General features: G+C 40.4%; 6 protein-coding genes across 19 annotated transcripts; 3 read left to right on the top strand and 3 right to left on the bottom strand.

Moving 5' to 3' along the window:
• Positions 1–4,636: 4,636 nt before the first annotated feature.
• Positions 4,637–14,388, bottom strand: TMED1 (transmembrane p24 trafficking protein 1). Its single transcript, XM_007430018.4, has 4 exons — positions 14,191–14,388; positions 13,852–13,949; positions 8,089–8,272; positions 4,637–7,298 (listed from the first exon to the last, which is right to left on the bottom strand). Exons 1-4 carry the CDS (start codon positions 14,386–14,388, stop codon positions 7,080–7,082), a joined length of 699 nt encoding a protein of 232 aa, XP_007430080.1. The 3' UTR covers positions 4,637–7,079.
• Positions 14,389–14,398: 10 nt separating this feature from the next.
• Positions 14,399–31,495, top strand: CUNH19orf38 (chromosome unknown C19orf38 homolog). 4 transcript variants are annotated; one of them, XM_025167829.2, is made up of 8 exons: positions 14,399–17,658; positions 19,458–19,781; positions 24,359–24,460; positions 25,036–25,128; positions 26,847–26,871; positions 27,324–27,367; positions 28,393–28,430; positions 30,504–31,495. In XM_025167829.2, exons 1-8 carry the CDS (start codon positions 17,508–17,510, stop codon positions 30,516–30,518), a joined length of 792 nt encoding a protein of 263 aa, XP_025023597.2. In that variant the 5' UTR covers positions 14,399–17,507; the 3' UTR covers positions 30,519–31,495. The 4 variants fall into 4 exon arrangements, with proteins under 4 accessions (XP_025023597.2, XP_007430089.3, XP_025023596.2 ...); XM_007430027.3 differs by having other exon boundaries at positions 30,501–31,495; XM_025167828.2 differs by lacking the exon at positions 30,504–31,495 and adding an exon at positions 28,661–30,465 and having other exon boundaries at positions 14,399–15,948.
• Positions 31,496–35,768: 4,273 nt separating this feature from the next.
• CARM1 (coactivator associated arginine methyltransferase 1) lies at positions 35,769–82,831 on the top strand. Of its 7 annotated transcripts, none has more exons than XM_088137575.1 (18): positions 35,869–36,008; positions 43,187–43,220; positions 44,018–44,073; positions 50,539–50,664; positions 53,844–53,950; positions 54,333–54,437; positions 55,368–55,478; positions 62,781–62,958; positions 65,944–66,034; positions 66,454–66,535; positions 67,697–67,782; positions 68,989–69,078; positions 69,539–69,676; positions 70,374–70,463; positions 76,310–76,422; positions 77,749–77,826; positions 80,659–80,730; positions 81,394–82,831. In XM_088137575.1, exons 5-18 carry the CDS (start codon positions 53,891–53,893, stop codon positions 81,528–81,530), a joined length of 1,431 nt encoding a protein of 476 aa, XP_087993701.1. In that variant the 5' UTR covers positions 35,869–36,008; positions 43,187–43,220; positions 44,018–44,073; positions 50,539–50,664; positions 53,844–53,890; the 3' UTR covers positions 81,531–82,831. The 7 variants fall into 7 exon arrangements, with proteins under 7 accessions (XP_087993700.1, XP_087993699.1, XP_007430082.1 ...); XM_088137577.1 differs by lacking the exon at positions 35,869–36,008 and adding an exon at positions 39,257–39,314; XM_088137576.1 differs by lacking the exon at positions 43,187–43,220 and having other exon boundaries at positions 35,873–36,008.
• A 137-nt stretch (positions 82,832–82,968) lies between these two features.
• YIPF2 (Yip1 domain family member 2) lies at positions 82,969–100,533 on the bottom strand. Of its 5 annotated transcripts, none has more exons than XM_025167823.2 (10): positions 100,399–100,533; positions 98,874–98,921; positions 97,394–97,539; positions 89,212–89,292; positions 86,862–86,949; positions 86,047–86,163; positions 85,020–85,186; positions 84,684–84,866; positions 83,949–84,082; positions 82,969–83,770 (listed from the first exon to the last, which is right to left on the bottom strand). In XM_025167823.2, exons 2-9 carry the CDS (start codon positions 98,902–98,904, stop codon positions 83,954–83,956), a joined length of 942 nt encoding a protein of 313 aa, XP_025023591.1. In that variant the 5' UTR covers positions 98,905–98,921; positions 100,399–100,533; the 3' UTR covers positions 82,969–83,770; positions 83,949–83,953. The 5 variants fall into 5 exon arrangements, with proteins under 5 accessions (XP_025023591.1, XP_025023587.1, XP_025023590.1 ...); XM_025167819.2 differs by lacking the exon at positions 100,399–100,533 and adding an exon at positions 100,259–100,397; XM_025167822.2 differs by lacking the exon at positions 100,399–100,533 and adding an exon at positions 99,311–99,449.
• Positions 99,430–102,192, top strand: TIMM29 (translocase of inner mitochondrial membrane 29). Its single transcript, XM_088137578.1, has 2 exons — positions 99,430–100,048; positions 100,164–102,192. Exons 1-2 carry the CDS (start codon positions 99,970–99,972, stop codon positions 100,790–100,792), a joined length of 708 nt encoding a protein of 235 aa, XP_087993704.1. The 5' UTR covers positions 99,430–99,969; the 3' UTR covers positions 100,793–102,192.
• Positions 102,193–119,321: 17,129 nt separating this feature from the next.
• Positions 119,322–124,194, bottom strand: LOC103060623 (homeobox protein NANOG-like). The gene is made up of 4 exons (XM_088138501.1): positions 123,999–124,194; positions 122,064–122,335; positions 120,651–120,740; positions 119,322–119,759 (listed from the first exon to the last, which is right to left on the bottom strand). The coding sequence occupies exons 1-4, from the start codon at positions 124,192–124,194 to the stop codon at positions 119,322–119,324; spliced, it is 996 nt and encodes a 331-aa protein (XP_087994627.1).
• Between the last annotated feature and the right edge of the window lie 875 nt (positions 124,195–125,069).

Genomic DNA, 125,069 nt, shown 5'->3' with positions numbered 1-125,069 from the left:
TAGGAAGCACATGTGAAGTAATACATTATTGATTCTAAAAATCCCAACTTCTTGTATATATTAACGGGTCTGTGCTGAAAATGACGATCAAGACAGTGACCTTGGGAGTCCTGGTGAATAACTAAATATAATGTTAGTGCAGTAATGATAAAAAAGGAACTGTGGGAGTAGAGGGGACTTCTGTGTTTGGGATCATTAGGAACAGAAATGAAAATAAAACTGCCAATATAACTGTGCCGTGTATATAAATCTCTAATGAAATCCCACTTGGAAGATTGTGTGCAGGATTGATTGATTGATCATATTTGTATAGCTCATAGTGTGATTCTATTTATATAGATCATAGTATGATCTCTAGACCTCAAAAAATATTGGTAGAACTGGAAATGGGCAATCAAAATGATTAGTGGAATAGAGCTCTGTTATGAGGAAGGACAAAATATTGGAGCTTTCTAGTTTAGAGTGAGTGTTGATAAGGGGAGCTTATAGAAGGTGATATTATAGAAAGTCATGTGTAGTGTGGAAACGTGGACAGAACAAACTGCATCACAATCTTAAAACCCAAGATCATCCATTAAAACTAACAGAAGAATTTGATATACTGCATAGTTAAATTATGGGATTTATTGCCATCCAATATGATACAGAGGCACCCATTTAAATTATTTTAAAAGGGAACTCAATTCAGATTCAGAAAGGATCAGGCTATACAGAATACAGAATACTTTAATGGCCAAGTATAAAATATATACAAGGAATTTGTCTTTGGTGACGAACGGCACGATCCACAGTGTGTTTGGATAGCAACAGAAAAATAATAATAACACTACACAGTAAAATAACTTTTTCAAAGGGAGAAGCCATTGTCCAGCACATATCGAGTCATGTAGTGTTTAACAGAGCAATGGCACAAGGGAAAAAACTATTCCGATATCTAGATGTTTTAACATATGGTGCTCTGTAACGCCGTCCTGAAGGAAGAACTTGGAACAGTTTATATCCAGGACGGGAAGAGTCTGCAGATATCCTCCCTGCCCTCCTTTTGACCCTCACAGTATGCAGTTCTTCTATAGAAGGCAGGTGGGTTGCAATTATCCTTTCTGCAGACTTAACTATCCGTTGGAGTCTGAGTCTGTCCTGTTTGGTTGCAGAATCAAACCAGACAGTTATAGAGGAACTCAATGATTCCCCTGTAAAACTGTACCAAGAACTCCTGGGATAATTTAAACTTCCTAAGTTGCCGCTATCAGAAACTACTTGTCTTCATAGCTCTCCTCTGCATTCATGGGCTTCCCAAATGCATTTGTTTGACCAGCTTTGGAATACAGGTAGGCCTTGACTTACAACCACAGTTGGAACCGGAATTTCCATCGCTAAGTGATGCAGTCATAAAGCACAATGTCATGTGACTGCATTGCTTAGCGATGGCAATCCTGGGCAGTCCCAGTTGCCGTTGTAACCCCAAGACGTGTGGGTTGTTAAGCGGGAAGAGGCAGGAGTCCCAGGTAAGGAGCGCAGAGGTACTGTGGGAAGGTGGGGGAGGCGTGGGAGGGCCGGTGCAGGCCACCCATGAATTGGCGGGGTGCGGTGTGAGCTCAGGAAGGCCAGGGAAAGAATATTATTTATTAAATTTATACGCCGCCCATCTCTCCCAGAGAGTAACTGTTGAATATTGCTGCAGCTCAGAGGCTTCTTGGCATGCTGCAGCTCTGAGGCTGCAAGTTTTGTGCTCCGCAAAGCCCAGCCCCAGCCCAGCAGCATGGCGGTGCAGCGCAGCAGTCCGAAGCCCAGTCCTACCCTGGCCTGGCAGCATGGTGCAAAGCTGCCACTCCCTGGGAAGCCCCAGTTGCCCTCACCACCCTGCACTCCGAGACTCCTGCCACCCTGTGCTCTGCCACCCCAGCTGATCTTGCTCCTGCTGCTGGCAAGGCATGCCTGCCCTGGCCCTTCACAAGGCCATTTAACACACACACAAACGGTAAAGGGTTTGGTTGCAATTACAATAAAAATATACTAAAAAAGAAAAGTATAGTTAAAACCATGATATTTTTATATGAATCTTAGGAGTTTTATATAAAGAAAAAATATAGTAAGCACCTCTAAAGCCTTTCTTTTATTTATATGAAAAAATGGCAGTGTTGTTACAATGCTAAATTATGTGTTTAATGAAAGTTAAATCCAGTTCTTTTAGGCTGATTTTGGAGAGGCACAGGGAGCTGCCCCATTGTGTGAATATAAATGTTTTAGGAAGTTAAGAATTCATACTAACATTAGAAGCCTTCATGACCAGCCTTGACTTCCTTTTGTAGAACCCTGATTGTAGTGCATAGAAAAGGCAATTTTAAACTCACCCACTCTAATGAATTGATTCTATTCTGTATTTTTAGTTGACCTATTTAAGATTCCCTGCAGCAAACAATGACTATTTTGAATTCTCAGAGCCTTATATAAGAAACCAGTTACTTGATTTCCTCTATAAATATGTAGAAAACAGGAATAAACAGGTCAAATTCCAGTTTCTTTTAAATATATACAGTATATTGTTGCTATTGACCAGGTTCAGAATCATCTAGGAACTGAGAGTTCAGTAAGACTTTCTCATTTTATGCACATTTGGGGGGAAATTACCATTACACATACCCACAAATAGGTAAATGGGGTGAGTTCCCACAAATAGATAAATGGGGTGAGCTATCTGGAGCTCCATATTAAAGAATCATGTAGAACTTTGGCCAAAGAGATTAAAAATTAAACATACTGATAAACCAGATACAGAGATTGCTCTTGGTTTCATTTCCCAAAGACCATGATGATACACAACTGGCTATCAATATCTGTGGTAAATGAGGGGAAGGGAAGACCCAAAATAAAGATTTCTTGGATCTCAGCAATGATTTTTGCAACTGTACCATTAGGCTCCTCTTATTGTTTATCTTGGGATATATACCTCACACAATACACACTAACATACCTGGTCATTTGGCTCCAAAAGCTACCGTGGCGACTATAATAAAATCAAAAATCACTGATAAAATAATATGCCTGTGTGTAAGACAAAGGTCGAAAACTTTAAAAAATCCACACTAAAAGTACAGAAATGGGTCTGTCAGGTTATGGCCTCTCATTGATCATCCTTTGCCCCAGAAGAACATACATAGATGCACTCCCTAGCCTTTTGCCTTAGCTGATCCACAGCATATATGAGCTCCCTGCCAGTTCTTCAGTTAGTTTTACTTTATTTAATAGTGCAAGTTTAGTTTTCCTATAGCATACAGTAGTAGTACATTATTTTTCAGGGATTTGGTCAATGTACATCAGAAAATAGTGAATGCTATTAATTAAACCAATACTATATACTTTATGATGTTCATATGTTCTAGACTTCCTGATCTTCCAGTGCATAGTCTGTTTTGCATTATTGGATAGGAGCTTGTGAAATTAAATATATGCCAATTAGCCCAAGAGTACCTGGCCAGAGTAGCGTGGCAAATAAACATATTGAATGCTTTGCAAAGTAGGCTGGCACAAGTGAAACATCCTTCCATGAAGTGTTAAACTGTCTTCCCTTTCAAGGCCTTTCCTAGTTGTCTCTGTATGCACATGCCAGCATAGCTCTTTCACTTCATTAGCCATCCCAGTCAATTATATGTGCATGCAGACACAACTGGGGAAAGCCTGAAAAGTAGCCCAGTCTTCCAGAGAACTTGGCTCCTTTAATGTCTCATGCAGGGGCTCTTTGTGTGCACCAATACACTTTGCAAAGCACTCTTTTGAATGCTTTACACAGGCATAGTGCCTGATTTTAGCTTGCATGTCAGTGTGCAGAGGCTTCCTCAGGTAGACCCTAAAAGACATGTTAGGAGTTTTGAAGAATCTATCTTCATGACATAAATATGGCACCTTCAGGCTCTTAAAAGTCCTCTTTAGTTCTGAGGAAATGAAAGCATCTTTGCTTGATTTTGCAAGTTTGATAATTGAACATTTAATATTCAAATTACAAACCTTTCTGGATCTACCATTTATAAAGACTTTTTTTGGGGGGGGGGTAATTTCAAGAGTTAGTGCTTGCAAAATATTATGACCCAAACCCACCTATATGAGTTGGGACCCCAGTCTTGACTGGTAGTTCCACTTTGGCTAGTTTCTCACCATATCCACTTAAGTCTCATTGGTAAGTCCGAATAAATGGATTAGGCATGTGTGACAGTGGAGTACCTGTGGCAAATGCATCCATATTTTCCCATATTATTCCTACATTAATAATACCTAACCTCATTTCTAAGAGTTACCATAATGGCTGGACTCACATGCCATGCCATGATGTAGTTTGATTGGCTTTGATTTACCAGTGTGTATTTGCAGCTAATTGTAGTACACCACTGCTAAGGAAACAATCTAGAGCGCTAAAAACTCAAAGAACTTTTAGAATTACAAGACTTAAAAAGTTTCAGTCAGATTCAGCAAAAAAGTAATTTGGGGAAGGGAGGAATTCATGAAATATAGTGGCTAGAGCGTGAATATTTCACCCACCCCAGCCTAAGCACAGTAGTCCTGATCTGAAACACACATACTTCTGCCGCCCCCCCAAATTTATGTTAACATTGTGATGTAAGAGATGTGAAGAGAAAGCAAGAGAAAAGAGGGATATAGTAACTTTATTTCTTCAATTGCTCATAGAGGACAAAGTTTTATTACCACACTGTACTGTAGTTAAGAGCTCTCAAAAAGGAGGAAAAGCAGTTTATTGTAAACTCATTTAAATGTACTATACTGACTAGCACTGTGGCACTGAATTTGTTTCGTGGTGACCTTTAATTCCAGCTTAAGTAAAATGTAAATGGAGTTCAAAAAGATAGTCTCTTGCAGCACCTGAGACGCTACAGTTTGAAACATCAGATTCCCAAGAGCCTTGAACAACTGAGGTGCAACACTGGTTGCTTCAGAAATATATTACTGTAAAAATGCCCCACGGTCATTTAGTAGAAGTACACATGGCTCCCTCCCTGGATGTATACAGATGATGCAGGAATCAGAGATAAAAGGAAGCTCTGCTTTTTTGGTTGAGTTTATGCTGGTCTCAACAGTTTGCCTTTCTGAGTAGGGTAAATTAGTAGTAGTTTGTGGCTCAATTCCAGCTAATGGCAAATTCTGGTGCCTTTTAAGAATGGTCCTAACACTGCATTCATCCAATTTTATGGTGGCCATTATTTCCCAGATGATAAATGATAAGCAGTAGATGCGTATAAAGGCCCCTCCTAAGAATGTGCTAATGGCACACCAAAATGTCTCAAGTCCTGAAATTCATATTAATTCTGTGACCATTAGCCTCTTCCAGGGGAGAAACAGTATGCAATGCAGCCTTCCCACATTAAATACCATGCTAAGGAAAGTGCTGAAATACAACAGAACATTATTATTCCCATCATAATTCAAGATCAGTGATTCAGGAGAGTGCAACGTCCAAAACAAAAGACCATTTACTGAACCTCAGGATGCTAACCTGTACAAGGTTTTGTTCTGTTTGGAAAGGTCAGTGTTAGCCATCAGACTAATATGTCTGATCTTTCTTCAAAAAAAGAAAAAAAAGTAAGAAAACCTTGGATGTTTGTTTAAACATTTTTCATGCCATCAAGAATCAGCCAGATACTGTAGTCTGAGAAGCAGTTACTAACACTTGGCAGTATCCCATCCTGAAGACTTCCATGAATCTCCAACTCAAGCTAATGTCACTGCAATTTTCAAGTACAGTTTAGCATTCTGTGGATTTAAAGGGGAAAATAAAATGCAAGTGTAGATTTGGGGCTAGGCATCCACTGCTCTTGAATATTTAACATTCACCATTCAAAGGGGCAGTGAGGAACCAAAACCCAAGCTACAGGGAATCTGCCAATGATAAATGGAGGCAAAGGAAATTGCTGAAGGGATGCTAAATCTTCCCTCCTCACAGCTCTCTTCCAGGTGTTCTTCTCCAAGCCCAGCTCAATTCTGCAATGGGAATCAAATTGGTATAAAAAGGATCTGCTAGAAAAGCATCATGAGAGCTTAACGTTGCTACCACCACACACTTTAAACATGGGTCTGCTATTCATGTGTAAATACATGAATCCATCATTATTATCTGTAGTTTAAGACCAATTCAGTACACTTGAAATACCTCATATGCTAAAGTCCAGTAAAGTATTCCAAGTTGCTAAAAGCTTAACCAGAAGACAAAAGTAACAAATGCAACCAGACTGCTTTAATTGCTCCTGGACACTGGAACAGACCTCTGCAGCACCTCCAACAGTGAAACATACTTTAAAAAACTGGATGTGAAAAAGCAATCTTTCTCCCAGTCTCACAACTGGCTTTTGATGGAAATTAAAATTCTGAAACAGGCTATACCATTTACAAATTAGAACAAATATCAGCTCTTTCCAGGATAGGAAATTGTTCGCACACTGAACAGTCTTTAGTAGTTGCAGATGCTCCATACACAGCCATGTTTGGAGAAAACAGGGCCCACCCATGGAGTGCAAAGATAACCAAAGCTACCTTTGCTTCTATTTGTGCCCTGTAATAGTTTAGAACTTCTTAGGGCAAGGACATTTATCAGAGACAATAAAGAATAGGTCATTTTGCAACAGAAGTAAAAACAGCTAATTTTGGCCACGCTTCCTATTAAGGCACACAAAAATATCCAAGATTAAGGCTATGAGCAAGCACTGTTGCATGCTGTCTTTGGGGAGGCACTCTCCTTCTCTGTAAACAAAAGACCTACTGAAAGATATGTGACACTGAAGTTGCCTTCTGTTTGTTAGCTGTCCAGTGCTTAACTGTTCCATTTCTTTTACTTCTTGTAGTCCTTCAAGAACAAACTGTATTCTGTCCCTTGATAGCACCACACAACATGTGGATATGAAATTGCTACACCTTAACCCCTCCTTTAACTTGTTTGCAATGTTTTAACTCCTCCTGTCAGGAGATAAAGAAATGGCAGCTGATTTACATGGTAGTGAGCTTCAGTGACATGGTAGAAACCTTACTTCCCCCCCCCCCGCATACAGGCAGAAATGGGGAGAAGTCAATTTTTCCTCCTGCTACGTCCAAACTCTCCTCTTGTCCTCAAAGAGGTTTTTCAACATATACACCTGGAGAAATGACACCACCAGCAGCACACTGAGGTTGATGGCTGACCAAAAATTGACTCGACTGAGATTGCTTTCCTGTAAGTTGCGGTCTCGGGCTTCAAAGGCTCGCAGAAGGGCCTGCATCTGAATGCTTTTTTCCAGGCGGCTCTTCATGGTTTCAATAGATTCCTGTAATAAAGAGAGCAAGATCTACTCACTTATCAGCTTTCTTAAAGGAAAAAAAATCCTCATACTGAGTCATACTGAGGATTGGGGAAGCAGGAAGTCATCAAAGGCCTTAGGGGACTAGGCGGGATGACTCAGGGGCAGGCAGTTGAAGATCACATGAACTGAGATAAAGAGAGGTACTGAGATGCAGTTATAAGCCAAATGGATAAATTAAAAATAAATCCCCAGAACCAGATGAAACCTACCTAAGAGTTCTAAAATAAATATAACAATCCTTATCTTTTCACAAAATAGCCTTTCTTTAATATTGGAATTTGCTCCTGCAGACTGGAAAATACCAAAGTGATCTCAATTAAAAAAAAAATCAAATTTGAAGGCTGGTAGAAGAAACTACAGATGAGTTAGTTTAATATCTTTTAGGGGGGTGAAAGTGTTATTAAAGAAAAAACAAGTACATACAAGGAAAAATGAGCTGTCCTAATATGGGACAACACATGTTCCCAAGGTAAATCTTGTTTCACTAACTCCTAGACATTTTTTGGATGATGTCAACATGTAGACAAGGGTGATATTGCATATCTGAATTTTCAATAAAATGTTGAGAAACATGTAAATACTGCACATAAAAAATGCATGTTGGCACCCCATAACTTGATCTAACGGTTCTACCATGTGCATGTTTCAGAGCATGTTTATCTTCCCTATCTAATGTCTATGTTAAAAACTTTAATTTGCCAAACTCTGTGTGTGACAGCACCCAACAATTCTATTTCCTTGACACTCTGCTCACCTTAATGTCTTCTATCTTAATGTCCAGCATCTCTTCTGGTTCTGCCACTTCTCCCCAGTGGTTCAAGTCCTCATCTTCCTGGGGGCTATCGAAGATGAGCTCAAAGAACACCAACTTCTCTGAAATGGTGCTAAAGGAGTTGTCAAAGCACAGCTTGTAATCACCGCCCTCTGTAGGCTCAATGCTGCAGGTATACAAAAGAAAAGAAATCAGAGAACTGCTAGACTAGCCCAAATTCATTTATTTTAAAAAACAAAAAGATGAAAAAAAGGCTCTGCTTTCATTCTAGCTTCTTGTAAAGATCTGCAAACGTAGACAAGATATGGACTTCTAATATAGCCTTCATTGCTTCTTTTAATGCAGAGGTGGAAAAACTAAGCCCTGCTCCAAATTGTGTTGAATTCCAACTCCTGTAATCACCAGCCAATACAGCAAAGGTGTAGGATAATTGAGTCTGGCATCATCTGGAAGACCATATATTTCCCAGCTTTGCTTTAAAACTACATTTATTCCATATTAATTTTGTTGATGCCAGTTTCCTAATTCTGGGTACTGCATTTTAGGAAAGGCATTGACAAAATGGAGCATGTCCAAAGGACAGCAATCAAAATGATTAGCGCTTGGAAGGAAAATCTTAGAAGAAATGGTTGGTGATGTTGGGTAAGTTGGCTAATTTACCCCTGGAGAAGAGAAGACTGCTGAGAAACATGCAGCTGTCTTCAAATATCTGAAGGATTGTCATGCAGCAGACAGGGCAAAATTATTCAGAGTTGTTTTAGAAAAAAGGACAAGGAACAATGGATTGAAATTATAAGGATGGAGGTTTCAGGAAGACATCAGGATAAATTTCCTAACAGACTGCCTCAGGAGGCAGTGGACTCTCAGAGGCTTGGATGGCTCTCTATCAGGGATGCTATAATAGTGAATTTCTGCACCGGGCAGAAGGTCTCCAAGGTCGTCTCCAACCCCTTGATTCTATGGAATGGAATGGAACGGAATACTTTATTGGCCAAGTACGATTAGACATACAAGGAATTTGACTTCGGTGCAAAGAGCTCTCAGTGTATTTGCACAGCATCAGGAAATAAATAATAATAAAAAGTAATAACGTTATATAAAACTATGCAGTCAAAGAAGAGAATTGGAGGAAGAATAATACTGCAGTTATTGACTAACATACAGTACTGTGCAAAAGTTTTAGGCAGGTGTGAAAAAATGCTGTAAAGTAAGAATGCTTTCAAAAATATATATTGTAACTCTTTATGTTTATCAATTTACAAAATGCAAAGTGAGCAAACAGAAGAAAAACCCAAATCAAATCAATATTTGGTGTGACTGCCTTTTGGCTTCAAACCAGCATCAATTCTTACACTTGCACAAAGTCAGGGATCTTGTACGATTAGAATCAGGTGTATGACCAATTCACCTAACCAATTACACCAAGCAGGTGCTAATGATCATCAATTTCATATGTAGGTTCAAACACAGTCATTAACTGAAACAGAAACAGCTATGTAGGAGGCTTAAAACTGGGTGAGGAACAGCCAAACTCTGCTACTAAGGTGAGGTTGTGGAAGACAGTTTCATGTCACAGGTCATACACCATGGCAAGACTGAGCACAGCAACAAGACACAAGGTAGTTGTACTGCATCAGCAAGGTCTCTCCCAGACAAAAATTTCAAAGCAGACTGGGATTTCAAGATGTGCAGTTCAAGGTCTTTTGAAGAAACACAAAGAAATGGGCAACATTGAGGACCGTAGACGTAGCGGTCGGCCAAGGAAACTTAATGCAGCAGATGAAAGCCATATCATGCTTACTTCCCTTTGACATCGGAAGATGTCCAGCAGTGCCATCAGCACAGAACTGGCGGAAACCAGTGGGACCCAGGTACACCCATCTACTGTCTGGAGAAGTCTGGCCAGCAGTGGTCTTCATGGAAGAATTGTGGCCAAAATGCTATAGGTCTGACTTGGAAACAAGGCTAAGCGACTCAACTATGCATGAAAACATAGGAACTGGGGTGCAGAAAAATGGCAGCAGGTGCTCTGGACTGATGAGTCAAAATCCGAAATATTTGGCTGTAGCACAAGGCAGTTTGTTCGCCAAAGGGCTGGAGAGCAGTACAAGAATGAGTGTCTGCAGGCAACAGTGAAGCATGGTGGAGGTTCCTTGCAAGTTTGGGGCTGCATTTCTGCAAATGGAGTTGGAGATTTGGTCAGGATCAATGGTGTCCTCAATGCTGAGAAATACAGACAGATACTTTATCCATCATGCCATACCATCAGGGAGGCATGTGATTGGCCCCAAATTTATTCTGCAGCAGGAAAACGACCCCAAACGTACAGCCAATGTCATTAAGAACTATCTTCAGCATAAAGCATAAAGATAAAGCATAAAGATAAAGGAGTCCTGGAAGTGATGGTTTGGCCCCCACAGAGCCCTGATCTCAACATCATTGAGTCTGTCTGGGATTACATGAAGAGACAGAAGGATCTGAGGCAGCCTACATCCACAGGAGATCTGTGGTTAGTTCTCCAAGATGTTTGGAACAACCTACCTGCCCAGTTCCTTTAAAAACTCTGTACAAGTGTACCTAGAAGAATTGATGTTGTTTTGAAGGCAAAGGCAAACACAAAATATTGATTTGATTTGGGTTTTTCTTCTGTTCACTCACTTTGCATTTTGTAAATTGATAAACAATTACAATATATATTTTTGAAAGCATTCTTACTTTACAGCATTTTTCCACACCTGCCTAACACTTTTCCACAGTACTGTATATTCATTTTTAAAAGGAGAAGCTATTATCTAGCATATATTCACATTTAACAGAGCATTATCAGTCATGTCTTAGCAGTCATATCTTATCATGCAATGCATTAATTAGGTGTTCAGCAGAGCAATGGCACGAGGGAAAAAACTGTTCCGATATCTAGATGTTTTAACATACGATGCTCTGTAGCGCCATCCTGAGGGAAGAAGTTGAAACAATTTATGTCCGGGATATGAGGGATCTGCAGATATCTTCTCGGCCCTCCTTTTGACCCACACAGTATACAGATCTTCTATAGAAGGCAGGCGGGTTGCAATTATTCTTTTTGGAGACTTAACTATCCATTGGAGTCTGTATCTGTCCTGTTTGGTTACGGAGTCAAACCAGACAGTTACAGAGGAACAGATAACAGACTCAATGGTTCCTCTATAAAACTGTACCAAAAGCTCCTGAGGTAATTTAAACTTCCTAAGTTGACGCAGGAAGAACATCCTGTGTTGTGCCTTTTTAATTATGGTTCTGATGATAAACATGATTACAATTCATATCCTCATTCCACACTTTAGTGCAGATCCTTATCCCCTTTTAATGGAAATCTTTCATATTATCTTTTAGGTTTGTGAGAATATGTTGCTCTATGTGAACAGTACCTTTCACATACAGCAACATATTCTCACAAACCTAATAAAAAGGGTTCTCAAGATGTGTGGCACTGTGACTCAATAACAAAAATAGTATAAACACTAATAATATGTAAAGAATAACTAATGATTATGCAATGGGGATAATGGAGGAAAAAAAGGGGGAAAATAATATTTTTCTTTAGAATGCATAAATATTCACGCAAACTTAAGCAGGATTAGGTCATCTCAACCACTTCTTCCATTCCCTCTCCCAAATGATCCCCATGCACAGCCCAGTTAAAAGCTTGCTTGGAGGGGAAAGGAAGAAAACTCATCAGGATTAGCTCCATATTTCTTTTTAACTTGACTCTTAATATTCCCTGGTCGTGCTAGTCTTTTATGTCTCTTCCTCCTCCTGGAAATTTGTTGGAATAAGCAGTGGAGAAATTACTGCAATGAAGAAAAAGCCAGCAAACCTAGCGCCTCTTTATTGAGAAACACCTTGCTCTTAGATTCACCTTTTTGCTTCTCCAATCAGAACTTGCCCTTCCAAGCAATTACAGGTGGAGTATGGGCAGGCACCCATGTGAAACAATCCTGGGGCATGACTGTATACAGCCTCATCCTTGGACTGAGGTGGGCTCAGCTTTCCTATGAACCTTTTCTAGGTGACACTGCCAAGGCCAATTTTAGCCCAATTTGGTTCAAGAGGAGCAAGGAGGTAGAAGCCACAGCTGCTGGACAAAGCCAGCACCATCTGTATAGGCACAGGAGAGAGGACAGTCCCCAGCCAAGAGATGAAGGAAGACAAAGTATTGGTCTAGACAGGTGAACTACCTCAAATACTGGAAAGAACATGCATCCATCATGATTTGGGGCTTTTGATAGGTCTATTCTTAATAAGTTTAAATTCCTTTCAAAGGCATCCATCATTACAATTATCTCCTGCTAGCAAGTTCCACAGTTTTATACAGCTGAAGTGTCACATATTGCCTGCTATCTGTCCTGAATTGTCTATCATTTGTTGGATGAATCAAGGATCTAGTATTATAAAAGAAAGAGATGGCTGCATGTTATGCACCTTTACTATGTTCCTTTTCTCCAAGTTAAACCCCTCCCATTTTGTAGCCTTTCATATGATAGTTATTCCAGCTCTCTTGATCATCATGGTTGAACATTTCTACACATTTTCTAATTTTATCATTTATTTATTTATTAATTATTAATTAAATTTGTATGCCACCCATCTCTCCAATGGGTGACTCTGGGTGGCTCACCATACCCTAATTAAAGTGAAATGCCCAGAACTGAATATTCCAGCTCTCCTTGCTGACAACTTGATGAGCTGGGACTGCAACTCCCAGAATTCCCCAGCCATCATATCCCAACAAATGTTCATGAAACTATTAATTACAATCCCAAAATGCCTTTTGTGGTTATGCATCTCCAGTTCAGAGCCCACTAAACCTTATATCCAAAGTTCTACTTTATTTCCTCACTTACAGGGATTCTCTTGCTCTCTATTGTCCCTTGTTACACATGTAAATAGATGCTATAAGCAAGCTTGTCCACTTTATTGTTCACTACTTAATTTCAGGTAATTTACAAGCAATATAAAAGAACCAGATCCACCACCAATCCTTCTGGGAACTTTTTGCTAACATAATTAAGGGAGCTATCAATTTACTCTTTGCTTCCAATTTGTTAACTAGTTACCCAATGCAATTGCTAACTTTTATCAGGTATCTATTCTGAAGAACTATAGCAAAAGCGTTCTGAAAGTATATCTGCTGCTGCTGTCCCTCATTTAAAGCCCAGTGCCTGGTATGTTCATGTTGGGTCCAGATGATGGGAGTTGTAATCTAAAACCATGTTGGGAAAAGTTTAAACCTTATTCATACACATAGTTTATCAGTATCTTTTTCTGATACTACCAATTCAGCTTAAAATTATTTGTAAGAGATCCACTCTTATCCTTATCCTATCTTCAGCTGTTTGAAAGTAGATGTCCAGTAGCATCTGATACCCATTTTCTAAAGTTAAGCAGGTGAATAGAATACACAGGATGAAAGGTTAACAACTCATGTAAAAGTAGAATGCAAATGTGATAATTTTATTTTTAAAAAGACATCCTTGTGTAAGTATATTACCATTACAAACAATGTAAATAAAAATAAAACAAATCAACTGTACCAAAAAAAACAACAAAAAATAGAAAATTTCTCTAGCGGAAATCATGCTGTATCTATATAGATATGCATACAGAATAGAGAGACATCTGGATGTCTTTTCAGTGTCCTCATGGACAACTCTTCTGTCTCTCCCTATAGATCTTGGGACAAGAGAACAAAGTAGTGTTACTCACCCGTGTAGCCCGTCTGATCTCCGATACTCATCCACTAGCAAGGCGCCTGAAGGACTCACTAAGGAGAAGTCAACATCGAGCCCAGCCCCGCCAATAACCTGAACGACACAACAAAGGATACGGGTTGGAGGGAACCTGGTCCAACCCCCCAACTCTTAAATACACGAGAAGTAAGAAACGGAGGCACAAAATAGAGCGAGCAACGACGGCTTAGCGACAGCCCAGCCAAATTCGCGGACTAACCCGACGCTTCCCAAGAAGCGCTGGGAGCACCGCATCGCATTTCCCTCCGGGAAAGTAGCTCGCTCTGCCCTCGCCTTGGTGGGATCGGGACCCCACCTGGTACTCGATCTCCATAGAGCCATTGGCGGGCGCGACCTGGTAGAAGCACTCCCTCCGCCCGGCGGGCAGCAGGAAGGTGAACTCGGCATCATGCGGCGGAGGCGGCTGGGCCGCCGCGTGGAGGATCCTGCGCGGCGCCTCCCAAAGCAGCAGCAGCAGCCACAGCCGGAGCCCTGAGGCGGAAGGCGCCGCCATCCCGCTGGACGTCCCCGCTTCACCCGGAAGAAGAAAGGCGTTGGGCGCGGGCCGGGGAAGGAAGCCCTCGCCCAACGTGGGAGCGGGTTTGGTGCGCGAGTCGGCGGCGGGAGCGCTGCGCTTTTCCCGGGGAGTGGGGGAGCCGCGCCCATTTTCTCCCGTGGAACCTTTGGCTCTTTCGCAGCCTGGCTGCCCTCCAGCTGGGCTGGGTGACTCCTGCTATTCCCAGCTGGGGGTTTGGAGGGGCCTCTCTTCGGGAAGCTTGGCCGAAAGCATAACGTGGTATCCATGTTAGACAAATGCTCCCGTCCGCTGCTCCAAAAAGCTCTGCTAAATATAGTCGTCAGACATGCAAGGCGGACGCACCAGGAAACTGACTCCAGGGGATTAGAACTATACTTTATTGAGACAGGCTATAGTAACAGAATTTTGCAAGTCTGCTCGCGTTTTCCCTCCCCTCCATCTTATACCCCAGGGAATTGGAGGGGGAGCAGCTCTTTCTAATAGCCCCCTTAATCCATGCTTTGTCTGCACCTGTTGCCTGATGGCTTCTGGTTGCCTTCCCCAAGGTCATTTAATGGCTCTCTACAATAGAATTAGTTAGTGTGGTAAAATACTGTAAAGTGCAGTAGTAAACAGGCGGAGCCAGTTTGGTGTGGTGGTTAAGGCATCAGGCTAGAAACTGGGAGACTGTGCGCTCTAGTCCGCAAAGCCATTTGGCTGAACTTAGGCCAGTCACTCTCTCAGCCCTAGGAAAGAGGCAATGGCAAACCACTTCCAAAAAACCTTGCCAAGAAAACTGCAGGGACTTGTCCAAGCAGTTGCCGGGAGTCAACACTGATTCTTTTTTCCATCAGGGTTGTTTCTGTTATATTTGCATATAATTATATATTATATTATTATAATATAATAGTATGTTTACTGTATTTTTCTGCGGGAGTCTCCTCTATGGTGCTATTCATAGTTTTAGTGGCACTGTATTTCTAGTTCCTCCCATTTATTGTTTTTTCCATGTAATTACCAAAAGTTATAAAGTTTTACATCTTTTTTCTTAATTAAAAAAAGTAGCTTGAGATTTTGGTCCAACTCCTCAGAGGAGAGGGATGTTTTTCTTAGTCACATGTAAGTCAGGGCAACAAGGGATAGGAAGTGACACTATAGAATTTTTTATCTATTTTATTTCTTTTGTTTGTCAGACGATAAAGAGGCTGTGGAATCCCTATCTATCTTACATGCCAGAATTAGAAATTGTTTCATATATCTCTATATGTACTTAGAAAAATAAAAACTGGAATTTTAGAATTTAAAATATCCCACTAACTAGTGAAAATAAAACATAGCAAAAATACCTTACCAAATTATAATGTAATTTGCTTTAAAAGAAAGGATGTTTTCCAATAAATTAGCCACTGCTATACTTAACACAAAAAAGTTCTCTTTGTCTTAAATGAAAAAAGAACAGATAGAAATGATGTATGAAGTAAAGTTCAAAATGGCAAACTTAAATGGGGTTCTTTTTTTCCTTCAGTAAAAGACTGCCAGTGAACAACAGCAGTGGAGGTGAGAAGTAGGAAGATACATAGTGCTGCATACACTGAAGACATTTCCCCCCAACATTTACAAGAGGAAAATGATTAAAATGCTGTTAGCTAAGCAAAAATCTCAGGCAATCAACATTTAACCAAGGGTTGGGCAGAAAACATATTTAGAAACAGTCTAGGAGTGAGTCAAGCCAACTAATCTGAGCTCCAGTCCAGAAGGCACAAAAAAGCTCCAAAATTGAAGTATAAATCAAGTTAACATCTATTGGAGAACTCTGCTTCTGTCATAGCTTTTACTGAAGAGTCATATTCAAAAGATGAGAAAGAGCTGTGGGAAGCCTTGGAAACTAATAAACTCACTGATCAACACAGTGCAACAAACAAGTTCATGGCATTTCTACTACCTGGCTAGGATCCATTTTGGCCCTCTGATCTTGTGCCACCAGTTGAGGTGATTTATTTCTGGCTCACCATTGGTGCATTTATAGGCATTGTTGAGAAGGGATTGCCCCATCACCAACCATTGCAGAAACCTGCCACCATAAACACAGCTGTTAGGAAAGGGAGGACCCCGTTTAAAAAATGCTGATATCATCTTCAAAGCTTGTAAGAGACTTTTAAAGTGTCAGGAATGACAGCTTAGTAGCCAGGAAGTTTTTAAGTTTTCCTTTTTGTGTTGTTTGGTAGAACAACCAGAGTAATGCACACAACAAATATCATGATTTAAATTTAACAATACTTGAGTTTTTTCCTTGTGCCTTCTGGATTGGACTTGGCTTGACTTACTCTTAGATTATCTCTAAATAAATTTTCTGTCGAACCCTTTGGTTAAATGTTGATTGCATGAGAGAGACTTTTCCCCACCCAATAGCATTTTAATCCTCATTGCTGAGTCCACTGGCATATATTATCTCATGTGTTCAATAACCATTTCATGGCCATAAATACTTCTGCCTGCCTCTACTCCCTTGGGCATCTCTTCCCTGAAAAATGAACTTTCAGAGAATATGCCTCATCACAATATGGGTCTTATCAGGCAGTATATGGACAGTTTACATCTAGCAACTTTCTGCAGTCACGCCAAATCATGCAGATTCAGTCGAAACTTGGGGATGCATTTTAATCTACATATCATTGCCCTCTAGCTGTAAGTGCTCTTTATGCTGCTTTTCCTATAAAGGAAGTTCATTTCCTTCTGAAAACCAGTGTATCTTTGAAGGGTTATCTGAAACTATACCTGACAGCATGTTGGTTTGTTTTAAGAGTATAAAAATTGAAGAATTTTGAATTGAAATGTATTCTAGGGTTCAATACTTATAACTGGAGTATAAACAGACTAACATTTTTTAGAACTATTTTGAAAGACATATATGGAGAATTAAAGAATTTCAAGTCTTGGAATTTGTTCAGACTGTCCATACTGAATGGGGCTCATGGCCTTTACACAGAGTAATCCATCCAGATTATCTACTCCATGGTTTGGTGAAGGGAAATGATTTGAGAGGGAATCCATAAAGTTGATTTGTAGCAGGAAGTAGAAGTGGCTTGCCACACAGAGACAAAGTGCAATTTCCTCAAATGGCAAAACTCATTAGGCAAGCATGTTCTCCTTTTTGTTATTCCAATCTTGCAAAACTTTGTTGTAAGTTAATGGTGATTCCCATGTCTGTCTGCAAAAACAAGATGTTCCATAGTAATGTGGAGCTGAAAGTTCTTTTTCTTCTAACTGGTATGTTTTCCCTTTTCTTTTATCTTATATCCATTTCTGAATCCCATCATAAAGAGAAGGAAAGTGGAGGGCATGGTTATAGTAGGAAAGCTCTTACTATTTTACCAATATTTGAACTCTTAGAGAAGACAGCATGAATGGAAGATTCATGGGAGGGGGTTTCCAGGAAGACCCATTGTGATGGAGGGGATGGGAGGGGGATAACAGCTAAAAATGAGATGTATATTGAAATCCTAATGTTAGAATCCAAATCTCCCTGTCCTCAAGTGATAAGTTTGCTTTGAACCTAGGATCAAGCAAGGATGGTTGTCAGGATGGTTGACACCAATTTCTTTGTAACAGAAACTTGACATGAATTTATGACATTTTGAGATAGGCTAATATTAAGCTGAATACATATCTGCATCTAAAATATGGAACTGATATCTAGTTTAAATTTATCCTGGGCAACAATTCAAAACCTATAAAATCTACCTTGTGAAACCAAATAAATTATTCATAATCGATTTATTTGGTTTCACAAGGTAGGTTTTATAGATTTTGAATGGTTGCCCAGGATAAATTTAAACTAGATATCATTTGCAATTTGACATATAGATCCGCCTTCTGTGCATATAATGTTGAAAAATAGAGAAAACAAAAGTTACTATATTTCAATTTAAACAGAAATATATACATAATTATGGAATCAGAAAACTTCAGGGAAAAAAGCTGCCATTACTTGGAACAGTGCTCCAAAGCTGCCAATTTTTTTTGTTTTACTATCAGCATGTTAAATGTTCCCCCTAAAGATACTGTTGAGGCAGAATAATGGAATTGTACAATCATTTTACAGAAGGCAAATGGCTTTTTATTTTCCTTGAAATTTTGCTGGATCTAAGCCAGCAAAAGGAAAAGGTATATAATTTCAGGGGGAAAGGGATTACCCCAGACCTCTTAGCTCCAATATAAGTAAAAGTGGAACCATAGAAGTGTGGAAACAAAGAATAATAATAATAGAAGCATGAGATCTGATCAAATGAACAGAATTTTCTGTCCCAAGAAAATTAGAGAAAGGAAACATCTTTTCACTAAAGATTGTGGGAGGGGGAAGGTTAAAGAACAATAAGCAAGATTACACATATTACTGCAAACCATTTTTATGTAGAAAATTCAGAGAGCGTTATGAGATGAAACTGAAATTGAAAAAGGAACAAGAGAAGCTAAAAACCTAATGGCAGCAGCCACTAGAAAAAGCACATGGCATTTCTACCACATGGATATTTTAGGACCATCTGAATATCCATTCTGGCGCGCTCTGCTCTTGCAAGACCATTGAAGTGATATATTTCTGGCTCTGCACTGGTGCCTTTATAGATACTGTTGAGAAGGGATCGACCCATCACCAACCACTGCAGAAACCTGAACCATAAACACAGCTGTTAGGGAAAAATATACTTAATTTAGTTTATTCAGCAGGTGTTTAATAACCTTCCTCTTCTAACATTTAACATTTAATCAAAAATAACAGGTTGGCAATATGTTTTGGAGGATTCCAGGACTGCCCCCAAGATTTTGTGGGGCTGTACTTTGCCAAAAACGAATGGCTTGCTAACTACCACCCTTGTTTCTTTAAAATACAACTCTGGTTTATTTTATCATTTGCTAAAAATACTTATAAGGCTGATTAACATCTTTTCATAAATGGAGATTTTGCCAAAATAGCAAAGAGTTGATGCCCATAAATACGTTGTTTTCTAATATTTTAATGCAATATTTATGAACCTCAGTCCTTCACATCTTGTTTTGTGCTGTTTTAGGTTGTGTAGCATCTTTCAGCCGATTTCCCTCTCCGCTTATTTTCCTGGATGTTCTTTCGGACAATGTAACCGAAGGAGATTCTCTCAAGATAGCATGTATTGCACCCAGGAAATATGTGGATGCTTGGTTTTTTTTGTTCAAGGAGAACAAATCTAAGGCACTGAAGAGTTTGCCTGCTGCAGAGTCTCAGCATACTGTTACCTTCCTTCTGGAGAACGTCACGACTGGTGCTGGGGGCAGGTACCGATGCCAGTATGGGCTCTACAATGGAAGCCAGTTGCAGGAGTCTGAATTTAGCCACGTCCTAGAGATTACAGTGAAGGGTAAGTCTTTCTCAGACTAGATGAGCAAATATTTGGGAGACAGGACGGGCGAGAGTTGCACTTGCTCTGTTTGGAAATCATTACTCCCATTTTTAATGTACAGTGAAACTTTGATATAACAGGCTCTCAATTAACAGATGTTGGATGGAACACCATAAATTTACATTCAGACTTAACACTTGAAATAAGGGACAAGTCTGTTGTTTCTGAAGTCTGTCCATACAACAGAGGGTTTTTATTATTTATGTAAATATACATCTTTACATAATTATTCAATTGATATTTTATCTCATTTGTATCAATTTGTGTCATTTGCATAAAGCATCAATTATATAATTATGTCAATGATGTAAATTACATTAAGTAACGAACATTTGGATTTGATGGACATCCTTTTACCCCAAATGATCTGTTAAATTGAAGTTTTACTGTAAATTATTGATGGCAGGGATAGCTAACATTTTCTTGCCTGGGAGCTGCATTTCCTTTTTTTGTCTTGTCTGAAGGCCACAGTGCTTCTGTTGTGGGGCTGACTTTTTCAGACCTTTGGGAGGAATTGGGAAAATGTAAGGGGCAACATGGATACTCTCCCCATAAAACAGGAAAATTGACCTAATTTCCCCATAAACCTTCTCCACCCAAAAACCCAAATGGGAAAAAGATGCTGGAGATCTGGCGTAGTCTATGGGCCATGAATTGCCCACCCCAGACATAAATCAGAATCATTAAATAATGTTCCCATTTAGTGAGCTGTGAAATAATCTCTTTTAATTTCTGAATTTTTGCCTAATTTAAAACATCTGGAACAAACAGTATTAATAATTTTAAAATTGCCTTCTACTTACAGCTCCCTACTGGTGCTTTAGCTTGTCTCTCTCTATACCCTTCCAGTTCCTGAAGAATGAGAACAGGAGGCAGCTTCAGCACATAAGGAACAAAACAAACCCATCAAAAAATAGACCAAAATACCTAATAATAATAACAACAACAACTATGGCAAAAGAAAGCAAGGACAGTACCAATAGCAATCCCAAAACATCTGGAGTACTACTTGAAGACCATCGGCATTGACAAAATCACCATTGACTGATTGCAAAAGGCAGCTTTACTTGGAACAGCTTACATCCTGCGATTTCGATCATTTTGGGCACTTGGCAACCAGCTTGCATTTACAACCGGTTGCCAAGCTCCCTGCAATCATGTGATCAACATTTGCAGTCTTCTCTACCAGCTTCCCCAGTGGAAGCCGGTAGGGAAGGTTGCAAGCAGAGGGGACGTGGCAGTGGGCAGTTTCAGAGCTCAAGTCTTCAGGATTTGAGGTCCCTGCCTTTGCACCACTGCAAGGCTTCCCCTTTCCCTTCAGCAGTGCAAAGCCAGGGACTTGAAATCTTCGGGATTTGAGGTCACTGCCTTGGCACTGCTGTGAAGTTTCCCCTCCCCCTTAAGCAGTGCGAAGGCACGGACCTCAAATCTTCAGGTGCTACATTCATTGCTGAGAGAAGGGAGGGGAAAGAGGATGGAGTCAAAACAGCTGTCTGCTGAAGGATTTCAGCTCCGCATGGAGGTGAAATCCTTCAGCAGACAGCTCTTTCACTCTGCTTAACGACCTGGGAGATTGCTTAATGACTGCAACTGGGAGTGCCTGGATTGCAGTCATTGAGCGAAGCAGTCACATGGGTGTCTCACTTAACGACAATTTCATTCAGCAACTGAGTTTCTGGTCCCAATTGTCATTAGGCAAGGACTAATTGTACTGTGATATCAAATATAAGCACCAGTTCACTGCAAGGAACAAACCAACTAATGTACAGCACAGCTGCAGTTATAACTGAATACCATGGATACAAAATCAACAAACAAGAAAAAAAGCCAAACAGTGCACCACCAAAATGGAAGATCAGCTTGGAAAATAATATCAGCATGGTAAGATCAGATGCAAGTAAGCTACAACAGATGAAAGAGAAGAAGCAGAAGAACAAGAAGACTAAAGAATACCTGATCAAGAAATATCATCTAGAGACAAGGAAGATCAAGGAAGCACTGGAAATAATAAAGCAGCAAATAACAGCCATAGCTAAGAAAATAATCAGATACGAAGCTTGAATTGCACACTATAGGCAGACACTCCAATTTCAGTTGAAGCAGAAATGTTTACCAATCCATCAACGGAGAGATTGCAATGAACCAGCCAACACCTGACAAAGAAGAAACAGTGCAGTTCTGGGCGCAACTATGGGACAACTCAAAGAAATACAAGAATGCAGGATGGGTAAAGGGGGTGGAGAAGGGAAAAAAAAGCTGAAAGGAAAGAACTTGTAATAACAGCAGAAATGGTGGAGAAAAGGGCAAGGAAGATCAAGAATTGGTCAACACCAGGTGAAGATGAACTGCATGGTTTTTGGTTGAAACATCTGACTGCTCTGCACCCACTCATTGCCAAGCAGTTTAACAATATACTGCAAGGAAGTGAAATTGAAGTTTGGTTAACATCTGGCAAAACCTACTTGATAATGGAAGATCCAACAAAAGGGGCAGCACCAGGCAACTACTGGCCAATTATCTGCTTGCCAACAACTTTCAGATTGCTAACTGGTGTTGTAGCTGATGCAGTCCAACAGTATCTAGTTGAAAATAAGCTGAGCAGAAAGGAAACTACCCAAATAGCAGAGGAACAAAAGATCAGCTCCTAACTGATAAGATGATTGTGAAAAACTGCAAGAGAAGGAAGACCAACTTGAATGTACAGTAGTTTGGATTGATTATAAGAAGGCAGTTGACTCCCTACCACATGATTGGATAACCAAGTACCTAGAAATAACAGGAGTCAGTAGAAACATCAGAAACTTTGTGCAAAGATCAATGGCACAATGGAAGACACAGTTGCTGGTCAATGGTGATAGACTGGAAGATATTAATATCAAGAGAGGAATCTTTGAAGAAGATCACTATCACCACTACTGTTTGTCATTACATTGATTCTTCTGTCAACAATACTGAACAAGTCAGGCCATGGCTATTAAGCATCAAAAACATCTGCCAGGCTATCCCATCTCCTTTACATGGATGATCTGAAGCTGTATGGAAAAACACCATCTGAAATAGAATTGCTGTTCTATTTCAGATGGTGTTCCAAATATACATCCAAGATACTGCAGTGGAGTTTGGACTGGACAAATGTGCCACCCTTATCAGCAGAAGAAAAATAGTGAAAACTGAAGGAATCAAGATGCCCTATGGAAATAACATTAAGAATTTGGATGAAGAAGATCACTACAAATAACTGGGCATCCTTCAGGCTGACAACATCGAGCACACTGAAGTCAAGAAGAAGGTTAGGAGTGAATACATCATGAGAGTGAAGAAGATCTTAAAGTCCAAACTCAGTGGAAGAAATACTATCAAGGCAATTAACACCTGGGCAATTTCAGTCATTAGATACACAGCTGAAATAGTGAACTGGACTCAAGCAGAACTAGAAGCCCTGGATAGGAAAACCAGAAAAATAATGACAATGGATCATGCCCTTCATCAATGCAGTGAGTTTGACAGACTCTACTTACTAAGGAGCATAGGTAGGCATGGAATGTTGCAAGTACACCAGACAGTTGAAGAAGAAAAAAAAGGGCATTGGAAGAATGTCTGAAGGACAGTGAAGAAGATGCCACATAACACCCCAGACTTAATAATTGTTGATAAGAAAGACAAAAAAGTTTTGATAGTAGACATTGCAATACCTGGAGACAGTAGAAGAAAAGAGAAAGAACTGGAGAAAATCACAAAATACAAAGACCTGCAAATAGAAATAGAATGTGGCAAAAGAAAGCAAAAATAGTACCAATAGTAATAAGCGCCTTGGGTGCAATCCCAAAACATCTGGAGTACTACTTGAAGACCATTGGCATTGACAAAATCATCAGTCAATTGCAAAAGGCTGCTTTACTTGGAACAGCTTACATCCTGTGACGATAACTTTAACACCATCAAACAACAACATCTGCCTATCCCAGGTCCTAATGCTGGTCTTTTTCTGTGCCCCCAAGTCAGTCTTGGCTCCTGGCAGCTGCCTAGACAATTCCCTGCAGTTTTCTTGGCAAGATTTCAGAAGTGGTTTGCCATTGCCTGCTTCCTAGGGCTGGGAGGGAGTGACTGGCCCAAGTTCACCCAGCTGGCTTTGTGCCCAAGGCAGGACTAGAACTCTGGGTCTCCTGGTTTCTAGTCTGGTGCCTTAACCACTACACCAGATCTGCTGTCAGTGCTTGCCTGATTACATGTGAAAGCAAAATTATGCATTTCTAGCACAAGAGTTTCATAATCATATGAGAGAAATCTTAACAGAAATAAAAGTGTAGCAAACCACCAAAATAAACAAAGGACCAGTTGTAATCACTGTATAAAATAATTATTATAACTCATATAATGTTTGAGAGGAGTTTGGGATTTTAGCAAAAGACCTGGGGAGCCTTGGGCTTGGCTTGTGCCAGGGATGGGAAATGGCTTTTGCAGACCCACTTTTTCTTTTATGTGGATGTATTTTTCTCCAAGAGTGGGAGAGGTATCTATCTCCCCTTGCATTTCAGCTCCTGCCTGCCTGACTGCCTGCCTGCCTGACTGCCTGCCTGCCTGCCTGAATTTATTTGCTACCTCCTCCCCATCTGATCCTCCAAAATATGACTCCAAAGGTAAGTGCTGTAGCAGAGACTTTTCCTGCCGAGAGTAGCTTTCCCCATCCCGAGGCTTCCAGGCACGTGGACTTCCCTTCATTGCTACCCAACAGGAACAAAAGGGCTGTCCAGCTTGGTAAGAGTGCCCTCTCTGACAAGTGACCGACAAGTGTTTGAGAAACAGATTTGAGGGCAAGCCATGCTCGGCTCCCTGGCTCTAGTTTAGCAGAAGCTATCCAGACATTAGACATTTTCCTCCACCTTTCTTGAGGTTTAAAGGATATCTACCCTTGTTTTTCTCAGTTCTGGAGGTAGGCACCTGTAGGTTATTGATACAAGCAGTGTTTGTGGCCCAGGTAACTCCAGCTCCCAATGTAATTCCCACAAGCAGGACTACCATGGGAAAGGTGGAGACTTATTAAAATGCATAGGAGCAAATTACTGCATCTGGGGCAGAACTGGGGTTGGGAGATGTGGAGGGTGACTGGGAAAAGAAAGAAGAACCTTCTGCTTTCCTTGTTATGCCTAAAGGAAAAAAGGATAAGGGCGCACCCTTGGTTTATTGCCTTCTTTGACCTTTCCTCCATTTCCAGGTGCAGCCTCGGTTCTCCCCACTGCCCTTAGTGTCACTGGAGTGCTGCTTTTGGTTCTGATCCTGTTTGCAGCTGTGGGAACAACTGGATACCGTAGGTGGAATGCACCGGCTGGGTGTCTGTTTCAGAATGAACACTGGCCACACATGTTGCCTAGGATGGAGACTTCTGGGACATTCTCCTTTCATGTTTAGGTTTTTGATATATATACTTGGAGAACAGTTCAGCCAAAGCAGCTGTTCTCTGTGACTGCACACCCTACAGGATTTGTCACTCAGTGTGTAGCAATACTATTTACTTGGACAAAGGGCTATAATGTTTGGCGAACTTTTTGGCTGTAGCAGTGTTCAGAAAAAAAAAGAGTGATATATATTAACATATAGCCAGTTGTTACTAGCTTCTGTTGTGTGTGAGCATGCATGCATGTAGGGGATGTTTTTGTTGTAAAATTGTAAAGGGAAGAGATATTTTTCTGTTTTAATTTATATCTTAACAGCATCAATGTATACAATGTAAGAAGAAGAAAAGGATGAATGTTCCCCCTCTGTGGCTACCAACTTTTAATCTGAGTATTGATCTTTTTGCCTTCCATCCTTTCAGCAGGAATGGCCATCCTTGGCTCATTTTTTTTTTAAATAGAGACTTTGGATAATAGAACTGCCAGTCTATTGCAGAGAAGTGTTTTCTGTATTACCTTTTACAGGCCTGGTTTTTTCACCATTCATAATAAAAGGCAATTACAGTGGCAGTCTGTCCAGTGTGGACTGGCAGGAAGATAACTATATCTTTTAGAATTCATTATTTCCTGTTTATTACTGATTATTCAGATAGTTTTATCTGTGAGAAAAGAGGAGGTTTTAATGAGTGGATTCTCTCTTTGCAGCCAGATAAATAATTATTTATTTGTAATTTACTTTAATTAGTATGATTCGATTTTTTTTTTTTTAATCTGCGCTCAGTCGTTACCGACTCTGCAGTGACTGCTTGGACGAGTCCTTGCAGTTTTCAAGGCAAGGTGTTTCGGAAGTGGTTTGCCAGAGCCTCCTTCCGAGAGCAGAGCCCAGCTGGCGAGCGCAGGAGGCAGAGTTTCCGTTGCTTTGCGCCCTTTTCGGGCGAGTGCGGTTTCGCACTTACCGGCAACTGCTCCTGACTCCTTTTGCAAGGCGCCACCAGCATTTTTCCTCCCACCGGAGTGAGAGTACCCATTTATCTACCCACATGAGTTTTCGAACTGTTGGGTTGACAGGAACTGGGGAGGAAACAGGAGCTCACCCTGTTAACGCGAAGGCTGGACTCGAACCGCTGAAGCGTCGACCATTTCTGGCCGGCAACTTTCAGTGTCATTAAGCCGCTGCGCCACCACGTCCCCCCATGATTCAATTGTACAGCACTACAAATGTGGTTTAAAAGAAAGGAACAGATTAATAAAATACAGCACAGAAATAGGCTGCAAACTTATCTAGAGGGCAAATATTGATGTATTTGATATGTACAAGGGCCAAGCCAGGAATTCTGAAGTGATTAAAAGATTGAAAGACAAATTTGTGTGCACCTGGGGGAAGCTGGAGTAAGGGGGAGGCAGAGATGTGGTAGAGGTAGACCATCTCTCATGGATGGGGCAGCATTCTGGAATCACTGTGGAAGCAAAGTAGCATCAGGGGTAGGCCTAAAAGAAAGCCTTAAATAGACACATTCAGAGCACGTTGCTGTTTGATCTTCCATTAAGACTGCACTCCCCATAGCCAGACTTTTGGCTCATAGTATTTATAATGCTGCTTCCTGATACACCCTCATTTTCCTTTTTCTAATAGTTAAAAGAAGAAGAAAGAAGAAAAGGTGAGAGAATCTTACCCTCAATGATTGAGTTCAAAAGTTGTGATAGGAGTTGGGTGGCTAGACTTCTGTGTGACTAGAGTAGTGATGGGTCCTCCCGCAAGGAGGGAAGTATTCCCCTGAAATACTGTATTCCCCTGAAATACTGGTTTTGAAGAACATGTTCCCCAGCAAATTGGTACAAATTAGTGAAGTGCTGCCAGGGGGGATTGCTGCCTGCTCCTAATAGCTGCGAACCACCCATTTGTATTTAGTTTTTATGGACCAGAAGTCTTATTTTGGTGCTTGACACAGCCAGCTTTTCCTCTTACCCTGTACTGAACTTCTCCTATTCCACTGCCGCATTCAAAGGGGCAACGGAATCAGTCACCACCAGCAGCTTTCTTCAGAACCAATGAGGCATTGTGGGATGGCCAAATATGCTCATTAGTTGATATAACACTTTGTTTGCTTAGGGAGCTGAACTCCTGCTGGGCAGAAGCAAGCTATCCCACCACAGGTATGTAGAATGAAGCTGCACTTCCAATTGCTTTGATATATCAGAGTTCGATAGGCGAGGAGGTGGATTACCAGCAGAGAAGGCCAGAAATCAAAAGTGCTTGGCTTGGAATTAGTCCTAGTTGGAATTCAAAGGTGCCCTTTCCCAAGTTCCCAAATAGGGTTCTGCGATTTTGATCTTTACTGACATGTAAAGGAAGTGAGCCCTCTCAAGGAGCATAAGATAACAACACATATTTTGCAAATCTTGGCCTATTTTAATTGTCAGTGTAATATTTAGGTTAAAAATACTTGCGAAGAAACATATATGAGATGAACAAGACACAGCAGAAGCAGGCTGTTCAGGTATTGGAAAGCAAGAACTAGATTTTATTTAATTTAAATTTAAAGAGAGCTTGCACTCTGTGTCCCATTCCCCACAGTAGAAGAGGAACGTGACCAACTTCTCCATCTGGTCATATCCCATCACGCAGTTCATGACATGAGGATGATAATGGCTGCTAAATGGACAGGTGGCCTCAAAGGAAAGTTTGTGAAGGAAAAGAAATCCTCAGCAATGAGGCAGTTTCTCATTAGAATTCAAGAAATAGATTGTAAAAGAAACCAGCAAACTTGATAGCCTAACTTTGGATAAAAGTCTCTGGAATCGCTATCCCAGATTGGAGAACAGAAGGTCTCTGGCAGCATTCAAAAGTAACCCTCTTCCCTGCCTAAACCCCTCTTTCTCATGCCTTTTCTTCTATCTTTTATTAGCTGTCTTTCCACAGCCATAAAAAGATGCAGATTGAGGGTGTTTAGAGAGAACCAAAGAGGTTTTATTGAGATAATGAAAAAGCATAATCTGTAAAATTATGTAAAAACCAGTAAAAGAAATTAAGCTGATGTCATAATCAGCAATAATCTTACTGCCACGTGTCACAAGATGTAATAACTTCCTTGAAAATGTATCTGTTTAGAGATTAAGATATTTGTACGACTGAATTCTTGAATACCCAGTAACGCTATTCACATTGCTGTTTCTCACAGAGACATCCTTTGACAGCACTATGTTCACCGTTTCAGAGGTAAGCTATCAAAGATTTGGTGGGCAGGACACTTGTCACTTTAAGCAGTGAAAGTGGAAGGGCTGTTTTCAACAAGTAGCTCCATACCTTGCTTAAGATATATGTATATAACCTCACCAATGCAAGTGAGATTTAGTTCTATCTGGAGTTCATCTTCATGTTTTTATCCACCATCTGCCCTTTTTTGGTCTCTTTCACTTTCTCATTTTTTGATCTTTTTATCCCACAAGAAATCAAACCAGGAAATCAAACCAACAGTAGAAAATTCAGGTGCTTCGATCTCCTCAGCCACGGGCCCAAGACTTGTATCCAGAACCTCCCTGGAAAAGCCAGATTTCTCCACATTCAGAGCTTCAGAATGAAATCCCAATACTTTTGTACCAGTGCCAATGACATTATTCCTCTCCTCTCCCAGTATAAATGGAAACAAAATTAATTGGGTATTTCTCTCCAGAGGCTCTTTGTCATGAAATCTATACAAAACTGCTTCCCATCAATCACACCCTCTGAACTTGGGAAAAATATATTTCTGGCTGGTTTCATCAATTTCCAGATTGTTGGGTTTCCTAAGTTGGAAGAAATAGGATAATTAAGGATGCTTATAGCTCCAGATTTCTTCAGCTCTGAAATTAAATGCTGATGAGACTGGGAGAAGTGAAAATGTAAACAGAAAACACATTGTTGAGTTTTCATTCACTAAATGCTGTTGTTTTCCACAGTTGCATGTGTCATATATATATATATATATATGAGAGCCAGTGTGATGTAGTGGTTAAGGACAAGGAATGGGGAGGCTCAGATATTAGTCCTTCCTTAGGTACAGAAATTGAAGGCAAAAGGAGAAGGGGACGGCAGAGGATGAGATGGTTAGATAGCATCACTGAAGCAATGAGCATGAAACTGAGCAAACTCAGGGAGGCAGTGAAGGACAGGAAGGCCTGGCGCGATATGGTTCATGGGGTCACAAAGAGTCGGACACAACTTAACGACTGAACAACAACAAGGTACAGAAGCCAGATGGGTGATTTAGGGCCAGTCATTCTTTCTCAGTCCTAGAAAACATCTGTCATCAACCCACACTGGATCAGTGTGGTATATTATGGTTCATAACCTTCAGTGAAGAGATCTTCATCCTGCCGTAGATTGAAGATACACACACATGGTCATTTTTCCTGAAAACATATCAGATAGTCTTAGTATAAAAGTGTAAAAGGAATTAGATATTCTTCTACACCAAAAGTTTTGCTCAATTTTTCGAAGCAGAGGGAAGGAGAGGCACCTGCAGCTAGTCACAATGATGCCAAAATGTGGGCTATAATGTCAGGATGGAAATTCCACTGACAAATACAAAGGGAGTGGAGTTTGCATTAGAATACTGAGATGCATGTTTCATCGTTTGTCCCTCGTGGACAATCATGTTGGGAAGTTCAGAATACTTTTTGATCCAAGAAAGTTTGTGACACCTTAAAGACTAACATGTTTATTAAGGCGTGAGCTCTAAAGCCCACCTCATCAGATGTATGCCTATCCTCATTCATAAGTGGAGGGAAAAATGGTAAGCAGGGAAACCATAATATGTCCAACTGGAACAAATTAAAATGTCAAATGCATGAAACTGCTGGTTTAAAATGTACCATCAGAGTTAATTCAATTAAATCAGACCCAATTCTAGTTTGTGTTTTTTTAAAATAAACATTGAATTCATTGCTGCTGTAGTTGAATAATTCCTAAAATTTCCTGTAAATAATTGGCTTGCATCAAAAATGCAATTGTTAACTTTTGCATTTCAGAGACTTTTGCCTTCAAATGTTACTTTGCTTCCTAGACAAATTTTTCTAAGATCCCTGTATTGGGGGGGATGTCTGAATCCAGTTTGAAGAAGTGATGCAAGTCATATTTTGTTTTAAACTTACTTTGTTGAATGAGCCATAGTAGATGGGTTCATACAGTATCCTAAATAAAAATCTAATAAAGCATGTTATTGCTTGGCATGGTATGTGAACCCAGCTAATGAGACCACAGCCCTGAACCAACTCAAAGTCTGCCCCATTTTTGGCTTCTTGTTTTCAGCAGGTGGTCTTAAAGTGATCTTCTGAGAGGAAAATGAAATCTGCAGCCATTTCCATCTATGCATCTGATTGGAGAGAAACCTGACTTATTGGGCAAGCTTCTGTGGTCCAGATAGGTTCTTTGCTTGAACATTTAAAAGCTAATCTATTTGCTGTCTTCCACTGACAGCATAAGAAGCAATGTTTTATTGTCAGTAATACTGTAACGCAGTTCAATTGATGTTCCTGCTTCTTCTTCCATGTCCTCTGAAGACTAAAGATAGAACTCATTTTTTTTTTTGCGTTTGTTCTGTGAATTGCGGCTGTGTTTCACTATCCCTAGGCTCTCAGTGTCCCTGACAATTATGGGATATATCCCTCCTTCCACTTTCATGCCCTGTTGTGACAGGCAGTGTCAACTGCAGCTATGGTGACCCTCTGAGAATTTCAGTTCTTGAAACATCTGACCATAATGTGTGTGACAGGACAGAGGGGTAGGAAATGACAAAATCTGCATTATAGTACAAACCACATGACTTACATACTTGTGTTCAACATCAGGATGCAAGCATGAAAGGCCAGAGGTTATGTTGGGGGTTAAGTTGTGACTTCAGCTTCTAGATGTAATCCAAGGTTCTGGCTGTCACCTTTGAAGCCCTGTGTGGCTCCAGATCTGAAGGGCTGCCTTCTCCTGTATTCATTTGCCCATCCAATCAGATCAAATAAAGTCAACTCCCTCAGGTCCCATCCCTCCAGGATTGTTACCTGATGGGGCCCTGGCAGCGGTTGCTCTCGGAGGCAGTCCCCACTCTTTGGAACTCCCACGGGGCAAATTCTACCTACCTCATACCTCCTAGACTTCACAGAAACTCTGAAAAACTTCCTGTTCCATCTTGCAGTGGAGGACATGCATATGGGGGGTTCTTGGGGTATTTTATATGTATATATCGTTCACTGCCTAGGGTCTGTGGAAATGGGCAGCATGCAAGCAATGTAAATGAATAAACTATGCAAGCAAGCAACCACTTTCCTGGAGGTTTCAGAATTCTACGTGAAAAGAATGTAAGGAGTGGAGAGATATGTCTGCCTCTGTGTTTTTTTTATCTCACACACAATCCTTTCAATCAATTGCCTCCTCCAGGACAGGAGGACATCTGTCAGAAAACTCTCGTCAGTCCATTAAGAGTGTAGAATAGCACCATTCAGAGGCAGGTAGACAAATTCCTTGCAACTGGGATTTTATTATAAAAAGAAAAAGTTCCATTTCTCTTTTCTTATTCTCTACCCACTATCCTACCCCATGTCTCCTGGTTGTGCCAGCACCTGGGGTGCCTCTCCAGTGAACTTTGCTCCTGGCCCTCCAATTTGCCTCAGCCATCTTGGGAAAGTTTTGGCTGATGTTCTCTTTTGTTATGAAAGTGGCTGCTTGTGTCCTCCCGTGCTTGTCTTTGGAGATTTGGTACTTTCCTTCTTCCCAATGCCCCAGATGCTGCCAAGGCGGCCATCTCAGCCCCACTCTTCACCATTCTGGGCCCTCTGGCTTTCTTAGTGCCTTATGCTTTTTTCTGGTCCTCCTTTTTCTTCTCCTACCTTCCATCTTCTCTCCACTGCTCTGTTCCAGCTCTCTTCCTTGCTGTTTTCCTCATGCTACCAAGACATCCTCTTCAGCTGGATTCTTTTTTAAAGGGTTGGTGCTCCGTATATGGTAAGGACAGGCCTTTAAAAGCAGTTGCAGGGGGGGACAGGAACAAGGGGCATGGATGTTTCAGTTGCATCACAGCGGGGAACCCTGGCATTAAACAACCACTATTCATGAAATTTCACACTAACCCTAACCCATACGCTAAATGTAACCATAGAACTAAAGAAGCCTGACCCTAATCCTAAAGACACCCTTATGCTGATACATATATTTACCTTAAATCTAACCCTAGCCACAGAAAGCACTCTCTCCTGTAACAAATTTATGGTGTTAAGATTATCATCAACCAGAAAGAATCACCCTTATGTTTACCTTGACACTAAATTTAATGATAGACTTCAATGTGTCTATCTAAGCTTAAGTGTTTACCTTCACCATATTACCCATGCAAATATTTATCCTAACCTAAACTCTTGCAGTCACTCCCAACTATGAGGGAAACCTGAGTATTGTTAACCCTAAAAATACCCTAGGTTTAATCCTCACACTAACCACTAGAGGATGCTCTTGTATCGCACTGTAGGGAATATTGAACACTGATGTTATTCCTAGTAAAAACCAATAAAATAACTAGATATTCTTGGGAGCAAATTGCTGCCTCTATGTATCAGAATTTTCTAGGCCCGAATTTTGTTTCAGGAGACTCAGTGATGGTTTGATTAAACTGTTTTGTTTTTGAAGCTTATCAATTTTCACCTAAACTGAATTTGCTTTGGCAGAATATTCAGATAGCTTTCTGTTTATAGATTGCATCACAACCAGTAATTCAGAATTACCTCAGAAACAGCAATATCTGGAGTTAAAATTACTCTTTCTTAAGCACCAGAAAGTAAATCAGCTGTAGATATCTCAGTACTGTGTTTTAGTAGCGTTGGTAATTACCCCAGATAAATCTGCTTTATGTTTGCTTCACTTAATATTTTTTTTCTGAAAGACTATGTGGGAGGGAGTTGAAGAAAGTTGCTTTTTATGTTGGTGAAGAATTATTCCTCCCACAGACTTCAAAACTTAATCCAAGATGGTGCGCATAAGTTTCCACTTGCCAATTAATTAACCAGGCAGGCCAATGCAGTTCAATATAAAAAGATTCCAAGACAGAGTTGTTTTGGACTTCTGGCTAAGACTAACATATTAGCTGCAGCTCATGGACTTTCCCACTAACCAGAATAACTGTCTAGCAGAATGAGTAGGTGCCATTCTGAGTTCTGGAGGGAATATATTCATAAAGTGGAGGACCCTGTAGAATACCACCACTTCTGGGTTAGGCAGCCACCGCCACTCTGGAGAACTGCCACCATGGAAAGCTCTCAGTTCTTATAACTCAACATCTGGATGAATGAACTGGACAAGTTGGTTCTACCTAGAGGAGGCCGTTACCTAGGATCCAAGCCATTTGGGACTTTAACAACTAAAACCAACTCTGGATTGTACTGGAAGCCAGCTAGAAGTTGATACAATGCGCAATATAGGGATCGCATGGCTGCAACAATTCTCATCTGCCTAATATGCAGGCAGCTGTATTCTGCATCAACTGCAGTTTCTGAGTATCTTCAAAGGTGATTCCGTCTGCAGTGTATTGCAGTAATCTACCTTGGTGATGATGAAGGCATGAATTATTGTCACTGGGTTATCCTGCACATCAGCAAAAACTAGATGAAGGTGCCCCTCCACCTGCCCTTCCAGAAGCTGCCATGAGTCCAGGGAAGTGCCCAAATCGCGAACCTGCCATTTCATTTCAGGGGGAGTGCCATTTCATCCAGAGTACCCAGAAGAGCCAGATGATCTCTGGTCAAGCAGCAGCTCTGCCTCAGCTTGTTTTGCCCCTTCTAGAACTGGAACACTGTGTCAAGGCTTCCAGTTTCCATGATGCTCTGACTCTGAAAGTGCAGCCATGCAGAATCTCTTATTATGGGGAATCTGTAGTACGCTCACTGGCAATAGAACCAGCTAAACACTGCTGGCAAAACTCAACCCTCTTCCTAATTTAAACTGTTCAGCAAAGTACTATTCTAGTTTATTATAGCATCGTTCAAAAGAGCAACAAGCCATGTGTTTAAGAACCTGACAAATACTTCAGAAGGCTTCAGGTAGGACAGCAGTGCATGCTTCAGCAGAAGCTAGATATCTGATCTCTCCTGCAGCTAAACCAAAATGATCCATGGACAGCAGTGTCCAGCAACTGAAGAAGAGGGGAAGGAACATGCCTGCATCAGCCTAAGGAGCCCAGCCACTGACCTGGTAATCAACTGTATATTGTTGAAGCATCATAGATGATGTTCACAACAAAAATTGTGTTGAAGAAGGGGGGGGGATACTCTAAAATTGGAACAGCTAAAGATGACTTTAAACTACTTATTTGACTGGGGATGAGATGAAGGCAATGTCACAAGGATTCGTCTTTTAAAAACAGCATATTTGTACCATGCTGAGGACATGAGAATAAGCCCAGTAATTCCAAGAATCTTTTCACGAGTATGCTTAGGAAGCCGATATCCTCTATTTGGCACTCCTGTGTTTCTTTTGTGTTCCTTAATTTCATAGCTTTGCATTTGTCTCTGTTATTTTAAGGTTATGTCTGTAACCATCAAACTTGTTTTGAATGTTGTATGCATCTTTTGTATTAGCTGTTGTACATATTTCTGTGTTATTTGTGAATTTCATAAGCATTCCCTCTGCCTCTTCATCCAAAGAAACAAATTGGAGAATACAGGCATTTCATTCAACGCCTCCTCCAGCTTGATGGGAAACCATTGATAAGAACCCTTTGAGAGCAGTTTTGTATTGTCGTTTTTCAAAACAACAATAGAGATCCACCAGAAAAACCACATGGATGGAAGGAAAGCGCCTTTGCTCCATCTGTTGTTCCACGGTGCTCATGCACCGCCCCTGCAGAAGCTTCGGAGTTCTATCCTGCATGCTAATCATTGCAGGAGGATTTTAAGACTCCAAGACGCCCAGTGGCAGAACATGTGTTTGAACACTCCCACCCCCACACACATTTTTCTAACTGCATGGGATCAGTTTTTACCCACCATGGTAAGAGAGGGCTCTGAGGGTTGCGGGTTACTTTATCCCTACAATATAAAGCATTGTTAATAAAGTTCTGATTTAGTGTGATTGTGTCTGTCCTGCAAAAAAAAACTTTCTTTCCTTGCAACTGCAGCTGACCTGCTCTTGGTAATAAAGAAAGTGAATACAGAAAGTAAATAGATTTTCTTTGGTTGATCCTCCACTCTGTAGGCGCAAGATTTTCCAACCTTAGGGGCCATCATGACTGGAGTGCAAAGCTCCAGACATTTATGAGGTGGCAGGAAAGAGTTATGGGGAAATAACTCTTGGCTGCCATCTAGTGGCCGCCGGGATTTTGCAGCCCAGTTTCTTATTCCAACTTAACTGGAATCTGACCTCTCTCTCAAGGACAGTGAGTACTGGTCTTCCTTCGCCTCGCTCCCATCTCCTGAACCCCTGAGGCTGCCATCCTTTCGCTGGGTAGCGGCTTCGCTGCCTTCGCTCCGCCGGCCAGTGGAGGGCGACATGCACTCCCGACCCGGTCCATTCGGGCGGTGCACGAAAGGCGCGGCTTCCGGCCGCTCGTTTTCTGACGCCTTCCTCCCAGTCGCCTTCAGGCTTTGCCTACGGCCGCCGCCGCCGCCGCGGAGTAGGCCTGGGATGCCAAGATGGCGGCGGCGGTGGTGTCGGTCTTCCCGGGTGTGCGGCTCCTGACCATCGGCGATGCCAACGGCGAAATCCAGCGGCACCAAGAGCAGCAGGCGCTGCGTCTCGAGGCCCGCACCGGGCCTGACGCCGCTTGCCTCGCTCTGTATAGCCGTGAGTGGTGAAATGGGGCTGGGCGGGCGGACTCGCTGACTAGCGGGCCGGTGGGGGCCTAGCCGCGTGAAAAGGGAGGGACGAATGAATGAATGAATGAATGAGTGAGTGAACGGACGGATGCCTGATGAGCGGATGCGGAGGGGCAACCGGGCTACTTCTCTGAGCTGCTTTCTTGCCATCGCTTCTGCTTCGGGTTGCGAGGGAGGGCGGTCTGTCGTCGCCAGTGTTTAAGGCCAAGGGTTTCTGAACATGTGGAAAGAGTAGTTCATAGCTCAGGAAGGAGACCAAATTCCACCGATTAGCACTTTAGGGAAAACTGGTGGGACTCGCGACATCCCCCGGAGTTTTTTGACATTTCCGTGCTAATGAACGACAGCTTCCGTTGGAGGGCAATCCTAGCCCATTTATTTTCGTTTGCAGGCAAATAAAGGATAACGCCCCTTGGCTTTTTACGTTTTACCCAAGTAAATGCTCCATGACTGTTGCCCCAAACTTGTAATAATTTTGCACCAGTCTGATGGGAAATCCCAGGCTTTAAAACACTGAATTGTTAACGCTAGCACCAGGATTAATCTGAAGTATTTTAAACTAAGCTGTCAAAAGTTGATCTCCATCCCATGTATTCCCAAAAGTCACATTAATAATTAAAGACTAAAAGGCCATACTGTTAAAGATGTATGTATTGTGATACCAGAATAGGGAAAAGCAAAGTGATGTAGATTTGTGGATCATTAAAAAAAAAAAAAAAAGATTAAGCCTTAAATGGGGTTGGGATTAAATGCACCATCCCAAATGCACTTTTCCAATGACTGGCAGATTGGGAGAAAATCTTCCAAACTTGTTTATAGGTTGAGTGGCCAATTGGATAATTATCTGAATGCTTTTTTTGAATATCAGTATTGTAAAAACAGCTTGTAGATAACAGGAGGAGCACATGTAAAGAGACTTATTTGTTCTGGGCACAAAATAGCTCTTTAAGCACACAGTCTTACTAACAATAACTCCTGGAACTGTTAGGTAAATGGTTCCACAACTGTAATAACTGTTCTGAACTACTCTTTAGTATTTTTATTCCTGTAATCCTGTGACAATTTGGCCAGTATTATTATTACATGTTGGTGGGATGAGGATGTGAGTCTAAATTGACCTCATGTGTTTATCTCTTCCATGGGATCTGAATTGGCTCTGTAGTTTGTACTTTAAGTCCACTGGTGTCCTGTTGGTAGATCCAACAGTTATTCTAGCAATCTGATCCTGTATATGTTTAGTAGGTTTTGACCAATTTTAAGAAGGGTTTATTTGCAGCTAGGGTTGACATAATTAAAGAAGCATCAGGTGGCTACACTGAGTGTGCATCCCATAGTTGGTCGCCTTCAGTATTGGTGTGTTAGAAACAGGTGTTTTGCAATGAATGAATATAGTTGCTATTCAGTATGAGCCAATAACTAGTTTCACAGAGACTAATGTGTATACTTGTATTTGTGGTTTTTGCTTGATGATGACTTTGTGAAGACAGTTGTTTAGAGAGTTCATAGTGCTAAGCTAGATGTGAAATGTGAATACCGCAGTATATGTGGTCTTCTGCACTGTGACTCAATCACTATAATTCAGTCAGTATAATACCATAACTTGAACATGTTAGGTAGGTTCAAAATACTTTGTATACTGATTTCTGTATTGCTTGACAACCTCTTTGATATTATTCCATGAGAGGTGGAGACTTGCATACAAAGCGTTTTAGTAACTAAGGTAAAATCTGAACTGAGTATTAGAATGACAGAAACTCAACCTTTTTTGGTACAGTACTACAGTAACTCTATTTTGAAATCTACTCTCTCTTGGATGCAAGCAATTATTTTCAAACTTTCTCACATGAATGCAGAAAGTATATAGAGTCTGGGATAGCAAGGAGTTCACTTTTTTCGATCTGGGTGACTTGGTCTAAGGAGTGAATGAGGATATGATGTGGAAATTTTAACATACATATTGGCTGTTCAGTGCTGGTGTGAGACAGCAGCCATGTCTATTCACTAACTGCCTTCAGCTTTTGGAGCAAATGAGAAAACAGTTGAAGTCATAAAGTAAGCGGCAATCTTACAACAGATAAAGTATTAAATTACTAAGCTAGCGTGCAAAGTAGGTCCTTGTAGTTGGTATAAGCTAGGGAAATTTGTGGACTTCAGATTGCAGATGAACTGGTTATCTTTCAAAAAGTCCTGGGTTTTTTATATGTTAGCTAGACTTTGACTTCATGAGACCGTCCAAAGGGAATGTTTTTTCTTGTCTGTGTAGAGTCCCTGAACATGTTCAGTTGTTACTTACTTCTTTAACAGACTGCTCAGACTAATAGAAAGAAGAAGTATACTGTAATTCACATGAGGAGATCCAGTAGAATGAACTAAAGTTGAGAATTTATAGATGTTCACTTTTTTAGAGAGTGGCTGCTAGACAGATTAAATATGAGCAGAATAGGTAAGTTCTGCTTCCCAGGGACCATTCCAAACCTCTTCCTGTATGATGCCATTTTGAAGGCAAATAAAGTTTTGTCTGGAACACAGTGTCTAAAGCTCCACAATCTGATTCTGAATCACTCTGGGATCCATTGAACCACCTCTAGAGTGGCACAGTCTATGAGAAAGTTTGGCATAGTCCAGTGGAAACAGAACCATTCTATGTTCCATTCCCAGTTAGCCATCCCTAGAGCAGAAGATGGTAAGTTCAGCTATTATGTGCCATTGTAACTGAAATCAGGGGCAGAGAAACTCTGACCCTCCAGATGTTGCTCAGCTACAATTCCCAGCCATCTTAGGCAGTCAGTTGTTGTAAGTCAACAATTCTTGGAGAGTTAAAGATTTTTTTTTAATCCCTGACCTAGTTGTAATGATTATTCTGCAAACTGCAGAACCATTATGCATGAAATATTTGAAAGTTGCCAGAGTCAGTCTTTCTCAGTGTTAGGTGAAGTATAATTTTCAGTTTTTCTTCCAACCTTTTTTTTTGGTTGTTGTTTGCAATGCCAACTTGAACTTTACTATTGTTAGCAACAGAACATTAATCATTGTGGAAATAGGGCTACTTTTTGGATGGGTCAGTTTAAAATGGAAGAAATTTTAATTACAGAAGATCTTCTGTACAAGATGTCTTGTAAATCCTGCTGCCTAGTTTACAAATTTTCTCCTTTTAATTAGTTTTTTAATTCTATAGAGACTGGAGCAAAACCCAATAATTTTTAAAAATATGTTTATTATATATGGTAAAACAGGAAAAAAGAAACAAGGAAAGAAGATCCCCCTCCACATAAAAGTATGCATTTCCCATTCATTAAATAAAACTAATTGTTCATTTATATTAATATCTGCTAAGTGATTAAATTATTAATATTTGTCAATTTATTATAGGAAAAAGGGGAAATTAAATGTTAAAATTAGTGTATGAAGTCTCTAAGTAGTCCTACAATTGGATCTTGTGACAGTAAATGCATATTTGAATGCATAATTCAAAAGAGCAGGAGAATCTATAATAGCCCAAAAATCTCCCAAAACCAAATTATTCTGTGAAATTACTTTTTTCCAAAATAGAGGTGCTAATAACACCAAACCACTTTTTATGAGTCAGCGTTGCATTTCAAACACTTTCAATTGCCAACAATTAGTTGAACCATCAGTTTCTTCCTGGAAAGATGATAAATGTCCAAGGGTTTCTAATAATGTTAGATAATTAATTAACACAGCAATAATTGTTGTTAATCAGCTGTTAATTTTAAGTCTAGAGAAGTGTGATATTTAGATACCAGAAATTTTTTCTGTTGGTGTTTAGTACCAGATATTCCAACTCATTATTCCATGGCTTCCTGTATTGAACATTTTGGGTTCAGTATAACAACCATTTATAAATTGTTACTCTAGGTTTATTATTTTGTTTATTAGTAGGACTGTGCAGAGCTGCAAAGAGCAGTATCCTCTCTAAGAGCTTCCCTGCGTTGTGGGCTGGATTTGTTGCCAAAGCAACTCCGCAAATTTAACATTGAATCCTATTAATTGAGCTAAATACATTCTGAAACTCCATCCAGATATTCCAGCGAAAGCATTATCATGTTATGTTTGCGTTTGGAATCTCCATAATGCTAATTTAGCATGATCAGAAGGCTCAGAGTAGCCTCCATAGTAGTTAATGTAGGAGGACCAGTTGCATACTTTCCTAGATTCTTATATTCTGCACAGTCCCGGTAAAGCCAGTGCAGCTGTTGGACTCTTAACACCTTCCAACTTATTAAATGTGTCAAGATGGCCACCAAGGCCTAATTTCAAATCACAAAGCTTGCTGTTTGTTAACCAAGAAAGAAGATAATCAAGGAGGAAGATTTTTAAAAAAATCTGAACTATTAAAACCTTCTCTGAGAATTCAAGCTTCCTAAGTGAAAAATGTGGGGAAGAATTTCTCTAGATAAACTTCTGAAATAGTCCATTCAATTTCTGAAAATATGTTTTAGGAGTATACAGAGGAATATTGCATATAGCATAAACTTCCAATGGAAATCATTTTTATATTATTAATTTATCTCAGATACTGAATTTGAGCCCATGTATTTCAGTCTTTTGGTATTTTTATGAGCAGATTTAATAGTCTGTGACCTATCTTTAAATAGTCCAAAATAGGTTATTGCCTATGAGTCCCCTTGAAATGATCTAGAGAGAACTATAACATCTAAGAATGCTCAGGTTAGAGCCAATTAGCATTATATTAAGAAAAAGATCCAAAATCACCAATTAAGTTTGTTAATTTTGTTATGGAAGACTCAGATTTATCAGTGAATACTATCTGGAAACAGGACTACAATAAAACCTTGATTTAAAAGACTAATTGGGGGGGGGGTTCATTATTTCTAAATGCCTATTATATCCCCAAAGTATGTCATTTGCATCAACTTAAGTCATTTGGAACTGACAACAGTTTGCATTTTTTGCAGAATAATGTCATTATGCAAGTAACATAAATTGTTGTGATTGTTGTAAAATTAAGATAAAATTAATGAAAATGTAACTACCTTGTCCAGACTACATTGAATACAGTTCATTATTTTGGGGGGATGTCTGAACAGAAATTTTGTCTGTGGCATCTGAAATCTGCTAAATCAGGGGTTGATGTACTTTATATTTCTTCTCTGCATGTACACTGGGGCAAAAAAGTATTTAGTCAGCCACCAATTGTGCAAGTTCTCCCACTTAAAAAGATGAGAGAGGCCTGTAATTTTCATCATAGGTATACCTCAACTATGAGAGACAAAATGAGAAAAAAAAATCCAGAAAATCACATTGTCTGATTTTTAAAGAATTTATTTGGAAATCATGGTGGAAAATAAGTATTTGGTCACCTACAAACAAGCAAGATGTCTGGCTCTCACAGACCTGTAACTACTTCTTTAAGAGGCTCCTCTGTCCTCCACTCGTTACCTGTAGTAATGGCACCTGTTTGACCTTGTTATCAGTATAAAAGACACCTGTCCACAACCTCAAACAGTCACACTCCAAACTCCACTATGGCTGAGACCAAAGAGCTGTCAAAGGACACCAGAAACAAAATTGTAGACCTGCACCAGGCTGGGAAGACTGAATCTGCAATAGGCAAGCAGTTTGGTGTGAAGAAATCAACTGTGGGAGCAATAATTAGAAAATGGAAGACATACAAGACCACTGATAATCTCCCTCGATCTGGGGCTCCACGCAAGATCTCACCCTGTGGGGTCAAAATGATCACAGGAATGGTGAGCAAAAATCCCAGAACCACCCGGGGGGACCTAGTGAATGACCTGCAGAGAGCTGGGACCAAAGTAACAAAGGCTACCATCAGTAACACACTATGCCGCCTGGGACTCAAATCCTGCAGTGCCAGACGTGTCCCCCTGCTTAAGCCAGTACATGTCCAGGCCCGTCTGAAGTTTGCTAGAGAGCATTTGGATGATCCAGAAGAGGATTGGGAGAATGTCATATGGTCAGATGAAACCTAAGTAGAACGTTTTGGTCTAAATTCAACTCGTCAGGTTTGGAGGAGAGAGAGTGCTGAGTTGCATCCAAAGAACACCATACCTACTGTGAAGCATGGGGGTGGAAACATCATGCTTTGGTGGTGTTTTTCTGCAAAGGGACCAGGACGACTGATCCGTGTAAAGGAAAGAATGAATGGGGCCATGTATCGTGAGATTTTGAGTGAACACCTCCTTCCATCAGCAAGGGCATTGAAGATGAAACGTTGCTGGGTCTTTCAGCATGACAATGATCCCAAACACACCGCCCAGGCAACAAAAGAGTGGCTTTGTAAGAAGCATTTCAAGGTCCTGGAGTGGCCTAGCCAGTCTCCAGATCTCAACCCCATGGAAAACCTTTGGAGGGAGTTGAAAGTCCGTGTTGCCCAGCGACAGCCCCAAAACATCACTGCTCTAGAGGAGATCTGCATGGAGGAATGGGCCAGAATACCAGCAACAGTGTGTGAAAACCTTGTGAAGACTTACAGAAAACGTTTGACCTCTGTCATTGCCAACAAAGGATATCTAACAAAGTATTGAGATGAACTTTTGATATTGACCAAATACTTATTTTCCACCATGATTTGCAAATAAATTCTTTAAAAATCAGACAATGTGATTTTCTGGATTTTCCCCCCCATTTTGTCTCTCATAGTTGAGGTATACCTATGATGAAAATTACAGGCCTCTCTCATCTTTTTAAGTGGGAGAACTTGCACAATTTGTGGCTGACTAAATACTTCTTTGCCCCACTGTATGAGAGTTTGAATCTCGGAAGTTCCAAAGGCAAATCAGACAATAAAGGGGAGGAGGAATAAATTTGCTGGATACCCTTCTCCAATTAAAAAGGGCTTAGATAAAGCCCATCATTTCTCATTGTTTCTCTGGAGAAGAATACAAAATTGTAATTAATTTTATTTCACAAGGAAAATAAAAATTTGAAAATATAAAAATAGTATTGCCTATACATGTTATTAAAAGCCGTCTTTGTGTGCAGTGAAATCATTGTAAGAAGATTTGGTTTAATAATACTTGAAGCTAAGAAAATTGTTTATTCTAGATATCTCTGAGTTGAGTTGTGATTAATTTTTGTAATAATTAAAGTTTGCTGGATGGAAACATTTCAAAACATGTCTGTCTCTGTAATTGCATTTAGATCATATCTGTTCTGGGAGAAAAGAATGTGCAAGGTAATGAAATAAATGCAGTTTCTGAGTTCTCAGCTCACGTATGCTGAAACAGTGGCCATCTTTGCAAAAATAATAGATTATACTTCTGGAGGATCCAAGCTTATTGTTCATAAGCTGGCATGCTGGTGCCTCTGTTGTACCACTTCTTCTAGGAGTAGTATCAGTAATCTGGAACTTGCTAGAAGAGCTTAGTATGCAGTCCAGTTGATGATTATGGTTCCCCTAATTAACTAGAGTCTGAAACCAGAACTTGAAATTGATTTTGGATTCCTGGCTTGATTTGGAATGGCAAGCTTTTTACAGTTATAAAAAATGAAAGCTGCATCTTCCAGTCTTTATTTCTGTCAATGACCAACATAAAACAAGAATCAGGCAAAGACAGAAAGCACCAGACCAGTGTGACTTCTTAAATGTAAGTGGAGTATAATATGACAAAATATTATTAAATTAAAACTTTAAGGGTGTTAAAGTAATGTTATATACCTTGGGTAAATTTTTATTTACCTAACCTGGAGTATGGGGGAAAAAAGACTCATAACCCATAGTATGGGGATTGAATGTCCACTTCAGCTCCACTTACACTGAGGAAACAGGAAAGACTTTGTCTGTATCAGATAAAGACTTTTATCCACCACACAGAGATAAGGAGCTGTAGCCTTTCAGATACTGTTGAATTTAATTTCTTTCAGCTACATTGAGGGCTACATATTTTCCCATTTCTATACCAATACCAGTTAGCTGGAATAATCATCTTCCTTAATTACCATGAGTAAAATATTTTTAATTTTTTATCTTAGGAATCCTTGACTAATTGAGTCTGCATATATAATGTGCTGATGTCTCCTGTTAAAAGGTAAATCTCTAAATAGAAGTCTTGACATTTGTAAATGAAATTTGTCTTATATAAGTTTAAAATACCTGATAAATTGATCAGAAATTGTCATACCTCTAAATATCTCAAGCACTGTTACAGTAGGATTATAATAAGGTACAAAGTAAGTTTTCTCATTTCTAAATTATGGGAAGGCAACTTAATGCTTTTTAAATATTTGAGGCTTTGACAGCAGCAGGACCAACGATATGAGATGGAAGGCGCTGCAGCCCAAAATATATGGTGGAGAACATCAATTCTGTATTATTATCAGCTTTCAGTAATATTTTTTTTGCAAATATATATGTCTGTGATTGAAGGATTTAACAGATTTTGACACTTATTTAGAACCCTGGGGAATTCAAACATATAATGATTATTTTAAAGAAGTGTGTATGTCTATTGCAAAATCATTGTAATCATTCTAAGAGCAGGGAGTGCTATCTCCTGCCCTGGCAAATATAAGTAGGCATCTTGATGCAATTAAAAAGTCTGTCACATTCAAACAGTAACAGACCAATATCCATGAAGCTGTCAATTGATCTGTATCTGATATTATTGCTTACTTTCATTGGCAAAGTGTTTTTTGTTAAACCCCCTAGTTCTGTATTGCAAAATCAAACCACTGAAGACAAACTCTTCTGTATCACAACCAGTGAATACTTGTGTAAAGTTAACTGCAGTTCCAAAATGATGTGCCTTCTAAACAAAAGCATTTTAACAAGAGTAGTGTGGTTGGGAAAGCATCTCTTCAACTCATAAATCCAGCTCTGATGTGACAGTTCTCTGGCAGCCTTTTTGAATCCCTTGATTTTACCAAGCATTCAACCCTTTTGTGTTGTGTGTATGGAAGCCCAAGGGCACATCTGCTATCCCCTTTATTGCTCACAAAGAACTTAGAGAGGCCCAGCTTGACAGCCTAATTAATGTGCATGGGAGACATTTGCATTGAATAACTTCCAAAGGCAGTATCTTGAAAAGGCAGGGCTCTCTTTTCTAGGATCTGAATTGTGTTCTTTACATCCACACAAATGCTTTTGGACTTTTTCTCTCTCCTCCTGGTCTTGAGCTAACCCTTGCTTTTCTAATCAAATTCAGTCTGAGGCATTGTTCATGTCCTGCCTTGGTTGCGTATGCTTTCCAGAGACAAAGCTTCATTGTGTTAATGCTCTGTAATAAAAGGATTCCTGCTGAGCTCATAAGCCTTGTCTCTGACCCTTCATTGAATTGGCAGTTCTCTGTGAGTAGGAAAATTGCTTTGTGGAATTCTTGATCTTCTCAATCCTGCCCTCTAGATCCTCGAGCCCTGCATAAGGTGCCTAACTGGAAATTAGGAATGTTTGAATAATGGAACTTCAAAATTGCTACCTCTGTCTTGTAGCTTTCATGTAAAAGTTGCACAATATCCTTATGTTGAATTAATTTTTGTATTTGTGTTATACAAAAGCCAAGTAGAATACTGTATTTCTTGAGGGAACTGAAATCTGGAAACTGTACAATTTTTTGCTTATGTTCTGCATGCTTGTGTAGTGAGAGCTATCAGGGCAATGTGGGATTGTGAGTGCTTACAGATTGATTGTGTGCATGTGTGCAATTCCTGTAGCATAAGCACAATTCTAGCAAAAGAAATAGATATTCCTTTTCAGTAGGCATTCTGTATTTAACATATGAAATTAATAAGAGGATTGTAGTCCCAAAATTAGAATATTTAGAGCCCTGAACAGTAGAAATCTTGTTGTGGGGGAGAATGGCAGAGACTGTGGTTGATCTTGTCCCCATGACTCTCTGTAACTGGTAGGAGGGAGGCTTCTTTCCATTATAATTCAGGGTGGAATTATGGGCCTTTAGGTTGTGTCAGCTGAGATCCTGAATTCGGAGTGAGCAATAACGGTGAGTTGAAATCTGGCTTACATTAAGCAAAATAACAAAAAATATCCTCGGTTTTACCTTTACCCCTCTTTTCAAAATGAAAAGAAAAGATCCAAAACTGAGTTTTTAATCTTCTTTGAAGGCCAAGACATACCAATATTTATTCTAGAGGTTCTGAATATCATTTAGTATGGCAGCCCTGAAGCCCTCCTCCAACCCTGTTTTGTAATCAACTTGCTTGTTTACATTCAGGATTTTCTTGGGGTTTTGATGGAGCATGTCAGAATAAGCTAATGGGGGGAAACAGACAGGATGTAAGGAAGGTCCAAAGATGCCCTATACCTTATCCCCTGTCATGCTGTGTGTTTGATTGAGGATTCAGGAACTATTTCCCACACCTAGGCACAAGGGTGTGACACACCTGGTAGAGTCCTTATCGCACTGCTTTTCTCAAGCTGCTAAAGGAAGATCAGAAACATTATCTTGATGATTCAAAGTGCTAGCCTACGTGAGGTCATGTAATTAAGGTTTGGCTGACAAGTATTTTTATCCTGTTATTTTAATGGCCCTCTTTTTTAAAAAATATGACAGATTAATCTTTTCCAGTCAGTTGAAAACCTTTCCTTATTTGGTTGAGTATCTGCTTATTTTGCTGAAAAAGTGGAGTTTAATGTGTGTGGGTGTGGGTGCATTTACTTATTTATTTCCTCTATAGGATTAGAAAGTACATCCTTCTCCATGCTGCCTTTTGACCAGGGAAGAAACAGTATCAAGGGAGAATCCAAAGTCTTGGCTCTTAGCAGTATTGCAGGAAGGACTATATAGAGTCTGTCTCATTCATATGTCAATTCTGTATATAGATTCTGTATATCTGATATTCTATATGTTATTCTATATATCCCTAGATATCCCTTCCTGCAACACTGTTGAATGCCAGGACCTGGATAGCTCCTAAAGCTAATGCACTGTATGGAGTCACCTGAAGTGCAAAGGTCCATGAGTTCAGTTCCCGGTAGAAGGTATGAACCTCATAGAATAACATCTGGCTATCTATGTCTGACAAGCACCAAATAGGACAAAATAAGACACATAGTGTCTTATGGTAGTCATCGTAACTAAAATACCCCATAGGTTATATACTGTATTAAAATACAGAAAATGTGAAACCCCATCCATGGGAACTTGACATAATGTAACATCTGTATCTCTCTTTTGTGAGAGCTTATGGGAAGGTGGGCTGTATATGTCATTCTGAAAGAATATATCTACAAGGTTCCTTCTGGTATTGAGTATCGATGCCTCTTATTTAAAGTTATTCTAAGAGTTTGTTTCTGTAAGCATTTTGTAAGGTTCCTGCCAGGGTTGGTTTTATTTAAACACAAGAACGTTATTGTCTATTAAAAATAGCTTGGTTTAAACTTATATCTGAATATACATTTAAATAAAACTATTGAACCCTACATATAATATCTAAAAGTGAATCTTTTATTTACAAGTAGTCTTGACTTACGACCATTTGTTCAGTGATTGTTCGAAGTTATGATGGTGCTGAAAAAAGAGACTTACAACTGGTCCTCGAAGTTGCGGCCGTCCCAGCACCCCCACAGGCATATGATTGCGATCTGGGTGCTTGGCAACCCATTCACACTTATGACCAGTTGCCAAGTGCCCCACAATCACATGATCGCCATTTGCAACCTTCCATGCCAGCTTCTCCAGAAAGTCAAAGGGGAATCCAGCAGGGAAAATTGCAAGTCGCTGGGGTAAATCTCCCCCACCCATGCATCCTTCCTCAGCCCCTCAGTGCTTGTGCCACACCAGCCACTTGCACACCCTCGCTCACTCCCTCCCCCACCCAGCAGCAGCCACTTACCTGCCTGCTGGCCTGGGACTTGCAATTTCCTGCCAGCTTCCCCACTGACTTTGGTTGTGGGAAACTGGCAGGAAGTTGCCTTGCCTAATGACCATGGGGATTCAGTTAATAATGGCAACTGGGACTGCAGGGATTGTCATCGCTAAGTGATGCACTTGTGTTTTATGACCACATTGCTTAGCAACGAAAATTCTAGTCCCAATTGTCATAAGTCGAGGACTACCTGTAATGCTAATGTCAAGTCCAATTTTCTCTGCGTTAGAACAAATCAAAGCAGATTGCATATTTTGAAGTTTGTTTATAGTTCCATATGTATCATAAATTGAATATTATTATGCAAGTAATGCAAGAGTTTGTTAACTAAGTATCATGAGTTTTTTCTTTCCAAGGCATGAAGAAGTACTGTCCTGCTTAGTAACTTTTACTCCTTCATTCTGAATAGCTAGCTCTCAAGGAATATTGCTATCCTTAAACTTGGCTTTAGAGCTAAATACAAATTCTTGACTTTACGATTATTATTCTAAATTATGAACTGCATATACAGTGGCTTTAGGTTTTATTTCAGATTGATGTGAAGGCTCTGTTTAGTTTAGATAAATGTTAGTTTTAGTATCCAATTTGTATGCATGCTTCAAACCTGATGAATGATTTAATTAGTCCATTCTGGGTTCTGCTATATATGACCATGAGAGATCTCTTATGTTTTTCAGAAGGTTAGAAAGACCATCCTTATACTGCAACCTTTGGAGTCAGTTGTCTGAAGTTGATGGGAGGTCCAAGTCACAAGACAGGGTTGCAAGACCCAGTGAGTAATTGGCCAAAGATAGCACGCTGCCCTGCTGCAGTGCAGGATTTCCAAAAGCAGCAGTGGAGTAAGTGCTGATTAGATTGGATCCATATCTGGGCCTGGTTTGCTGCAAATTGCCTTGAGTTGTCAGAATGTAATGACTTTCAGTAACAAGAGAGCTGAGTTCTCATTGATACAAATCCAAAATCTACTACATGAAGCAGAGAATAGAGAGTTTGTAGGAAGGTTGGTTGTAGTTTGAAAGTGATTCTTGTAAACTGTAATATAACAGGATGTGTCATGATGAATTTTACTTACTTTATCTAATTTATTGTGTAAAAACTGCTTTCCATTAAACAACAGCTGAAACCTTCAGTCGAGCTCTAGAAGCCCCACAGTACGCTGCAGGTGTAGACTGTTCCTTGTTTTCAAAAAAACACTGCAATTTATTCTTAGAAGATTCTGGACATGTCTGACAAACTATTTCAAGGAGCATACACAAAATTAATTTTCACATGGTTTAATGGTACTCACAGGTCAGTCAGTCCTTATGAGGGCTGCCATATCTGGGCTCCAAAAATCAAGATGATTAGTAGATGGGAGCAACTGGCTGCTACCATCTAGGGTTGTCTGGATTTTTGCATCCCTAGTCATGATAGATAACAGAAATTATGTCTTCAGGGAGTGCTAGAGCAGGCCACAGCATCTGGTGATAAGCGTTTAGGTTCATGTCCTTTACTTTCTTGTTTCTGCTTCTTTTTTTCCTGTGACACACTTGTGGTTCTTTTACAGGATCTGTCTGCTCATTGGAAATTCCTGTCAGTAGGTCTATAGGGCTGCCATTCCTGTCATAGTGGATAAAAATGCATTTGGCTTTGGTTATGACTGTTAATAGAAAGAAGCTCTCTGAAGACCCTTAAACATTACTGTCAGATGCATTTGTTTACTGAGAATAAGGCTGCATAGTTGTCCTTGTGAAATCCTGTCCTTCAGTTTCAGGCAGGCTTCAGATTGGAGTATCTTTTTCTTCACCTCCTGGTTCTAGCACATTTTGGAGAATTAAGCTTTGTGACACATGGTGTTTCCGATCATGTCTTAGGCATGAACAAATAAATGGCTTGGACTTTCCCTGAGTATTGAAACTGGAAATGTTTGGAAGCTAGGCACAGGACTTGTAGTGGCAATAGCATGTTTCTCAGATTGTGCTAAGCCGGGGCTTATTGAACAAGCTGTAGTGGCCTAGCTCATATTCAGCCTAAGCCATAGAAGCATTATTATAAACCACAACAGCTGGTTTGCAAAACTATGCAAATTGTATTTTGGTTCAGCATGATGTGTTGAACCCAGTTTGTGTAAACTGTTATTTTGAACACTTTAATATTGAGCTGATAGTAGATTAATACTGGAGGAGAGGCTGAGAGAAGAAAACTATTTTATAGTACCACCCACAGATTTTAGATGCAAGGAAAAGGGGGTCTGAGGATGGGATATAAAGGTAAAGTAGGCAGTGTGAGCTGTACAGGTTTGTTTGCTCTGACCGAATAGAAAGATGTCTGCTCACTTTTCTGAACATGTATGGAAACTGCCAGTAGGAATTTGGCAAATATAGGGATTAAGAAGCTAAAGAAATTGGCAGATTCTCAGTTCTACAAAAGAGCTATAGGCAACTTTGAAATAGTCTATAGGGATCTACCAGTTATGATCATGACCCCTGTGAGCAGGCCTAACATGCCTCTGAATATCAGTTGATGAAGTACATGAGAAAGTGAAGGAGATGGTCTGTTCCTGTTCTGTTTGTGGACTCTGCATCTGGCAGTGTGGAAAGTAGGAAAGTTCCAGGATGGCTCTTTCTCCATCTTGAAAAAAAACAAAATGCTAAGTGTTAATGAATCATTGTTTTTTCTCTTTCCTTTCCTAGAAGATGATGTTTGTGTGTTCAAGTGTTCTGTATCGAAGGAGACAGAATGCAGCCGAGTGGGAAAACAGTCCTTCATTATCACGCTGGGATGTAATAGCGTCCTTATACAATTTGCAACACCAAGTGGTATGTACTAGCGATTTTGAGTTATGGTGTTTGAAGTTTTGGGAAACTATATTATTGCATTGGGAAATAAAGATATTCTGTGGCCTGCCAACATATAGCATTTTCATAGTGGATAACGTCCATCCTGTTAAATAATTTAGTCTGACACTCTGTCCTAGGATGTCACCTACTGTGATTGTTCTCCTTAATAGAAGTTTTGTGCCATCAAGTGGCAGAGTCATGTAATGTTTAGCCCACCTCTGTCTAGATTCTAATTTTAAACCTTCGCTACTTATGCTGTGTTCAGTCGGCATGCTGGACAGTTGCTATTGCTCCTGAAACTTTGATTCAAAGAGCTACAGGAGATGATGCACGGTATAAAGCTAAAAATATGGAATATTTGGAAAAGTTAAGATATAAGAGAAGGGATATTTGTGGGAAAACTGAATAACCAAATTTCGTTTATCATTCTAAAAACATAACATTTTTCTGGACAGTAATCTGCACTGAATTTATATGAAACTTAAACATGAATATAGGATTTTGCTGCATGTACTGTTCTGCTGTATTTATTACATAAAAGAGGTACATTGTATTTTTTGTATTTAAAAAATAACCAAAAATACATACAGTATTAGAGACGAAATTGTAAGCAGTTGTGCCATTTGTAAGCATGAACAGAAGCTAGTGTTGAAAACTTTAAACACTGAATTTGTGATTTACAGAAAGATCCACATTTTAAAAGTGCTCCTTGATCCTCGGCTGTCACTGGATTCATAAGTGATGGCTCTGGCCTGGAGCACATTGGCACAGTAGTGGCTAAGGTGCCAGCTGTGATCCTTGCAGAGTTGATTAGACATAGTAATAGTTTTATATCCTGTACTTAACTACTGCAACATGCTGTATGTTAGGCTACCCTTGAGAAGCGCCTGAGAATTGCAGCTGGGCCAAAATGTGTTCCTTAAGCAGTACAAAGTATAGAAATGGTGTGGTGGCTGTTCTTTCCAAACATCTCTGCTACTTGCCAATTGCCTGCTGGGCACAGTTGAAATGTTGATGTTGACCTTTAAAGCCCCAAACAGCTTAGGGTCTGACTCTCTGAGGGGCCATCTCTTTTACTATGAATCTGCCTGATCATTGAAATCAGCAGGAGAGGACTTTTTGAAGGGCCCTGCTGATTGTATCTTGTTTGTCTCATCTCTTGTGTGGCTCCAGACTATGAATGTTCTCCCTGGAGAAGAAAATTTAGTGAAATGGGGGACACATCTCTTTCATATTAGCTGGCTTTTAATTTATTCATTTGAATGCTACAGTGGGGCAAAAAAGTATTTAGTCAGCCACCAATTGTGCAAGTTCTCCCACTTAAAAAGATGAGAGAGGCCTGTAATTTTCATCATAGGCATACCTCAACTATGAGAGACAAAATGGGGGGGAAAATCCAGAAAATCACATTGTCTGATTTTTAAAGAATTTATTTGCAAATCATGGTGGAAAATAAGTATTTGATCAATATCAAAAGTTCATCTCAATACTTTGTTAGATATCCTTTGTTGGCAATGACAGAGGTCAAACGTTTTCTGTAAGTCTTCACAAGGTTTTCACACACTGTTGCTGGTATTTTGGCCCATTCCTCCATGCAGATCTCCTCTAGAGCAGTGATGTTTTGGGGCTGTCGCTGGGCAACACGGACTTCCAACTCCCTCCAAAGGTTTTCCATGGGGTTGAGATCTGGAGACTGGCTAGGCCACTCCAGGACCTTGAAATGCTTCTTACGAAGCCACTCCTTCGTTGCCCGGGCGGTGTGTTTGGGATCATTGTCATGCTGAAAGACCCAGCCACATTTCATCTTCAAAGCCCTTGCTGATGGAAGGAGGTGTTCACTCAAAATCTCACGATACATGGCCCCATTCATTCTTTCCTTTACACGGATCAGTCGTCCTGGTCCCTTTGCAGAAAAACAGCCCCAAAGCATGATGTTTCCACCCCCATGCTTCACAGTAGGTATGGTGTTCTTTGGATGCAACTCAGCATTCTCTCTCCTCCAAACACGACGAGTTGAATTTAGACCAAAACGTTCTACTTTGGTTTCATCTGACCATATGACATTCTCCCAATCCTCTTCTGGATCATCCAAATGCTCTCTAGCAAACTTCAGACGGGCCCGGACATGTACTGGCTTAAGCAGGGGGACACATCTGGCACTGCAGGATTTGAGTCCCTGGCAGCATAGTGTGCTACTGATGGTAGCCTTTGTTATTTTGGTCCCAGCTCTCTCCAGGTCATTCACTAGGTCCCCCCAGGTGGTTCTGGGATTTTTGCTCACCATTCTTGTGATCATTTTGACCCCACACGGGATGAGATCTTGCATGGAGCCCCAGATCGAGGGAGATTATCAGTGGTTTTGTATGTCTTCCATTTTCTAATTATTGCTCCCACAGTTGATTTCTTCACACCAAGCTGCTTGCCTATTGCAGATTCAGTCTTCCCAGCCTGGTGCAGGTCTACAATTTTGTTTCTGGTGTCCTTTGACAGCTCTTTGGTCTCAGCCATAGTGGAGTTTGGAGTGTGACTGTTTGAGGTTGTGGACAGGTGTCTTTTATACTGATAACAAGGTCAAACAGGTGCCATTACTACAGGTAACGAGTGGAGGACAGAGGAGCCTCTTAAAGAAGTAGTTACAGGTCTGTGAGAGCCAGACATCTTGCTTGTTTGTAGGTGACCAAATACTTATTTTCCACCATGATTTGGAAATAAATTCTTTAAAAATCAGACAATGTGATTTTTTGGATTTTTTTCCCCATTTTGTCTCTCATAATTGAGGAATACCTATGATGAAAATTACAGGCCTCTCTCATCTTTTTAAGTGGGAGAACTTGCACAATTGGTGGCTGACTAAATACTTTTTTGCCCCACTGTATGTTTAAATTTAGCATTTTTTATTCAAAATGTTCTAATTGCCTTGAGTAAGTGAAAAGGCAGGGTAGAAATCCAGTAAATAAATTGATTTAGTCTTAGAAATAATTATCACATAAACTGTTTAAATGTTCCTAGAGAAAAGTCCTGGGCAAGTGTTCCTATAATAGTCAGGTACCACCAGGAATTGGATTACATCTCCAGCCAAGATGTTTGTACTCTTTCTGCATGGGGTTGGAGCAATGTTATCTGAAGTCTGAAGAAGCAATGTTTGGCTTTTCCTTTAGATTTCTGCTCCTTTTATAACATCTTGAAAAACTGCCGAGGCCACAACATGGAACAGTCAGTGTTCAGTGAACGCACAGAGGAATCATCTGCTGTGCAGTACTTCCAGGTAGGTGACTTCAACAATTGGTGCTTTTTTCTGGGGGTGGGGAGGGAGGAGCTATGTCAGCTCCTTGGGTCCACTGCCCATGATACGTTACTTGCGTGTTCTTGAAAAAGGGCTAGTTAATCAAGGGATGAGGAGGACTTTTCCTGCTGGAACATTGTGTAGACATGCTTTAAATGCCAGGGAAATGGCCATGCTATACACAGCTCAGGGACGTGAACAGGAATTTTGCAGATTCTTAGGTGCCAGGGATCTCAGAGACATTATGGGCCCAAGATTACCAGGGCTTGAGCATTGGAAATGTCAGTGAGAATTTTCTAAAATTATGCCAGAATTGTGAGTGAGCTCATTGGTTTTAGTAGAGACTTTTTGTTTCCTCTTTCAGTTTTATGGATATTTATCCCAACAGCAAAATATGATGCAGGATTATGTCCGAACAGGCACATATCAGAGAGCAATCCTGCAAAACCACAGTGACTTTAAAGATAAGGTAAGGCTAAGGTTTAATTATGCCTTATGAGTCTGTCCTATATTTGTGAGGCAAATGAATGCAACCAATGTAGGTTCCTTCTGAATATTGCCTAGTTTGTAAAAGGTAAATCTGAATTTACATATTGTAAATATGTATTCAAGTATCATATCTAAGTCTCATTTCTCTTTGGGCTCAAAACATTTAATTTAGTCTATCTGAAAATGATGGAACCTTGAAGAGTTTGAAAAAAGAAGGATGTGGAGTGATTTAGTAACAAAAGGATAATACAATAAATGAGGGATAACCCCCCCCCCCAAATTTCTGTCAAATAAGGTACTGTGAACAGGAAAATCTTGATGATGGCCTGCAGCCAGTCCTGGATGAGGCTGTGTAGCCTAAAAAGGCAGGTACACAGTTTGGGATTTCCCTGAATCCATTGCTATGGATTGAATTACTGGTAGCGCTGATGACCAAGGGGCAGGGATTATCAGCTCCAGTTTGTTCATCAAATACACTGTTTTCTAGAGAAGACTTTGCCCTGATTACATATATCTCGGATTGCTGCAGCTCTCCTTACCTGGTGCTCTCTAGTTCTCAGAGGTTCTCACAACCAATTCTCAAGAGGTTGTGCATGAGCTTTCAAGTTGTATGTACGTCTTCTCCAAAGCACTTTTTCTGCTTTGGATCCAAATGGCTGCATATCTTTAATAAATATATTAATACAATTAATATATTTATTAAAGATATTTAGAACTCTGACGTTGGAACTGGAGCATGGACAGAGGATCCACTCTTCCAAATGTTGTAGCTGCCAGTAAGGATGGCTTAGTTTAAACTTACATATTTAGTATTTAATAAATATTTAATAAATTGTAAGACTGTATTTTGCAGGAAAGATTTTGCTGATATTTAGTTTTTGTGATTTTGTTGGTTCAATTTTTCCTCCAGATTGTATTAGATGTTGGCTGTGGTTCTGGCATCCTGTCATTTTTTGCAGCACAAGCTGGAGCAAGAAAAATTTATGCAGTGGAAGCCAGCACAATGGCTCAACATGCAGAGGTTAGTGAAGCTGCTGAGCTTATGGAAAGGCCTTTGAGGTCTGTCCTTCCTTACCTCCTTACTTTGTGGGTGATGAGGTTCCTTAGGTATTGTTGTTTATGCTGCTGTCTCAGAAAAATATGCTACTGATTTAGGTATTAGGAACAAGAAATAGGCTTCAGTGCATAGATGGAATTAACAACTACTCCCCAAAACCATTATTTTCTGTATGTGAATTATGTTTAATATTCTGGCCCAAGGTGCCCCTAATATCTAGGACAGGATGAAATTTAATGTATGAAAAGAATGCTGGGTCTTTGAAGATCACTTTGGACCCATTATTCAGCCTTAGCCTAACCTCCAGAGCTGAGGGCAGTCAAGAAAGTTGGGTGGCTAGAAAGCAGAAGGAGAAAAATTTGATCAAGCATGACAGAAAACTCATCAAATTTTTGTATGGCGCCAAACACTTTCCTTGGTGCCTCCATTGCATCTTCACAGTAGAATCCAGTGGAACTTTTTCATGTGGGAAAGGCCTGTTGCAGAGAGATGGCTGTAACCATCTATGCTATGATCAGTTTGCAAAACATCCATCACAACTTTGATAATACAGTTGACATAATTCCAGTATTGGAAGTGTCTGGGGCATTGCCTGGTTCAGCTGAGTTAGATGATTTTCAGTTTTTGAGGCTTGTAGATGTAGACAAGGTATTCAGTCAATCACTTGCATGCTCAACTCTTGCCTTTCTTGTCTTGTCACATCTGATGGGGGTGCTGGCTTAATCAAAGAGGTTGTGAATACCTCCTTGACAGAGGGAGCAATGCCAGCTTTTCAAAAAGAGACAGTGATTACTCTGGGATCTAGAAGATGAAAATAACTGTAGGTGTGTTGCTATTATCTTTTTCCTAAGGAAGGTGCTTGAGTGAATAGGTTGCTGGTCACCTCCCAGCACACAGAGAAACTATCTTGGTCACTCTGTGCGATGACCTGTCCAGATGAGAGATTGAGAATACAACCCTATTGTTTCCCTTGGACCTTAATGGGTTTCAGTAGCATTGAGCATGGTATTTTTCTAGACTGCCTTGAGTTCTTTGCAGGCATATGCTCTAGAATAGTTTTAACTTGCCTTAGCCAGTTTCAGAGTTGGAATTGGGTGCCCTGTTATGATCACTTTGCCCTGTAGCGGTTATGCTATGAAGTTCCCTGGGGCTTTGCTTTATTCCTCATCCTCCTTTACGTTGACACAAATCTGTGGGGACAATTTATCAGGGGATGTGGGCTGATACAATATTTAGGCTTTCTTCTTCTTTTTATCTATCATAGATGAAATGGTCAATGATCTGGTACTTGCACAGAATAATGAATGGATGAAGGAAGCAGAAAAATTGGTTGGTTGGAAGCTTAGAACAAAGCAACCCCTCTCAGAATGTTGTAAATGATTTTTTAGTGGAATGTGCTCTTGCAGAATAAAACTCAAACCAGTTTAGGTGTCCTACTATAAGACATAATGGAACTTGAAATGTACGCCTTGCTCCAAGTGGTACGGTATTCTGTACTGTGCTCTACGTGGCACCCAACCTTTGATAAAATTAGTCAAGGGTTCTTTTAAAAAAAAATCATTTTAAAAATCCCCATAGCAAATAATGGAAAGAACTGTATTTATTTATTTGTCTGATAGGGTTAGAAGTGACCTTGGAGGTCTTCTGGTCCATGAACACACAAACACACACACACGCCCAGTGCAGGAATCCTCAGACCATCCCAGACCAATGGCTGTCCAACCTTTGCTTGTAAACCTCCAGTGATAGAGCACCCATGACTCCAGGAGTGGGGCTGTTCCACTGCCTAATAGCTCTAACAGTCAGGAAATTACTCTTTATTTCAAGTTTGGATCTTTTTCTGGAAAGCTTCCACCCACTGGTTCTTGTCTTGCCCTCAGGCACAACAGAGAATAAATCCACACCCTTTTTCTTGTAATAGTTCTTAAAGTATTGGAAGACCACTATCATATCTCCCTTAGCCTTCTCTCCTTTAGGCTAAACTTACCCAGTTCTTTTAATCATTCTTTATAGGATTTAGCTTTCAAGTCCCTTACTATCTTTGTTGCTCTTCCCTGTACTCTTTCCAGTTCCTCAGCATCTTTCTTATATTGTGGCAACCAAAACTGGATACAGTATTCTAGGTGCAGTCTGCCCAGCGTAGCACAGAGCAGAACTATTACTTCTCATGATTTCATCATTACACCTCTGTTGATGTAGCCCAAGATTGCATTGGCTTTTTTGGCAGTACACTGTTGGCTCATATTTAATTTCTGGTCTACCAGGACACCTAGATCCTTCCTGCAAACATTACTGCTGAATCAGATACCACCTGTTGTATACCTGTATACTGATTCTTCCTACCCAAGCGAGAAATGTAAGAACCTTACATTTCTCATAATTGAACAGCATTTTGGTTGACTTCTGGGGGATTAATGGCAGATTGAAAATGCTCCGTTTTTGCGGAGCCAACGATTGCGTCGGTTAAGAGGAGCTGATGAAAAGTCTGGCTCTTTGGAACCATCTCCAGACAAAGGAGATGACCGGATCACCCACAAGTACTCCTTACAGAGGCTCCCTGTGAAGCGATTGCAATTTAGTGATCTCCAGCAGGTTGAGTGCTCTGGGAGTCGTGGGAAACATCGAGCCCAAGCCGTGGTTCAGAGCCTCCAAAGAGACAGTAGATTTGCTTTCACTTCCTCTTTTAATTAACATCAGAGATTACTTATTAGCGATTTACTTGGAAATTAAAAACCTTCTGGGAGGCAAGTCACTGTACACCAGGAGAATTTCCTTCTATCCTGGGAAAAAGAAGATTTAAGTAAGTTTAAAAATTAAAAAGAAAAATTTTTAACTTTTGGAAAACAGTGAAAGGGAATTAAGAACATTGGCTGTGGACAGTTAAGGGGCCAGATGGGTTTGAAAGAATAGTTCTTTTATGGACTGTTTTAAATTTAAATAAAAATACAGCAGATGATTTTGGAATTAACTGCAAGAGAATTTATTGTGGGAACATTTTGGCTCTGAAAATAAAAGATAAGATTGAGCTTTGAAGGTTAACTAGAGGGAACCTGAGAGTAATTAAAGGAAAAGATACTTCCTAACTCAGTGGAGGAACATTGCTTTACTATAAAAGAATTAAAACTGTTTGGGAACAATGTGTTCAGGACTTATTTTTAAAATTGGATCTAACAGGGGTTATAGAAGAAGAAAAAATTCTGCTGGATAAAACAGAAGCTGAGGATGATTTGAACAGGGATTTTAAAATGGAGTGTAAAGAATTGCAAAACTATAAAAAAGATATGGAAGATATGGAAAAAGATGTTGTGGATTTGAAAATGACTTAAAGATATTTGACTACAAGAGTGACATGGAGAAAGAAGTTATAATGGATATACAAACTATGCTGGCTGATAAGAAATCACTATGTGGGACTTTATTTGAAGAAGCAACTGAAGATTAAGCCTCTTAAGAAGAAGAAAAAGGAATTCAAAGTGGACTTATTTGACCAGGGTTAAATTGTATACATTCTGATTTTGGGTTGTTATTATTAGAATCTTTTTTTTTTGGCCAGGATTGCAAAATGATGTAAAGATTTTTTCATATGGGGATAAATTTTTTACCTCCTACTTGTTAGAGAAAGTTATGGGTTAGATTGTAAAAGGGACCTGCTGGATCTAGTTTAAAATATATATGTTACTATTATTGATACTCTTTATACCTATGGGGATAAATCTTTTATGTCTTACCTATTAGAGAAAATTATAAGCCTCTGGGGATGCGGTGGCATAGGGGCTTAATGACGTTGGAGTTGCCAGCCAGAAATGGTCGACACTCCAGCGGTTCAAGCCCAGCTCTGCGTGATAGGGTGACCTTCCGTCATCTGTCCCTAGCTCCTGCCCACCTAGCAGTTCGAAAGCAGACCATCTGTGAGTAGATAAATAGGTACTCCCTTTTCAGGGGGAGGAAACACTGGTGGCGCTTTGCGCGGGGAAGCTGGAACCAGGTGCTGGACCCGAGCAGCAGAAAAACGCCGGACGCTGGATGCAACTGACGTGAGGGACAGAAAAAGATCATCAGTGGAAGAAAGCCCGGATGAGTTGACTCCCTTGAGACCGCTGCTGGCCACAATAGAGTAGGGCTGTAATTGTAACTGTAACTGTAACTGTTAGATGTCATTCTCTGTGAGCCACCGAGAGTCCCCCATTAGGTACAGATAAATCCAATGTAGTAGTAGTAGTAGTAATAATAATAATAATAAGCCAAAATGCAAAATAGATTTATTTGTCTAAGCTTAAAACATATAGGTTATTACTACTGATACTCTTAATGCTTTTGCTGAGTAAGACTGATCAATGAATCTTTCTATAATTTGGTTATTATTTAGTGATGAGAAATGGGAAGAAGAGTTTCTTATTTCTGCAATATTAGAGAATTAATGCTTATATTTGTTTGGAGAGAGAGGGGAGTCACTTTTTATATCTTTTTCTTTTTTTTCTTTCTCTTGTTCTCTTTTTTGTTTGTATATCTTTTCTAATTCTGTATTAACTTTTAACTATGCAAAACTCTAAAAAATATTATTAAAAAGAAGACAATTGAACAGCATTTTGTTAGAGCACAATGTTCACGTTTTTCTTTTTGAACCCTGGGCTTCTCTTCTGAGGTGTTAGCAATCTCATCCAGCTTTGTGTCATTTGCAAATTTGTTGAGCATCCCTTCTAAGCCCCCCCCCCCCGCCCCCTGCAATCTAAGTCATTTATACCAATGCTGAAGAGCATTGGGCCCAGGACAGAACCCTGAGGTACCTCATTCCTCTCTGAACAGATCCAATAAGGATCACACATTGGGTACCACACGTTGTTCAATCAGTTGCAAATCCATCTGATAGTGGCACCATTTACCCCACGCCATCCCATTTTGTCAATTTATTGTATTTGTGTACTGCTGTTTCTGTAAAGACTATTCAAAATAGCCCATATACAGCACAATAGCATTCAAATACACCAATATGGTTGGGGCTTATTTGTATTACCCATGGACGGTGCGTTTGACAGTCTGGCTGAGAAAGAAAGAAAGGAACATACAACAACATTATGAACCACTTATAGCAAATATTTTATTGCAAATATAGTAATCTTACCTGAAAGGCAGGCAGCAGACTCTTCTTATGTCCAAAATGGTTCTCAATTTCTGGATGTGTTTTATTGAATCTCTCTGAATTAACTCCAGCCACTGGCAGCAAGGGTAGTTCTTATGCTTGTTGTGCAGTTTCCAATTTTCATGGCTTGGAGGAAAAGGAAAATCATCATCATCATCCCAGGTCCTTGGGAAGGACTTGATAAAAATGCCAAATCCAGTCTAAACATCTGGCTGACTGTGCGACCAACGATAATAATAATATATCCCTTACATTGGTATGTACATTGGAATAGTGGAAATACTATGGATTGAAATACCCTGAATGTGGGATGTTTTATTCTGAGCTTGGAATACTCAAAATGGCTGTTTTGAGCTTGGAACTTTTGCATACGCCTATAGATTTCTGGGATGAGGGCTCATAAACTGTGAATGGTTGATCTGGCCAGTAAACTGGTGTTCATCTGCTTATGGAAGGGGTTTTGCTGTCTTGAGGGACCAACTATGTAGCTTCATTGTATTTTTAAATCCATATCAAAACAGCACCTATAACTATAACTCAGAGCACCGTTTATCCATTTAATTTTTTCCTAGACAGCTTCAGTTCTACCAGGAAGAGAGCAGTAAACTCATATTCTGGTAGATCTTCCATTTAGATTATTGCAAAGCATTATTCATGGAGTGACCAGAAACAAGGTACAGGTAGTCCTTGGGTTACGACCACTTCTTCAGCGACTGTTCAAAGTTATGACGGCACTGAACGAGGGGGACTTATGACCAGTCCATGAAGTCGCAGCTGTCACAGTGTCCCCATATTCACATGATTGTGATCTGGACACTTGGATGCCCAGCTCGCAATAGCAACATTACAGTGAGCTGCAGTCACATGATCGCCATTTGTAACATTCCCTGCTGGCTTCCCACAAGCAGTCAGTGGGGAAGCTGGCAGCGAAGGTTGCAGTCACTCCCATAAGTTGCTCGTGCTGCTTTTTCTCCCAAGGAGCCCCACTACAGAGTATGAGTTCCCCAGGAGCACCCCCTGCCCACCCATGCTCTGTAGTGCCTGCCCACAGCCCCTGCCAGCTGCCCACACGCAGTAGCGCCCGCCCGCAGCACTCATGCACCCTTCCACAGCTCTTGCCCACTGGCCTCTTTGCCTAGAATTCCACTCACTTGTCCTCTTTTAACAACTCACACAGTCTCTGGGTTACAACAGCAACTGGGACTGCCAGGATTGCTGTCACTAAGCGATGTGGTCACATGAAGACTGCATCATTTAGTAATGGAAATTTCGGTCCCAGTTGCTGTTGTGATCCAAGGACTACCTGTATCTAGTCTGTTAACTGAGACTGGTCAACACAGTCATGTTATGCTTGTGCTTTTCCATCTGGATTGGTTGCTAGTCTGTTTCCAAGCCCAGCGCAAATTGCTGGTAATAACTTACGTAGCCTGGCTCCAAGATGTTCAGGTACTTTAAAAGAGCATCTTCCATATTTAACTATCAGGACCTAAAAGCTTTATCTGTGGCCCTTTTCCCAATGAAGCAAGGCAGGTGTTTCCAAGAGAAAGGGCTTTCCATAGAGAAACTCCCCAATATGTAATTTATGGTCTTTTCAGCATATGAAGATTTAAAGAAAAAATCTTAATCTTTTTTCTTGCAAGATTCACTTGGGTATTGTAGAATTTAGTATTTTGTTGCTGTTTTGTTATTGTAATATTATACAATACAAATTGTCATTATTATCAGTTTTTTATATTTTTATTGCCTTTACACTTTTTTTGAAATATGTTTTACAGTGTCTGATTGTGTGTTACCTAATAAAATAAATAAATAAAGCCCCTTTTCTGATTCAACTGAGTTACTGTGAATTATTTTAGTATTTAAGTACTGTGTGTAATGCCCATGAAAAGAAGTTGTGTCCTTTCTGCTTGATGCATATGGCAACATCACCACTGTACTGGTAGCAGAAGCCAGTGAAGCTTCTGATCGTCCTGGCCTCATTTATATTTATAGGTAGGAGTTTGGGGTGAATTAGTGTGCCCCTGTATCTAAAGCATCTCTCTCTTTCTGACTAGGAGCTATCTGAAGACCAAATTCTCATAAATATCTGTGGACTGATTGCTTTCTGATTTTTCCCCCTTTCTGGGCAGGTTTTAGTGAAGAGTAATAATCTTACTGATCGGATTGTGGTCATTCCTGGGAAGGTGGAGGAAGTCTCACTTCCAGAACAGGTGGACATCATTATTTCTGAGCCAATGGGCTATATGCTTTTCAATGAACGAATGCTGGAGAGTTACCTGCATGCCAAGAAGTATTTAAAACCTAGTGGTAAGTGACTTCTACTTTCAATGATAACAAAGTAGAGGGAGAAGAAAGAGGAGCTCTCTTCTGGCATATTAGCTCAGGATGATGGCGGGAATTCTGATATTAGGCATTCTTCAATTAGTTAACGTAGGACAGTAGCCATAAATCTATTACTCACCTTTGCGGTGGGGAAATAGGAATCACTCCTTATCTGTGTCTCTGCATTCTAGGATTTATATCAATATAAATATCATTACTGGGACTGGTCTGGTTTCTTTTCTTGCTTCTGGATGGTCTGTTTAGGCCAGAGGGAGTAAGGCTGGTCACAGATCAGGAGCTTGGATAAAATGCTGCTAGTTGGTTGCCATCTTGGCTCCTCCAAGGATAGTATTTATCAAATGAGCATATGTGGCAGTAACGCTGGTTATACTCTGATCATTCATTGACTGCCCTCCTGCTTTATTAGTATTGACTTTTTTTTTATGGTGACTCACATCTGGTGTGTTATTGAACAGTGGATTTCAGTCATGCATTTGTTCACTGGTATGGTAGAATAAAGCAGCAATAGATCTTAGAATGGAGGATAAGGTGACATTTAGGGAATTTGTATACCAGATTTTATGCAATCCAATTTGGAATGACCCCCCCACCCCCACCCCCAAATTAAAAGATCTATTACAAATTCATTCATATGCTTAACACTACAAAACTTTTAGGTTAAGGTATCTGCCCTAATTTTTGTAGCGTGAAAGCTGCAAATACGCTGCATAGCAGCCTCCCAATCTGGTCTTAATATGTCTTTGATTTCATCTCTTAACTCTCCTTAGAGAATTGGCAGTAATAATTGGTGTTGAGAGCAGTTATTATACAACTTATCTGTAGGGCACTAGATTGGGGAAAGGCTGTATAGTCTCTCATGTTGTTCTCACTTACAACTAAGTTCCAGATACTCAGCTTTCCTTTACTTTTTCAGCCCTCACCCTCTCCTTCAGTCAGTTAGAGCAACACTGAACCTGAGATCAGTAGTACATCTGTCATTTTGTTGAAAGGCATGAAGAAGTCTATCCATTTATTTACCTATAACTCCAAGAACTTTAAATTTGCTAACCATCATTTTCCATAACTTCCCATAAACTGCAGGGCCCAGTTATCTTTGTGCTTAATTAAAAAGTGATATTTTTGTAGATTCTAAAGCTTTTAGATTTCTGACAATAAAACATTCATGCAACTTCTTGCTTGAGGAGGAGCATTCGGTTTAGATGGTGCCTTGTGGCACACTTCCACCTAAGCAGATTTCCTCCACTTTATCCCAGCTGACTAAAGGGAAGGAAGTGGAAGATTTTACCAAGCTCTTCCTCTCAATAGGCTTCAGAGGCTGATGGAGCCTGCAGAAAATAAGTTAGCCACCCTTCTCTTTCTCTCTCTTTTATAGTTTTTATTAAAGATTTTCACAAAAGTGAAAACATGAAATAATATAGAGTAAAATTAAAGAAAAATGATACAAAAAGGGCAAAAAGATATACAAACAGAAAAAAGGAATATATGAAGAAGCAACTTCCAATCTTCTTTACAGCAGTTACAAACTTATTCTCTCTCCTCCCTCATTAAAATTACATCATAATTCCATTCTTCCCATATTCAAGCCTTTTTAATCAGCAATCCATAAATCACCATTTTTTTCCATTTTCAGCAAAAAGTCCATAAGAGGATTCCAGTCTTTAATAAAAGTACTTATAAGTTGTACTGTAAATTCTGGTTTCCTCTGAATATTAGTCTTTAAAATTCTTTGTATCATTTATATGTATTTGTATCCAATTTTTTTTTTTTTTTTTTTGCTTTTTCACAAGTCCACTATGCATATTAAAATGACTCTTCATGTTTTCCACATGAATTAGAAGTACCTTTAGATAATTTCTCTGGTGTCATATACCAGTTGTACAGAATTTTATAAAAATTCTATTTTAAATTGTAACACAATGTGAATTTCAGTCCTTTTAACCACATTCTCTCCCATTGGCCCATCTATGTATTATAACCAAAATTCTTAGCCCATTTTATCATGCACTCTTTAACTTGTTCTTCTGTTTCAAATTTCAGCAAAAATTTATACATTTTAGCAATCACATGTTCATCATTTGTACACAATTCAATTTCAAATTCCGTTTTCTGTTTTTCAATTCCAATTACTTTTTTATCTATATTCAATCTCTCTTAATTATGCATATGAAAACAATTGGAAACTAAATCCCTCTGCAGTCAATTGTTCTCTTGACTTCATTTTAAGTTCCCCATGTTCTTATACTAACAAATCTTGATATGTTAACCATTTCTCTTTGCCCACTGTTTCTTTTCTATAAAATACTTCTTCTGCTGAAACCAGTAAAGGCATTTTCAGGCATAGCCTGGGTTTATGGCACTCCTAACATAATGATTTTTTAAGTCTACATTAACCTTAATTTTATCATACTGTAAAAGGCCATACCATCCAAACCTCAGATTCTGTACTTCCAATTCTAACATTCTTTTATCTCTCAACAGCACCCACTCTTTCATCTGAGCAAACAGCAGACTGCAAGATACAATTTAAAACCAGGCAATCCTAATCCACCTCTTTCTTTTGCATCTTGAAGAATTTTATATTTAATCCTTGGTTTCTTCCCTTGCCATATAAATCTAAATATATCTTTTTGCCATTGCTTAAAAGGTACATCATTTGTCAAGACAGTTAGGTGAACTCAAGGATACAAATTGTATGTAAATTTTTGAGTTCCTCGGAATTTTTCAGCCAGTATGTCTTCTGTTTTAACTTGCTTTTATTTTGCTGTCTTGAAAATTTCTGGTACCTTAACAGTCTTGACAATTGGCCTCCTATTTTTGTTTGGTTTTTAATCAGTTCATATTTGACTTAACTTTGGGGATTTTACTGAAATTGAAAAATGAAATAAAATGTTTCTATTTTAAAAAGTTAAATAAAACTATAAATATCTGTTTTCTTCTGATCCATTTCAGGAAATATGTTTCCAACCATTGGTGATGTCCATCTAGCCCCATTTACAGATGAGCAGCTCTACATGGAACAATTCACAAAAGCTAACTTTTGGTGAGTCTTTTCTCCATGAATTCCAGTTTTTGCCACTGTAGTTTATCCCACAGAAAACAAGAACTGCTCTTGTAGCTCACCCTTCCCCAAATGTATAAGATCTGACACATATGAAGAGGAACGATGGAATTTGAAATGCAGCCAGATTGGCAGAGGCTGATCTGTAGTGTTGAACTCCAATGAAGAAGCTTGGGTTTCATTTGAACTTAGTGCTGCCCTGCTCTGCCTACTCTAGTTAAGTAACAGGCAGGTTCTTCAGGGTCCTCTGCAGTGCTATAACTATCTTTCCAGAAAGGGTTCTTTCAGATGAGGCTAATGTATGTGAGACATGTGTTTCTCTTCAAATCTTGCATCAGTTTCCCCTTGGATTTATTCTCTTAAGTATTACCTCATTTTACCCAGCTGGTGGTATCTTGTAGGTATCAGCCATCTTTTCATGGAGTAGATTTGTCAGCACTTCGGGGTGCAGCAGTAGATGAATATTTCAGACAGCCCGTTGTGGTAAGTTGGATTGTTCCTATAACTGTTCTGAGGTTTGGGAGTAGTTGAAATAGTTAACCTGTGATGGAATGCTGTTGAGGCTATACATGTGCAGCTATGCTGAGCATGGACATTGTGCCAACATGTCTTCAAAGCCATGTTGATGTGAATATTACTCTTGGTGGCCCATGTTCAGTAAATAGCCCCCTTCCCACACATGGAATAACTAAATTCACTAGGCTTAGTGATAGAATTTGTCCTTTTATCATTAAGCCTAAGTTGGCTGGGAATTCTTCAGATAAGGCTTCAGCTCAAATAGCATTTTGTGATTTTGAACACATTTGCTAGAAATCTTGGAAGTTCTTTGAGAAGAACTTGGTCTGACTCATACAGAAGCTTGATACAACCCCACCTCCCTTAAGCTTTTGTGAAGAAGCAAACAATGTGAGCAGGCCTTGAGGTGTAGAGAGATCTTTTTTGCTATTAAGGGCTCCATGCCCTTTGGTTCAGTGTTTACAGATCCACCATTAGCACATCCTCTGTTTCTTCTCTTGAAAAGAAGCCTACATAGAATGAGAATTCTGAATGCAAATGCTATGCTTGTGTTTCCATTCCATTCCATTAATGGATGGCTGGTTTTCCTCCACTTAAAGATTTTTGGAATTAATTGTGATCAAAACATTCTCATTGCTGGCAAGAGAGTTAGAGCTAGAGAAAGGCTTAAAGCACAGGGCAGTTTGTTCCATTGTCTACTGTCTGGCTCTGCTTCTGCTTCAGTGTGCCTGAGAGCAGAGAAGAAAAGTGTAGCATAATAGGACTGTGCAGTGCTTCAGATTTGAAGTAGCTGTGTTTTTTCCCAGGATTGTGCAGCTGCCCTCCACAGTACCAGCATAATCCCAGGAAAATGTGTGCTTGGTTTAAGGAGTTGCAGACAAGTACTGTGTGTGTGTACCCACAGACACATTTGACTGTGAAATGTTCACAACCCTATAAGATAGTGCAGCTTTCTCCATTCTGGTAAGCTCCAGATGAGTTGGAGGAGGAATCAGCTAAAAGATTGATTTTTCCCAGACTTTTTCCAGACCATAAGGCAATATGTTGCCATCCTTTTAATTGGGAGCCAAGGTTTTAGTCACCCTACCCTAACCAAAAACTTTTCATTGATTTGTTTTTTGTTCCTAGGATACCTTTGATATTAGGATTCTAATGGCCAAATCTGTTAAATACACCGTGAACTTCTTAGATGCCAAAGAAGCGGATTTGCACAGGTAATTTCTTTTCCAAATAAATCAAGACTCTGATCCCACTGTGATTCCATATGTAAGTGGAAGAACTTATATTTCCTTTAGAAAAGTTATGTTTCTTTTATGATAGTAAGAGTTGTGTTTGTAACTAAATGCCAAAGTATCAACCATAATTATTGTCAATGTTCTGTAGCACATTGGCAATCTTTTGCAGCTATCTTTTGGTTCTGCTCAATGGTATAACCCTCCTTCCTCCATGCACTCCCCACTCCAAGTCTATACAGGTGAGCCGGAATGGGCTTATGATTTGCGAAACTGGCATGAAGAGTGGTCCAACTTTTGGGGATGTTCATCCGTTACTTTGGAGTTGGTAGAACTTTTCCCAGAAAGTTTTTCTATGGTGATCCAGAACTGACCCAAGATAGGCCTTGCTTCTGGTTAGCCTCTAGGAGCAAAGCTCCTGTAGTATCTATATCAAGCATATTTTGCTTGTGGGAAGCCAAGACTCAGTTGCTTAGTATCTTGGGAGATACATTTTGAGTACTGGAAAAATCATCTCGCCTGATTGTCTAAAGAGCTGCTGTGGACCGGATGATGATGGGGTCACTTTTCAATGCTTGCCTGCTGATTTTTGTCATTTCTTAGAAAGTCTAAAAAAAAAAAATCCACCTCCCAAAGAAGATTTATGTCATTTAGCTAATTCCTGTCCACATTCCAGGTAGGTTTCTTTCTGGAACAAAGTTGGAGTTGGAGTTTGGCCTGTTAAAACTGAAACTCAGTTGATACTTCTGAACTATCAGTATATATAAACTTTTAATATAGAATTATTACATATGATATTTGTTTCAAGATCTTTTTATCTTGAAATGTGAATGTGCAAATTAAGTTGAAATAGGAATTAAGAATCAGTCTTTTTTTTAAAAAAGAAAGCCTATCATTTCTTTGATCAAATGACTCTTTGAGGAAAATTGTCACCCTCTTCTTCAAAATGTCAGTACTTAAGCCATTCTGAGTCTCTGAAATCCTTCTGTGTTGAAAAAGGTCTGAATGCAATTCTCAGCATTGCTCCAGATGGTAATGTTTGACTTGAGTTATTGTGCCTTGTATAAAGAGGTTATTTTATCTTTCCAGCTATATAATGTGCACTGTATGCTGTCTTGTGTATATAGAGCAGTGTGACTACCAGGAGAAATTAGCTTCATATGGCTGACTGTGACCTTTATCTTCCAGGATAGAAATTCCATTCAAATTCCACATGCTACATTCAGGACTAGTCCATGGGTTGGCTTTCTGGTTTGATGTAGCCTTCATTGGTTCAGTGTAAGTGATGACAAAGATGTCCTTTCCTCCCATCATGTCTTAGATCGTGTACAACATTAATCTGAATATGCCAAATTACAGTAGCAACTATAAATGGCAGTTATTTTTTTATCTGTTTTCTATGGCTGAATGCGTGAAAAATAATTCTGAAAGGAAATATGCTTCTGCATTAATTTTTTTCCTTAAACAAATTTTTTTCTTACCTGGAAATGAAGAGTTTGCCCAATCTAAGATTATTTATTTCTAGACCTATTGAAGAGTATAGTTAATTCTAAAGTCTGTGTTATTTGACCCTGAATCTATGCATCTAATAAGTTACATATGAACTTTTAATGTATGTCATATTGACTTGCACAAGCCAGTTGTGCAATTGATTCTTTTTTTAACTATATCTTTCAAGGGTGACTATGGATTCATGATATTTCTACCCCTGACTCTTCTGTTTCTCTCCTTTTATTAGAATGACTGTTTGGCTTTCGACTGCTCCCACAGAGCCTCTTACCCACTGGTACCAAGTTCGGTGCCTCTTTCAGTCTCCACTTTTTGCTAAGGCTGGTGACACCCTCTCAGGGACATGCCTCCTCATTGCCAACAAGAGGTAGGATGGGAGGAATCATCTTGAGTAGATGGAGAAGTGTCCTCAAAGCAGCTTGGCAAAGTTTGCTAAGACTGAAGGTCTAATGGATTCAGTACCAAACTTGAATCTGGCAAAAATTATTTGAAATGTGTTTGCCAGGTGTTTGTGAATTGATTGTTACAAATTCCAGAATCAGATTCAGAATCAGAAAAGTATAGTTTAGATAGAACCTGGAGTTTCACTATTAAAGTTTAAGGACTATTTTTTTAAGTAAACATTTTGCAATTAGTATTTTATTGTTAACTTGTCTTTATTATCTCTAATGTTAGTGATTTTTTTTGATATAGTACATTTGGAGAACAGTTCTTGAAAAGCAGCAAGCTATACTTTTGCATTCATGAAATAAATAAAATAAAAAAGGCCTAAATAAGATTAGTTATTTATTTATTACATTTATTGCCCTTTTCTGGATTAAATAGCATAGCAGAAGGGGGAACTGGCTGTTGTAATTTGGCCTTTTCTGTAATACTTTAGAAGGGAAGTGGCTGAAATTGGTTCTGGTACCTCTTATATTTTACATTTTAAATCAAGTTCACAATTGCTTTCTCTTATCTTCCAATTCATTTAGGATCTCCATGAGCTTGAATTGGTCTTGCCTAATTGTCCTAAAGGATGGATAGATGACTACTCACCAATACCTCTTGCCCTTCTTTTTCAGACAGAGTTATGACATAAGTATTGTTGCTCAAGTGGATCAAACAGGCTCTAAATCCAGCAACCTCCTTGACCTGAAAAATCCCTTTTTCAGGTATCTCACTGTGAATTCTAATATGTATCTCTGCTTCTGTCTGTGCATGTGAGTGAGAGAGCGCGTGAGTGGGTATAGGTCTGTGGTCTGAGAAGGGTGTGTCAGAAAAGAGAGACTACTCTAATGTATTATCAAGCAGAAAGAACCAAAGTACACATTTAGCTATATATCCACAAACATAATTAGAGTCAATAATTTTTAAAAAAACTTTCATACTATGCTTGATCTTAGCCAAAAGGCTGAGAAGCAATTAAACCCTTTGGTTTAAGGTAGAGTATTAATATTATTCCAATTTTTACTAATGTTTCAAAACCCAGAAAACTGGACTCTAAGATCAGAGTCTGACTGTTCAGTTTTATATGCTGTGAGGGATTAGCAAGACACAGTTTACATCAGTCTTTGGGTCAGCTGTGGGCCAGGGAAGGTTGAGTCCAGGCAGACATTGAGGAGGTGAAGTTTCTCCAGTCAGATCAGAAAAATATCCAGTCAGATCAGATAAAGATTACATCTTTATCAGATCTGAAACAGATAAAGATACAATTGACTGGATCAGCTCAAAACTCTTACCAATTGCACAGGGTTCAAAGGTCTTGAAATGCTTAAACTGATGCTGGGAAGAGCATGTAACAGAGACAGAGGGAAAATGTGGAAGTTGCAGTTAGAGTTGTGAACTGTTTTTTAATGTCAGGGCTACTGTGTCTTTAACAAATATATGATAAGCAAAAGGATATTGAATTGGAATTCAAAGGCACTCCCTTGTCTCTCATATTGTGTGAATACACCCACCAACATTGTTGTGTTAACCCAGTTTAGAGTTCCGTGTGTTGCGCAAACCCAGCCAGAGTGTTTTGGATGACAGTCTGAATCGCTGAGAAGCTTGAAAGGCTAAGTGAGGGGCACGGAAATGCAACAGCTGGGGGCCAGGGTTGAAGGGGTATTTTTGATTTCTTTTTGCTGCTGTGAAAGGAGGATCAGATCAGGAAGTGGCTAGAATTTAGGCTGGAGTAATCTTTTTCAAAGAGGGAAGAGCATCAGAAAAGGCTTTTTTTTAAAGAAAAAAATTAAAGGAAAATGATATCCCTCCACTGATACTGATCAGCAGTGGGAAGGAGGACCACCTATTGGTAGTTGATTTGCATTAGCATGACTGGCATCTTCAGTGGTGAATGAAAGGGGCGAGAAGGGTGAAGGAATCTGCACCTTCTGCTGCCACTCTCTGGAGTGACAGAAACATCTAAAGTTCAAGAAAAAGGGCAACAAGAAGCCAGAGCACGGAGCTGCTCCACCTGAATGGGCTGTGCAAAAGAGAAGCAGGTCTCTCATTAGGCAGATGGAAGAGAGAGGCAGGGTTTGAGGAAATGGGAATCAGGAAGTCTTGTGTAGGTAGGCTGTCTTCTCTCTTCCTTCCTCCCTCCAACTGGGCTTGTCCTGGGAAAAGACTATGAAAATAAAATTATGTTTCTAGCAAAAGGGGTGATTGGGAGAGCTGTGCAGAAGCTGGAATGGACAGGGCAGAAACATTATGGTTGGTTGGTTGGTTGGTTGGTTGGTAATGAATGAATGAATGAATGAATGAATGAATGAATGAATGAATGAATGAATGAATGAATGAATGAAGTAAAAGGAAAAGTTATGAGTAGAACAATGCATTTTCTTCACCAGGTGAGTTTCTTGAAGTGAACCCTCTAAAAGTATTAAGGAATTAATTCATGAGCCACTCAGCACAAAAATGTAGCCTCTTTCAGAAGATAAGAATTGAGGCCTGAGTGGGGGCTGGCAGAAAATGTGTCTGAATAGGCTATGACTCAAATGTGGTCCACTGTTTGGTGCAGAATGACCTGGGTTGAGGAGGGACAGCTTTTCTGCCATCAGATGCCACTTTCCCTGAGGGGCTGCATGCTGGGTGACTCCGGGAGTGAGCAGAGCCAGAGCTCAGTGTACCTGGGTCAGTCTTTCTCTCGGACACATCTCTTTTTCTCAGTCCTGCTCTCTTTCCAACATCCTCTTCTCTGCTCCTGAGCCACTGCCTGCAGAGAAGGGCGAGAGAGCTCTTACCAGAAGTCTGTACTCATCTCTTGCACTGGCTTTATTTGGAGAGAGGATTTCCAGTTTTCAGAGATCAAGCGATAGGAGGCTTTTTTATTGTGGTCCTCCATGCTCTATAAATTAAGTACAGTATGTACTTAAATTTCTATAGTGCTTCAAGGTTTATCCTGTAAAAGGTCAAAGGAGCTCCTTTAAAATGGGGGGGGGGGATCTTCCCGCAATAGAGAGCTGGACACTGACTTGAAGGTACCATAAATGAATGAATGAATGAATGAATGAATGAATGAATGAATGAATGAATGAATGAATAGATAAAAAGGAGAAACAGTGTGAACCATGCAGGAAAAATAGAGGAGGCTATCTAAATGTTTTTTGTATAATTCTTTTCTTTTTTTAAATTTTTCTTTCATTACAGTATCACATTTTTTTTAAAAAAGAACAATTTTAAATGCTTACAAAATGTTGACTGCAATTATCAATTATCAATGACTAGTGAGTTTATAGTATGATTCTAAACATGTATGTGAACAGCCAGTTTGATGTAATGGTTAAGACATCAAGCTAGAAACCAGAAGATGGTGAGTTCTAGTCCTATCTGAGGCACAAAGCCAGCTGGGTGACTTTGGGCTAGTCACTCTCTCTTAGTTGTAGGAAGAAGGGACTGGTGCAAGCCACTTCTGAAAAATTGCCAAGAAAATGGCAGGGGGCAGTCACCAAGAATCAAAAATAACTTAAAGAAAAACTTTTCAGTGTATATTTAACATACTTCTAGTTTCTGTATTTTGACTAAGAAATATGTAAACATTTTAACATGTCACTATTACATGTATTTGCAATTTAGTAATATACTCATATTATGGTGCACAAATTTTTACTTGGGAAAAGCTACACAAAACAGTTTCAGAAATTAGAGGTGACTGATGTTGGATTTTCACAAGGACCTTACCATCTGGTAGAACGTGAACTAAAGTATGCATCGCAGGTTCAATTTCTACCTGTCACTGGGCTGCTATGGAATACATAATATTAGAATCCACTATATTTTTCCTTATTCCAAATTCCTTCATCAGCCACCCCCACATAACATTGTTTATGGTCAAACAGTAGTAGGAGACAGCATATTTGTTCTTAGTTGTTTGTTCAGGACCTCACAGCAAAGAATGCCTAATGTAAATTCTTTAAATTACAATATGTAAACAGTAAAATAATAGTTAAAAAGTCACCTGTTGCCAGCAATAGCTTACCACAGGTTAGGTGCTAAAGTCTCTCTGACAAAGGATATAACTGCCATATTTCAGAAAAACTCAGTGGCACTCTGTGTTATCCCAACTCCAACACTTTATATTGAGATAGAAAGTTTACTCAATTGGTTTGTCTGCCCACAATATACTTTTAGTTTGTAGAATCTACCTTTTATTAAAAGCAACCAGAGCCTGGTGCAGAGGACATACAGAGAGAGAATAAAAGAATTTAGACTTTAAAAATTTGTTTTTCAAAGCAAAATTAAGAGTCTTCAGTCTCTCCACACAAAAAACAATATTCCTCTCATTTTGTTGTTGCTGTTAAATAACTATTTCAGAAATCCTTTCTGGTTTACTATAATTTTTATACTAAATAACATACAGTGGGGCAAAAAAGTATTTAGTCAGCCACCAATTGTGCAAGTTCTCCCACTTAAAAAGATGAGAGAGGCCTGTAATTTTCATCATAGGTATATCTCAACTATGAGAAACAAAATGGGAAAAAAAATCCAGAAAATCACATTGTCTGATTTTTAAAGAATTTATTTGCAAATCATGGTGGAAAATAAGTATTTGGTCACCTACAAACAAGCAAGATGTCTGGCTCTCACAGACCTGTAACTACTTCTTTAAGAGGCTCCTCTGTCCTCCGCTCGTTACCTGTAGTAATGGCACCTGTTTGACCTTGTTATCAGTATAAAAGACACCTGTCCACAACCTCAAACAGTCACACTTCAAACTCCACTATGGCGAAGACCAAAGAGCTGTTGAAGGACACCAGAAACAAAATTGTAGACCTGCACCAGGCTGGGAAGACTGAATCTGCAATAGGCAAGCAGTTTGGTGTGAAGAAATCAACTGTGGGAGCAATAATTAGAAAATGGAAGACATACAAGACCACTGATAATCTCCCTCGATCTGGGGCTCCATGCAAGATCTCATCCCGTGGGGTCAAAATGATCACAAGAACGGTGAACAAAAATCCCAGAACCACCCAGGGGGACCTAGTGAATGACCTGCAGAGAGCTGGGACCAAAGTAACAAAGGCTACCATCAGTAGCACACTATGCCACCAGGGACTCAAATCCTGCAGTGCCAGATGTGTCCCCCTGCTTAAGCCAGTACATGTCCGGGCCTGTCTGAAGTTTGCTAGAGAGCATTTGGATGATCCAGAAGAGGATTGGGAGAATGTCATATGGTCAGATGAAACCAAAGTAGAACGTTTTGGTCTAAACTCGTATTTGGAGGAGAGAGAATGCTGAGTTGCATCCAAAGAACACCATACCTACTGTGAAGCATGGGGGTGGAAACATCATGCTTTGGTGGTGTTTTTCTGCAAAGGGACCAGGACGACTGATCCGTGTAAAGGAAAGAATGAATGGGGCCATGTATCGTGAGATTTTGAGTGAACACCTCCTTCCATCAGCAAGGGCATTGAAGATGAAACGTGGCTGGGTCTTTCAGCATGACAATGATCCCAAACACACCGCCCGGGCAACGAAGGAGTGGCTTCGTAAGAAGCATTTCAAGGTCCTGGAGTGGCCTAGCCAGTCTCCAGATCTCAACCCCATGGAAAACCCTTGGAGGGAGTTGGAAGTCCGTGCTGCCCAGCGACAGCCCCAAAACATCACTGCTCTAGAGGAGATCTGCATGGAGGAATGGGCCAAAATACCAGCAACAGTGTGTGAAAACCTTGTGAAGACTTACAGAAAACGTTTGATCTCTGTCATTGCCAACAAAGGATATCTAACAAAGTATTGAGATGAACTTTTGATATTGATCAAATACTTATTTTCCACCATGATTTGCAAATAAATTCTTTAAAAATCAGACAATGTGATTTTCTGGATTTTTCCCCCCATTTTGTCTTTCATAGTTGAGGTATGCCTATGATGAAAATTACAGGCCTCTCTCATCTTTTTAAGTGGGAGAACTTGCACAATTGGTGGCTGACTAAATACTTTTTTGCCCCACTGTAACTATTTTTGTTAATTTTGGGGTGGGCTCATTTGCTTGAGTGATCTGCATGATATATTTTCCAGATGTCTGCCTCCTGTAAACTTTTGTTTCCCACATTGGAAACCACTGTCTCAACTTTAGTCTCCCAGAGATTGGAGTTGGGGCTAATGCTGGCTAGAATATTGAAATTGAAACTAAAAATGGGAAATAAGATGGAAAGAATAAAATGGCCTCTTACAAGGTTAATACATAACTAAGACAATGGTGCAGTATGAATCATCTTTAAAAACCTTTCAGTTTAAGAAGGGCTGGAGTTTGCGTGAATGAATTGTAAGCAAGCATATGTGAGAGAGATTAATATGTTTATGTTGTTGCATGCAAAATTTAGATACCCTGATCAAATGGTATGTTTCATTGAATCTCTGAGTGGAGGGAAGGTGACACAACCTCCACATGGTAAACAGGATGTCTTTCTGCAAATGAGTCTTTAAGGCTCTCACACTGGATCTTTCACATTAGAAAGGCTAATTGGCACTTTATCGAAAATGTGGCTTAATGAGGGAGAGGAGATTGTGCTGACTTTGTGTGTCTGCCTTCCAGGTACACAGGTACAACTCCTTCACCACCGCCAGGTTCACACTATACATCTCCTTCAGAGAACATGTGGAACACAGGTGGCGCCTACAACATGAACACAGGGATGGCCGTTGCTGGTACTGTATTCCTTGCTTGTCGCTTCTGGGCTAAGATACCGTTTTACATCCCACCTCTTGGTTATTCTGGGGCTAGGACAGGAGTAGTCAGGACATCAGCTACGATCCTGAAAGCCACAAGACTTCAACTTTGGAGGATTTGTCTGGGCAGCTTTCCATGAAGTAAAAGGATGGTCCTGAAGAGTTCCATGCTCCTGAAAGGAGAGGCTCAGCATTGGAGGGTTCCTTTGCAGGAAGAGGAAATGATGCTTGGGAGGCGGCAGCTGCTTTTTCCTCTGGGTGGGCAGGTGCAAGCTTGACACAAGTATGTTCCATTGGCATCATCACCATTCCTGGAAGAGCCTGGAAGGGTTTAGCTTTTACATTATGGTAGTGGTTATGTAGTACATCGCATTTGTATCCTCCATTGAGGATAACACCCAGAGAAAAAGAAAAACAGGTTGTCTCTTACCAAGCATACATGTGAAGCTGCTTTTACTTGTGGGATAGGTATCACTTTTCCTCCTCCAGTTTCCAGTCAACATTGACTGCGACGCCTATTCTCTGACTGGGAACTTGAGCCTAAAGAAAGCCAGTTTTTCTGAGTCTGTGTTTTGTGTTATCATTTGCCTGTCATGCTTTGGTGGAATCTAATTTGTTGTACTATTCACTTTTTTTAATTGGAACTGCCCTTCCCAGAATATCACTAAGGTATTCTTCTCATGCCTTCCCCACCCATCAGAAATTCGTAGCTTGAGCAACCAAACTAGTATGAAGTGTTTCCAAAGCAAGCTCAGTATTTTGCATAATTGCAGTGAATGTTACAAGAGAAACATGGACTAGTAAAGGAAGAGTTATAGGTCTGCTAACTGCTTGGATGCCCCTTCCCCGCTTCCCAGATATCTTGGATTTCAGCTTCCAGAATTCTCTAAGCATATGCTGTATATGTAACACTAACTGCCATTCCAGCTGGCTAGGAAGTAGGGAGTTGAAGTCCAGAGCATCTGGAAGTTGCTAGATTGGGGAAGGCTAGTTTAACTTGCCTGGGACTTCAATCTGTCATGAACTTTTAAAAAGCAATTTGTTTTTTTAAATGACAGGAGGGCACTGAGTCTCCCATTGACTCCCAGATGGGGCAAGAAGAAGCACCTCATCTGAGGGTGTCTTGTAGAGAAAGGGTGGTGCTTATATCAGTACCTGCCTAAAGAGACTCCTATGTCTAGGTCCTTTTAAGCATCCAAGTGTTCTTTCCTACCCAAAAAGGACTGGGCAGGGTCCTTGAAGGTCTGTGTCTTGGATAGCGCTTTCCTCATAGCTGACTCTCTTCCCTTCTCTTCTATGCTGCAGGAATGCCCACAGCCTATGACCTCAGCAGTGTGATTGCCGGCGGCACTAATGTTGGCCATAACAACCTTATTCCTCTAGGTGAGTTTGTTTGCATTGTGCAATAGATTCTGGCTTAAAGGGAGAGTCCTAGGAAGCACAGTTTCAGTGGTGGAACTGAAGGCCCCAGATCATCATCACCTCAGTATTGAGTCTTTGGGGCTGTACACCTGGCTCAACGCTTGTAGGTAAGCCCTTTGGAAGGCTAGCATGTCCTGCTTCATCTAAGTACTCTCTTCTGAATGTCTGGTGGGGTATGTTGGCCCTTGGCTACAGAATTATCTTTCTGTTCTTTGACTTTGTGTTATTCCTCTGTTATACCCTCTTGTGAGAAAAATGTGCTCTACTGGCTTAGAACTCAACATGGATTTAGTTCCAGAGTGCTGTTATTTTATAACTTTCTGGTTCAGAAAATAAGTTTTTAAATGGCTTCGTTTTAAGTAATTTGTTTCCTTATGGTGTAATTAAACAAAAGTAACTGCAGTGTATTTAATTGGGAAGTTATCTAAATTCGCTATTTGCATTAGTAACACAACCCTGAGAACCTGTATCACAATTGACAGATTATGTATAGATAGATAAAATAGATAAAACTATTATGGCTAGAAGTCAGCAAATGTAATAGAGTTAATCTCATTACCCCTGTTTTTTCCCCTTGTGGTCTGTGTATATTAATATCTGGGTATCTAGCAAGCTGATTTCCCTGAATAGAATAGAATTTTTACTATAGTCACAGACCAGAATTAGCACATTAAAAAATAAAAATTAGTAAAAACAAAACAGGATAAAAAATAATACAATTGGTGGTGGGTTCATCAACGCACAATCAAAGTCTGCCTAATTTTACAAGCAGTATAAGCTGGTTTTCCTGATGGGTGATGATGCCCTAATGAAAACAGGATCTGCAGAACAGACCTGTCAAAGCTGGGCTCCACATGTTTAAATACTTAAAGGGATTATGTTTTCATATAAGTGTACAGTGTAGACCAGGCAACATCACTGCAGAGCTCAGTGACTTAAGACGAAGTAGAAGAGCTAGCAGTTCCTCTAGTGGAGCGGCCCTTGTTGGAATAGACTGTTCACCTACAGGATATCGGAGGATAATAGCCTATGGATACAAATCTAATAATATATAAATAAAAATTGTAGCCCCTGTTGGGATGAAAAGTAGTGACCCAGGACTGTTTTCTAGCAGAAAGGACAGAGCTTTCCAGGCACCCAGTATGCTCATGCTTTGGTCACATTAATACCTCTTGAGGAGTGAAACTCCAGCACAACCTTGAGAATAAAAGTGGCCATATAGGGGATAGGTGGACATTACACAGCCTGAAGTTGTAGTAAGAACTGCTCCTGTCGAGTATTAAAAGGTTTTATTAATGAACCTTATCAGCAAAGTGGATTTGAATCCCTTTCTTCCATTTATCTCTGTTCTGGAGACACCTTTAATAGAAATAAGAATCAAAGTCATGGCATCTTGCTGAGTGAGTGAATCAAGTGTGCTTCTTCTCATGGTGTTTGTGATAAACTGCTTCCAACAGTGCTAGTCATTCGGTTTGTCAGATACAGTTGTCGTGGTCAGAGCTCTCAAGTTATCAGATAGAGCATTAAAGGTGTGCTGCATAATTTTGCCTTGGGCATGTGGAAAAGAATGGGAAGAAACAACGTACTGTATGGAGGACTATGTCCTTGCAAACCTAAAAAAATTAGTTTCCTACATGAAAATATGTTTGCTCATGGGGAGGAGACTCATTCAGCAATAGGCAGAAGAGAGCTGAATTTCAAGCCATTTCTTGCAGCATGGGTAGTTAGATAAAATATTAATGCTGCAAGGAGGAGGCAAGCACCTACATGAATCAGTGTATCAAGAGAACAAAAGAAATCTGCCACTTATGTGTTTTCAAAGCTGATGAGAAAGAGTGCTTAACTACATTCCCACAAGTCCTTTTGCACATACCACAGTGTGAAGAGGGCTGAATCTCTTCATCTGGTTGCCCATTTATGGCAGATTTGGGAAAAAGCTCCCAAATATCTGCTGGGCATATTCAGGGCCAAGGTATCCTGGATGAGAAAAGTTTAGGGTTGTTGGTTACAGGGTTGAAACATGAGAAGATTTCCACATGACTCAAAAGAAGCTTACTGACACTAGGTTTTTACCAAATCAAATGAATTTTTTTTCTTAAAGGAAACTTTATATTTGAGCTAATTTTACAGGAGATACCTATTGTTGATGGTTAGACCATCCTCACAGCCACCTTACTGATAAGAGTTCCACTGATAAGAACAAATTATAACTGTTACTTTTAGGGTCAGAACAAGTAAAGGGCTATATTCTGGAACACCCTTGGGATACGACACTTCTGATCCCCCCGTTCACTGAAGTCAAATCCACTTCTCCTTGCATAGTTCTATCAAGACTGTTTCTTCTTTGTCACACTAAGACTTCAGTAGGCTGTAACAATGCAAGTATATCTAAGCAGTAGATTCTTATGTTAAACTGGAAGAGTAATGCATCCAGGGAGGCTAGGAAGAGATGAATGTCAGTCACATTCAGCTCAACTTTAGATTTCTAAAATTTAAAATTCCAGTTGCCCCCTCCCCTTTATCCTGTGAGAAATGGCTTGTGCTTGGCTTTCAAGTAAATGCTGGAGACAGAATTACCAATCCCCAAGCTCCATTCCCATTTATGATGACTCGCAGAGTTGTTATTAATCAGATGCAGACTAAGAGAGTAGACCTTTCGCACGTGGCCTGCTTTTGGGCTGGAGATGGGTGAGGCATCTGTAATGTGTACTTGCAGATGGTGGAAAGATGTTAAAGGTGAAGTAGCCCAGTGCAGAGATTAGGCCTGTCTGAGTATTTTTCTTTTTTCCCAAGCAGCCAACACTGGGATTGTCAATCACACCCATTCCCGGATGGGATCCATCATGAGCACAGGGATTGTCCAAGGTAAACCTGCCCTTGGGCTTTTTTGGAACTGAGGGGAAAGCGGGCCTGTGTGCTCTCTTCTCCTCTGTAGGATTTTGAACACTTCGGCTGAGAAAAGTAGCAGGCAGCATGTTGGGTTTGAGAAGGGGCAAATACTTCTACAGTACATTTTGAAACTGACTTTATCCCTGAAATTGAAATTAAGCTAGATAAAATTCCAGATGGAGTAAATGCTAATAGCTCATTTTGGTATCAGACCAGTTTGCATCAAGGCAGGTTTGGGGGCACTGTGGTTATTGACTGGTTTATTCTGGCTTGAGTTTTCAGGGGAAAGAGCCTGCTGCCTTTGGTGCATAACAGACTAGAATGGAACAATCAAGCCCATTTGCACTTCTTCAGTCCTCTTCATGCATCAGAGGCAGCAAACTCTTCCTTATAGACTGGGTGCTGAGATGCCACAGGACTATCTCCATTTTTCTATTTGTCACCCCCACCCCCCATGGCATCAAAACTACATTTTGCCAATTATATTTTGATTTTAAATTGAAACTTGCCAGTTCAGAAATGGATCTGGATCCACTTTTAGAAAATAGGTGGCTAGTTGTGCTTAGACCTTTCTTTTTACTGAGGACTAGAATTCCTTCTGCTGTATCAAGCTGAAGCTGCTTTTCTCTCCTGCTACAGGCTCGTCTAGTGGTCAGAGTGGAGGAACATCAACTGCTCATTACCCGGTCAACAGTCAATTCACTATGGGGGGGCCAGCCATTTCTATGGCGTCCCCCATGTCTATCACCACCAACACAATGCATTATGGGAGCTAAGAGACCCTCATCCCTGAACTGACAGCACCAGGAAACCAAATGAAGAAAAAGTTCCGCCTCCCTGCCCACCTGCCTGCTGTACCTCAACAGTTGGCAGTCAATTCTCTGGATCTCTTCTACCCTCCAATAGGTTCCCCAGAGATGTTCTTATCCTTGTACAATAGAAGACAAACCCACTGGCTCTTTGATAGCGGACTTGTATACTTTTTTTATGAAATGTTGGAAACTTCAACTTGCTCAACCATGACTGAGTTCCTGTGCTTACTGTGTCTTACAACCGATCATGTCACTAATAGTATCACTCTTCAGTCTGCCATGACTGATTGGCATTAGGCACAGGCTGTAGAGCAGAACTGCCACAGGGCCTCTAGCATGCTCTAGGCAGCCCACCAACAGCAGTTAACTTGAGCATTTATCGCTACTCCCAGTATTTTAAATGAAGGGGCTGCAGCTGGCTGTAGAATGGGCACAGGTAAGAATCCAGCAGCCTATCCATGTTGATTTCTTAGGCATCCCAGTCTCTGGGCTAGTGTTTGTTGCATTATTAAGACTTAGGAGGAGTGTCTCCTGCTGTGAGGGAAAGGCAAAGACCCATACCCCTCCTGGCTGTCAGCAAAGCTCCAGCATCTTACTGCTGTAAGTCTTGGGCCATGTGAAGAACATCCGAGATGAGAGAAGACTGTTTTATGTGCCACAAGCATCTTATCAGCAGGTCTGATGATTGCCTGTTTCTTGGGAATTTTGATGTAGCATCAAGGGGTTAAAAAACACGAATGTACCAAAAAAAAATTTGCTGGCTGAAAATGGATGGTTTGTGTATCAATTTCCTGTTGCTCATCTTAACCCTAATCCCATTTCTGCTCTGTTCTTAAGGTGTGGCAGCTGCTGTGACTAGCCCCTCCCCTCCCCTGGGCAGAAGTGGGTGCCAAGTGGTTTAGTATGTAGACTTGTCTGCTTCCTGCGGTAGCCACCAGGGGCTCTAGAATAGATTGGCATCTGTTATGGGGTCCCTTTGTAGTACTTTGTGTGTAATTTGTAACCATTTCTTTTTTCCTTCTGAAGAGCCTCAAGCCGGCATTACCGAAAGGACTTGACAAGGAACTATTTTATGGAGGAGAGAAGTGGTTCACTTAAGACCATGTCCTTTGGCTCCCAATACTGGCTGAACCGGGGGGGAGGGGGGAGGGACCTTTCTGGAGAACCTTCATAGTGGCTGGATTGTGGGTCTATACAGCCAATTGTTGGGTCTGGCTGATCAATGATTTTGTGACTATCGAATAAAACTGGGAGGGTTTTGAAGATCTGTTTGTAGTGGCTGGTTTCCCAATCCCAGGTTTAGATGGAACAGCTTAAAAGTTTATTTGTATTCACATATTTACTGGACAATCCTGTTTTGAAGTGCAGTTGAGAGAAATGCATTCCTGGCCAAAGTGTCCTTGATTGATTTGACTTTCCTTACGTTGCTAAGGAGCTGCCTATTTCTCTCTTCTAGTCACAGTTAAGCCCAGAAGGGACCTTAGGAAATAATTCACTCATTCCCTGCTAGGCTTTGTGCAGCTACTTTCAACACAATCACAAGCCACACTCACAGACAAGTGTTGGATACAGAAGTACTGACTTTTTAACAGACATCACTGCAGAGCTCTGATCTGTATTAATATAGGAAGTTAAGGAAAAGCTAGTGTATGAAAGTTTAGAATAAACTTTCTAGAAAGTTTTAAAGATGAAAGTTTAATTCAAATTAGCCTTGTATACCAAATGAATCAAATGGTTAATCTTTTAAGTGATGTTTTGCCTTCTTATACAAGAACCTTTCCTGCAAAGAAATTGTTCACTAAACCCACAGGAATGCACCCATTTAGTTAAATTTTCCTCAGTTTTTCCCCTACTGTTAAAGAGATGCAACAAACCCTTCACGCAGCCCTTCTCTTCTGCCCTACTGCGACAGGCCATCCTGCTACAGCAGAGCAAGGGGCAGCTGCATCAACCAAAGCTGCTCTGGATGCTTAGATCTGCCAGGCCTCCCAAATGGCTTCCAAGGTGAGCTGCTTTCCAAATCAAGCCAACTGCTGGCATGCTCTGGCTGGCAGTAGCAAAACAATGAGTCTTGAAATGGTGGCGTATGACCTTGCTTGGCCCACTGGGGAAGATCCTCTTTCAGGTCAGGGTTTTTCCTGTCTCTCGAGTGGATTACTTCAGTGGTGTGCTCTTCCCTGAGACTGGATATTCGTGATCAGTGGCTGTAAAAGAAGCAATTCAGTAGGACAGATATTGGGAAGGGATCTAAAGGTCAAACCTGTTCCAGCAGTACTATGATTCTGCATTTCCATTGATATGGATGAGTAAGGGAACAGTAATACTTGAACTAAAATATCTGATGCCCCAGTAGTTTTTTCAAAGTCTAGTGCAGGTTCTTACCAGATTCACTTTCCCACTGCTGCAGTGCTGGAGGAAGTAGCCAGATGAGGGTGTATGCTTCTGTTCTGCTGAGCTGCTGTTGTGTAAGTCGTAGCAGCAGGAGATGTGATGCTTGGTTTCTGAAAGAAATAGAGCTTCAAAAAGACAAGATTAAATTGGGTGAAGCAGGATCCAATAGGACTCCCCCTCCCACCCTTCCAAACAACAATCTGGATTTCATCATAACAGCTGTCCTTACCAATTTCTTAGAATGCTCAAAGAAGCAAAACAGAGACTTTTTTATTCCAGTCCCTGGCTTCACAGATATTACTCATTCTCTCTCTCTCTCTCCCCCTCCACCTTCAGGATAGTCCCATGAGTTACATAATACTCAGTAATGTTCAGTGCTCTAACATCCTATATCCTGCAACCTGCTTATTTCTAGAACTACACACCTTGAAAGCATTTTAACCTTTATTTTCTACTTAGAGATATGCATTACAGGGTACTGCATTTGCCCCAATTAAGACGACTCTGAATTTAACACAATCCACAGAAAAAGAGATTAGGTAGAAAAAGGTTTATAAACCCCAACAGAAACACATACAAGTCAAACTGTCTTTCACAAAATATGTAAAGAGAAAAAAACAGTAATCTAGGCTCAAAAAGCAAAACCGTAAACATGTTTATTGTGCGGCTCCATAGCTGTTTCTCCTAGCAACTGAAATACATTACTGCAGTGCAGAAGATACATACCTTGCAACCAATAGCTAGGAGGATATGAAGAGAAACAATAATGGCCATTATGGCACAGGCAGCTGGCTTGGTGTCTGAACGGATAACTGGCCAGAAGGTAAGGACCAGAAGTGAGCCTGACAACCCCATTGCAAGTATGATCAGGAGCCACTGCAGCCACAGTATAGGGATTAGCCACAGAACCTATGAACGAAGGTGATAGTGAATCAGTAGTCTGCCAAAATTCTTAAGGTTGACTTGAAGAGGAATTCATCCTCAAAAAATGGCAACTCTTTGCAAGAATATATTCTACAGAGAATGAATGTGATGAATCTGCCAAATGCCCTGCCAACTCACCGCAGTAGGGATGTACACAAAGAGCGAGTAGCCATAAATGCACACCATTTCCAGGAAAGTGTACGCATCAGTGGTGACATGGGCTCCCTTTCGCCACTGTAGATAGCCCCACAGACCCAAGGGTACCAGCCAGGCATAGCAGTAGATAACTATGCCTGCAATAGTCACTGCACAAGGAAAAAAACTATATTAAATGCACCACTCACTACAGCCCTAGCAAAAACTGAAATTAAAACATCTGTCATAGCCTTCTATTGTTTCTAGAAAGAAGGGAGTGAGAAGTCTTAGAATAAGCCAACCATAATGTATGATGATAATCTATAAAGTAGCCCTTTATTATTATTATTATGGTTGTTCGTGCAGTCAGCCAGATGTCTAGACTGTATCTGGCATTTTTATCCACCTATCAAGTCCTTCCCAAGGACCTGGGATAGGCAGAAGTTTATTAATAATTTTTTTATAATAATTTTTATCCCACCTTTTTTATATATAACTCAAGGCGGTGAACATACCTAATACTCCTTCCTCCTCCTATTTTCCCCACAACCACCACCTTGTGAGCTGGCTTGGGCTGAGAGTGGGTGACTGGCCCAAAGTAACCCAACTGGCTTTCATGCCTAAGGCAGACTCACAGTCTCCTGGTTTCTAGGCCAGCACAAACTGGCTCTCGGTACTGGCAAGTAAACAAGACGTGTTTGTCCCAATTCTAAGAGGAGTGAAGAAAAGCTGGAAGCCATGATTTCTACATTTTTAATACCACCTCTCCATTTTGCACATTTCAGGTACAAGAGAAGAGAAGAAACTACTTTCTTCTTATGGCCATACAAGAGACATTCATCAGTATGCCCCAAAATGCTCAACAGGCAACATATATATTATTATTTTTTCTGCATATTTATCTTACCAACTGATACGGCTACACCATGGCCAACTGTATACAGAAAAATGATTAGAAGTACAATTATACCAGTAGTATACTGTCCTCAGAACTCAAGTCTCAAGACGGATTCCCATGTCAAAATCTCACCTTTGTGGAATTGAGGGCTGTAGTGGAAGGAGGAGCTGCCTCTTTTTTCCAGGAAGTTAGATAAATTGCCACTGATGGCTAGTGTGAACACCAATGTGGCACAGATCCAGAAGGGTCCTGTGAGCGCCAAAAAAACAACAAAGAAAAGAACAAAAGTGTTTTCATAAGGAGACAGGCCTCCTGGGTTAGCAGAGAGCACAGGATGGAAACAGGAAAGCCCATTTTTCATAATACCTCCAACAAAAAAAGAATTGGGTACCGAGAGGTTTTGCCACCTTCCTTAATCTTATTTTTCATATTGTATGAGGAAGGATAGGGTTTGAGGACAGTTATGAGGACCAACAGCACCAAAGCTCCTAGATTTCCATTATCAGGGACAAGGGTAAGGAGAAAATAGCACTTTAGCAAAAATGTTTGAAACTCAGCAGCACTTTCAGAATGAGACAAGTATTTCAGCCCAGAACCTGAGGCCATCTAGGAACTGGAACCATCCTTGAAAAAAAGTTATCCTACTGCCAAGGCAGTTACTCTGCTTCAGCCTACTACTCGTGACTGCTAGAAATCCTCTATGGCCTTTCCCAGCTCTGCTCTAATGGGCTGAAAACCAAGGACTGCTACATGCCTTGTATGCATTTGACAGACCAAGTAAATGGAAAATTAGCAAGATCTGAGGCCTTTTGCAGAGGCCTTTTGTCTTGCATCTGCAAAGATCAAGCAAGAAGCAAGCAAGAAGCAACTTTTGTTCTAGGTCTCATAGTTTCTAGCCTTTGAAGTAAAGGAGAATGTTACTAGAGTAGGAACTTCTCTGGACTCACCATAGAGGTCAGGATTGTTCTGCAAGTGATGCCATACAAAGTTTTTCCCCGGTAGTGGAAGCAGGGAGCCTTTTATTCTGTCCAGCACCTGATAAATAGGAAAAGAGCAGGCCTCAGCAATTTAACTCCTACGTGCTCTATAACTGTTGGGTTGGCCACACTGTTGGTGCCAGTATGCTTACAAAAACGTCCCTTAGCAACCCACATGCTTCCTGCCTTGATATTTTTATATTAAAAATGGCATGTTGAAGGGCCAGCTTTCAGCACCATACTTATCTCAAATGGGCTGCATAATGCTTGCTTAGAAAACTTTAAAACATATGCACAGCTGCAGCCCAATACTCTGGAAGTATGTCCACCTGCCTGGAAAAAGAGAAAAGGTAAGCAGGGATAGTAGGGAGGATTCTACATGGAGGGAGAGCAGCGGAAATGGCAGGTTGCATTCTGGTAAGCTGTGATTTATTTAGTGGATGTGTCTCCTATAACAGCTGACTTGTGTATGGGCATACCCCCTACAGCAGCCAATTTTCAAGAGCTTCCTCAAGATATTCTCAAATGTTTTTACAGCCCCCAAAGGATGGAGTCCCTGCTACGTTTAATAGGTATCCAGAGTTTCTATCAGGTGACAAAAGGACTATTGGAGGCCATGAACACACACACCAGGCCTTATATTAGACACCATTGTTCCAGAATGGAAATGAGACTCATAATAGTCTCCTTCAAAGCAAACGCACAATGGATGGGAGACAAAGTATCAACTCAATTTTCCAATTACAACATCATACTGATACCACAGATGCAGGGCAAGTTCATGTATACTCATTTTAAGACAGTTTTGATAACCTACATTGAGAGTATTTCAACTGAATTTCAGCTATTGAAAATATTATCTTAAAAGGAAAATCCTTATGTTGAATTAAGGAGATGGAATGGAATGACAATTCTATTTTCACAAGCTGTTTTTGAAACCAAACCAGATTCACAGCACAACATGGACTGCTGAGTTGTAGGGCTCTGCTTCTGACCAGGAAATCAAAAAATCAGAACCAAAATAATCTATTTGATTATCTAGTCCTTTTTTTACTTAGTATATTCCACTTGTATATCCAGCCACACCCAGTATCCTGACAGGTTTTTGCAGTTTCCAATATTATATCTCTTTCTTCCCAAGTAACACAACAAAAGAGAAGGCAATAAATGAACAGAGGAAAGAGATTTTGGTACCAATTTTTTTCATGTTTTTTGTTTTTAGGAAACAAAACTTTTAAGGGAAAATCCAAAATGAATTAACACTGACATATGGTAAGTTCAATACTACTGTATTTGTAATATAAGCACATTTTCACAACAGTCATTCTTGGAATGGCTTGGATAGGAAAAGATGGACGTGAGACAAAACTTTAGAAGAGAAATAGCTTTTAAAATACAACAGTTTATTTTCAACTGTTTACATGAAGAGACCTTAAATGTAAGTTCCATGGAGGCTGTAAGTTCCACTATAAGGACTGAGTCATGAGGGATTAGTCATGAGTAAATGAGAACATTTCTATCACAATATTTTCTCCAAGTGTACTGGTCCTTTCTACATATACTACAATATTTTAGATTCAAAACAGGTAAGACTAAGCAGACCCTTTTAATTCAGTTTGATTCAGTAATGAGGGAGTTAAGGAGTTCACTCTTGTAGGCTGCTGGTAAGAGGAATTGGGAACTCATGCCCTCCCCCTCTTTTAAAGAATTTAATTCATAGTTTCTAATAATTTGAATTTCTACGAGAGTTTAGATCTTGCACAAAACGTCCTGTTTATAACGAAGTATTTTGGTTCCAATTAAAAACCAATGTTGTGTGTAAAACAGTATTTTTGCTCATAAACAGCTTTAGTCTGTGGAACTTATCCCTTGGAGTTCACAAAGGAGCCATCTGAAACAAATGCAGGGCAGGGGGAGAGGAGGGGAGAAAGTCCTGTCACATAAACAGACTTCAGAAGCACAGGGAACAACAATTTGTCCAAGCTCCAGACATCCAGGATGCTCTAATCCTCCTCCTCTTCCATACTGGGCATGAGGACAAAACCTTGAAGTGTTTACTCAGTATTTTATCTTTTTAGTGCCTCTGGACCAGTACAATATTGGATTTTGCTCAAAAATCATTAGGTGAAAGAATTGTTTAATTAAAAGAATATTTAAATGATTGCTATGTTTAAATTCTATTTCCTGCATTTTAGGGTTTGGTTATTCTAAACAAAAAAAATTCAAGGTGCTTGTATCAATTTTGGCACATATTAGAACTGATTTCACAATTTGCTTCTTGGGTTTGCCTTCAAAACGTGGACTACATGGATTCTAGTACCTGGTATGTGTCAACATTGAAGAAGGCCTGATAATATTCAAATGTCCAGAAACTGGATTGCTTCTTCTGGAAGCTCAAGAGCTGCAAGAATGAGAATGGAAGTTACTGCTTTCTTCATGGCCAGGAGATAAAAGGGATATATTTTATATTGGCATTAAGAATTATAAAGGTAAAGTACAATGCTAATATACAACACTTACAATATAAAATAGTTGTAACATAAAAAGCAGTTATTTCAGGGTGGGAATGATAGGGTTAGGAGGCAGTACAGCACAGTTTGGACCCACTGAAGTTTCCCAATGTTTTTCAAGGTGTGATTTAGTGAACAGAGAGATAACTAGCCAGGAACCAGCAGTACATTGTAAATGGAAAACCTCCTGCTAGCCTCTGCAGTAACCCGTAACCTAAAGACGGATTCCAGGCTATGAATCCTAATCTCTCAGTGGCTCCTCATCAGATTGAGAAGTATTAAGTGGGGTATTACACAAATCAGTCCTGGGTTCTCTACTCTTCAATACTTTTATTCACAACTTGGGTGAAAAGAATATTTGTCAAAATTGCAGGTCCCACAAAATTGAAGTAGATTAATATTCTGCAATACTATGAATCTGTAAATGAATGTGCATTTTTAAAAAAACTTGGTGCAACACTCATTCACTCCCTTCATTTATTTGACTTGTACCCACAGCATTCAAAAGAAACTCTTGTTGATTTACATACATCCATAAAATGACAATAAATACATTATAAATATGTAGCTATACCAACAGAAAGGAATGCTTATGAACCTCCACCCTGCCTCATCTCATGAAAGTGGAAGACCATAAGCAAGTTCTCCCAGAATATCTGATTTATGAGAGTTGAAACTGGTCAGAAAAGGCAGTCCTGTGGATGCCAGGCAATGTTGAACTTTAAAGGTCAAAGCCAGCACTCTGAATTGCACTATAAGCTAATAGGGAAGCCAGGGTAGGGCCCAGAGCACAGATATAATCTGTTCATGTTGGTGAGTATCTGCCGATAAATGGGCTGCTGCATTTTAGACCAACTGAAGCTGCCAGGTATTCTTCAAAGCAACTCCACACAGAATGCCTTGCAGTAATGCAAACAAAACATGAGAGCAAGAGTTACAGTCAGGATATCCTCAAGCTACAGATATGGTCTCAAACTGATGAACCAGCTAATCCCCCCCTGGGATTACTTGCCCATCCAGGGCAATCCCCCCCTGGGATTCACTTGCCCATCCAGTAATAGCCATGAATTCAGAAGGACTCTTAAATCATGGGCCTGCTCCTTCAGGGGCAGTGCCATCCTGTCAAGAACCAAGGTCAAGATATTGACTGCATCTCCTGTACAGCCTCGGACAGTGATCTACAGTTGGGTAGTATCAGAATGATGATGATGCCATACCCCTAACCAACAGATGACCTCTCCTAACAGTTTTATGTAAATGTTAAAAAGCAGAGCAGAAAGAACTAAACCCTGTGATACCCCACACGCGAGCAACTGTTGGGACACCCCCACGAACTATCCACTGAGAAAGGAGAAGAACCACTGTAAACCAATGCCTCCAATCCCCAGCCCCTGCAGGCATCTAGAAATATGACGGTATATATATATGGGAAGCTGCTGAGAGGTCCAAAAAGAGGTACTAACCCCATCCAGACATGACAAAAGTTAATCCACAACAGCAGTCAGTGCTACTTCTTGTTTCATGTCCATATACGAATCCTGATTGAAAAGGGTCCAGATAATCTGTATCTTGTAGGGCGCTCTTAGTTGTATCCCAACTACGGTATTGCTAACCATCCCCCCAAAGGGGAGGTTACAGACAAAATGATAGATGTCATAGAGCTTTTCAGGAAGGGCGTCTTTAGAAGGGAACAAAGAACAACTTCTGACAAAGTTACTGGCATTACATCTGCTAAAATGAGGCACTGTCCACCTCCCAGATCTAATCCGTCACGCTCCCTCCAAACATCCAAAAATAGAGAAGTGGCTGTGGACAGCTGACAGCACCCTATCCCATCAAAGTCCACAGGACAGGAGTTCCATTTAAAATGGCAAGATGTTGTCCCAGTCACCACAATGGAGTTTGAGCAACTTTATCACCAAAATGCCGTGCAAGCCAATCGTAACAGAAAGGTGGGAAATGTACCTGTTGTCCTTTCTCTAAAAGGGAATTTGTCCGAAGAGTGGCTGCCTGTATGCGTTGGGCCTGACATTATTTAGGACAAGCCTATGGTGACCACAAAGGCCATGAATTCCTGAGCTCCCACCCAAACCATCCCTGAAAGCTTGAATCCTAAATTACCCATCACCAGAAGATGAGGAGACACCAGCCTTGATTTTTTTGTTTTGAATTTATTAGCCAGAATCATGCTACTCAATTGTTTCAGTTGATGCTCCCAGATGTGGGATGATTTCTGAGAATCTTTTTGAGACTGTTATCTCCTCCCAAAGGTTCTCCTCCCTTCTGCTGTTTCTGCTGACTTGGCAGTGGATGGTCTGTGGGCACTGCTTGGTTATTTCTTTATCCAAATCTACAGTATATCCAAATCTGGAATACTGTGTATAGTTCTGGTCACCACATTTGAAAAAGACAGTGAACAGGAAAGCATTTTTACTTGTTCTCAAAACACTAGGACTTGGGATCATCAAATGAAGCTGACTGAAAGGAGATTTAGAATAGATAAAAGCAAGCACTTCTTCACACAGTGCATAATTAACCTTTAGAATTCATTACCATGAGATACAGAGATAGCTACAATCTTGGGTAGCTTTCAAGGGGGATTGGATAAATTCATGGAGGACAGATTTACCAAGGGGTATTAATCTTGAAAACTCAGTATTACACTGGAATCATGAGTAGTATGTTTCCAAATTCTAATTGCATAGGAGCAATGGCAGGAGAGGAGTATGTCTCCACCTTCAGCTTGTTAGTTCCCCTAAGGCTTCTGGTTGGCCAGTGTGAAAAATAAGATGCTGGACTAAGATGGATTCTGGGCTGATCCAGCTGGGTTATTCTTATGTTCTTACACTACTGCTATTTTAACTTAATCTCCTATAAGAGCAAGACATGATTTTCAATTGTGAAGAGAAGGTTGAAGGAGCAGGATTCCAACTTTAGCTTGACAGAAACATTTCCAGGTATAAAGGAATTTAGAGATGTGGAGTCCTTGGTGCTCTCTAGCTTGGTTGTTTGCTTGCATTACCCAACTAGATAACATCATCAGTGCTAGTGAGTGTGGGGTTTGCTCCCTGTTTATATACACTAGCTTGCCCTGCCAATGTTGGTGGGGATGTGGTTTTCTCCTTGGTAGTTCCTTGTTTAGGGTATTGTTTTCTGCTTGATTATTTGTCTGATGTTCACCCCTGCTTATCTGTGTGTTGGTTGCTGGAGAGGATGTGTTCTGGTCTTTTTGTTTCCTTCTTAGCTTTTTTACTGTTTCTTCTGAATGGTGTGTAAATGTGGTTTATTATTTAACACCAGACAAACAATCAAGCAGAAAAACAATACATAGTCCAGAGATTGAAGCAAGCATGAGAAAGAAACTCAAAATAACTCCATTTGATTTTGTTTAGTATAAGATTGGACACATAGTGAAACTTTGACAAGCTTTCAAGATTCTCTTATTATACCCTACACCAATAAAACAGCATTCCTGGAATCCCTGCAGTATCTGTTTCTTGACCTTCTCGCCTAGCATGAAGGGCTGCCATTAAGTTAGGAAAGCAAGTAAGGTGGCAGAGGATTCAGTCTTATCTCAATACCGTTCTACATTTTCATTATTAACCTGGATGAAAAGATAAGAGAATGGAGGGTTAGCCAACAGAAGCACCTATCTGGATTACCTCCTCAAAGTACTTTCAAGATTCAGCATAGCTGGTTTAGTGTGGTCTAGTGGTTAAGGCACCAGACTAGAAACCAGGAGATGGTGAGTTCTAATTCCGCCTTAGGCATGAAAGCTGGCTGGGTGACTTTGAGCCAGTCACTCTCTCTCAGCCCAACCCACTTCACAGGGTTGTTGTGGGGAAAATAGGAGGATGGAGTATTGGGCATGTTCACCACCTTGAGTTATTTATAAAAATAATAAAGGCAAGATTTAAAAAAAAAATCTAAAAAAAAGTCTTTTCCAAGGCTTTTTGAACATTCATGTGCACACCTAGAAGAGATTTCTATCAGGATAACTGGTAAAGACAAATTATATATATTCTGTAGTGGTCAGACTCTATTTCAAGTAATCTATCCAATTCTGGAAACCATATTTTAAAAAGGATTTATATTTATAAAGATTTATATTTTAAAGATATTTATAGAAGTCTGAAGAATGCCAAGCATACCTTTCTTTTTTCCCCTCCTTCTATTTTGTTTAATTATTATGATTAATGTTGATGTCAACATTGTAACTGGGCAAAGAGAATTATTCTATGAAGATGGAAAAAAATCATACTCCTGTAGTAGATACAAGAAATACGTCCCCCATCAATTTTAGAAATGTCTTTATATTGTAAAAATGAAAAGATTGAGAAACATGATCCTACAGTGGGGCAAAAAAGTATTTAGTCAGCCACCAATTGTGCAAGTTCTCCCACTTAAAAAGATGAGAGAGGCCTGTAATTTTCATCATAGGCATACCTCAACTATGAGAGACAAAATGGGGGGAAAAATCCAGAAAATCACACTGTCTGATTTTTAAAGAATTTATTTGCAAATCATGGTGGAAAATAAGTATTTGGTCAATATCAAAAGTTCATCTCAATACTTTGTTAGATATCCTTTGTTGGCAATGACAGAGGTCAAACGTTTTCTGTAAGTCTTCACAAGGTTTTCACACACTGTTGCTGGTATTTTGGCCCATTTCTCCATGCAGATCTCCTCTAGAGCAGTGATGTTTTGGGGCTGTCACTGGGCAACACGGACTTTCAACTCTCTCCAAAGGTTTTCCATGGGGTTGAGATCTGGAGACTGGCTAGGCCACTCCAGGACCTTGAAATGCTTCTTACGAAGCCACTCCTTCGTTGCCCAGGCAGTGTGTTTGGGATCATTGTCATGCTGAAAGACCCAGCCACGTTTCATCTTCAATGCCCTTGCTGATGGAAGGAGGTGTTCACTCAAAATCTCACGATACATGGCCCCATTCATTCTTTCCTTTACACGGATCAGTCGTCCTGGTCCCTTTGCAGAAAAACAGCCCCAAAGCATGATGTTTCCACCCCCATGCTTCACAGTAGGTATGGTGTTCTTTGGATGCAACTCAGCATTCTCTCTCCTCCAAACACGACAAGTTGAGTTTAGACCAAAACCTTCTACTTTGGTTTCATCTGACCATATGAAATTCTCCCAATCCTCTTCTGGATCATCCAAATGCTCTCTAGCAAACTTCAGACGGGCCCGGACATGTACTGGCTTAAGCAGGGGGACACGTCTGGCACTGCAGGATTTGAGTCCCTGGTGGCATAGTGTGCTACTGATGGTAGCCTTTGTTATTTTGGTCCCAGCTCTCTGCAGGTCATTCACTAGGTCCCCCCAGGTGGTTCTGGGATTTTTGCTCACCGTTCTTGTGATCATTTTGACCCCACAGGATGAGATATGGCGTGGAACCCCAGATCAAGGGAGATTATCAGTGGTCTTGTATGTTTCTAATTATTGCTCCCACAGTTGATTTCTTCACACCAAGCTGCTTGCCTATTGCAGATTCAGTCACCCCAGCCTGGTGCAGGTCTACAATTTTGTTTCTGGTGTCCTTTGACAGCTCTTTGGTCTTGGCCATAGTAGAGTTTGGAGTGTGACTGTTTGAGGTTGTGGACAGGTGTCTTTTATACTGATAACAAGGTCAAACAGGTGCCATTACTACAGGTAACGAGTGGAGGACAGAGGAGCCTCTTAAAGAAGTAGTTACAGGTCTGTGAGAGCCAGACATCTTGCTTGTTTGTAGGTGACCAAATACTTATTTTCCACCATGATTTCCAAATAAATTCTTTAAAAATCAGACAATGTGATTTTCTGGATTTTTTTTCCCATTTTGTCTCTCATAGTTGAGGTATACCTATGATGAAAATTACAGGCCTCTCTCATCTTTTTAAGTGGGAGAACTTGCACAATTGGTGGCTGACTAAATACTTTTTTGCCCTACTGTATATGGTATAGATTTAACAAAATGTTAAAGGGATGAGCTAGTTCTATTACGTGGGTCTTTTTTTTCCCCTCAGTATTTTCACCTTAACTACTTTTATATATTTGGTTGTTTTTTTTTACTGAATCAACACTTGTATTATTTTTTTCTGTTTATCATACTTCATTATATTTCACAAAATATGTTCACAAAATAAACAACAAAAATAATAATCTACTACTATAACAAACACTAATGGGGAAATGGGGAATCCATGGCCGCCCCAACCCTTTGGAACAGCCTTCCCACTGAGATTTGGAGGGCCCCATCCTATTAATCTTCTGAAGGGCTGTGAAGACCTGGCTTTTACCCAGTCATTGGGCTAGGATGGAAGTGAGCCCAGCAAATGTAAATAGAGGCTAGAACAACAGTGGATAACCTGCAGGGTATCTGCAACAGCCTCTCCCTGAAATTCTGCTGCTAAAATTCAGCACCCAAATGCCTGCATTTTGAGGGTATGAAATTTTTTTAACTCCAACCCTTAAACACCTTAACTGCTCCCCAAGGAGCCAAAAATTGAGCTTGCCTCCATTCTCACCCTTAAAACCCAGACCCCTAAGACTCTTCCCAAATTGGTAATCATAAGCACCTTTGGGGGATTAGAGGTTATTATATGACCTCCTGAAGTCTGATCCCTCAAACACTGCCCACCCTGGCTAGTTTCAGAGGTTGGGGCTTCAGATGGGAACAATAAGTATGGTCCACCATTGTTATGTTCAGCCCTGTGTTGTGGCTGAAATTTGCTAACTTCTCTATTCTTTGTAAACTGAATGATTATTTCTCCCCCACTCATGTAAGCATGCTAACAGAGCTAATTCTACTCCCCACAATTTGATACATGAATTTGAAATTAACCAATTCCTTTTTGGATCTTTAATGTGAATTTGTCAAGAAACACTACAGCCAAAGTAGAAAGACTCCCTTGCATACTGGTCTCAGAATGTGTGTTGACATATACTTAAAACACAGAGAGCTTGTGAAATTACACTTCTCAAAGACATTCTATTTTTTGCACATATTGTTCATAGTCCAGCGCCACTAAATTGGTTAGCTGCATGTAGTCTTCTCACCAGCTTTTCAAGACCCATCTAAGATCAGTACTGAGAAGTTAAGCTATGAATCTTCCTTCTCCCCAAGTTGTTATTTGGAATAAGGGTTATACTTGAATACACTTATAAATCTTAAATTCATACAAATGTTGGGTGTATTCTTTATCAGCTTTGTTTTCTTTAACTAAAGAGTTCTACTCACTAGCTAGTTAACTAGTTTTCCTCACTAGACAGACTGATCCCAAATAGTAAATGCCTCCAATCTGTGGTACCAAAGGTGGTGTGAAAAAGGTTGCACCAAAATCTCAAGGGACCCACAGACTACACTCACTTGCTGTAAGAGAAGAGACATCCCAGAGGATTAAGAATGGCCTTGTGGGCATAATCAAATATTATAAACAGTTGAATATAAATCATTAGTTACAGTGAAAAAGTAGTGCAGTGACAGAAACTAAGCTGCAAATTTTCCAACTCCTACTCTTCCACACTGGGGCCAAACTGGCATCATATCAAATGTATATCAAATATTGAGGTCAAATTCCATAATGGTCAGGTCAGGTCAGGTCAGATATTTCCTGAGTTTATTGTTGTAACCACAGCTCATAGCAATGTAGCATAGCCAGTGGTTAAAGTGTTGGGCTAGGGCCTGGAGGCCCCAGTTCAAGTCCACCCTCAGTTATGGAAACACAACAAATAAGTTTGGACTAGTCATCTTTCAGCCCAACTTTACATACTGTACAGGAATGTTATTGCACAGAAAATTAAATTTTGCATACAGCACCTTAAACTCTTGGAGAAAACATAGATATAAATTTAACAAATATATGAAAACTATATAATCAAAACTCTTACTTGATGTCCTATTATCTATCGCTCTCATGTGCGCGCTATCTCTCAATTCTATGTCAAAATGTCCCTAGGCTAAGTTCATGCATCTTCTCCATCCTCCCCAAAACTCACCTCAGTTTTATCATCCTCTTCATCTGGTTCATGTTCCTCATTATAGCTAGAAGACATGTTGAGAGTTGTGTGGCTTTGCCTCTCACTAATGCTAGGTGTAGTAGCATCAGCATTCTCAGCCAGCAAATCCATGGCTTCATTAAATTCTACAGAGAAAATATCAATTACATCTGATTGGCTCAAATCAAACTTCATTCTGGAGTTCAAGGGCCAACTGCAACAGCACTTTCTAAACTTAGGAAAGGATCTCTGCTAGTACTGCACTAAATTAAAAATAATTTTTAAGTATTTTAAAAATCCTTTTGCTTCCTGCAACTTGCTAAGCATCTTTGAGGTGGGAGAAAAAAGCTTTTCATCATTTCATACTGAGAAGCAAAGAGCAGAACAAAATCCTTTTGGAACCTTGCTAGGATCTAGTTGCCACTGTGTAAGACTGCTCTCCCCCAATGCTTAAACTCCTCCCCAAAGAGGAGAAGGTTAAAAAAATCTGAATACTTAACTTTTTATATACTTTTAACATAACATTAGCATAGAAATACAAAAGGAATTCTGATATCAGTTGTAAATAAGAACAGTGAAATTTGTTTTAAAGGGTGGCTACAGGAACTCATGGCTTGACCAACAAATTTTCTGTTTTAATTTGGACTTTGGCATGGAGCAAGGAGTGAACTTGTTAGGCTAAGTGCTCCTTTCAAATTCTATGATTCCAACCAAGTATGCAAAATTAATGGATTTTTCATAATACAGTATGGTTTTTAAGAAGTGTATGATCTAAGGCAGAAAAAAGAATTTGAAGCTTTTGCCGAGAACTTGGGTTTTTGGGAAAAAAGCAGGAAATTAAAAGACCTTTCCTCAGAGATTGTTGGAGAAACTCACTCAGAAATGTTAACAGATGCCCAAAGACGGAAGAAAAAAACTATCCACAAAGCTTTGGGGTTTCTTTCTTCTAAGCCTAAGACAAACACACACACATATGCATATGTGGCTCAGTATTTGTCAAACCTAGTAAGGAAAAAGCATTTACAGTAACAGGACCATTTTATCTATGTATATCATCCACAAGAGTTATACTTACCTTTAAATCCCACTAAGTTCAATGTTGTATACATCCAGATAAATCAGAATATACTGCAGTTAAAGAATATGACATGGAAAATACCCAATCACAATACACTAACAGTTGTTTACTAAAGTATTCCATATTCACTCAGAGAATCCTGTTCAATAGGTTTAAGATTGCAGCTTTCTCATGGCTGTATTTTTAGTCCCACTGAATTCTGTAATTATATGGAATCTCCTGCTTCAGTCCTTATCAGCAGATAGGTCCTGGGAAGCACAGCAAAATCCCCCTCCTGACTGGTTGCTCTGGGATGACTGAGTGCTTCTAGTGCAGACAGAAAAAGCTCTATGGCACAACCGAGGCATTCTCATCAACATGAAACATGCCTGCTTAAACCCAGACCTCGGAGAAAACACTCACCGTGAAATTTGAGCTCATCTGGGGCAGCCATGATGCGGCTAGATTATCCTGGGAAGGGAAAGGGAAAGAAACAGCCGTTCAGAAAACGCGACTATGAAAGGCAGCTTGGTGGATGTGGTAGGAGACTCTCTCAGCCCGGCGGTCTTTTCCTTCATCCAAAGTAAGGCCGAGCAGCTCTAAGGGCTATGCTCCCACGGCAAGCCAGGTTTGCCCTACCCTGCCCCGCACTGATCGCCCCAGGAGAAGGGGAAGGATGGGCGGAGGAAGTTAGGCGCCCCTCGCCGACTGCGGAAAGGCACTCTGCAGATGCTCAGAGACACCGAAGGCAGCGGTCGGCCGGGAGAACTGCTGCCACACCCTGCCAACACGTCACCACTCGCTCGCGAAACCGCCCCGCTTGTTCCACGTGTTCATAGGATTTCCTCAACCGTCCCTACCCGGAGGAGGAGGAGGAGGAGAAGGGGAAGGCCCAGCCCACCGCCAGGCCGCGGAAGGCCTATCGACGACGAGGACGATCCGGTGCCGCCACCCGAGCACCCGAGGCTCCTCCTCTACCGGCTGCGCTGGGAGGCCGCTGCAGTTTCGTCACGGGACGCCTGGGTCACCTTTCCCCTGCCCCAGATGTGGCTACTGGAGACGGGGAAAGGCGGGCCTCCCTAGAAGACGCCGAAATCTTGACGTCCGCGCCCGGTTCTTCCGTGGCAGAATATATTCCGGTTTACGAACATTTACAAATAGCTGCGAACGTAAATCAGTGTCGAAGCCGCTCCCTCGCCCCTTTTCCACCGGGGAGAGGGCCTTTCGACGACCCCGGGCAGTGAGGGTTTCCTCTTGGGTGCCGGCGCTTTCAGCCCCCCTTCCCGCCTTTCTCTCTCCGAAAAGAAAGCGCCCTCGGGTGTTGCCCCAGAGGTTCTACGTGCCCGTCCACGTCCGGGCGTCGAGAGCCGCCTTCCCCTTTGGGGAGCGGCGCAGGGGGACGGCCACCGGCAGCCACGCGTCGCGCTGCCCTTGCCCTCCCGGCCGTGACTTCCCCTTGGTTGCCGCCGCGGCGGTCCGGCCGGGTTTGGTGTCCGGCCGCGCCTCAGGACGAGCGGGCATGGCGGGTCCTCCAAGCCCCGGAGAGACAGTGGAGAAGAAGCCGAGCCTGTGGGGGCGCCTCCGCGCCGGCCGCCTAGGTTAGCCGAGGCCGCTTCCCCCCCCCCCCCCGCAGGCCGAGGAGGGAAGCTGTTTGGGGCGCGCCGCCCTCTTTCTCCCCCGCTCCCCTTAACACGGTCTTTTTTCCCTCCGCAGCCTCGTGGTGGAAGAGCCTCCTGCACGACTATGCGGAAGCCTGCCGAGAAGTCGCCCAAGGCATCCGGCAGCGGCCGGGCAAAGCCGGTCTGTACCTCTCGCTGCTGGCTGGAGCGGTGGGCTGCAGCCTCCGCAACCCCAGCGAAGCGTCCTTCGACTCCAGCCTCCTGGAAGCCTCGGGCACCCTCCTCCTCCTCTCGCCCTGGACGCGCAGCAGCAGCTCGGAAAGGCATACCCAGCGGTTGATGGTGCTCCGAAACCGGGGCCAGTTGCGCGTCCAGAGCCTCGTGTTTTTCTCCCTCCTCTACGAGGCGCCTTATGATGCCGGAGCAGACCTCTATCAAGCGCACTGCAAGTACCTGAAGCCACGGTGGACTGATTTTCCCAGTCAGATCCTCGATGTAGGCTTCTGGGGGCGCTGGTGGGTGTTGCACTCCAAAATGCAGGATTCAGACATTAACAATGAAGAGTTTCAGTACCTGCCAGAGCATCTCAAGACCATTTCTTTTAATGACTTGCACTCGGAAACCAACGAGAAACTTTTTGATGAGAAATACAAAGCTGTGATCCTGACAGAGGAGCAAATCCAACAAGCTGACAGGGAAGATCAAGGGCAATTGCACTCTTAAAGCAATTGAGTGATTGTAATATATCAATAGAAAACAAAACAAAGCAGATGCTTCATTAATTCAGTTTTCCATTTTCTTCTAGGGCTCGAATGTTCATTATGTTGGTAGGCATAGCAAGATGGGAGAATAAATGCTATCTAAAACCGAGTAGATGTTTGATGTATAATTCTTAGTGCCACCTAAGGTGATTGAGTAATTGACAGTTGTCTCTTTCTTTGTAGTCATGTTTGCTCTAAATTTGATGTAAAACCTTATGCAAATTGGAGGACAAATAGATCAACACCCTTTCCTCAGTTTACATACAGCCTTTCCTGTTCATCTCATAATCTCTTCCCACATCACTAAAAGTAGTAAGGAAAGTCCCATGTTATTCGTTCCCTATCAGAAATGAAGCTCAGTTATACTTTAGTTTCTATTTGGATTTTGTTAAAAGGCAAGGCAGTATGGCTTCCAAGCCGCAATACTTTTCTTTTTTGAGAAACCAGCACAGCATTAGCTTTAAAAATTACTGTAGAGTCTTCTGTTACATTTCAGTTACACTTTTAATATAAAATTAAAGCTTGATGCAGACTGCTTCATCTTCAAAAGATAAATTTCTATAAATGATTTGATTCCAAGCCTTTTCCTTTTTGAATGCATTTTCATTCTCTTGTATGTATTTGTCCAAGACAGAAGTAACAGATTATCAAAATTCTGCAAATCCTTTGTAAATTTTCTATACGTCAATGAAAATTGATGTTTTTCAAAATCTCAGAGAGGTCTCTGGAAGGCAGAGGCTGCTGAAAATCAACTATTTTGCTCCCTAATTTCAATGGTAGAATCTTGGATGTTGGGGGCTGCATTTCTTAATATATGGATCTGTTTATATCTAAAAAGGTCATGTTTCTTAAACATGTTGACATGGCATTCACAACTTGAGTGGGATGCTATGTAGATTACCCCATGTGATTCACTGATCTGTTTGTAGTTCATTGATCTGCATTGTTTGGTTTAAGTATGATTAAAAATGCAAATGGGGAAAATAATGTTTGTGGGGGGGAAGAGTATGTTAGAAAATCCATTTTAAGAGGCTTGTCACACATTATTTAAACATTAAAGAAAAAGGGACATGAAATAATAACACCCCAATTCTACACTGTAAAATTGAAAAGTATCCTCTCAAATAAGATTGTATCATATTAATGTATGTATATGATTTTAAATTGCTTTGTAGTCAAGCTGCTTGTTTTTTCTGCCAGTTGGGAACTTACATTTCTCTACCAACTGTACCTTCCTTTAATCCTCCAGCATATAAATTACTGACACTGAACATATTATGTAAGCTAAAATATTTTAAACATTCAGACTGGGTTCATAAATCATGCTAAGCAATTAAATCAATAAATCATGATTTGTTGAATAAACCATAATTGGCTGCATAACATGCTAAATCATTACAACATATTGAACTAAAACCATATTGTGGCTTAGAAAAAATTATAAAGCTAGTCTCAGAGTTACCCAATGCATAAGATAATATTTTTATGATATCAGAAGTTTGAAAACAATGGAACCCCCACCAGAACCCTGCAGAGAGCTGCAAACTATATTTAAAATGTGATATTTAAACTGATGGAAATTAGATGCAGATTAAGGCAGGGGATTGATGACATCTTGGCTATATCTAATAATGGAATGAAATCTAGGTTCATCTTCTAGCCTTCATGCTCCATTGAATCTACTCCAGAAGGTAGAAGGATCTATTTTTTTTACTAATTAACAATATACTGTACATCACTGATTGACACAATTTTCCCAACTTATTTAAACAAAGGGGCTCTCTAAATTATCAAATTATTACCAAAAGTTGTAACTCCAATTTCCAAGAAAGATTTCCCGAAGTGAAAAAAATAGAGAACTAGCAGCAGTAAACCAACAAGCAAAACTACAAGCTATAAAATGGCGGTCTCAGAGTTCCTATTTTATAGGCAAAAGTGTTGAACACTGACTAATATTCTCTTTTATCCTATGTCACCCTGTGGACTGTATGTTCATCATATAGTCCATTAGGCTGATTATCCATCATGGTCACTAGAAGAGGCAAGCGCGCAAAGAAGTTATGCAGGTAGTCCTCGCTTAGCGATCACAATTGGGACCACCAACTCCATCACTAAGCATTGCAATCACTAAGCAAAACATGACTGTGACAGGCTTACGACCTCACTTCCCCCTTCAGTCATTAAGCAAAATATCACATGACCACGACTTACGATTGTACTTCTACCTTCTCTATTAACTGCTTATCACAAACCAGTTGTGAAGCACACAAATGGCGATCACATAACCACGGGATGCTGCAACCATCATAAATGTAAGGATTGGTCAAAGCTTTTTTTTTTTTATACCATTGTAACTTCAAATGGTCATTAAATGAGGCAGCAGATAAGTGAGGACTACCTGTGTTCCATTCAGACATAGATTGGTTCAAATCATTTTTAGTTTAAAAGCAAAGCTCAAATTTTCAAGTATTTAAATATTTTTAGCATCCTGGTCTCACCTATCACTTCAGTTTCCCCACAGTTTGTAACAACTCAGCTTCATAACTGTTCCCATCTTTTGGCTTCTCAACCAAAAAGTATCCTACAACAGTGAGAGCGTCAAGCCCTCAAACCTGGGATAGCTGATCCTGTATGTCAATGGGGTAGATGTGAGACAAAACTACACACCCATTCCAATTGTCTCCTGATTAGATTTTTTTTATTATTTATATTTATTATTTTACATAAAGTAAAAGACAAATCTAAAGACAAAGAAAAGAAAGAAAAAGAAGAAATATGAAAATAAACTAAAGTTATAAAATATAATGACTTCCAATCTTCTCTTCAACAGATTACTATTTTATAATCCCTCGTCCCTTTTGGATGTCATACAAATCCCTTCAGCCCCACACTTAATCCACATTTTTTTAAATGTTCAAATCCATAAATTGTCATATCATTTCTTCTTTCAGCAAAAAATCCATATAAGGTTTACAGTCTTTCAGAAAAGTCGTTGGTGTTTTTACTCTGACTAAGCAGGTCATCTTTGCCATCTCAGCAAATTCTGACATTTTCACAATCCATTCCTCCATTGTGGGAATTTCATTATTCATCCATCGTTGTGCATACAATAATCTTGCTGTAGTTACCATATACAAAATCAATTCTGCCATGAGTCTTTTCTAATTCATTGTCCATAAGTTCTAATTTTAAAAGTTCTGGCTTCTTCATAATATTTATCTTTAAAATGTTTTGCATCACCATGTGAATTTGTATCCAAAATTTCTTGGCTTTTTTCATAAGCCCACCATGAATGATAAAATGTTTCCTCATGTTTTCCACATTTCTATACGCTCAATATGGCACTTCTCACATAATCTACATTAACTTTATCATACCATAAAAACCCATGCCAACCAAACCTTAGGTTAAGTTTTTCCAATTCTAACATTTTATTTCTCAGCAAGACCCAAACCAAGCTGCAAAATACAATTTATAGTTAGTCCTCCTCTGTCTTTTGCATCTTTTATATTTGCAAAATTTTATATTTGACCCTTGGTTTCTTACCCTTCCATACAAATCTGGATATATCTTTTTGCCATTGCTTAAAAGGTGCATCATTTTTCAAAACAGGTATTGATGTAGAAACATCATTCTGGGTACTACATTCATTTTTGTCACAGAAATTCTTCCAAACAGTAATAACTGCAACTTTCCTCATCTTAGTAAATCTTTCTTGATTTTATTCCATACCTTAACATAATTGATATTGCATTTGGGGGTTAGGAGTTTTTGAGTTCGGGCTTGAATCTAGAGTTCAGAATCAGAATAATTCATAGGTTGGCTGAGTTCAGGTTGGCTTGAGTTGAATCTAACCCATGAAAAAATATGACAATTTATTTATATTACAAATCTGTATTCTACAAATACAGAGCAGCAGTAATTCTTGATATATAAGAATATGATGCCAATACAACCAACATAATAAAATATGTATAAAATTCAAGCCACTGCCAAAAATAGTCCAGTCAACAAAATTGAGAAAAAAGTCAGATTGCTCATAAAGAAAAATGGTCCTGAAAATTTAGTAAAAAACTTGATAACTGTCAACCTTCACACCTCTATGGCTTGCCCAAAATCCACAAACCAAAAGTTCCATTATGGTCAGTTGTCAGCTGCATTGGAACATCAGTCCATCCACTGACAAAATGCTTATTCAAAAACTAAACCTACTTCAGGAAAACAAGACTGGAGGAAGAAATGGTGGGCTGAAGATGGCTCCGTGAAAAGTGGAGCCGACAACCATGGCGAAAAACCTCTCCAGACAAGGAGAGGACTTGAGATCACCCACAAGTGCTCCAGGTAGTTGCTCCTCATGAGGAGACCACAAGACAGTGATTTACAGCAGGTTTAGAGCTCTGGAAGACAAAAGAATAGCCACCTTGTTAAACCGCAGTTAGTGCCTTTGAAAGGACACTGGGTTCTCATACTTCCTTTTCTAATCACTTTAGGAAATTGCTTGTTAACTGCTTTTCAGCTATTAGGAACCTTTGGATCAACAAGTCTGACAGCACTGGGTGAGTTTCCTCCAATCCTTAGCAAAATAAGTTTTAAATACAAGTTTAAGGACATAAAATTGGGGAGGGGGGGGGAATAAACAGCAAAAGGTTGATTTAAAAAAGAGATGGGATATGGGAAGAAGAGATCATTTGTTGTATTTTAAGAGAAGGTGATAAGTTACTAAAATTGTTTATACTTGTGATGAAGGGAAATAACTTCTTTATATCTTTCTTTTCTTTTTCTTTACTATATTCTATTTTTTCTTTCTTTTCTATTTCTTTTCTATTTTTTCTCTCTTTCTTTGCTGCACCTTCTATTTTTTTCTCTTTTTTTAGTTTGTATTAGTTTTTATTGTTGTAATTGTAATTTTTAATAAAATTACTATAATTTTTTTTTTTTTTTTACAAAATTCACAATGGAAAAAACAAAACGGGCCTATCTTTCCTGGATCTCCTCATCAAAAAGAAGCAGCAACAGCAGCTAATCACTAGTGTCTACAAAAAGTAAACTCACATTGACCAACACCTCAACTGCCATTCAAACTACCCCAAAAAAACCATCATCTGTGTTAGGCACAAAGCTAAGATCAGATATGACATGCACCAAGTTAATGGAAAAGACAAGACAAGACAAGACGTGAGAGATGGTTAAAATATGTTGTTATTGACAAAGAAATAGTAGCTTGAGCATGCTAAGAGTGCAGCTGTGTGAGAGAGAAGGAAGTAGTGTTAAGTGTTATGGTTATCAAATAGTGGCAGATGGAGAGGAAGTTGTCTCCTTGTGTGGGACAATGTAAATAAAAACTAATTTAACCTGGGGCAGTCTTTATCAGTATAATGCAATTAGCTGAAACCTTGAGCAAATTACCATAGACTTGCAATGGATGAGGTGGGAGTGGCCAGGAAGAAATCATAGAGCGGCCGGAAAGACTGTACACTCAGAGTACCTTAGCCAATGGGGAAAAGGGGAGGGACTTGTGATCGGGAATGTATATAATTAGGCCGGAGTTTGTATGTGGGTGTGGCTTCTTATTTGCAATGAAGTCCACCAGCCTTTGCAAACACTTCCAATAAAACTTTACTTCTGACTAACCCAGAGAGAGATTTGTGGTACTTGTTTCGCACAAAGACTAGTCTTCAAGGATAATATAGCAGGGAATGAAAACAGCAACTCCACCCCAGACAAAAATACACCCTGATCACTATCTCACTATAGAGGGGGATATGTACAGAAAAGATCATGGCAATTTGCCAAAAGTACAAAATGTGCGTACTCCAGACAATACTACAACGCAATAACTGCCTAAACAAAGTAGCACCCAATAGGCCAAAACAATTACAACAAGATGTCATCTTTGGGATTCCCATGTGCCCTGCAAGAAAATATCCCTAGGTGGGCACTGAGATCCTGGTTAGCAGAACTCTGGAATGAACTGAAAAATCAAAGTTCTGAAATAAGAGTGACTCATTGCATGAAGACCATGCTGGGAAAACACATCAATCATGTGCAAAAAAATCTGAAAAACAGTTGAAATGTAAATAGCCAACCTAAAACACTTTGCAGAAAAGAACTGAACTTGGAAGGCATGTTACACAGAATTCCTTTAACAATAAAAACAAAAACAAAACAGTGTGACATATCAACCAAGGACCAGTCTATAGTTTACTGGTCATTGTTTGTACCTGCATGATGAAGACAAAATACTTTATTGCTAAAATGTTGCATTTCTTAACGTTATTTACAATTGTGTTATACAGTTAAAAAAAACAGATTGATTCTTATATGCCTGAAAATGGCCAGTGAACCAGACTGAACGTCACAAACAACCCACTAATTCTTAACCGTGATTTATGTCTTGACTGAATACAAGTGTGGACTATCCAATCCAGTAATGTTTACTCAGTCAAGGACCAGCAATATTTAAAAATATACAACACAAAAGTAAAATCAAATGGTTGAAATAAAATGACAACGTAACAAGGAGTCTCTATAATGAACATAAGCTACTATAATGGTATGTTAACAAACTGTGCAGGCATAAATCTAAAATATTACAATCTATGAAGTAAAAATACTTTACTTCTGGGATTGGAATAATTTATTTCAAAATAGGAGAGCCAGTTTGGTGCAGAGGTTAAGGCACCAGGCTAGAAACTGGGAGATGGTGAGTTGTAGTCCTGCCTTAGGCCTGAAGCCATCTGGGTGACCTTGAGCCAGTCCCTCTCTCTCAGCCCTAGAAAGCAGGCAAGGGCAAGCCACTTCTGAAATCTTGCCAAGAAAACTGCAGGGATCAGTCTGGGCAGTTGCCAGGAGTCAAACACACAAAACCCAAAACCTCATACAGTTGCAGGATCTATATAATAAACCTAAGGTCTCCTACTTTTGTCACTCCACTTCTTGAACTGGTTTATATATACACTGATTAATACTGTATGCCACCCTGTATTGCCATAGAGCCAGGTGGCCCATAAATGAAAGAAAGAAAGAAAGAGAGAGAGAGAGAGAGAGAGAGAGAGAGAGAAAGCAAGCAAACAAGCATACTCACCAGGTGGCAGCAGTCAGGAGATGAGAAAAAGGCAGCTGCAGTTATAGAATTTTGCAGCCAGATGGCAGAAGCAGATGCTAAAGAGACAGGGAAAAACAAATAACAGTAACAAATCTGAAGAGAGGATTTCCTGCCACCCCCACCTCACTTGTCCACAGAAATTTGTGGAGAATTTCAGGAAAATATCTCTCGGTAGGACCAGAAGCCAGCAGTGAATTACCTGGAAGAAAGATGTGCCCCTAGTTCAGCTTTTCCTAAGCTGGTGCCCTGCTGTATGTTGAACAGTGGGGAAAAGTTCTGAGCGAGGGCAACACAGACTGAAATCTGGATGTAGTAGACTCCTGTTGAAAATCAGCAAATATCAAATGTTGCTCTTTGAAGGTTAGACTTCCCCTGTTCTATGAATGTTCCCTTGTTCTCGCAATGATCTTGGGCTGGGTCTATCACTCAGCTGAACTTCCCTCCCATCCAGGGTTCCTGGGGAGGTAATAGGGGATCCCAGGCTAGTTGCCTTGGCCACATTTAAAGGAAGCAGGATGGGAGGAATAAATATGCTGATCAATATCACATAAAGGGAACTGTCGAGATTGATAGGAACAGAATGTTAAGCCATAATCTGGTTTGGTTTTCAATTAATGTGTTGTGTAAACCCAACCAGCTGTGGTTCATTCAGTATACCATGGTTTAGCATGATCTGGGAATCTAGTCATTGTCTGGATATAGGCCAAATTATTACCTTCTTCAGGTCTTTTCCAAATCCACCAGTTTCTCTTCTGCCTCTGTTTAATAGTAAAAATCCATCAGTTTCTGATAAAGTTGTGGAGGGGAAAACAAAAGGCAAATTATTACACTGACTTTTCCCAAAAGTATTTAGAGGCCCTGTGCCACTGGTCCCAGCACAAGAAATTTCACATTCTAGATCTTATTAAAAACAATCTCCAAGAGCATCCAAGCATAAAATTGCAGCAAGCAAGCTACTTGTCTGCAGAAATTAATGGTTTGGGGTCTGGATCCTTGAAAGAGGTTTTGCATATTCCTTTTCTTTGCATGCCCCTTCTTTGTTTTGTTAGGGTTGCGTTTTTCCCCCTCTTCTGAAACCCTATTATTGTATCTGATGAAGCTTCCGTAGTAGTAATAGTAGTAGCAGTGTTTGTAGTGTCTTTATTATAAGTCACAGACCCAGACAGCCCCAGAATACAGCATACACATGTGATAAAAAAGCCTGTGATCGTACTTAGCCCGCATTCCATGAGTCCTACAGGTTACAATTACAAACTTAGCAACAGCAAAAATTGTTTAAGGGCCTTTATCTGCCAAAAGAAGATGTACATAAAATTCTGTTCATTTGGGAAATGGGCAAATTATGAATATCTCATTCAAAGGAGATTAAACTAAGATGGAAGGAGTATACTGAAACACTGTACAGTAGAGATGCCAACATCCAAGATACTTTAGAAGATATTTCCTACTTACAAGAACCTCTAGTACTACAAGATGAAGTTAGATCAGCACTTCGGTCATTATCAAATTGGAAGGCTACAGGAATTAATGGAATACCAACTGAAATATGGCAAACAACAGAAGAAGAATCAGTAAAGGTTCTAACCAAGCTATGCCAGCAAATCTGGAGAAAGACACAGTGGCCAACAGATTGGAAGAGGTCAACTACATTCTGATACAAAAAATAAGACTTAACAGAGTGTGCAAACTATCATACAATATCCTTAATTTCACATGCTACCAAAATAATCCTTAGGATCTTCCAATGCAGATTAGAGCCCTACATGGAAAAAAAGATGCCAGGTATTCAAGCTGGTTTTAGGAAAGGTCGAGGAACTTGAGACATTATCGCTGATGCATGCTGGATAATTGAGAAAGCCAAATAATACCAAAAAGAAGTCGCTATGTGCTTTATTGATTATAGAAGGACCTTTGATTGTGTTGATCACATCAAGTTGTGGAACATCTCATTGTCCTCATGAGAAACATATATGCAAGTCATGAAACCACAGTACAGTCAGAACATGGTGAAACAGACTGGCTCCAGGTTGGCAAGGAGTGTGACAAGGCTGTATACTCTCCCCTTATTTATTCAATCTTTATGCTGAATATATATTAAGGGAAGCTGGATTGGATGAAGATGAGAGTGGCTTTTGGAGCAAGAAACATCAATAACCTGCATCAATAATCTGCTGATAGCACTACCCTGATTGCCAAAAATGCAAAAGACCTGCAAACTCTAGTAATAAAAGTCAAGGAGCACAGTGAAAAACTGAGACTAAAATTAAATATAAAGAAGACCAAACTAATGACAACAGGTAGAACAATCACAGCTTTAGAATTGACAATGAAGATACTGAAGTGGTAGATAGCTTCTGCCTTTTAAGATCAACCATCAACAGTAAAGGAACAAGCAGTCAAGAAATACCCAACAGACTAGCACTTGGTAGAGCAGCCATGAAGGCCTTAGAAAAGATATTCAAATGCTGCGATGTGTCTATACCTACAAAGTTCAGAATCATGCAAGCCATGATATTCCCTGTGACACTCTATGGAAGTGAGACTTGGACTTTGCAGAAGCAAGATAGGAAGAGTATTGACATTTTTGAACTCTGGTGTTACAGAAGACTCCTGACAATACATGGACAGCCAAGAAAGCAAACCAATGCATCATTGAACAAATCAACCCAGAGTTCTCACTCAAGGCACAAATGACCAGGGTCAAATTATCCTACTTTGGACACATTATTTTCCACAGTCTCTGGAGAAGGCTCTAATGCTGGGAAAAATGGAAGGAAAAAGAAGAGGACGACCAGCAGCAAGGTGGATGGATTCAGATACAGTGGCGGTGCATGCACTGTTGGAAGACCTGAAAAACCAAGTTAGGGACATATTGTCACATGGAGAAAATCTATCCATGTGGTTTCTAGCAGTCAAAAATGACTTGATGGAACATAATCAATCAATCAATCAATCAATCAATCAAAACATGAGCCTGTGATTCAGTACTCCTGTCTTCACAAAGCCCTTCAGCATAGGGAATTTTCCAAAATTTACCTTCCAGAAGAGCTGATGGCAAGATATCGGCGCAATATGGTTCATGGGGTCATGAAGAGTCAGACACGACTTAACGACTAAACAACAAAATATAATGCTGCCTTAAAGTAAAGGCTTACTGTCTTCTGTTTGTCTTATACTGAGATCCTTTGAGAATTGTCATAGCTTGTTCTTGTCCCAGGGCCATCAGCCCCTCAGTTGAAAATCCCAATTATTGTAATTTATGTTCTATTTGCTGATTCCAGGAATAATAATATTTATCTGTTAGAATAAGTAAGGAACTGCCAAGGAGGAACCACATCCCTACCAAAACTGGCAGGGCAAGTTACTACATATAAACAGGCAGTAGACATTCATGATGTTCCTTAGTTGGGCAATGAAACGTCTGCAAGCAAACAATCAAGCATAGAGAACACCAAGAACTCCACAGTTCAATTCTGAGCTACAGATATTCTCTTCTATTAGAATAAGATGTATCAAACCTTGAGGTTAAAAATCAGCCTTTAACATGCCATTGTTTCTTTCCTTCCTTCTTTTTCTTTCCCCTGCCTCCAGATGTAGGACAACATTAGGAACACATTTCAGTTCTCAGGATAACTTTCTTAGAAGGCTGTTTTGGACTCTCTCTAGTTTATCCTAGCTGATGCCGAGGTTTAGCTGAGCTCCACATGGAAGCTGTGGCAGTGTCCTGGCTTTGAAAAATTTCAGTGCAGCTGATACGTGCTCAGGCCCTTTTGGAGAAGGAGAAAGCAGAATTGCTGCCAAAGTCTTCTGGGCATTCAGAGCCACCTGAGCATCAGGAGTATGTCTCTGAAGTCCAGATTTTTAAAAGAGGGAACCTGCCCTATTTTATGCCCCTTGAGGGTTCAAGTTGGTTTTTAAAAGCTTCAGTGAGGCTTCCATAATCATTTTATTTCTGTATCAGGATGAGTTTCACCTGATGTGTTTAATATCTGCGCACCAAACTATTTTTAAAGGCTCAGGTATGGGGTTAGAATAGAATAGGCAAACCTCTCCCACTCTACACTCTACGGTATATACTGTATACTGCTGTACAGGAGAGCTGTAGAGGCTTCTGTAGAGCCATGGATGTTGCTGCTTTTTTGTTCTGATAGACTGAATTTTATAGTACTACATAATTTCACATCTGAGAGGTTTAGCCAATTGAAAGATACTATTGTATTTGTTTTATGTATGAGCTGATAAGATCTATTGCATATAATAATCACCCCACCCATTCTGCAAATGAAAGAGATGGAGCTTCCTTTTTAGTAGACATTTGATAACCATAAAGATTTGTTAAAACTTGGGATTAAAAAAATTGGTGCTGGAAGGAACAGGCAGGTTTGCCCTTCAACTTGCTTATGAATTGGATTTCCTATTCTTTCTCTTGCTCGACCACTGTTCAAAGTCATAGTAACACTTAGCATTTATATACTCTGGAATGCCATGCATGCATAATCTCGGTAATCCTTAGAAAAGAAGCCTGTAAGGTATTACTCCCCTACTTGAGTGGAGATGAGACAGAACAGCAGGGCCATTCCAGTTGTTCCCTGAAGTGATATCTCCAAGCATTAAGGGTTGATTTTTGCAGTTTCTTATGCAAAATTTCTTCCTCTAATGCCACAGGTCAGGAAAGTGTCAAAGAAATCACCCCAGGCTGCCCTGCGGAAACTGCCTCTTGTTGAGACTGACCATTCATTCAATCAACATCCTCATCCCAGGTTTCCTGAAAGAGCAGACATAGCCTGGGGTGCCATGGCCCCTGGGCGCTGAGAGATGAAATGCAAAGCTGCCTCTCCTTCTGGCATGGACATGAGCCCCTGAAACTATTTGCAAGAGGAGGTGATCTTTTTCCTGCCCAATCTCTTGCATATCATGGGTGTTTATCTCCTCCTATTTTTCCTTGGCCCACACAGACAAGAACAGGAATAATACTTAGTTAGGACCATTTGGATTGCTGAGGATTTGGGTTACTGCTTTACCAAACATTTGCCTGCCTTGCCTTGCCTTTCTCCTTTCCTCTTTCCCTTCCTTCCCTCCCTCCCTCCCTCTTCTGTAGAAAACAATTGGGAAATCCAGGTTCTGCGATTTGGTAGTCACTGAATTTTTGTGGGGTGTAGTCTGGACGAGGCTCCAGGGGTCCATAAATAGCAGGGAAGCTATGTGAAGTTGTTCACCACCCTTTGTAGCAAGAGGCTGGGCAAGAGAAAACAATTGTTTTTATAGTATAAGCTTAAATAGAGAACTTACTTTTAGTTCTTTGTTGTTTATATGTTATATCCCATCCCCATCTTTCTCTGAGAATTTGAGGTGTCTTACGTGTTAATTTCTCCCAATTTTATTCTTACATCAACTGTGTGAGATAGGTTAGGCAGAGAGAGAGAGTGGCTCAAAGCCACCACTTAACAAGAGCAACAACCAGAGGTCTGTGCTGCTTTTCATTCAGTAGTTCAAGAGTCCACATAGCGCTTCCTCCTCTTGTTCTCCAGAACAGCAACCTGTTGACCTCAGGGCTGGTCTGAGAGAGTGGCTGACCCCAAATTCCCCAGTATGCTTTGACTGCTGAGTCTGGACGAGAACTTGCCTCTTCCCCCTCCTGGTGCACACTGTAATGGCTATACCACACTTCTATAATTGAGCTTTGGACACGGGCTACTTTTAAAAATATATTTCATATTAGTCGAGGTGGTTGGTGAGCTGGGGAAGTTGGAGCCCCATTCCTTGTATTTTAACTCTTTGTTCTTTCTGGCTAGCCAAAGCTTACCGCTGCTGGATATGTAATTTGTGTACTAAAAGTAGTACAGTACGCACTTCTCTGGAGGAGGATTCTTGGTGCCCTCAGGAAGTGTTTGATCTGTAATCTTGGACAAATGATTGTCTTTCATCTGACATACTATTGAGTCAAATATTGGAAAAGAGAGAATAAAACTTCAGCTGCAGGCAACCTTGGATTATTTTGATTAGTTAGATCAGTTTCAGTCTGGCTCCCAGTCTAGTTTAGAAATGGAAACAGCTTTAGTCACCCTGATGGCTAACTTACATCAGGAAATGGATGGTTGGGGTGGAGAGCTACAACCTTGTATCTAAAAGTATCACCTCTTAGTAGCTTCCAATACTATCAACCATGGCACCCATTTTGCTGAATAGGGCTTAAAGTGCAATTTTATGATGGTTCCAATCACTTCTGAAAACAAAGCAAGAAAACAGTATAGTGGGTGGACTTACATTCCTTTTCTAGCCTGTGAAATGTTTTCGAGTTTTATTTTGTCCACCATGTTTTCATTTACATAAAATCATTGGTAGAAATCATCTGTATGTGTTCTCTGATACCATGATGTGGTTGAAATGAAGCTACTTGTTTGTTTTAACCATGTAGTTGCTGTAGGGAACCATGAAAGAACAGTGAACAAACATCTGAGGACAGATTTGAATAGATCAGAGAAAACTATCTGATGATCTAATTTTTTATAGGTTTACAGCCCACCCCAAACAGAAGATTCTGGGCAGGTTACAACAGTCTAAACATAAAACGATATATGGACTCTAAACATCTCCCTTAAGATGAATACCCATAAAAAGCAATTATAGTTAAAAGCTTGGTGGGGTAGGACCATTTGACTACTTTCCAAAATGCCATGAGGGTATTTGCACTGAGAAAGCTCCAGTGTCTGGGCCACATCAGGAAAGGCAAGATGTAACTGGAGCATCAGGAGCTAGCTTAATGTAGTATTTAAAAGGCTGGGCTTTGGCCAGTAAAATGTACTGATTAAGATGTTGGCTTGCTGTACATGGCCAAAGAGCTTATTGATTTTGAACTGATCACTCTCTCTCAGCACCACCTTTATTACAGAATGCATCTGCCCGGATGATCACTTGGGCAAATATTACATCTATACCTATCAGTTAAACTGCCTATCAGATGTTTGGGCCCTGATTATCTGACTTTAGGCAAACTTTAGTTTTTGAAATGTATTGGTACCAGAGATTGTTGCAATCAAAATGCACTTTGTGCTTTCCATGCTCTTCCTATCCTGAACAGCAGCCTATTGTGTGGGAATTAAGCAGGTAAATTGGCAACAAACTGATGGGGAAAGGATGAACCACTTATACTGACTGTGGTTTATCAATTAAAGTACAATTAGCTAGGATCATACAACATGCTAACTATAAAGAATGGTTTATAAATTACAACTGATAAGCAAAGCTCCCTCTGCTGCAAAAAAAACATTGCGTGAGGTGTGAACCTCAGTATTCCTTCAATTCATGCTGGCATTGATCAAAGCACTCCATAGGATGTGTATTTTTTTTTATTATTCTATATTTACTTTCAAAATTGTTAAGAATCCTATTATTTTCTAAGTGTGTCCCTTTTTAATTTAACATCTAACCAATTCCTTTCAGCACATATATACATAAATGCTTATACAATCTTGCATAAAGTCTGTGTGACTCCTCCCTCCATCTTCCTGTGAACTAGGGAGGAGCTTGTCTGTTTGCAATTGTTAGAGTTCTGCCCCAGACCCAGGTTTCTTTTATCTGATCCTTGCCTTGGCAGCAGCTCTTCCTCCTATCTTCCTCCATCTATCTCCTATCCTATCCCTCTGCCTTTTCACTTTCAAGACCCCAAATCAGTTTTGAAGAGGCATGAACTCAAAATAGCCCTTTCTCACAAGCTTATGTGGTATGCCCAACATTGAAATCGAGACTTCATTGTAGGTGCTACTTTACACAGGCAATATCCCTTTTTTGCATTTGCGTGTTGTCATCACTTTTACATCCATTCTGTCAGTATGCAGTTTACATTAATACCGTGCACCATTGATCATCCCTGGACAAGGGAATGTTTTGGGCCAAAGAAATTACTTATCTTACCTCCCAGCAGGAAGATGGTCTGGACTGGACTATGAAACATGCTAGTGCGATAAAGAAATGTTCCATCATTATCAGTAAGATTCCCCTCTTGCAACTTCAACTAGAAAATTGGGAACTCTTTTCTGGCTTTTTTCTAGCCCATTCTCCTGGTGTAATGAGGTGGGGGAAAAGGATACTTTCCCCTCCCCTACTTTTAAGACGTTGATCTCAATATTCAGTCTTGCTTCTGAATAGACAAGATTCCACTGTGAGAATATATATGTATGCCTCATGATTGTCTTGTGTACTGCTCATATACTGGCGAGCACCTGTAAGGACTTGGAGGGAGTTGTACCACTTTGCTTACTAATGTACCTTTTTATGTTGGCATTTTTCCATCATTATCCCTCCCCATGTTTTTTTACCATTTTTATTAAAATTTCTTCAAAATTTAAAAAATGGGTAGTTACAACTTAATCCCTACTTCAAAACATTATGACAAGTGATAGAGAAATCATCAAATAGAATTATTCTACAATTCAGTCAAAATTTAAATGGTGGCAGTAAAAAGGAATAGAATGGAGTTGTGAATTGTGGGTTGCCACAGTTAACTGGAATTACACAAATAGATTTAAGTTCTAGCAGACTAAAGTCTCTTACTTTGTATCTGGTCCTTTTTCCTTCCCTTATCTTGATACTAGGATATGAGGAACATGCTAATTTTCTGCATATCCATCAACTTTAAAATGCAGAGTAATCGCCATTTTTTAATGGATTAACAACTAGAGAAAACCAATCCTCTCAGATATATGCATAGACTCTCAAAAGCTCTACCTATTGAGAAAAAAATTGGGCCATCATTTCATTAAAATCAAGAGGAAGATTCACTGGTGCAGCTACTGGTAGATCACTGTGAAGGAGTCCAGGCCCATTCAGAAGTTGGAGGCAGACACCAAACTGGCTGCCGGCACTGGCCTGTGTGAGCTCCACAACTTTTCTTTTGAAAAAAAGCATTTTATTGGCAAGCTATGGCTCCCTGGGCTTGTATGTGGCTATAGATTTTAAAACCAAATCTTTCCTACTAATTGTCCCTATGTTGAATAACTCCCCTCCCCCCAATTGCTCTTGAAATGTTAGTGAAATTACATAATGGTGTAGGCTTTCACAGCTGGTATCTGTTGGGCAGTGCCCGGTTTCAGGATTTAGTGACCCCAGTCTAGACAACAGATTTCCTGAAGATTCTACACCAAGTCCACCAAGCTTATTTAAGCCTCTAAGGGGTTTCACTACTGGTGTTGGTGGAAAGTGATTTGACAATGGGGAAATGGTAGAGCCTTCTCCAGCATTGCAATTCTACTCCATGCAGAAACTCCTCAGAGATGCTGTGGACTTCATTAAAAAAAAATAATTTACCCTCCCCAATCAGGGAATGCTGTCTACATTGTCTGGACTGAAAACAAAACCACTGTCTCCATTCTCACATGCATGATCCTGATTTTTGCATGTCACAGTCCAGCCTGATGCCTTGGAAGATAGCTGAGGCCCAAAGAACAAGTGATTAATTATAGTTGCACAGAGAAGTCCTAGACAGAGCAGTTATCAGCTGCATGCCAGAACAAAAGTGCAGGACTCAGAATAATCAATTTCAGAGGTTGCCTCATGTAGTGGCATCTTCCCCTTCACTGGCAGACTTCAAAGAGAGGCTAGACAGCCACCTGTCCAGAATACTTTAGCAGATCACACACTGTGCATGGGATTGGACTAGATGATCTCTGCTGCTACTGTCCATACTGATTCTTAAACACAACAGCAGTTTGATAATGGAAATTGGCAATGATGGGACTTCCTTTCCTGGATACAGGCTGGGCACCCACCTGTTGGGGATGCTTTAACTTAAGAGTCCTGCACTGAGCAGGGTGTCAGACTCAGTGGCTCCTTCCAACCCTAAATCAATGAAATATGTACAGTCAACTAAACAATCTCAAGAACAGAACCCATTGCAATTAGGTTTTGTGCTTTTTACTATAAGATTGCAGCATAAATCCCTTACAGTATATAAATTGAAAAACTAGTAACAGAGTAAAATACCGCATATTAACAAAGTCTTGTGTGTTCTATATGAAACCAACCTCCAACAACTTACAATTAAAAGCAACACTGAATTCAGTAACTCTAGGCTGTACTATTTCTTCCAGTTCCCCCCTCCCCCATTTGGAAAGCAGGTATATTCTGACCACTTTTTATTCTGAAAAGCTGCCAGCAGTGGATTTCTCTCCTAATGACCAGCTTTTTTTGGTTGCTGCTGACTTACATAGCTGAAGACTTACTAAGCAGAACTAGTCAGAAATAAAACCTAGCGCACCAAAGCTTCACAAGAAATACGCACACTTCGGCCAGCTACAATCAATGCCCTTTCCACATGAATCACCCGTAGTACAGATCAACATATTCTTGCACAGTAAGTTATAAGAACACGGAACGCATAAACTTTTCTCAACTGGCTGGCAATAGTATCCATCTCATTCTAATGACAATAGTGCCAGATTCTTGATAATTCTATAAGCAACTGATACTCGTTTAAAGGGGAAATGAGCAAAAACCCTTGCTCTTGGTCTGATGGTTTGTGGTGCAAGGGGGAATGCATAGGCAATTAACAATTGAGTGGGAAATGACACTCACTGTTCAGCCAGGATTACTTTTGTCTTTAAGGTGACTGGCTATCTCAGCAAGGTAGAAAGCCCACCAAAAGGCATTTTTTCTCCCTTTCTCAGAACTTGCTATATTGTCTTTTTTCTGATAACAGAAATTAAATCCTAATTATTCCTTCATTCTATGAATCCTGCATGTAAAAGTAAGAAAATTCAGTACCATATTCACTCCTGGATTGAACTGTATCTGCTGTGAAAAGTCTCAGAATTTGCAAGGTGCAAAATGGTCTCCAGGTGTTGCAAATCTCTTACAAGCAATTAGATGTACAGATGTACTCAGCCAGCCATGTCCTTCTTTGCTTACAACGTTATTTGCCAGGAAAGTAACAAGGACTTTTTATGAAATATATCAGCATAAGGACACCAGACAAAGGGATGGGTTCACAAGTCAGAGCTTCTTCCCAATTGCACTTGTGTTTAAACTCCAGCTAAATAATTTATAAAGTGGCATTAAGGGATGGGGGGGGGGGACCAGAGGCAAGCCATGCACACACAGCTAATGAATTCTGATGTTCCCCAAATTCTCATTTCCTGAATGAGAACTGCCTTCCATACTCAGTGTCTCTTCCTGGAGCCAGCCAGGACAGACCTGATTAAAGTGAAGTTCAGAATCACTCTTCTCACACACACAATGCATACATAATCTTGCCTGTGCAAGAAAAAGGTGCCAGGAAAAGCCTAACTTTTGAAAAGTGCCACGGTCCCTTTGTTTGTGTATGCTGGAGGGAGTGGGGAAATGGAGCAGACTTTGTCAAAAGAAAGAAGACAACGAAAGAAAGAAAAGAAGCTTAGGAGTTACAGTTACTCTGTGGTCCTTGAGTTTGTAGAGGAGCCTGATAGTGCTGGAGGACAGAGGGGCCTGGGAATGCTGTTGTAGCAGAAGACGCATTTGGGAAGGTATACCCATCTTCCATCTTCATGGTGGCATACTCCATGCTTGCAGGGAACCCAGGATAAAAACTCATCTTTTGGTGGCTGATATAGCTGATGGCTTGTGGGCTGTAACAGGCCCCACCAGCTTTTCCAAAGAAGCTCCCATCCTCACCAACTGGATAAAAATTCTGGGGACTACCGTAGACCTGGTGGTCACTATTATAATTCTGGTTATTGCTATAGTTTTGATTGCTGGTGAAGTTCTCATGCACAGCAGCCAGCGAATGGATGTTCCTGGCCTCACCAATATTGTAACCTTCATGATAGCTTGAGTTTATGTCCAAATAACTATTCTGTGAGAAACAAGCAAAACAGAGTTGAACATAAATGCCATTAATGCAAAGTACAAGAAGCCCCATATCCATTATGCCCAAATGTCTTCATTTTTAAATCTGTAGGTGTAATGGATGGCATGAGCGGGGAAGATTCCGGAATGGAAGTTCAAGGTTGTCAGAAGGGGGGAGAGGCATTCCAGAGCAAGCCCCTCCTCAGCCCGCAACAAGAGTGTGGGAATATGAAGAGGATGAGGCTGTCCCTCCCCCAAGTCTCACGGGGTACATCCACTGGTTGTCTCGTTCTTGGGCTGAACCTGACATCAATCTCACTAGACTAAACCTATGCTAAAGCAACCAGTGGCTATACCCCATGAGACTCTGGAGGGGGGGCAGCTCCATCCTCTTTGTTTTCCCACACTCTTGTTGCGGGCTGAGGAGGGGCTTGCTCTGGAATGCCTCTCCCCCCTCCTGACAATCTTGAACTTCCATTCCAGAATCTTCCCCGCTCATGCCATCCATTACAGGCAGCTGAGGGAGTACCTTAAGACCATTATGTTAGGCATATATTCATATAAAACTTTGCAGAGGTTCTTAAGCCTTCATTAAATTATTATCTACTAGCCCCCAGTTCTCAAGCAACAGAGGTTAAAAACAGAAAAAGCTGCCTTATCAGATCAATAGTCCCTCTAGCTCAGGAGCGTTCCTTCTGATCCAAGTCACTTTCTAAATTTCCAGACGGGTGTTTTCCAGTCCCATTTGGAAATGCAAGGCTTTGAACATGGGATCTTTGAACATGCAAAACATGCACTTCACCTGTCAGCTATGGTCCCATCTACCATCAGGCCTACAATAAAGAATGAACCCATGAATATATTTTTAATGGGTCAGAAGAGCGGGTTGCCCAATTACCTGAGCTTGGCACATCCCTTTTCTCATCCACAGAGTTTCTTTCTGGGTTCGCTTAAACTTCATCCGTTGATTCTGAAACCATGTTTTTACCTGGAATGTGGTGAAAGGATAAGATACCATTTGACATTGTCCTTCTCTGGACACAAAGGCTCATGGGCGAACTCAGCTCTTGGAATACTGTGCAATTTTTTGGTTACTACAGCAGAAGTATTTAGAAATATGCAGTGTGTGCAAGATGCAGGTCAAGAAGTTGCCTCCCCTTCTCACAAAGTTAGCACTCATTGAGAAGTAAAAGGAAAATGCTTTTTACAAGACAAAATTAAATTGTGGGATTTACTACAATTCAATATGGCGATGGCCTCTGGTTTAGAGGTTTTAAAAGGAGACTGGATAAAATTGACAGCTAGAGCCTTGATGGCTCTTAACTACCTTAGGAATTGCAGGCAGACAACCTTACATACCAGATGCTAAGGAACAACATGAAAAAATTACTGCTCTTCTGTCAGAATCTGTAAGCTTTCTTAATGCACCTAGCTGGCCAACAACCCAAATAGCAGGGATAGACAATTCTTGCATCATTACACTTCCAGTTCTTAGCAGCATCTATGAGAGGGAAGAGATGCTGGACAGGTTTATACAATGCACTTGGATGAGTCTGCCATTCTCCGTCCTTACTGAGTTCTGAGAATGGAAGTTCTGTCTGGATGAGCAGCAACACATCATTCCCTTTGTAATCTGTTGCTCACGAAACCAAAATAGCTGTTACCCACAACAAGGAGGTGGCAGCAGCAGGCATGAAGGAGCCCCAAGCTTTGCAGAAATAAAAAAATACATTTAGAAAAAACTATTCAGAGGACTCAGAACTATTTGAAAGTCTGTCACTTATTTTAAGTATTATCACCCAAGATTCTTTCCAGAAAATGCAGTTTAGATTTAACTACAGAGAGAATAAGAAAACACTTATGATCAAAGAATATGGGACACTGAGGTTACCTTAAAGACTGATCCAAACTGAATTCTAGATACATGCTAAAAATATTTTAAGAGCCACTAGTCAAAATAACTCAAAATGTAACTCTGGAGATTTATGCTTACTACTCCCTCACACCAATCTTATTAATATAATTATTTTGTGCCTTTGACTCCTGACAAATGCTTGGACTAGTCCCTGCAGTTACCTTGGCAACTAGTTTTCAGAAGTGGCTTGCCCTTGCCTGCTTTCTAGGGCTGAGAGAGGGGGACTGGCCCAAGGTCACCCAGCTGGCTTCGGGCCTAAGGCAGCACTAGAACTCATGTTCTCCCAGTATCTAGCCTGGTGCCTTAACCACTACACTAAATTGGCTCTCACTTACTATGAGGTCTAATCTTTTAAAAAGTTTTGGGCTGAATTCTGGCTGTGCCAGAAGTTCTTACTTGTTTGTAAGTGAGTTTCAGGGCTGCAGCCAGTTCTCGGATCTGTTGTGGACTGAGATACTTTTGGCTCTGGAATCTGTGGTGCAGGATCTCCAACTGCTCTTGAGAGAAAGCTGTGCGTGTTTTGACTTTCCTGGCTCCTGGATTCTCCTCCTTGCAGCTCTGGGGTGTAGAAGTCAGCTGTGGAGAAGAGGACTGCCTGTTGGGACTGGTGGCAGAGTCAGGGGTGTAAAGAATTAATAGTCCAGAACTGGAGGACCTTGGAGAAAGATCTAGAAATTAAGCAAAAACAGCATAAAAGGGCAGAAGAGGACTATATATATAAACCTTAACTTTATGTTTAATATGTTTAAAAGAGGTATTTTCTCACTATGCATACTTATCATTGATGAAATAATGGGCAAACCTCCAGACTATACTAAACACTTAATGTACACAATTCTTAGATTTCTATGAGATTTGAAAAATTACGCATCCATGACCAAAGGAATTAACTCAGTATATTTTAATAGATTAATAGGACCAAAAAGGCTGCATTCACTGCAATCAGTAAAGTATCCCTTATTTTTATTAATTAATACAAGTGTTAGTCAAACGCTAATTATATATTGAATGTATTACTACTGGGCATGTTTAATAGCAAATTATTTCACCAAAAATTCTAAATTTGTGCTTATCTCACCCAGTGAAACCTCAGATCTTTGTTTGCAATTCTATACCTATTTTGCATGGAACCTGCTCAAACTCTTACTTCTCAGTAGACAGAATAGTGTATTGAAATGTTCCACTGAAGACCTTCAGTTCTGATTGGTATCCTTAGGTTTATAATACTGTAACATTAATAAAGGATATATTTCGTAATAAGAACACATGCCTAGTTCTTAAAAAATATAACTGGCTTGCAAAGCACAAGTCTAAACGTTGATGATTGACGTTTATGCAAATAGGAACCAACCCAGAATACTCTTTGTCTCAGATTTGGAAAAGAATAATTTGTGGGCCAAACAGAAGATGGGGAGAGGCAGGACTGCTGAACACCCCAACCCAGAACGGACACGCTTCCCAGCACCGGCCTCCTTTTCTTCTCGCTCGTCGCTCGTGGGAAACCTTCCAATCGCGAACGGCCGCCTCATTTAGGAGGGCGCCCGCTTCGCAACGCAGGCTGGAAATCAGCCCCGATTCTGTGCACGCGCCGACCCTTCCGGACTTCCACTCCATGAAGTAGTCTTAGCCGCGAAGGACCCAGTTTCACTCCCTTCCCCTCAATTAGCCATCTCTGAATTACTTCAGAGTAAATATGCGGCCACCGCAGGATTTTAGTTGCAAGGTGCGAACTCCTTACGGGATTTTATTTGTTTAAGTTGCTCCTTAAAAGAAGTCCCACGTATGTTCATTCAAAGTTCCACCGAAGAGTTTACGAACAACTCACATAATAGTTTTGCTTGTTTCTGGTCTTCTATGAACCAGCCATCGTGGTTTGCCAGCATTGGCTTGTATGGACTAGCACGATGGGGATCCAGTCTGAATCCTTCGCCTTAAAACACGGGTTACATGAAACACGGAAGCCAGTGCATTTTATTCTGGGCTACAAGTTCCACGTGGCTGAACCATCTCAAAATCGAAAGGCTTCCCAAAACCAGTTGCAAAGGCTCTGACCCCGAAGCACTCGAGGAACGGGACACGCCCATCTAGAGCTAGGCCTTGATGTATTTACCCACTATGGACAGGATTCAGGTCAAACAGTGAAGTACACAAACCAGAACGGTTCGATTTACACACGTGTAGTGGGAGAAGACTCGCACTGTGGCCTAGCGAAATAGGCGAACGCCTCGCTCCCATCCCAAGGCGAAGGGACCGCTCGCCCCATAACGCCGGGATATTAAAACGACAGCGCCTACACGCGCGTTCCTGGGACCCTTCCCCTTGGAGGCTTACTTGGGTTTTGGGGGGACGCCTTTTCCTCCACGTCGCCTAAATCTTCTGGGGGAGGGCCCCCCTCCGAGCTGTGCACCGGCTCCTGCTCTTTCTCCTCCGGGGAAGGCCAGTAGTACTGCTCATAACCCATGCCGGTGGCCGCCACTCTGGAGGAGTAAGCTCGATAAGCGGTATTTATGGCCAGCGGGGCGTTCATGGGTGGACCGCGGAAGCCCACAGGAAGAACTACAGAAGCCCTGCAGCTTCCTTGGGGTACCTTTTATGGCCCGCCTTGCGGCAGACAGACCTTCCCGAGTCATTATCATGTTAAAGGTGGCCTAATTGGCTGGGAGTGGCCTGAGCAGGACCGGGGGGGGGGGGCGGTGAGGACAGGGGATGGAGGGAAAGAGTCGCGGTCTACCATCAAAGTTGGCTGTTAAGCTACAGACAAGCCACTTTATGAACGTGTGAACCTGGCCAGAATGGTGTTAGGGAGAAGTAAAATAGTGTTGTTTTTGCTTCTTGGATGGAAAAAGAACAATGCAAATATTTCTGCTAGACTTAAAGAAAGGCTTCGTTAAATCCTCTAGAAATGCTGCTAACTTCATGGTCCAGGTCATTTTCTTGGCAAGAGAATAGAAGGAGTTTGCTTTCTTCTGCGATGTTTTCAGACTCCCCAGCCTAGCCTGCAAACCTGTCCAAGTAGTAACCAGGTGCTAAACCGTGCTTGGATTTGGAGTCCAAATCAGAGCAGTAGATGGCTGTCACCTCCTCAGGCTCTGATGGACCAGGATTGCTTGAACTACAGTGACTGTATTGGGCAACATGTGAAGCTAAAATGAACAAACTATATGCACTTGTTGGCTTAATGTGATGACCTTAAGAACATTTTAACCTGAATGGATTTGGTTATTTTGGTTCAATCAGCATAGTTTGTTAGTTGTGATTCATGGTTTACTGCTCAGGTGGACATCCCTAAATTAGCTTTTCTAAACAAAAAAAAGTTTAGAAGCAAAGTGTTGAAAGAAATTAATGAAGGATTTAAGAAATGCATCCTAATTCTTTGCATGTTTACTCAAAAGAAACTTCTGG

This window comes from Python bivittatus, unplaced genomic scaffold (assembly GCF_059951505.1).
Source record: "Python bivittatus isolate LINGU-HERP-01145 unplaced genomic scaffold, Pbiv_v1 ctg000220_np1212, whole genome shotgun sequence".
Classification (NCBI taxonomy): domain Eukaryota; kingdom Metazoa; phylum Chordata; class Lepidosauria; order Squamata; family Pythonidae; genus Python; species Python bivittatus.
The sequence above is the reverse complement of the archived record's forward strand: the minus strand, read 5'-3'. Positions and strand labels throughout refer to the sequence as shown.

Excerpts from the sequence above, each read along its gene's own strand:
- CARM1 (XM_088137573.1), top strand. The coding sequence starts at position 35,858 with ATGGCGGCGGCGGTGGTGTCGGTCTTCCCGGGTGTGCGGCTCCTGACC. Across the intron at positions 36,009-50,538 it reads TTGCCTCGCTCTGTATAGCC|AAGATGATGTTTGTGTGTTC; the intron begins GTGAGTGGTGAA and ends TTCCTTTCCTAG. Across the intron at positions 69,079-69,538 it reads GTAGCCTTCATTGGTTCAGT|AATGACTGTTTGGCTTTCGA; the intron begins GTAAGTGATGAC and ends TCCTTTTATTAG.
- LOC103060623 (XM_088138501.1), bottom strand. The coding sequence starts at position 124,194 with ATGAACGCCCCGCTGGCCATAAATACCGCTTATCGAGCTTACTCCTCC. Across the intron at positions 122,336-123,998 it reads GGCGTCCCCCCAAAACCCAA|ATCTTTCTCCAAGGTCCTCC; the intron begins GTAAGCCTCCAA and ends CTTAATTTCTAG. Across the intron at positions 119,760-120,650 it reads AAGGGATGTGCCAAGCTCAG|AATAGTTATTTGGACATAAA; the intron begins GTAATTGGGCAA and ends TGTTTCTCACAG.
- TMED1 (XM_007430018.4), bottom strand. The coding sequence starts at position 14,388 with ATGGCGGCGCCTTCCGCCTCAGGGCTCCGGCTGTGGCTGCTGCTGCTG. Across the intron at positions 13,950-14,190 it reads CTATGGAGATCGAGTACCAG|GTTATTGGCGGGGCTGGGCT; the intron begins GTGGGGTCCCGA and ends TGTGTCGTTCAG. Across the intron at positions 8,273-13,851 it reads AGATCAGACGGGCTACACGG|CATTGAGCCTACAGAGGGCG; the intron begins GTGAGTAACACT and ends GTATACCTGCAG.
- YIPF2 (XM_025167823.2), bottom strand. The coding sequence starts at position 98,904 with ATGGCTGCCCCAGATGAGCTCAAATTTCACG. Across the intron at positions 86,950-89,211 it reads TCAATGTTGACACATACCAG|GTGCTGGACAGAATAAAAGG; the intron begins GTACTAGAATCC and ends CCTATTTATCAG. Across the intron at positions 84,867-85,019 it reads TTGTGTACATCCCTACTGCG|GTTCTGTGGCTAATCCCTAT; the intron begins GTGAGTTGGCAG and ends CTTCGTTCATAG.
- TIMM29 (XM_088137578.1), top strand. The coding sequence starts at position 99,970 with ATGGCGGGTCCTCCAAGCCCCGGAGAGACAGTGGAGAAGAAGCCGAGC. Across the intron at positions 100,049-100,163 it reads CCTCCGCGCCGGCCGCCTAG|CCTCGTGGTGGAAGAGCCTC; the intron begins GTTAGCCGAGGC and ends TTCCCTCCGCAG.
- CUNH19orf38 (XM_088137580.1), top strand. The coding sequence starts at position 17,508 with ATGGCAAAACTCATTAGGCAAGCATGTTCTCCTTTTTGTTATTCCAAT. Across the intron at positions 19,782-24,358 it reads CCTAGAGATTACAGTGAAGG|CTCCTGCCTGCCTGACTGCC; the intron begins GTAAGTCTTTCT and ends CTTGCATTTCAG. Across the intron at positions 28,431-28,660 it reads CTATGTTCACCGTTTCAGAG|AAATCAAACCAGGAAATCAA; the intron begins GTAAGCTATCAA and ends TTATCCCACAAG.